The sequence below is a fragment of the Loxodonta africana genome, chromosome 13 (assembly GCF_030014295.1).
Source record: "Loxodonta africana isolate mLoxAfr1 chromosome 13, mLoxAfr1.hap2, whole genome shotgun sequence".
Lineage (NCBI taxonomy): Eukaryota > Metazoa > Chordata > Mammalia > Proboscidea > Elephantidae > Loxodonta > Loxodonta africana.
In genome coordinates, this window is record NC_087354.1 from 38,065,508 (window position 1) to 38,209,686 (window position 144,179).

Genomic DNA, 144,179 nt, shown 5'->3' on the forward strand with positions numbered 1-144,179 from the left:
TAAGCACTCAGCTGCTAACTGAAAGGTGAGCAGCCCCAAACTCTGGGAAAGGAGAAAAGACCTGGCGATCTGATCCTAGGAAGTTCTACTTTGTCAGATAGGGTCGTTAATACTCAGAATCAACTGAAAGGCACACAAACATTCTAGGTGTAGGTCCCTACGTATGCAGTGACTCGCCCAAAGTAGCCGGTGGTTAGACAAACGACGCTCCTGCCTTGGGTCTTTTCCTTCCTGGGAATCCGGCTTCGGAGTCGCTCGCACCAAACGTAAAGCCTGGGGGCGGAGCCAGGGTGGCGAGGCGGGGCCAAGGCTGGGAAAGGTGGAGCTTGGGGCAGATGAGGCGGGGCTGGGGCAGCGCTGGGCGGGGCGTGGGCGGGACTATGAACGATGGGGCGGGGCCAGAGAGAATAAGCCGGGGCCGGTTGGGGCCGGGCCGGGCGGAGGGAGCCGGCGCGCGCGTCGGCAGCCCGCCCAAAGCCGCGGGGCTGAAGTGGCTGCCGCGGGGCTGGGGCGCTACCCCGGCGCGCGCTAAGGCGCGGAGCCTCCCGGCCGCGGCGTCCTCGCTCCCTCTGCTTCGACGCCCAGCCCCGGCCCCACCTCCCAGGAGCCCGCGTTCCCCAGGCGGCGGTCGTGAGGCGCCTGCAGGTTCGGGGCGATGGCGGCGCGGGGGTCGCCCGGCGACTTGCTGCCGGCGCCCAGGCCCGCGGTCCTCGGACCCGGGCTCCGCCCGCTGCGCCTGCTCCTGCTTTTTCTGCTGGTCGCAGGGCGCTGGGGTCCGGCCGGCGCGGGGGACGGCGCGCAGGGAGGTGAGCCCGGGCCGCGGGAGAGGCGGGTCCGGGCGCTCGCCTGCTGGTCGGTCGCCCGGGAGCGGCGCGGGAGCGGCGGGCACCCCGACCTGGTTGGGGAGGGCGGTTGGCGTGTTTCCCTGGAGACTGAAGTGCCGTGAAAAGTGCGCTTTGCCTGTTGTTTCATGACCGGCATCACTGGAGACAGCTGGGGGACTTACGATGGACTTCCCGTACAACTTTTTCAATGAAAAATGCCCTTTTGTGGTAGCAGTCGGGCTTCTGCTTTGTTACTTTATTCACAGGGAAGTATGGGTTTTTTTGGGGGGGGCTTTTAATACTAGGGGTTGCGACTTGATCACCACTACCCCGTCCCCCCCCCCGCAGCCCTCTCTCCAGCATTTGAAAATCTTTCCTTTTGCTCCCCAAAATGAAATGTGTCTGCTGTAGAATACTAGGCAGCATACTTTCTGGCTGCTGGATTAATCTTTGCGTCCTAAATTCATTAGCTGCTTAGAGAGCTTTGAGAGCTAATGTAGTTTGTTCTGCTGAGTCTTGGACTTGCTTGCTGCCTCTTATCCCTTCTTTCCCCACAATTACTCTCATTTGTAATGGAAATGTCTACCTTCTGCCTGTTCCACCATTGCACTTCGGAAACACATAATTCGTAGTCTAGATTTCACAGGTTTTCGGATGAAGAGGAATTTTGCCCCAGAATGGAATACGCCTAAAGCCTTACCCATATTTGATTTAGATGATAAAGATGAGAGTTTGAACTTGGAGTTGATTTAAGACTTTGGGGTGATGTGACAGGGTGAATGTGTTTTACATTTGGCCAGAACATGAAGTGTGGAATGTTACGGATTGAATTGTGTCCCCCCAAAATGTTTTGTAACTCTTAATCTCTGCCTGTGGTTATAATGACATTTCTGAATGGGTTGTGTTTATTATGTTAATGAGGCAGAATTAGGTTATGTCAATGAGGATTACCAAAAACCCAAGCCATTGCGGTGGGGTGGATATTGACTCATAGCAACCCTATAGGACAGAATAGAACTGCCCCATGGGTTTCTAAGGAGTGGCTGGTGGATTCGAACTACCAGCCTTTTGGTTAGCAGCCGAACTCTCAACCATTGTGCTCCAGTGAGAGCTCCAATGAGGAGTAGGTTATTGTCTTGGTCATCTAGTGCTGCTATAACAGAAATATTACAAGTGGGTGGCTTTAACAAAGAGAAGTTCATTTTCTCACAGTAAAGTAGGCTAAAAGTCCAAATTCAGGGTGTCAGCACCAGGGGAAGTCTCTCTGTTGGCCTTCTCATCAGTCTTACCCTGGACTAGGAGTTTCTCGGTGCAGGGACCCTGGGTCCAAAGGACACACTCTGCTCCCAGCACTGCCTTCTTGGTGGTATGAGGTCTCCCCGTCTCTCTGCTTGCTTCTTTCTTTTATATCTCAAGAGATTGCCTCAAGGCACAATCCAGTCTTGTAGGTAGAGTCCTGGCTCACTAACACAACTGCAGCCCATCCTCCCATATTAACATCATAGAGGCAGGATTTATAGCATATAGGAAAATCACACAATACTGGGAATTGATATATACATTTTTTGGGGGGGACATAATCTCTGACAGTTATGTTTATTATGTTAACGAGGCAGGATGTTGATGGGTCAGTTACTGCATATTCCCATTTATTCTCCCCCTAATGAGTCAGCCTGCTCCCTCCTTCCAGTCTCTCCTTTCATGACCATTTTGCCAGTTTCTAACCCCCTCTACCCTTCCTTCTCCCCCCCAGACAGGAGATGCCAACATAGTCTGAAGTATCCACATGGTGCAAGTAGCTCACTCCTCATCAGCATCTCTCTCCAACCCATTGTCCAGTCCAGTCCATGTCTGACGAGTTGGCTTTGGGAATGGTTCCTGTCCTGGGCCAACAGAAGGTTTGCGGACCATGACCGCCAGGGTTCTTCTAGTCTCAGTCAGACCATTAAGTCTGGTCTTTTTATGAGAATTTGGGGTCTACATCTCACTGTTCTCCTGCTCCCTCAGGAGTTCTCTGTTGTGCTCCCTGTCAGGGCAGTCATGAGTTGTGGCCGGGCACCGTCCAGTTCTTCTGGTCTCAGGATGATGTAAGTCTCTAGTTCATGTCGCCCTTTCTGTCTCTTGGGCTCATAATTACCTTGTGACCTTGGTGTTCTTTATTCTCCTTTGATCCAGGTGGGTTGAGACTCATTGATGCATCTTAGATGGCTGCTTGCTAGCGTTTAAGACCCCAGACACCACACTTCAAAGTGGAATGCAGAATGTTTTCTTAATAGATTTTATTTTGCCAATTGACTTAGATGTCTAGGGAGTAATAACTTTGAAGACTAGAGCTATTTGTGGCAAGAGGAGATTTTAACCTAAGTGTATTGCTTAATGTAGACTGAAGAGAAATATGTAATGTAGAGGGTGATTCAAACAAAGGAAAAGCTCTGTGCAGAGGCAGTCAGAGTTTAACAGAAAGGATTGCAGTTTGAGAGCCAGACAAACCAGGGTTCAAATTACGGCTCTGATTTATCCTGGCTTGGACAGGCTTCTGCTGGTTTCCTTTTTTGAAAAATGGGGTGAGCACTGCATACTTCTCAGTGTTTTTCAGGATTAAGTATATGTAAAATGCCAGGCACAGGGCCAGATACTCTAGAAAATGGTAGTCCTCCCCGCTTTTGGTGAAACTGGAATCTTTTGAATGCAGATCTTTAAATGTTTTCATGTAAAACATTGTAGCCAATCATTAAGTGGTGTATAGGAGCCGTCTGCTCATGCCTAGTGTTCCCTGTTAAAAACACTGAGTTGACTGCTTCCTCCTTTTGCCCCCCGCTCCACTTAAAAAAAAATTTTTTTTTTCCACTTAGTGAATAAACCTGAAAAACCCGTTGCAGTCCAGTCAATTCCGACTCATAGCCACCCTATAGGACAGAGTAGAACTGCCCCATAGAGTTTCCAGGGAGCGCCTGGTGGATTCAAACTGCTGACCTTTTGGTTAGCAGCTGCAGCTCTTAACCACTATGCCGTCAGAGTTTCCTACTTAGTGAATACTTCTCTTTTAATAATCGTTTTGTATTTCCCTGTTTGTATTTCCGAGACCTGACTTATTGTAGGAGCTGAGTAAATGTGGAACAAATGAATGGAATGGTAGTATCTCTCTGGATATTATTTCTCTCATCCATAAGCTGAGGTATCATTAAAGGCTCCCCTTTCCAGCTCTAAAATTCTAAAATTCTCTGTGCTTTTAGTAAGTGATCATCTTGAAGAACAAAGTGATAGTGAGTGGATGATGGAATTGCACACTTGCTCCTAATTGTTGATATGCTACTGTGCATCAATGCCTTTCAGTGTTGGGTGGCTGAAAGAGTACTCTGTGGGAGGCAGGAGACCTTCAGCCAACTTGCTGTTTCCTCTGGCAGGTTTCTTGACCTTGCTGATCCTTTATTTCTTTCTCTTTAAAATGAGAGGGTGTCTGTTAGCCCAAAACTAAAACCATTCCCGAAGCCAACTCTTCAGACAAAGATTAGACTGGATTATAAGTCATAAAATGGTACTGGTGAGGAGTGTGCTTCTAGCTCAAGTAGACAGGTGAGACTGAGTGGGCAGCTGCTGTCCGGAGGTGAAGTGAGAGGGAAGAGGGGGACAGGAGCTGGTTGAATGGACATAGGTGGAGAGGAGGAGGAGTGTGTTGTCACATTATGGGGAGAGCAACTAGGGTCACATAACAATGCGTGTATAAAATGAGAGGGTGGTAGTCAATGTTTTTTAGGTTCTTTCAGCTGTAATCTTATATTGGCATTTATTGTTTTCATACTCATCCTAAATTCTTAATAACTCTTCCTTATGGTTTTCTGTGAGCCAATCCCCAGGAAAAGAGAATGTCTGGTCAGCCAGTAGTCATACCTCTTTGGCTAAGGGGAGGTCATGAAGCTGTGAAAGGTGGCTCGGGAGGCAGTTTTGTCTGTATCAAGGTATAGAAAATTAACCAGTACATTAAGATAATACAGACCTTTTTAATTGTGACCTAATTGTGATTTGGAATAGTGATTTATGGAAATAAGGTAGCCATTAGTTATATTTCTTAACAGTGTGACATTGAAATGGTTGAAATGTTATGTTTTTAGTATGTGTAGTGGCTGAGTTCTGTTTCATTCAAAGGAAAATAAAATAATTATTTCATGGAAAATGAGAGCTATGAAAGTTTTCTTTCTTCTCCCATTTAGTCATTTCATTAGCATTTTCAGAAGTTAACACAAGTACATACATAGTGGTTGTCATCTCTATTTTTTTTTTTTTTGTACTTTAGATGAAGAGTTACAAAGGAAGTTAGTTTCTCATTAAACAATTAATACAGATACTGTTTTGTGACATTGTTTGCCAGCCCCATGAAGTGTCAACACTCTCCACCTCTCAACCTTGGGTTCCCTGTTACCAGCTTTCCTGTCCTGTCCTGCCTTCTTGTCCTCACCCCTGGGCTGGTGTGTCCATTTAGCCTTGTTTTGTTTTATGAGCCTGTCTAACCTTTGGCTGAAGGGAGAACCTCAGGAGTGACTTCATTACTGAGTTAAAAGGGTGCCCAGGGGCCATACTCTCAGGGTTTCTCCAGTCCCTGTCAGATCAGTAAGTCTCTTCTTTTTTTGTGAGTTAGAATTTTGTTCTACATTTTTCTCTAGCTCTGTCCAGGGACCCTCTGTTGTGATCCCTGTCAGAACAGTCAGTGGTCTGTAGTGGTCAGTAGCTGGGCACCATCTGGTTGTGCTGGACTCATTCTGGTAGAGGCCGTGGTAGTTGTGGTCTGTTAGTCCTTTGGACTAAACTTTCCCTTGTGTCTTTGTGTCACCTCTACTTCTGTTACGATTACATCCAGAAGAGTATCTAGTGCCTCATGTCCTTAGATAAACTTTTCGCTCAATTAAATTTGAAGTTAAAATTATTTTGATTTGTTTGCAAATACTAAATATGCTTTAATAAGCTAGACTAAAAGTACCTGGAAGGTAGAGATTTATTCATCTGTGTATCTCCTGATAATGTCGCAGGTATACCTGAGTTTATGAATGCAGCCTACTAATTGAACTATGTAAAGTTTTTCAGAGTTTGTCAGAATAGGGTTTTTCTTTTTTCAAACTATAATCTACAAATTAGATCTAACAAGTAACTTTTTATAGTTAGGATATGAATTTTTAGTAATTTCAGTACATTTTTCTTCTAATAGCCTTATTCTTCTTTCCTAAGAATTGGAATTAAATTATTTCAGATGATATTTTAAGTTTAATATTAGACAGGCATATCTTGACAATGAGAGTTGTTAAATGTTGGGATAGTTTTTGAAAGAAGTTTAGAATTTGTTTCTTTAGAAATCTCCCCAGGACAGCATAGGTATAGTTTTATAATGACAACAGGATAGAAAAGATCATTTTTAATGGTCCTTTTCTGCTCAGTGACTAAAATTTACATGCTTTATTTCCATTTTGGGGATACATGATACTGTTACTCCTACTGTGCTGCCTTAAGTGACCTCATGTTCTTTTCTTCTAAAGTAGAATTATGCAGTACAGCTTTTTTTTTTTACCAGTAAAAGTAGAAGTTAAATATGAAAATTAATTCTAACAAAAAGGACAATATGAACTTTGAATATCTCTACTCCTAACTATTATTTTACAGTCAGTGGTGTGTATGGAATTGGACAGAACTGTTTTTTCTCTAGGTAAGGGCTTTTTCAACCTCTGATGACATTTCGGGCTGGGTAATTCTTTGTTGTGGGGGGCTGTGCCATACAGTTTCCAAGGAGTGCCTGGTGGATTTGAACTGCCGACTTTTTGGTTAGCAGCCGTAGCTCTTAACCACTACGCCACAAGGATTTCCAAACTTATTGACAGCAATTGCAATAATCGGCTGTGCAGCCCTACCCTTAATCAATGTGATTTTTCCATCACCATTAACTCCCTTCTTACCACTCTGTCCAACCCCTGGTAACCGCTAATAAACTTTGGTCTCTATACATTTGCCTTTTCTTGTGTTTTTATATAAATGAGGTCTTAATGATATTTGTCCTTTTGTGATTGACTTATATCACTCAGCATAACGTCTTCACACTCCATCCATATTATAGCATGTATCAAGACCTCATTTCCCCTACTGAGTAGTATTCTATTGTGTGTATGTACTACATTTTGTTTATCCATTCATCTGTTGATGGGCCTTTAGGTTGTTTCCACCTTTTGGCTGTTGTGAATAGTGCTGCAGTGAACATTGGTGTACATGTCTCTGAGTCTTTGCTTTCAAGTCTTTAGAGTATATTCCTAGGAGTGGAATTGCTGGGTCATATGATAGTTCTCTTTTTAGTTTTTTTTTTTTTAAGGAACTGCCAGACTGTTTTCCATAGCAGCTGTACTATTTTGCATTCCCACCAGCAATGAATAAGGGTTCCAATTTCCCCACATCCTCACCAACATTTGTTATTTTCTCTTTTTTTAGTCTTAGCCATCCTGGTGGGAGGGAAATGGTGTCTCATTGTGGTTTTGATTTGCATCTGTGATTGCTAATGACATTGGGCATCTTTTCATGTGCTTGGTGGCCATTTGAATATCCTCTTTGGTAAAATGTCTATTCAAGTCCTTTGTCCAATTTTATGACTGGGTTGTTTGTCTTTTTGTTGTTAAGTTGTTGAAGTTTTATGTATATTTTGGCTATTGGATTCTTCTCAGTTATATGGTGTCTGAAGATGTTCTCCTAGTCTGTAGCTTGACTTTTCACTTTTTGGTAAAGTCTTTTGAAGAACAGAAGTTTTTAATTTTTATGAGGTCTCATTCATTTTGTCTTTTGCTGTTTGTAGACCAGGGTTTCTTGAACTTCAGTGTGCACATGAATCCCCTGGGATCTTGTTAGAATGAGGATGGTGATTCAGTAGGTTGGAAGTGGGGCCTGAGATCCTGCATTTCTAACAAGCTCCCATGTGGTGTGGATGTTTCCAGTCAGAGTACCTCGCTTTGGATAGCAAGATCGTAGACAATTCCCTATCCGTATCAATCAGGTGAGCTCTCAAAGGGATGTGATGAAAGTAATTATGGACACACTGAATTTACAATGAAAAGCTCAAACAACATAAGAACAATAGAAACTGAGGAAAGAAAAGAAGCACTGTCCCACCATTCTGACAAAAGCAGCTGTCTTCACCTTTCCATATTCCCTCCCATTCCTCAGTGTTCATTTGTAATTGGACAGTTTTAAAGAGATTTTCAAGAGTCTTGTCGAGGTCATACAGGCTGTATGGAACTGAGGCAACTTCGTGTACTATTAAGCATTTTATTCCGCAGTATAGTAAATGTATTAGCTCAGACTTATTGCTAATAAATATTTATTTATATATGGTACCAAATTAAAATAGTGAGTTATGGATTTATTAATCTGATGACGTTCAAACTCTTTTTTTTTTTTGAAATGTGAAGGTTGTCTCCTCTACTTGAGAACTATTGACTGGACCTAAATTTGACACTGCCTGAAGATATTTTCTCAAACTAAGGGCAAGATGTTAAATTAGGTTCACTACACGTATCACTTGCAGAGAAACTTTATCCTATATTTCTGTTATAAAAATCAATATAAAACATAATGAAAAGCCTGGAGTAAAAAAAAAAACTTGTGCATTTCATCTGTAATACTTAAAATTGTGATAAGTAAGCATACTTTTGTCACATTGAAAATGTTGGCTATAGTACACATTTCCTCCCATGAAAATGGTTGATTACGCTCACCTCTTTATCTTGCTGTTGCTTAAAATAGCTCTTCCAGAGCTGCTGCAAAGAGGATTTTTTTAAAAAAAGGAATCCAGGTTACTTTTTGTCAACCTTAAAAAAGATGCAAGGAGACTTAGAAGGAGGAATTAACTTCTCCAGGAATGCCTTGATTATAAACGAGGGATATGTAACATATTATATATGACTGTTACAAACTTTTTAGGTGCATTATCTTATTTCATTCTTTTGGCAGCCTCTGAAGAGGAAAAGGCAAGCTATTGGCAGTAGCTTGCAAAATTTAAAATGTCAGCACCCTTGACCCAGCAGTTCCACTTCAAAGAGTCAATGCCATAGAAATACTTGCATGAGTATGGAAGAAGAGATATATAAGGATGTTCATTGTAGCATCTTTTCCATTGGAGCATTTATTAGAAATAACCAAAACTGAAGACTGTGTAAATGCTGGTCAGTGGTGAAAGCTTCAGTGAGTTATATGGCCATAATGCAGACCACTTTGCAGCCTGTGAAGAAAGTGATGGAGATGCATAGGTCTGTTGACATGATGGAAACCCTGGTGGCATAGTGGTTAAGTGCTACGGCTGTTAACCAAGAGGTCGGCAGTTCGTATCCACCAGGTGCTCCTTGGAAACTCTATGGGGCAGTTCTTCTCTGTCCTATAGGGTCACTATGAGTTGGAATTGACTCGACGGCAGTGGTAGTGGGTACTGACATGATATAGTACTGAATGAAAAACACAAGTTGCAGAACTTAAAGTGAGGAAAGCATTTGTTCTTTGTGTGTGTGTATTTAAAAATGTCTACACAGCAGACTTACTAATGGTTACCCTTGGAGGAAGGGAGATGGCGCGTGGGAGAATTCCGACTGAGAACTCCCATTCTTGATGTGCTTCTGTGATTGGATTTTGACAATGATAGTACTATGGTTTTGTAATAATGATTTTAAGAGAAGCAGAAACGAACCTGGGCCCTAGTTTCCCCTTTGCCACTTACTAGCTTCTAATGTGAGACCTGTGGTTCTTAACCGGGGGCGATTTTGCTCCTCCTTCCTGACCCTGCCCTGGGATATTTGACAATGTCTAGAGGTATTTTTGGTTGTCAAAGTGGGGGGGATTAAATAGTGAGGAGAAGCCAGGGATGCTGCTAAACATCCTACTGTGCCCAGGACTGCCCTACAACAAGGAGTTATCCAACCCAGAATTGTCTGTCAGTAGTGACAAGTTGAGAAATCCTGTGTTAGATGACAGGGCCACAGCCATGTTCACATACACAGGTTGTGCACTGAACAATATCAGGCGGTACCATTCATGTTGTATGGTGTTTTCTAACCAAACCCAGTGCCGTTGAGTTAATCCCGACTCACAGCGACCCTATAGGACAGAGTAGAACTGCCCCATGGAGTTTCCAAGGAGCGCCTGGCGGATTCGAACTGCTGACTCTTTGGTTAACAGCCGTAGCACCTAACCGCTACGCCATCAGGGTTTCCGGTGTTTTCTATAGAGCCATAAAATTTTATAATTTTAATATAATGAAAGGAAATAAATGTACACAGTTGTACCCAGGAAGGCAGACACCATGTCTTTGTTTTCTGTTATACCCCTAGCACCTGGCATGGAGGCTGGCGCAGAGTAAGCAGCCAGTCAGCACTTGCTGAATGAATGAATGAATTGGACTGGATGTCGTATGTTAGGCTCTAGTACACACAAGTTGTAGCAGATGCTAAAGACTCAAGAAGAATTTATGGAAGAAATTTAAGATTATATACTGTCTGTTAATTTACCTGTGGATTGGCAAAAGACTGCCAGTATTTGTGTTTATTCATATTTAGCTACAGAGTACCTTGGTTGACTTTTTCAAGAATCCATATTTTTGGTAAAAAAAAATCATGGTTCTTTGTGAAAAAATGCCAGTAGAGGACACTATCAAGTGTTAGCTTCCTAGAATTGGTTTTAAAAATCTTTGGTTATCCATCTTTTTGACTACATAATGTATTTCCTAGACAGCAGTGCTCACATACCAGGTAGTTTAGTGAAGAAGACTTTGAAAAAATTTGAAACTACTTTAGATACTACTTGACATAGTAAGCTAATATACATTATTTCATTTATATTTACAACAGTCTTGGCGCTAAGCAGAAGTTATCTTTTTTGTCAATGTTTTTTTAATAGAAAAAAATCAAACACACAAAAAGGATCAAGTATAATGAATCGAAACATACTTGCCATTCACTTTTTTTTTTTAATAATACTGTGTTTTCAGTGAAAGTTTACATAGCAAATTAGATTCCCATTTAACAATTTCTATACATATTGTTCAGTTACATTTTTCACAATGTGTCAGCGTTCCCATTATTTCCATTCTAGTTGTTCTGTTTCCACTAATGTAGCTTCCTGGCTTACCTTCTATTGCTATCTGCTTTTAACAGTTATGGACATTTTGCCAACAGATATTCTTATATAGTTAGAAAAATTATGGCAAATGATGGCTAACAGCCAATTAGTGGTACTAAGTATTTCAGATTAAAATTTTCAGCTTTGCAATTCTGTGTCCTGTACTCTTAACCTTACAGAAATTAAGGAGCAAGGTTACATTTCTTTGAAAGTGTATGTGATTTCACTAAAGGACCTGAATGTGAGATTTTTTTGGTAAGTCATTCTCCCCACTCCACATACATAATACTAGATTAATAATATTCACAGTTAAAATTAAATTTGCAGAACCCAAATTTAAATCTTAATAACATATTGCACAGTTGTACCTTTTTTAGGTATTTAACTTAGTTTTTCTCTTGTTAGTTGGGGAGTGCCTTTAATTACTTCAAAAGAAATGTCCCATTAATTTTTTCTCTCTCATCCTATTTTTAGTGTGCCTTATTCCTTGGTTCTCTTTGTTTTTCTGAGATAGATGATTTATGTGGCTATTACTAGGTTGATATTCTAATTATTAGTATTAGCTTTAAAGAATATAACTTGAAGAAAGCTTGTTATTGAACTGTCATTGCACTGTGTTGGGAGTGCCCAATGCTTCAAACATGGTCCTCCTTTGTATTTTTGCGGGATTCCATTGCCTAGGACAATCTGTACCAAGATGATCTTTGCTGGGCTATGGGAAAGTTTTTAGGTAGAAATCAGTAGCTATGCAGGCACTGATTGTTTTTGTTGCAGTATTTTTGTGTGTCTCTTCAGGCTTTTCAGTTACCAATAGTTTAACAATCGTTTGTGGAATAATAAGAATGACTTTGTGCTGTGTACTTTGTGTGTATGATTTCATTGAATTCTCACAATAAGCTTATAAGGTAGGTACTGTTTTATACCCATTTTACAAATGAAGAAACTGATATGCAAAGAAGTTAAGTAACTTGCCTCCAGGTCACACATTTGAAGCTGAACTGAACCCAACCTGGTTACCCTGAAGGCAGTGTGGCTCTCTTTGTTGTATTTAAATCCTGAGTTCTTAACCAATAAGTTATACCGCCTTCCTTCACATTTTAATAAGATGAAGACCAAGTCTGTAACTTCCAGAAGCTGAGTCTAGTGACTCATAATCCTTAAGACCAAATTTGTAAAGCTGTTTTAATATTTGCCTCACAACCGAATGGTAAAAACTCTAAATAGTTAAAGATAAGTGAGAATTTTCACATGGTACAGACTCATTTATTCATTAATATATCTATTCATTCAACAAACTGAGCACCTCCTTATGTGCCAGTATGTTAGGTACTAAGGACATAATGATGAATAAAACACAGTATGGGCTAACATTAGTTTACACTATAGGGGGGAAGACATGAATTAATCAAATACACCCAAGATTGTGTAAATAATTAACCAAACCTGTTGCCGTCGAGTTGATTCCAACTCATAGCAGCCCTATAGGGCAGAGTAGAACTGCCCCATAGGATTTCCAAGGAGTAGCTGGTGGATTTGAACTGTCAAACTTTTGGTTAGCAGCCAAGCTATTAACCAGTGTGCCACCAGAAAAGAAACATGGTTCTATGCAGAGGAACTTAATAGAGACTTTGGGGTCAGGGAAATTTTCCTGAGGAAGTTATACCTCAGTTAAGGTTGAAGCATGAGTGAGTAGCCAGATGGAGGGCCCCAGAGAGCATTTCCAACAGGGAAGAAGGGCACCTGCTTTGGTTGAGGGAATGGAGTGCAGTGCAATTGAGAAGCTCAACTGTCAGTGTGGCTGGAGCAGAGAGCAAAGGGGAGAGCTGTGCCAGAAGAGGCTGGAGGGGCCAGGCCATGTAGCACTTTGGTCTGAGGATCTTGGTCTATCTTATACAATGTAAAGGTATGGAAAGGTTTTAAGCAAGGGAGTATTTTTTGGTAACATGATCAGATTTGTGTTTTTAATAGATCACTTTGGTGTCTGTGCAGAGAGCCATTTAGATGGGGGCAGAGAAGAAGCATGGAGACCACTTCCAGTAGTAGACTTTTGCAGTAGTCCAGATGAGAGATGTGGATATCTCACATGAGGGTGCTGGCAGTAACAAATGGGAGTAAGAAATGGACAGATATGAGGAATATTTAAGGGGTAAAATTAATAGTTTCCTGATGGATTGAATATGGGGATGAGGAAGAAGGTGGTGTTAAAGATGACGCCTAGGTCTGTGAAACTGACATATGATGGACCACTCACTGTGACAAGGAACACTGGCAGGGGATCGTTTGGGGGAAGATCATGAATTTGATTTTGTACATGGTGAGTTTATGGTGCTTTTAAGACATCAGAGCAGAGATGGGAAATGCACATTCACATCTGAACTGGGATGAGAGGCCTGCATTGGAGATACAAATTTCACAAAAACAGTCTCTTTTTTTTCTTAACCTTATTTTAGTGGCAGTATCCTTGGAGATGGAGCCCTGGTGGCACAAAGGTTAAGTGCTTGGCTGCTAACTGAAAGGCTGGTAATTCCAGTCGACCAGTGGCTCCACAGGAGAAAGACCTGGGAATCTGTTCCCATAAAGATTAGAACCTAGGAAACCCTATGGAGCAGTTCTGCCCTGTCCTATGGGGCTACTATGAGTCGGACTCAACTTGAGGGTATACAACAATAACCCTTGGAGATGCCCTTTTGGGATTTTGTGTTATAATAGATAGCTATAGTAGAATTTCTTGGCTCTCTATCGCCAGGTGCAGTTTTATAAGCCTCCTGTAAAATTTCTAAAAATAATTGTTGGGTACTATCTTAGTTATCTAGTGCTGCTGTGATAGAAGTACCACAAGTGGATGGCTTTAACAAAGAGAAATTTATTCTCTCACAGTTTAGGAGGCTAGAAGTCTGATTTCAGGGCACCAGCCCCAGGGGAATGCTTTTTCTTTCTTTCACCTCTGGGGAAAGGTGCTTGTCATAATCTTTCCCTGGTCTAGGAGCTTCTCAGTACAGGGACCCCATGTCCAAAGGATGTACTTTGTTCCTGGCTCTTCTTGCTTGGTGGTAATGAGGCCCCTCTCCTCTGTGCTCACTTCTTTCTTTTATAACTCAAAAGAGGTTGACTCAAGATACAACCTAATCCTGTAGATTGCATCCTGCCTCATTAACATAACTGCCTCTAATCCAGCCTCATTAATATCACAGAGGATTTACAACACATAGGATAAATGTATCAGCTCACAAAATGGAGGACAACCACTCAATACTGGAAATGGGAATCATGGCCTAGTCAAGTTGAAACACATTCTGGGGGAATATAATTCAATCCATGACAGATTGTTACGGTGTTGAGTTTAGCTAGGCTTCACATAATTCGAGGGTTATAGTTGACATTAGCTAACTGTACTCTTTTGTTGTTACTGTTGTGTTGCATTATATCCCATTTTATAAAAATGGAAATGGATCAGTGGCTTGAAAATAGTGATAATAAATTAAAAAAAAAAATAGCAATGTGCAATTCAGAATCTTGCCATAATTGCAGTCTGTATGCAGAGCATAAATCTGTATGTGCTGAGACAAATGGATATCCAAGTAAGACTATTTCCCATATCCTGCCAAAAAAGGAAAGCTGAAAATCAGATTTCACCTATCCGTAACCCATTCCCCAATACCCAGGGATTATTTTATTGTGAAACTTTGTCAAATAATGGTAGCCCCCAAAGCATGTGTATCATTTTCAAACAAGGTATGGTGGCTTTTTTTGTCAACCAATTCTTTTGTAGAATAAATATAAAATTCATAAGGTTTTCACTGGCTAATGCTTTTCAGAAGTAGACTGCCGGGTCCTTCATCCTAGTCTGTCTCAGTCTGGAAGCTCAGCTGAAACCTGTTCTCCATGGGTGACCCTGCTGGTATCTGAATACCGGTGGCATAGCTTCCAGCATCACAGCAACACGCAAGCCCCCACAGTACGACAAACTGACATACACATGGGGGAAGATGGAAGGAATACACAGAGTCATTATACCAAAAAGAATTAGTCGGTGTTCAACCATTTCAGGAGGTCGCATATGATCAGGAACTGATGGTACTGAAGAAAGAAGTCCAAGATGCTCTGAAGGCATTGGTAAAAAACAAGGCTCCAGGAATTGATGGAATATCAATTGAGATATTTCAACAAACAGATGCAACACTGGAGGTGCTCACTCGTCTATGCCGAGAAATATGGAAGACAGCTTCCTAGCCAACTGACTGAAAGAGATCCATATCTATGCCTATTCCCAAGAAAGGTGATCCAACCGAATGTGGAAATTATAGAACAATATCATTAATATCACACATAAGCAAAATTTTGCTGAAGATCATTCAAAAACAGCTGCAGCAGTATATCCACAGGGAACTGCCAAAAATTCAGGCTGGTTTCAGAAGAGGACATGGAACTAGGGATATCATTGCTGATGTCAGATGGATCCTGGCTGAAAGCAGAGAATACCAGAAGGATGTTTACCTGTGTTTTATTGACTATGCAAAGGCATTCGACTGTGTGGATCATAACAAACTATGGATAACATTGCGAAGAATGGGAATTCCAGAACACTTAATTGTGCTCATGAGGAACCTGTACATAGATCAAGAGGCAGTTGTTCGGACAGGACAAGGGGATACTGATTGGTTTAAAGTCAGGAAAGGTGTGTGTCACGGTTGTATTCTTTCACCATACCTATTCAATCTCTGTGTTGAGCAAATAACCCTAGAAGCTGGACTATACGAAGAAGAACGGGGCATCAGGATTGGAGGAAGGTTCATTAACAACCTGCATTATGCAGATGAGACAACCTTGCTTTCTGAAGGCAAAGAGGACTTGAAGCACTTGCTAATGAAGATCAAAGACCACAGCCTTGAGTATGGATTGCACCTCAACATAAAGAAAACAAAAATCTTCACAAATGGACCAATGAGCAATATGATAAACGGAGAAAAGATTGAAGTTGTCAAGGATTTCATTTGACCTGGATCCACAATCAACAGCCATGGAAGCAACAGTCAAGAAATCAAAAGACGCATTGCATTGGGTAAATCTGCAGCACAGGACCTCTTCAAAGTGTTGAAGAACAAAGATGTCACCCTGAAGACTAAGGTGCGCCTCACCCCAAGCCATGGTATTTTCAGTCACATCATATGCATGTGAAAGCTGGACAATGAACAAGGAAGACCAAAGAAGAATTGACGCCTTTGAATTGTGGTGTTGGCGAAGAATATTGAATATACCATGGACTGCCAAAAGAATGAACAAATCTGTCTTAGAAGAAGTACAGCTAGAATGCTCCTTAGAGGCAAGGATGGCGAGACTGTGTCTTACATACTTTGGACATGTTGTCAGGAGGGATGAGTCCCTGGAGAAGGACATCATGCTTGGCAGTGTACAGGGTCAGCAGAGAAGAGGAAGACCCTCAACGAGGTGGGTTGACACAGTGGCTGCAACAATGAGCTCAAGCATAACAGTGATTATAAGGATGGCTCAGGACCGGGCAGTGTTTCATTCTGTTGTGCATAGGGTCACTATGAGTCGGAACCGACTCGACAGCAGCTAACAACAAGAACAACAAATATAAAAAAATAATTTACAGAATTGATGAATTTTATTGCTAAAGAGAAAGGAGACCAAGATCACAGTGACATCATTCAGAGTAGAATGTACTCTATGAGGCAAAAATGGGTTTAAGGCACGCTTTATTTTTTTTGATAAGAAGCTTGTAAATCCGGGCACAAACTATTCTGCTTGAAGAGAAAGCAGAAGAAGCTATTGACAAAATCTGTTGATACATGTGGACAAGCCATTACTGTCCCCTGTATACTTTGGCATTCGGCTTTACACTCAGACAGAGCCACAAATGCAGAGCGTGAATCACCTTTTGGTTTGTACACAATACATAGGAGCAGATGTGCCTAACATTTTATCTTTATCACTGAAAATGCATGTTACAGGAGGAGAGATTTTAATTTTAGCTAGGATGATTTTGTGATCTCTGATGGATACTAAGAAAAGTGCCTTGAGAACAATGCTGTTAGACTACCAACTCTGGGCGGGAGTGTCGCTATGCGAGTGAATGTCGGTGCACTGAATGGCAGCCCGCACACTTTCCTTCACAGAGAACAGTTGTGGGGAACAGCACGCTTCCGGATCAGGCTTCAGCAGCGTTGGAGACGGTAAGAAATGGCAGATGCAACGAAATCACAGGCACCAAGTGTGTTGTTCAGCTTGTTGTGTGAAGAAATGGGCACTGTGTGTAAGACTCTGCTTTTCCACTGTGAAATAGTCTGGCTCTTGAGGGGAATAGCGTACGCCTGAGTTCTTAAACTTGTGGGATTTGAGAGAAACGTTTTTTCACGGCACTCATAATGCCACTAAACCTGGTTTTTCTGATTTCAGATATCCGAGAGTAGCATAGCTCATTGATACAGTCAGATCTTAAATATACAGAGCCGATCGTTCAAGGGACAAAATGTGATTTTTAGTTTTGAGAATAAGATACCAGTGTGATACAATAATATTTTGAAATATTTGTTGTTGTTGTGTGCCATCGAGTCAATTTTGACTCATAGTGACCCCATGTGACAGAGTACAACTGCCCATATGGTTTTCTAAGCTGTAATCTTAATGGAGGAGCCCCGGTGGTGTGGTGGTTAAAGTACTCAGCTGCTAACTGAAAGGTCGAATCCACCAGCTGCTCCCTGATAGAAATACGTGGCAGTATGCTTCTGTAAAGATTTACAGCCTTGGAAACCCTGTGGGGCAGTTCTACAGTCCTCTGTCTTATAGGGTTGCTATGAGTTGGAATAGACTTCATAGCGGTTGGTTTGGTTTCTTTAGTTTGGTATCTTAATGGAAACAGATTGCCAGGTCTTTTCTCCTGCAGACCTGCTAAATGGGTTTAAACTGCCAACCTTTGAGTTAGCAGCCGAGTGCTTAACTGTTGTGCCACCAGAGTTCCTTCTGAAATATTAATGTCACTGGTATTTCATTTTACCCTTTGGCTCTTCTCTGTTTCTGTTCAGGCTCCGTAGTTTTGTGTTCATACTTAAGGGAAGAAATGCAGCAGCAGAAAGGAGTTCATTTTTGTCTTCTGAGTTTCAAAAACCTTGACCTTGTGGGGAACAGAAGGGACTTGGTATAGACTACATAATGGCAGAGCTTCTCCTTGATAGGAGAAAATAATTCCCTGAGGTGAGGGGAAAAGGAAAAGACGGGGAAGATGGGTCAGAGAAAGGGGCCACCAGGACTCTGTAGGAAGGGACTGGACTTGAAGGGACCACTTAGATAAATAAAAGCCGAGCTACAGTCTGATGTGAGACTAAAAGTGTTCGTTAGTGAAAAATCTTCTCAAACATGTCTAGGTCTATTTGGGTTGACTATTCAGACCTGCTGACACTTGCTGCCATTCCTGATACTCTGTGAGAGGGTTTTCTCAGTAGAAATGAAAAGTAAGAAAAGAAATTAAGCAAGTGGTTTGACCCTTGGCTAAAGCTCCTAACATAAAGCTGGATGGTGAAAGATGATAATATCACCCAGTTTGCTAGGGCCCAGTTTCTGTGTAAAATGTTTTATTTTAATAATCAAGCAATTTGAAAAGTTTACCTAAAATCAGTGGTGTGCCTGTGTGCTGAATGTGCATGAAGATGTGAGAAAGTTTAAGAAACTTGTAGCTTATTTGACGAGTTTAGCTACTTGGAGAATATTTTTTTTTGTTTAGTGAAGTATTTCCCCCTTTTCTTTTTTGTACCCTTGCCCTTCTGATCTCTTTGGTCCCCTTCTTCCCCAAAATCACATCAGTACCTTCCCAGCCAACCCTTGTTAATAACCTAGTATATGTAAACTTCCATAATTTTCTATATAATCATATAGATAGATGGATATATTTTAATCATTGATTTTTTTTTTAAATAGGGTTATATTATACACCCTTCTCTGCGCTTTTTTCACTCCAACAGTACCTCATGAAAATCTAAGTCAGTTGACATATCTCTTACGCAGTCTTTTAATGACCACATAATATTTCATGTAACGGATGTGCTATACTTGATTCGGTTGTGTCGTTTCTAGATTTTTGCCACAATTTTACAGTGGGAAGTTACAGTAAACATTCTTGTGCATATGTCCTTATTTACTGGTGTTTTTCTTGCTATGGGGTTCAGGTGTGGGGTTGCTGGATCAAGGGGCTGCAATTAAAGACAGGCAATCTTTAATTGTAAAATTAAAATGTTGCAAGATTATTTTCAAAAAGGCAGTAACACTTTGCATTTCTACCACCAACATATGAGAACAACCTCATACATTTCCCACATCAGAGAGACAGCATAACCTAGTGGTTGAGACCTTGGATCGTGCAGTTAGACTGCCTGCGTTCTAATCCCGTTTGGGAGCTGTGTTTCCAGTGAGCTACTTAATCACTCTGTGCCTTGGTTTCTCCATACCTGTTACTTAAATTTTTATTTTTTTTTATTACACACACATTTTTAATTGGTTGGAAGAGTGCCTGGCTGTAGTAAATGCCATGTGTTTGTTAAAATAGATAAAAAATACTTGCCAGAAATAGATGTTTTTATTCTATTATCAATTCAAGCAATAAACAGAAAAGGAAATGAAAACAATTTTATGCACGAAAGTGATACTAACCTATAAAATACTAAGGAATAAATTTAACTAAGGACTTCTACATTGAAATCTACAAAACACTGATGAGAGACATTAAAGATCTACTCAACATGGATAGGTATTGGAAGATTTGGTACTGTCAAGGTATCAGTTCCACCCCAGTTCATCTACAGATTCAACACAATTCCAATCATAATTCCAGCAGCCTTTTTTGTAAAAATAGACAAACTGATTCTAAATGTATATAAAAATGCAGGGACGTAGAATATCCAAAGCAATCTTGACAAAGAAGAATAAAGTTGGAGAACTTACACTATCTAACTTCAAGACTCCTTACACTATCTAACTTCAAGACTTCCTATAATAGTTGCAATAATCAAGATGGTATGGTAATGGCATAAGGATTGACAAATAGCTCAGTCAAACAGAATAGTCTTTCAGTTCATGAAATGGGGTGTGTGTATGTATTTGTGACATATATCACTATGACCTTCTAGATCATCAGTATGATCTTCTAGACCTTCATGTAAATGGGATCATATTTTGTAGACTTGTGTGTCTTTATTTTTTTCACTCAGCATAATGCCTCTGACGTGCTGTTGTGTGTATCAGTGATTTTTTATTGCTGACTAGTATTCCACAGATAAGTGTACCACACCGTTTATTTATTTTCCCGTGGATGGACCTTTGGGGTTTCTTCTGTTGGTGCTATTATGAATGAAGCTGCTACGAGTATTTTTATGTACAAGTCTTTTGATGGACACATGCTTTCATTTCTTTTGGGTAAATAATCTAGTAGTGTAATTGCTGTCTTATACAATAAGTGTAAGTTTAACTTTAAAAGAAACTGCTGAGCTGTTTCATAGAAATGCAATGCTTTGTTTTGTGGCTAGGCAAATAGCTTCCACATTATGGTTACTTTTGCCCTTGTTTAATAGTAAATGGAATAATGTATTAATACTTATTTTAGACTTTGTAAGAAGTACAATTGATTCTGATAATTATGTTTTGTAAAGTTGGTGTGAACACTGAGTTAGCAAATACTAAGCCATTGCTCCTTGGGGAAATACAGAGTTAGGTCCCTGCAAGCCTCTCACTGCATTTTCATCAACTGATCAATATATAACCTTGTTTTATGTATGTTTCTGCTTAAAGACGCTTTATTTAATATATATTGTTGATTCATTAACATTGAACTTGTGGCTAACAGCTCTATAACTTACTCATGCCTGAATGAAGCTTCCCTAATACACTTATTTTCTCTGTAAGGAACCTCACAACCTTCTTGTACTTAGGGACACTAGATGGCGCTATGCTTGGAGGCCATTTTAGACAGCGAAATCTCCAACAAAAATGTGAAAAACATGGTAAAAAATAAATAAATAAATAGACCCTAAAAAGGACATTTGTTTACAGTATGAGAATGGAAACAAGAAGGCAGAGTGTCATCCGGTTTGACCCCGGTAGGGATGTGTGTGTCAAGTGATTTGAATTTTTTGCCACTCTGCAGGTCTGCAAATGACCTCAAATGATCATTAATGTTGACTTTGGGGTCACAAGCAAATTTTAGGAAGCAGGCGAATTAACAAATGTGGAATCTGTGAATAATGAGGATCGACCATATAAATCCCGACTTTGATGCATTTTTCAAATCCTGCGTAATATATATTTTTTCTTTTCATTAATTTACAATTGAGATTTGGTTCATCAAATGATTTCGTCAGTTGTTAGAGTTTTATTACTATGTAATAACTTTTGATTAGCAAAATTCATTGGTAGGTTTAAAGGTTTTTTGAGGTAAAAAAGCAACTACTTTACTCTTAGAAACATTTTCTAATTCCCATTTGCTGTTAACATTTTAAAGATGTGCATTTGACATTTTTAGTAATCTAATGTCATATTCTATGCATTAAAACAGTTATGAAAAATAGACAGTTATTGGGAAATGTATAATACATTAAAGAGAAAGGAGGAAAATAAACGCAGTGGCATTGCACGTTAGGTTTTCTTCATTATCGTCTGCAGAGGAAAACTTACGAGAACTGTGTTTAAATAAAGTTCTTCTAAAGGTTATGTCTATACTCTTTCTTAGGTTTTCTGGATTCTTAATTATTGCTATATGGTACATCTATTTCTTAATCATAACGAGGCTCCCTCTTTTTAAAAATAACAGCTTTACTGAGATACAGTTTACATATGTTGTTGTGTGCTGTCGAGTAGATTTCTACTCACAGTGACCCTATATGACAGAGTAGAACTGACCATAGGGTTTCCTAGGCTGTAATCTTTATGGGAGCAGTTTGCCAGGCCTTTTCTCCCATGGAGTAGCTGGTGGGTTTGGTTCAAACTGTCAACTTTTTGGTTAGCAGGTTAGCACTTAAACCACTGTCCCACCAGGGCTCCTTCATTCTCTCCTACTGGACTATAAACATGGATGCCTTTGGTTTTATTTACTAGTGTGTTGTTGGCACCTTGTGCAGGGCCTGATAGAAGGTGGAATCAATCAGCTAGAGCTGTCTGGGGTGTGGCAATAGTTAGGCTCCTCTTCTGGAAAGATGTCACGAGGTAGAAGATGTTAGGTGGAAAGAGCAGGAGGCCGAGGGGTGCCCCGGGTGCCCTCCAGAGAGCCCTGCCATTAATGAGCTCTGCAGCAGTGTCCTTTCTGGTCACATACCCACATTTGTAAAATAAGGGTAATGGTCTGGATTATCTCCCTTTTGACAGTCTGAGGTTTATGAGCACCATAAACTTGAAACATTTAGAGCCAGTGAAAAAGGATGACCTCTAAGTAGAATTTGAGTACATCATTACGTTTGTGTTCTAAAATACCACTGATATTTGCACCTGTCATTTCTGAAAACTTGTGCTAAGAAAATGGCATTTCTAGTACTGGTGATATTTAGAAGATATTCATAAAGTGATATCTTAAAGGTTATCATTAGGTAGAATGCTGGGATTCATTTATTATTTTTATCTTTATAAAATATCTACTTCTTTCAAAAGTCTTTTTACAAAGACATTTAAAAAATGCCTTTTGTCTTTTTAAAGATGAAAGCATCTAAGGTCCTTAAATGCTATTGAAAGACATTTTGTCATTTTCGCGTTTTAAAATACTTTAAATTGTTGGTATTTCAGAGATAATAAACTCTTTAACATAGGATTCAAAGAGGAGACATGGCTCAACGATGTTATTAACTTGAAGCTCTGAAGTCAAGGGCTTCTAAACATTAAGAACAGTGACTTTCCAGTGTACAGTATTCTAATTGATTTGAAATATCATCAGTCCTGTGTATTTCAGCATACAGAGACTTTTATGGGAGGCAAGACACAAACTTTGTGTTATTTATAGATTAAATCAAGTGTCTTAAATTGCTCAGAGAGGCAGGACATAAATTCTTGAGGAGTAGCTGTTCTATTAATGAAGGAATAGGGAATGAAAGAGGCTGAGAATGGGTTGCCTCTTGCTGGAATAACCAGGAAGTCTGTAATTGCTCCACAAAGAAAAATTGCCTGTTGTAAAAGAAAGAGAAGATTTTGTGAAAGCGGTAATTTTCTGCCAAATCACTTCTTTTAGGCTGGAGAAGGATCCTTATGAGCTACTTTAATTCCTGTGTGGGTACTTTGTGGTCAATAAGCCAGTGACATTTTTGTTTCAAGCAAATGTTTTTTCTTCATAAAATCATTAGAGTCTTGAGTAAATGTCATGCTTGAATTTCACACATTTCACATTTTCTTAACAGGGACTCTGGTCCAGATAACATCGAAAACTCCAATTTCTTCAGAGAGGTTTATTTAAGCTCAGTAGAAATATAAACGTAACTGTGATCCATAAATCTAACCAGTCTTTGACCTTGGCAAATTTTGTCTTTTTTAAAAAAAGATTTGACCCTAATTAGTTTTATACGAATATGTAACAAAGGTATGACAAATTTGAATAATTCATTCAATATTTATATACTATTTATATATTAAAATTAAGAGAAAGTATGTTTATTTTATATTACAGTTGATAAATAAAATTTGCTTCAGTATATCTGTTTTCTAGGTTCAGAATTTTATAACAATCACCTTAGCCCTTGCAAATTAAAAGCTTTTGTTACTTAGATTTTAAATTATCTATATTAAGTATTTAGTTCTTTTGAAGAAACTCAGCATATTTCCCTAATGGGTAATCTGATTTAACTAATAAATATATTTGAACAAGAGTGTCCCTTACTTGATAACAGATATTTGCATTATTTTGTTTAATAATAGTCTAAATGTAGTTTGGTTAGTTAATAATGCTTTTTTTTTTTAATGTAGGTAAAAAAAAAAATTTATTTTTTATTTTTTTTATTTGGTGGAGAGGAGGCAATATACTAACTTCAAAAAATTTGTTTTACAGGATTATCAGAACCATCCTTTATTGCAAAACAGGAAGATAGTTTGTTTAAGGATTTATTTGAAGACTATGAAAGATGGGTTCGTCCTGTGGAACACCTAAATGACAAAATAAAAATAAAGTTTGGCCTTGCCATCTCTCAGCTAGTGGATGTGGTAGGTGTGCATATCGTTACGTGTTCAGTTTCACACAAGGTTTATTGAGGGCCTGTTTTATGCCCAGACACGGGGCTAGGCAGTGAGGATTACAGAGGGGAAAGAGACACAGTCCTTTCCCTCAAGGAACTCAGCAGGGAAAAATAGTTATTTTGCTACAGACATAGTAGTTCCCCAGGTTTATATAATACTGTGTGTTTTGTTTTATCTCATTTGATGATTATAATAGGTCTATTGTTAACAAATTTAAAGATATTAAAACAAATATTTTATATTGAAGTTTCTCCTTAATAGTTAAGTCAGAACATTTAATAGAAAAAGTCCAAGAATAGAGTCTTAGGACTAAAAAGTATCACAATAGATGATACCTTGGTATCACACTTAAAACATGTCAGAGATTTTTCCAGATGACATTCACCAAGGAGAATATGTTCCCTTAATAACTCCTATTGTCAGGAGATTCTATTTAATCTAAGAAGTTCACACTAATTTTGAAACTAGTTTCTTCTTGTTCTGATCATATCAATCAATAATTATTTCCCTGCTGTGGTCCCAAAATACCCAACAAGAATTTACATATATTTAAAAAAAGTAATATTTATAGGTGTGCCTTTATTTTCTGATTAGAGAAGCAGTGCATGATATTTGTAAAGAATTTGGAAAATGCAGAAAAATACAAGTAAGAAAATAAGAATTGACTGTAATTCTACCACCCTGAGGTATCTAATATTAACATTTTATTTCTTGCCAGTTTTTTTTTTGTGTGTGTGTGTGTATGTTACAAAATTGGAATAGTATTTTAATATAATTTTGATTACTGCTTTTTTCCCCTACTGTTACATGATGGGAAACCCTGGTAGCTTACTGGTTAAGAGTTTGGCTGCTAACCAAAAGGTCAGCAGTTCAAATCCACCAGGCGCTCCTTGGAAGCCTTGTAGGGTAGTTCTACTCTGTCCTATAGGGTCGCTATGAGTCGGAATTGACTCAAGGGCAATGGGTTTTTTTTTTTTTTTGGTTACATGATGAACATTTTCCTATGTCATTATATAATCTTCAGATATAATTTTTAATGGCTACATGATATTCCATTTATAGTTTATTTAAATATTCTGTTATTGGCAAAAGCTTGTCCCCAGGTTTTCCTATTATACATGATAATGGTGAATATGTACACAAATGTCTGAGTTTTTCCTTTCCTTAAGAAAGGCAGTTAGAAAATCAAAGGGTATTCATTTTTATGTGTAAAGTTATTTATATATGTTGATATATATCATCTAATTGCTTCTAGGAAGGTCAATAACTATATGTACTGTATTAACTGTGTGCATATCCCTTTGCTGGGCAATATGGAGAGATTTTAAATATACATAAAAAAAGGAAAGTAGGAAGGAAGTAAAGTGGGGCTTGCCCTCAAAGACCCCTCTTTCTCTAGCTGGGGCTATTAAACAGTTGCTGCGGAACACCATACTAAATTGTGAGGATAAAGATCGGGGAACTCAGATCTTGATTAAGATCACCAACCAAGGCAGGATAGAGGAGATGACACTTGAGCTTGTTTTGACTTAGCAGAAAGGAAGAATACTTGATCAGAAGGAATAGTGTAATCACAGGTATATAAGTGATACTGAACCTTTTTGTTGACCTGTTTAGATCAAAAGATGAATGTTTTGGAAGCCCACCTAGATAGGAATGGCCTGACTGGATGGTGGCGAAGAGTGATTCCAGCATGCTTCTGTGCCTTGGCTCCTGTCATTTCTTCTGCTTGGACAGCTTTCCTTCTCGGCCCAAGCCATTTATTCTTCAAGGCCAAATTCATTTGTTAGACTCACTCTGAAATCTTTCCAGGCTTCCTACGACCGTCTGTCCCCTGTTCAAACAGCACTTTAAACCAGCACTCTTTTTTTTACTCATACGCTCTGGGTCTCTATGAGTCGGAATCGACTCGACGGCAACAGGTTTGGTTTTTGGTTTTTGGCTCTGGTATTGCAGCCTCAAAATAGAGTTATGCCTGAGCCAGAGCCTAGCCAGTGTCTGACACATAGAAAATGCTGAATGAACGAGAGATCTGTTAGGCAACCAAAACAAACCAAACCAAACCCACTGCTGTCGAGTCAATTAGGACTCATAGTGACCCTATAGAACAGAGTAGAACTGCCCCATAGGGTTTCCTAGCCTGTAACCTTTTACAGAAGCAGGCTGCCATATCTTTCTCCCATGAAGTGGCTGGTGGGTTTGAACTGCTGATGTTTTGGTTAGCAGCCGAGCTCTTTAACCACTATGCTACAAGTATGCTACAAATGTATTCAACCAAGGTGGAGCGTTGACATGTCGTGGGGTTGTTAACCAATGTCATAAAACAATATGTGTACTAACTGTTTAATGTGAAGCTAGTTTGTTCTCTAAACCTTCATTTACAGTACAATGAAAAAAAGGTCTTTAAATCAGGGCAACATTTGCCCAAAAATAAAGCTGAGAAGGCAGAAAGGGTTAGGAAAATCAGACAAAAGGAAACGGGAGGAAAAAAAATGTGTTTGAACCTCCCACCTTTCAGTTAGCAGCCAAGTGCTTAACCACTGTGCCACCAGATAGTATATTGATAAGCAACAGACATGGTAAAAGCAGTACTTCAGGAAGATCAATGAGGTGGTAATATCCATGATAATTTTGAGGCGTGAACGAGAGATTAGAAGTTTGGGAGGCAAATTAGTATATGAGGTAGAAGAACGAATAGGACTTCACCATTGAATATAGAGGGAGGTATCAAAGACGATGCCAAATTTTGAAGCCTAAGTGATTAGAAGGCAAGATCAACCAAAGTTTGAAAGGTGTAAATAGTTGTCATGGAGGGGAAGAAGAAAATGATGAGTTCGATTGTGATTTGAGGTCACTGTGGTCCATTCAAAAGAAAATACTCAATAGGCTCTTAGAAAGTCGAAACTGGCTGTGAGATGAGAGACGAAACTAAGGATGTCAATTTAGAATCCTGGCCAGAGGGCAATTGTTAAAAACTTTGGATTGATGCTTTTATTTTATTTTTTAAATATTGTGTTTTAGGTGAAAAGTTACAGAGCAAAGTAGTTTCTCATTCAATAAGTTGTACCAAAGTGTTCCATGACATTGGTTGCCATCCTCACACCATGTCAGCACTCTCCCCATTTCCGCCCTGGGTTTCGGTTTCCCATTTTCTTTCGTCTGATTTTCCTACCCTTTCCTGCCTTCTCATCTTTACTTTTGGACAGATGTTCCTCTTTAGGTTTTATATAATTGTTCTATGGAGCGTGTTCTTTTTGGGTGTTATTGTTTATTTTGTAGGCCTGTCTGTTGCTTGGCTGTAAAGTGGTTTCCAGGAATGGCCGCAGTTCCACGTCAGAGGTGTGTCTTAGGGCCATAATCTTGGAGGTTCCTAGTCTCTGTCAGGGCATTAAGTCTGGTCTTTTTTGATAAATATGATTTTTTCTTCTACATTTTTCTCCCACTCTGTCCAGGACCCTCTATTGTGATCCCAGTCAGAGCGGTTAGTAGTGATAGCCTGGCACCATTTAGTTCTTCTGATCTTGGGTTGTGTAGGCTGTGATGCATGTGGTCTGTTAGACCTTTGGACTAATTGCTCCCTTGAGACTTTGGTTTTTTCCACTTTCCTTTACTCTGAACGGGAAGAGATCAATAAGTATACCTTAGATGGCCACCCTCAAGCTTTTAAGACCCCAGATGCAACTCACTGAAGTAGGATCTAGACCATTGTTTTTATGCACTATTTTATGTCAGTTAACATAGACGTTGCCCAAGTCCTTAGCATTCGAGCCTGTTATCTTCGTCCCAGGCAGTGTTTGGTTGTGCATAGGAAGTTTCTGTAACGGTGCCCCTTGCGTGTTCTGTTGTTTAAATTAGTATACATGCAACATTTAGAAATATGTATGTAGAGATGTCCACAGCCTAATCTGTATCTGTAGGTGGGTGCACTGCCTTACACTCTCTCATGCCTCTTTAGCACACCTGTCTCCCTATGTATTCCTTCGTAGATTGTTAATACTGTTGTTGCTGGATTGCCTATGTTGTAGTAATTGCCATAGTTGTAGTTTGTTCTTGTGTTCCTTTCAGCGTCTTCCTTTGCCTTTGTTATGTTGTGCTGATTTCCACCAATAGTGTATTGCCTCTCCTTCACCAGTATTACCATGTGTCTTCTAACTTTTAGTAATTTACCTTCCCTCCCCTTCCCTTCCCTGGTAACCATCAAAGAAAGTTTGGTTTGTTTTTTCTGTGTATAAACTTTTTCTTGCTTTTCTATAATAATGGCTTCATGCAATATTTGTCCTTTGTGATTGACTTATTTCACTCAGCGTAATGTCCTCCTGGTGCCTCCATGTTGTGAGATGTTTTGTGAATTCGTGATTATTCTTTATTGTTGCATAATGTTCCACTGTGTGTATGTACCACCTATTGGTGGGCACTCAGGTTGTTTCCATCTTTTTGCTATTGTGAATAACGGTGCAGTGAACATAGGTATGCATATGCCTATTCGTGTTACAGCTCTTATTTCTCTGGGATATATACCTAGGAGTGGGGTTGCTGGATCATATGGTATTTCTAGTTCTAGCTTTTTAAGGTAGCACCATATCGTTTTCCATAATGGTTGTACCATTCTGCATTCCCCCAGCAGTGTATAAGAGTTCCAGTCTGCCCACAACCTTGCCAGCATTTGTTGTTTTCTGTTTTCTTGGTTAGTGCCATTGATATCGAGGTGAGATGGTATCTCTATAGTTTTAATTTGCATCTCTTTAATGGCTAATGATTGTGAGCATTTCTTCATGTGTTTTTTAGCTACATGAATGTCTTCTTTAGAGAAGCATTTGCTCATGTCCTTTGCCCATTTTTCAGTTGGATTGTTTGTCTTTTTGTTGTTACGGTGCTGAAATTTTCTATAGGTTTTAGAGATTAACCCTTTGTTGGATATGTTGAAGCCAAAAAATTTTCCCCAGCCTGTAGTTCTCTTTTCACTCTTTCGAAGAAGTCTTTTGATGAGCATAAGTGTTTAATTTTTAGGAGGTGCCATTCGTCTAGTTTATCTTCTGCTGTTTGTGCGTTTTTAGTTATGGTTGGTATACTCTTTATGCCGTGTATTGGGGCCCCTAGGGTTATCCATATTTTTTCTTCTGTGATCTTTATAGTTGTAGGTTTTATATTTAGGTCATAGATCTATTTTGAGTTAGTTTTTGTGTATGGTGTAAGGTACTGTTTCATTTTTCAACAGATAGATATTCAGTTTTGCCAAGGCCTTTTATTAAAGAGGCTGCCTTTTCCCCATTTAATGGACTTCGGCACTTTGTCAAAGATCGGGTGTCGATAGGTGAATGGATTTACCTCTGGGTTTTCAATTCTGTTCATTAGGCTATGTGTCTATTGTACCAGTGTCAGCCTGTTTTTACTACTGTGGCTGTGTAGTAGATTCTGAAATCAGGATGTGCGAGGCCTCCTACTTTGTTCTTCTTCAAAAATGCTTCACTTATCTGTGGCCTCTTTCCTTTCCATGTAAAGTTCGTGATTAGTTTTTCCATTTCGTTACGGAATGCCATTGGAATTTGGATCGAGATTGCATTATATCTGTAGATCGCTTTGGGTAGTATTGACATCTTCACTATGTTACGTCTTCCTATCCCTGAGAATGGTATGTTTTTCCATTTATATAGATCTTTTTTGGTTTCTTGCAGTAGTGTTTTGTAGTTTTCTTTGTATAATCCTTGTATGTGCCTGGTTATGCCTAAGTATTTTGTTTTGGGGGGGCTATTGTAAATGATTTCCTTTTTGAAGTTCTCTTTGTTGGTGTAGAGGAAACCAACTGGTTTTTGTATGTTGATCTTGTATCCTGCTAGTCTACTAAATCTTTCTGTTAGTTCCAGTAGCTTTCTTATGGAGTCTTTGGGATTTTCTGTATACAGGATCATATCACCCATGAATAGGGATAGTTTTACTTTTCTTGAAATTGGAATGCCCTTTATTTCCTTTTCTTCCCTAATTGCTTTAGCTAGGACTTCAAGTACAATGTTGATTAGGAGTGGTGATAAAGGGCATTCTTGTCTATTTCCCATTTTCAAGGGAAACATTTTCAGTCACTTTTCATTGAGAATAATGTTGGTTGTTGATTTTGTGTAAATGCCCTTTATTATAATGAGTAGTTTCCCTTCTATTCCTATTTTGTTGAGAGTGTTTATCAGGAATGGATGTTGGAGTTTATCAAATGCCTTTTCTGCATTGATTGAGATGATCGTGTGGTTCTTTATGGGGTGGATTACACTGATTGATTTTCTAATGTTGAATCATGCTTATATAGCTGGTATGAATCTCACTTGGTCATGATGTATTTTGTTGACAATTTTTACGTCTGTATTCATGAGGGATATTGGTTTGTAATTTTCTTTTTTGGTGGGGTCTTTGCCTGACTTTGGTATCAGAGTTATGCTGGATTCATAGAATGAGTTTGGGAGAATTCCTTCCTTTTCTATGCTCTGAAATAGTTTGAGTAGTAGTAGTAGTGTGAGCTCTTCTCTGAATGTTTGGTAGAACTCTCCAGTGAACTCATTCAGGCCAAGGCTTTTTTTTAGTCAGGAGTTTTTTTTTTATTACCTCATCAATTTCTTCTTTTGTTATGGGTCTGTTCAGACTTGCTACTTAAGTTTGTGTTAGTTTAGGTAGGTAGTGTGTTTCTAGAAATTTGTCCATTTCCTCTAGGTTTTCGAATTTGTTGTAGTATAATTTTTCGTAGTATTCTGTTATGATCCCTCTTATTTCAGTTGGTTCTCTTGAAATGTTACCCATCTCATTTCTTATTTGAGTAATTTGCTCCTTCTTTTGTCAGGGTGGCTAGTGGTTTGTCAGTTTTATTGATTGTTTCAAAGAACTAGCTTCTAGTCTTATTGATTCTTTCTATTGTTTTTCTGTTCTCTGTTTCATTTATTTCTGCTCTAATCTTTGTTATTTCCTTTCTTCTGGTGATTGCGGGCTTCTTTTGCTGCTCTCTTTCTATTCGTTTGAGTTTAGGGTTAATGCTTTGATTTTTGCCCTTTGTTCTTTTTTGATGTTTGTTTATAGCTATAAGTTGCCCTCTGACTGCTGCTTTTGCTGTGTCCCAAAGGTTTTGGTATGTTGTGTTTTCATTCTCATTTGATTCTAGGAATTTTTAATTTCATCTTTGATTTCTTCAATTACCTCGGGGTTTTTTTTTTTTTTTTTAACAGTTTCTATGTATTTGAGAATTGATGAGGTTTTAAAGCAAGTGCGGAGTTGAGAGGCTGATCCTTGAGGAACATTTATATAAAATGGTAGAAGAAAGGGTAGCCAACCAGAGAAGTCTGGGAAGTGTTGTTTCTTGAGAGAAGAGCCCCGAAAATGTAATGCCTATGAGTATGAGAGGGGAAGAGGACTGGTGTCAAGGAAGATGATGGCCGAGGAGACAGAGAATAGGAGATTCACTGAGTTTCTAAGCTGTTTTATGTTCCCTTAGCTCTAAATTTCCCCTCAACCCCGTAGTCATATTTGGTGGCTGTTCCTTCACCTTTCTTCAGATTTCTACTTTGTTTTCTATGTGTTCTCTCTCTGTCTTCTTAAAACCCCACTGTTAGCTTGTTTTGTTGTTAGCATTTTTTATTGATAAATAATTCACTAACAAAATTCATCATTTTGAAGTGTACTTGTCAGTGGTTTTTGGTATCTCCACTATGTTGTGCAACCATCAGCACTATCTAATTTCAGAACATTTTCATCACACTAACAAGAAACCCTCTACCTGTCAGCAGTTAGTCTCCATTCCCTGCTTCCCCCATCCCCTAGCAATCACTACTCTTCTTTCTATCTCTATGGATTTGCCTATTTTGGACATTTCATATAAATGGAATCATACAGTATATGCCCTTTTGTGTCTGGCTTTTCACTTAGCATAATGTTTTCAAGTTTCATCCACATTGTAGCATATATCAGAGCTTCATTCTTTTTTATGGCTGAGTAATATTACATTTTATGTATATTGTATGAATCAGAATCAACTCCATGCCATTGCGTTTGGTTTTGGTTTTTGTATCTGTATACCACAATTTGTTTATCCATTCATGGACATTTGGGTTGTTTCTACCTTTTGGCTATTGTGAATAATGCTGCTATGAACATGGTTCTACAAGTATTTGTTTGAGTACCTGTTTTCAATTCTTTTGGTATACCTAGGAGTGGGATTACTGGGTCACAGTGTAATTCTGTGTTTAACTCTTTGAGGACCCACCAAACTGTTTTCCATAGCAACTGCATCATTTTACATTCCCATCAGCAATGTATGAAGGTTGCAGTTTCTCCACGTCCTCACCAATACTAGTTATTATTCATTGTTTTGACCATAGCTATCCTAGAGGGAGTGAAGTGGTATCTCGTTGTCATTTCTGTATGTATTTCCCTCATGACTAATGATGTTGAGCATCTTTTCATTGGCTTATTGGCTATTTATATATCTCCTTTGGAAAAATGTGTATTTAAATCCTTTGCCCATTTTTTAACTGTGTTATTTGTCTTTTTATTGTTGGGTTGTAGGAGTTCTTTATATATTATGGATACTTTATCTTCATCAGATACATGATTTGCAGATACTTTCTCCCATTCTGCGGATTTTCTTTTCACTTTCTGGGTAATGTCCTTTGACACACAATACTTTTTAATTTTGATGAAGTCTCATTTATCTGTTTTATGTTACTTGTGCTTTTGGTCGCATATCTGAGAAACTGTCACCTATCTAAGGTCATGCAGATTTTCACCTGTGTTTCCTTTTAAGAGTTTTATAATTTTAGCTCTTATATTTAAGTCTTTGATCTAGCTTGTTTGTTTTGATTTTATTTTCATGGCCAGATTAAAAGTCTATTACTCCTAAAGCCTTTCTGCTATACTTATGGGTAGTTAACCTTTCTCCATTTATTTGTGGTTTGTTTTTCTCCTGGTGTCATCCTACATTTGTCCTTATTCAGTTTAATTTTGTTGCATCCTCCTTTGTGCTGAGCACATTAGGGATGCTCAGGAAATGCTCGAGGTCACCTTAAATTAGGCTGTATCCCCTCAGGTAATGGCCAATTCCCACATCTTTGGGACCAGTTGAGAATTTATGGATTATTCTTTTATCTGTGTCACTGTTGAAAATATTAAGCATTGGTTGGGTCCTAACCCAGCGAGTAAAATTTTATGGGTTCCCATTTTTCCTTGAAAAAGGTCGGTAACTTTCATCAGATTCTTAAAAATGACTTACTGCCCTAGAACATCATAACTCATTGCTCTTGATTCCTCCTCATAACAACCCTATAGGACGAAGTAGAACTGCCCCATAGGGTTTCCAAGGAGTAGATGGTAGATTCAACCTGCCAACTTTTTGGTTTCCAGCCAAACGCTTAACCACTGCACCACCAGGGCCCCATAGAACATCATAAGTGATATGTTTACCAGAACTTTTCTAGCTGTTAATGCCTCTGTTCAGAATTTTTGCCAAATGGGCATATTCTGATATAAGAATCAGCAGTTATTTTGAATGGCGTTGGATGTTGGGGTGGATGGTAGACCCAGTAGGGTGGGGTCTGGATTTAGGAGATTTAAATCCTAGCATCAGTTCTACCACTAACTGGTGATATGATTTTAGGCAAGTTGCTTCACTGGGCTGGAGTGTCTATATCTGCAGAATGAAGAGATTACAGTAGCTAAATCTCTTAAATCCTTTCCAGCTCTAAGGTTTTAATCAAGGAAAGTTGCTCTTTGGAACTGCAGTGTTAGAGGGATGGCTGTGGGCTTCTCTCACAGCTTGTGGCAGTGCCGTATCTCTCAGTACTCATTCTTCTCATGTGGGGACCTCACAGAGCTACCTTTGTCCCTAGGGATGTGCTCCCTTCTCATCCCCCCTTTCTTCTGGGTCATCTGCCTGTTGGTGTGGATGGGGTAGGGAATGGGTAAAATCCAGTCATGTAAGCTATTTATGGAAACCCTGGCGGCATAGTAGTTAAGTTCTACGGCTGGTAACCAAGAGGTCAGCAGTTCGAATCCACCAGGCGCTCCTTGGAAAATCAATGGGGCAGTTCTACTCTGTCCTATACGGTCGCTGTGAGTTGGAATTGACTCAGTGGCAGTGGGTTTGGTTTTTGGTTTGGTAAGCTATTTATGTCCCTGTCCCCTCTCCCCGGCAGTAGGATTGCCTCATACTTCTGTGGATCTCTGTGCTTAGCACTGAATCCTCCATATAGTATTTGTGGTTGGAGATTATGATGACCTTTTACTGGCATACTATTTCAGTAAAATTTAATGGAAGAGATGTCATTTTAATTAGACATTGAAAAATTGGTGAAGGACTGTCATAAGCAAAGATATGACAGCAGACGGGTATATGTGGCAAGTACCGAGGACCCCTGGCTCCCCAGAAAAATAGTTTCTGAGAACTTTATGAAATTGACATTCAAGGTTATGACTGCACTATTTTTTTCTATATTGCAGCCCCACAGAAAGACTGAAATTCATGCCTCAGCAGAGGTAAATGACGGCAAGTTATAGTCCCTCAGGAAAGCATGAAATACTGTATCTCACTGATTCTCAGATGCACACTTTCCCACATGTCAGCACGTCTGAAATCAAGATGTGTCTTTTGATCAATGCCAGCTTACGATTCGTTGGCAGCCTGTTTTCTTTCTTAGTGCTCAGTACATAAAATAGTGCTGTGCTTCTGTCTTAGATTTGATGAAATATAGTAGTTGAAACCATGAATGTTAGATCTAAAAATGCTCATGTGTACTTTAGAGCACCTTATCTAGAACCCTGAGTGTGCCAAAAGGAACAATATGAAATTAAAAAAAAAAAAAAATTAGGCTGGCACAAATACCCAACTTTTCTACAGAACCAGATTGATGAATAGAAAGAATATAGATACTACATTTTGGAAAGGAATGTTTGTATAAAAATGTAAAAATTCTTATTAAAAGAAGTATTGTTTCTGTAATTGAAATAACCAGGCTTATTAAAATTTTTTATTTTATAGGATGAGAAAAATCAGTTAATGACAACAAATGTCTGGTTGAAACAGGTATGTGGAAAATTAAAAGCGGCCTGGTACCACTGTTTTTATTACAGACCTCGTAGCACTAAGGCATTGGTAGGATGCAGAAAGATGGGGGTAAATAAGAGTTTTTGAATTCATTCAGTTAATATTTTTGGGTGTCTACTATGTGCCAGCACTGTTGTGGACATTGGAGAAGCAATGAACAAAACTGACAAAAATCCCTGCCCTCAAGGCACTTCATTCTAGTGGGGGGGAAATAAATAAGTTACACAGCACCTTAGAAGCTGAGAAGCTTAAAGGAAAATACACTGGGAAAGGGGATAGCGGGTTGGGAGTGTTCTGTCTGTTGAGTGGATTCTGACTCATAGCGACCCTATAGGACAGAGTAGAACTGTCCCATAGAGTTTCCAAGGTTATAATCTTTTACAAGCCATGTGGCTATCTGGAGGAAGAGTGCTCCAGGAAGAGGGACAAGCAAGGGCAAAGGCCCTGAGGCTGGAGTGTGCCTAGTGTGTTTAAGGAACAGCAAGGAGGCCAGTGTGACTACAGGTGGACGAGCCATGGGGAGAGGAGTTGAAGCGGTCCGAAAAGCAACAAGAGGCCAATGGAGTAGCGCCTCATAGGCCACAGCAAGGATTTTCCTTCTTATTCTGCGTCAGGTGGAAACACACAAGTGATGAATTATTTTATGTAGATAGCCCCTTATTGTATAGAGGACTTTTTTTTCCTTAGCCACCTCAGCCTTTTCTGCTCAACACTTTTGAGTGGTTCACTTTGTTTTTCTTATCTTTAATGTTTATATCTACCAGTTCCTTAACCCCAAACTCCTGAAATGCATGTATGCTTTTCTTGGGGTGCAACCCCAACTTGATATGATTACAGAATTGTGACTGAGTGGAGGTTGGACAAGGTGTTTAAATATGTGGAATGTGTAATAAATCCAACTCTTTGCATTAACCTGCCTGGCAAAATCAGGTGACAATACAGCTAGAAAAGACAATGTTTCTCTTCTACCTGGAACTTAGATGCACATGTCTGCAACTTCCATGCATGGTCCATTAGTGGTAGAAAAGGTGCTGAGCAGAGCTATTGAATGCATAGAGATTTGGCACTGTGATCACTAAACCTTTCACTTCGCTTGTGTCTCACGGGACCCATGGCTAGGACCATTCACAAGGGGACAGGGTTACCATTGCACGAGGGGATGGGGTCACCATTGCACGAGGGGATGGGGCCACCATTGCACAAGGGGGCGAGGTCACTGTTGCATGAGAGGACAGGGTCATTGCATGAGGGGACAGGGTTACCATTGTACAAGGGGGCGTGGTTACCATTGCATAAGGGGACAATGTTACGATCTAGTGATCATAAGAAAGACATGGAGGTGAGTTTTCTCTATTGGGGGTCGAGTCATGTCTAAAATTTCTGTTTTCACTATTTTGGACAAATTTATTGAATTGAGGCAGATTTCTTTGTTTTAAAGGAATGGATAGATGTAAAATTAAGATGGAACCCTGTTGACTATGGTGGAATAAAAATTATACGTGTCCCTTCAGAGTCTCTCTGGACCCCAGACATCGTTTTGTTTGATAAGTAAGTTATATTATGAATATAGTTTTGCGCTTTCAAAAGAAAGACTTGCACTAATATTAGTCACCAGTTTTCTTTCCCTTTTGAAAACTGTCTAGCTGTAAAATCAGTTGACTTGATCGTATGTTCTTTTGTTTCATAAACCTGCAAATAGGCTCTGTGGATCCTCCCCCTTTTTTGGTGTATTGTTTTCTGATCAGAAAAGTGTTCTTTGAGTTACAGAATTTATCATTTGAGAAGTACAGAAAGGTATGAGGAAGTAGGGGGAAAGTCATCTATAATCAACCCCACTATCCCATTACTTAGAGGCTACCACTATTATTAGCTTACATGTATAGTGAACTTACTGTGTGCTTGGCAATGTGCTGAGTGCCTCATGTTCTTTATTTCATTCAGTTCTCACAATAACCTCATGAGTTATATGCCTGTACTGTTATTACATCTATTTTACAGATGAGGAAACAGAGACCTAGGGCAGTTATATGTCGTCCAAGACCACACAGCTAGCATGTGATAGAGTTGGGGTTCAAACGAAGTCATCTTCATTTACTCTCTTACTTACTAGACTATGTATTTGGCAGATTTCCATCCAGGTTTGTTTTTTGTTTGGTGCATTTCTTACATAGTTGAGACCATACTTCATGTCCAAATGTGCACCCTTCAAATTTTGCTTAAATACCATATATATGTGTGTGTGTGTGTCTTTTAAATGTGTTTTTATGAACATGCTGTTTCATACTGTAACTATTTTACTGTTTTTTTCTGTAATTTTTATTGAAATTTATACATTAGAGTTCCATCCATGTTAGTGCACGTAAACCAACCAAACCCATCGCTGTTGAGTAGATTATGATTCCTAGCGGCCCTGTAGGACAGAGTAGAACTGCCCCCCTAGGTTGATTTTGAGGACGATATTTTTACTTAGGGAGAGGATAATTCTGGGTACCAGTTTTATTTTTTCTAGGGCTACTCCAGGGCAAATCTGGGAACTTGTGCTTATCTTAAAGCAGTTTGCCTTATTTGCAAGAAGGCATTTAGCATGAGGACAAAGCAAACGCTATCCAAAAATACCTTTAATCGTTTTAAACCTTCTTACCACCTCGCTTCTTGATTTGTAAGGGGTGAACAAAGTTATAAGGTAACGTGATGCCACTCTCTGGAGCATGATTTTACTCTAAGTAATTGAAAACACGTTTATATTAGCATGGATATATTACAGAGTAGTGTGCAAAAGCCATGTGAATTTTGAGATAAAGAATGATACATTAAAGAAATCTTATGTTTGGAGTGGAGTTTCTTGTTAGAGTCCTCCAACAGATGAATTCACTTGCTGGAAGAGTTTGAGAGGCACTGCCATTTTTCATGCCCAGCTTGGTGCTAATGGTTTTTTCCTGTCAAAGTAGAAAGCATCCAGTGTTTGTGATGAAGGCGAAGAACACTGTGCCGGGTGTCAAAGAATGTGCATGTCTGTTGCATAATAGCTCAGTTATATTTCGTGTGTAAAACAAGTTCTTTTCAACCACCTTTTTCCAGGATTTTTAGTCCTGGAGTAGATGTGGAAGAAGAGGTTCAGTTCACGGGAGAGTGAGATATTTAAGGAAGATGTCCCTAAAGCAGGTGTCCCCTACGTGTAGCAAGTGTACAACTTAAGTGTAATAGTTCAAAAATTATTTCATACTATTAATTATAGGCTTTCTTTTATATTATGCTTGTAAAATGCATGCTAGGTTTGTTTAATTTCTGCATTGTTATTGTGTATATGTATGTGTGTATTTCAGCGCAGATGGACGTTTTGAAGGAGCCAGTACAAAAACGGTTGTCAGGTATGATGGCACTGTTACCTGGACTCCGCCAGCAAACTACAAAAGTTCCTGTACCATAGATGTCACATTTTTTCCATTTGATCTCCAAAACTGTTCCATGAAATTTGGCTCCTGGACTTACGATGGATCACAGGTTGATTTAATTTTAGAGGACCAAGATGTAGACAAGAGAGATTTTTTTGATAATGGAGAATGGGAAATTTTGAGTGCAACAGGAAGCAAAGGAAACAGAACCGATAGCTGTTGCTGGTATCCATATATCACTTACTCATTTGTAATTAAGCGTCTGCCTCTCTTTTATACCTTGTTCCTTATCATACCCTGTATCGGGCTCTCATTTTTAACTGTACTTGTCTTCTATCTTCCTTCAAATGAAGGTGAAAAGATTTGTCTCTGCACTTCGGTACTTGTCTCTTTGACCGTCTTCCTTCTGGTTATTGAAGAGATAATACCCTCCTCTTCAAAAGTAATACCTCTGATAGGAGAGTATCTGGTGTTTACCATGATTTTTGTGACACTATCAATTATGGTAACAGTCTTCGCTATCAACATTCATCATCGTTCTTCCTCAACACATAATGCCATGGCACCTTGGGTCCGCAAGATATTTCTTCACAAGCTTCCAAAACTGCTTTGCATGAGAAGTCATGTAGATAGGTATTTCACTCAGAAAGAAGAAACTGAGAGCGTTCATGGGTCACAACCTTCTAGAAACACACTGGAAGCTGCACTTGATTCTATCCGCTATATTACCAGACACGTCATGAAGGAGAATGATGTCCGCGAGGTCAGTGGCAAGTTGTTTGCACAAATGCAGATGTGGTATTTCTCTGCTTAGGTTTCAGGTTCAGAGGTGACCGGAATCACTTTTGGCAGAGTAAACCACGTGACCCTTAAGTCTAAGGAGACTGAGGGCCAGACATGTTGACACACCGCTCTGTAAAAGATCTTTACTAATTTTACAAAACACCTGCAAAATGAGGCATGTATACAAATGGAACTTCTAAGTTTTCCCCATCAGCATCTTGGATACTTTTAAAGAAAGTTTAAGTTGCTCTGACTATTCTTTTATCCTGAGGAATAGTTATCTTGAGATACGCTTTTCTGACTTTGACATGATAAATTCTTTTAATTAACCTTCAGTAACTTTGTTTCTCAATTCTGTTTTATAATTTATCAAAAGTTACTTTATTTTTGTAGAATGAGCCTAATTTAGGCTTTATAAATAGTCAGGATATTTTTCTAGAATAAATCATTTTGTGAATCATTTACTAGTGGAATTAAAATGAGTAAGATGTTTTTATATGTTTGTTATAGATCAAAGTATTCTTATAAAGCTTAGTAATAATGCTATGACTTAACTATTACAAAAAGATAAATTTCATTGGCTCCTAATTTAAGGTTTATGTATATGTAAAGTGCAAGAATTGAATATTAATAAATCTTATTAATGTGTTCATATTTGACGGTTTTTATTTCAAAACTTGTAAAATTTCAATCTTGTCACTATTTTTTTAATATCTATTGTGTAATATTTTTAAAGCTATAACAATAGAAATGTTTTCATAATTGAATTTACTTTGAATTGGCCCCATTAAGATTATGTGAATTTTAATTTCTAAACCTTTTTTAAAGGGAAAATTTCTAGCAGGTTTGGGAAACAGACTGAACAAATCTAATAATACCTCTTCTAAAAGGAATATTTGATATCTATTTTTAATAAGCTTTTCATGCTTGCAGGTTTGAAAAAATTTTATTTGGTGGTAGTATAATTAAATAAATTAGTTTACAAGGTCTGAGGCTATCAATGGAGCCTTTAAAAATACAAATATTAGTTAGATAATGACTTAGATTGAGATGGAATTTAATAAATGTCTTCAAAGTATTGTGCAGAAGGTTCAGGGCTCATACTCCTAGGGCATGGTGCAGATATAAAATGTTCCCCCACCCCAGGGGAAACTTAGAAGCAGAATAGTAGTAGAAGTTTACAATCCCCTAAATTCTCATTATCCCACAACTTGGGGCACAATTCCAGTAGAGGACCCACATACTTCATTAAGGGTCAGGGAACTAAGGAAGCCCTTGGTCAAGGAAATGGCCTTGTAGAAAGGGAAGCCTCTGGCACTCAGTGGCTAGTCTCAGCAGCCCTCCTTTGAGGTAACTCTGACCTGCTGAGCCAACTCCCTGCTAAAGCTGTGAACCCAAAAACCCCTTGCTCTTGAGTCAATTCCAACTCATAGTGACCCTATAAGACAGAGTACAATTGCCCCATAGGGTTTCCAAGGAGCAGCTGGTAGATAAGGAACTGCCGACCTTTTGGCTCGCAGCCGAGCTCTTAACCACTGTACCACCAGGTCTCTAAATCTGTGAAAGGGGGAGGAAACAAGCTTCAGGGCCATGAGATCTGCCCTCCACAAGTGTAGATGAAAGTGGTCGCTAGGAAACCTGAAGCTAAATAAAACAGGTGAAGGAGGAGGATTAGTGGCATTCTAACATGTGCTATCCTGAGCCAGCTTTTCAGTTGTCATGAAACTAACCTCAGGGTGGATTTTCTTTAAAAAAGGTAAAACAGGTAAACACTACTGGGCAAGAACAGCTGAGAGAAATAACTGTATATAGTAAGAATAAAAAAAAATTTTTTTTTAGTTTATTGTAAAATATCCAAGTAGTATAAATATTTTAGTTTTTATGAAGAATTTGTAAAAATAAGCCACTTGTAATTACTGTTGCCGTCGAGTCAATTCCAACTCACAGGGACCCTAAAAGATAGAGTAGAACTTCCCCATAGGGTTTCCAAGGAGCACCTGATGGATTCGAACTGCCAACCTTTTGGTTTGCAGCTGTAGGTCTTAACCACTATGCCATCAGGGTTTCCAGTGGATGTATAGGTTAACAAATTTTATAGTGGATGTATAGGTTAACAAATCAGTTAGTGTCTTTTTAAGTTTGAGGAGGCTGTATTTGTTAAAGACCAACAGGGTAGTCTCTGTCCCTGAACTCTGAGTATAGGGGCACTTACTCTTTGCAGTTAGCCTCTAACTCATTGTGTCATATCTTAAAATATGTATGCAATTTTTAATTATGTGTTTAATGTGTTTTTATTTTTATTCTTTCAAAACAGGTTGTGGAAGATTGGAAATTCATAGCCCAGGTTCTTGATCGGATGTTTTTGTGGACTTTCCTACTGGTGTCAATTGTTGGATCTCTTGGACTTTTTGTTCCTGTCATTTATAAATGGGCAAATATAATAGTACCAGTTCATATTGGAAATGCAAATAAGTGATCCCTCCCAAGGGGTTATAGTCTGAGTTTAGTTACCCGAAGGCACGTATGTCTTATGGCACCTTGTATAAAATTGAGAATGTAATGTTTAAAATTTGATGTAGGCTTTAACAGATTAACAGTCGCTAAAATGAGTTTATCTGAATACAGTGTCCAAGAGTACATCTACCTGCATGACTGAAGTAATAGGTGACCAAATAACATTTAATCTTCTGAAAATAACACCAAAATATTATCTGAACTGTACTAGTGAATATTCAATGTTTGTATCTTGGCAAATCTAATTTGTAAAAACCAGTGAAGTTCATCTTTTGGTTAGGCTGGAAAATTCCAGATGTATTTGAAGACTGATTTTGAAACCTGTATTTTGTCAAGATAGACATTTTTAAGTTCTTTCTGTCCCGTATTCTCTGGGTGACAGCTAATCTTTGGCAGAATCTTACACTGTTATATTAAGTAAGCTGACTACTTAGTATGGTAACAATTTTAATGTGATGCTGCTTTCTATAACCAACATTTAAAAAAAATGGGAATTGAGAACTCCTTTATCACTTTATTTAGCTGCTTAAACTGGACAACTATTGTATTAGCTATTTTTATAGCTCCCCTTCCTTGTAAAAGCTTACAATAGACAGCTCCTGTGGACATGCAGTAGCGTATCCTGAACATTAATTTAAATGCCCTTGTCCATATTTTCCACACTTAATAGAACTATGTTCTGTATAAACTGTGGTAGCATTTCTTTATCCTTGATCTTAGAATAGTCCATTTCAGTGACACGAGTCCCATTTTTAAAACATGTCTGTAGGTACTCTGAAATCATTCTATGAAAACCTTTTCTGATTAAAGATGGTATTCTAATCTTGTATAAGCACCTCGTTACATACTTGTATCGATATACTTCTTTCATTCTAACAATGACAATAATAGAATTTCAGAATTGCAGTCTATTAGCACTTATTTAGTATAGTATATTGTATCCCAGATAAACATGTTAAATTCCGTCCAAATGTCCCTGATTCAGCTGTGACTGGGAAGAAAAAACTGATGGAAATCTTGCATTCGGTTTAGCGCTCTTAGCTCTTGAGAGAACAAATGCCTTATGTATGTATAGTAAGTAACCCATCTCAGTTCAAGTCAGCACTCTTCAGAAGGCAGAGAGGGCCCTGTCTAATTTGCATTTTATTGTAGGCAGGTGTTCAATGCCATTTAATATGTGTAAGTCTGGTTTGATGAATTTGAATTGCTTGTTAGCTATCTTAGCATGTATACATCCCTGATCACTCTTCTATCTCATTTACTGTTACTTAAAATTTTTATTTATAATTAAATTTTATAAAAATCTTCCTTTTGACTTATTGAACAAGGAGTCACAGTTAGCTGCGATTCTATAAGTTTTATTTTTGCAAAGGAAAAACATCAGTGACTAGTGACAAAACTATAGCGGTGTCTGTGGACCATCTTTGTCAGTGGTTAGTCAGATTCAGAAGCCTAGTGTCTTAGTCACCTAGTGCTGCTGTAACAGAAATACCACAAGTGGGTGGTTGTAACAAAGAGAAATGTATTCTCTCACAGTTTAGGAGGCTAGAAGTCCGAATTCAGGGTGCCAGCTCCAGGGGGAGGCTTTCTGTCTCTGTCAGCTCTGGGAGAAGGTCCTTGTCATCAATTTTCCCCTGGTTTAGGAGCTTCTCAGCGCAGGGACGTGGGTCCAAAGGACGTGCCCCCCTTCTGGATCTTCATTCTTGGTGGTAGGAGGTCCCTCTGTTCTCTGCTTGATTCTCTCTTTTATATCTCAAAAGAGATTGACTCAACACACGACCTAATCCTGTAGACTGTCTTGCCTTGTTAACATAACTGCCTCTAATCCTACCTCATTAACATCATAGGGGTAGGAATTACAACACATAGGAAAATCACATCAGATCACAAAATGGTGGACAGCCATACAATACTGAGAATCATGGCCTAGCCAAGTTGACACACAATTTGGGGGGATACAATTCAATCTATAACATGTAGTATGGGATACTATCTTAATAATTTGTCTAAAGGAGTGGTTCTCAACCAGGAACAATTTTGCCCAAGGGGACGTCTGACAATTCAGAAGACATTTTTGGTTGACGCACTGGGGGTGGAGGTTGTTGTTCTAGCATCTAGTGAGTACAGGGCAGGGTGCTGCTAAAGGTCCTATAATGCACAGAACAGCCCCCTCCCCCGCGACAAAGAATTACGCGGCCCAAAATGCCAATACTATTGCAGGTTAGAAACCCTGCTGTAAAAGCTCATTAACATGAATATATGATTAGCTGTAATTTCTCATGGTATTAAATTTAGAATTATGCAAGGTAAACAGTTGAGCTCTCTGACTCAGCCCTTAGAGTTTAAAACCAGTAAAGAACAAGAAATTCACGGTAAGAACATGTATTAGCGGGGGAACTTCTAGGAGTATGGACTACTTTAGGAAAAAAAAAAACCACACCCATTGCCGTCAAGTCGATTCTGACTCAGTGACCCTAGAGGACAGAGTAAAACTGCCCCATAGAGTTTCCGAGGAGCACCGGGTGTATTCGAACTGCCGACCATTTGGTTAGCAGCCATAGCTCTTAACCACTACACCACCAGGGTTTCATCCATTGGGAAATCTCTGTGATACTGAATCAAATGGGTTTTCATATTTCTGAACAAGTTTTTCTATTCAGTTATGTCTCAACCACTAAAAAGGAGGGGAGCAGTTTTCATATTGAGCCCATTTTTATATGTCCCATAGCACACTACTTATCCCTACAGAAGAATTATATTTTGACATTCTTATTCTTTACCTTATCAAAAAAATTGTTTAAATACTCATTTATCCATAATAAATACCAACACTTAAGTGATTCTTTTTTGACAGAAATCAGGGCAATTGGATAACAAGTAAACCTTGATGTGCTAGAAACAAAGTCTGATGACAGAAAGTATGTTACTGTTAAGAAACAGCTCCCCTGCCCCCCCCCACAGTGGTTTAGTGCTTATACGTCATCCCTGGACATCAAGGGTTGCAGAAACAATCCTGCTGTCCCTAAAATGCACACCAGGATGAAGACCCACAGAAAAATACGATCAATCACCATGGCAACGTACTTCCAATCATCTTGAATCTGAAAAACAACATGAGAGAAAAAAAGAATGAAGGGAAAAGCAAAGGGAACACATTTTCAGTATCAAATATTCAGTGTGTTTCAATAATAGAAGCCATTTTGTCTCCAATATGCGAGAAACCTTTTTTCTCTGATTGATGTAGTCCAAGGAACTCTACCAGCCTCAAGTCTCTCTTGATGTAGAGGAAACAGGTATAAAATATTTATCATGTTAACTCTGTTCCAAATCAGAAATGCCTTCATGTATACATAATCTGTTTTTTCTAAACTGAATTCAATTTAGGAAGTTAGTAAAACTTGACTTATGTCTTTATGGAAGGGTTCTGAGCCTGTCAGAATGGCTAATACAACCCAGCATCATTTTACTCTTGTTTAAAAGTGCTTATTCCTATCCAGTTGTAGATGTTCATTTTCTTTGAACATCTGTCACCTTATTCCAAAAATGTAATGAACACTTCAGGGCAAGGCCATCCTCCCCTTTCCTCTCCCACCACCTGCTCTGCAGTGCCCCGCTGACCAAACGTCATCTTCCATGATTAAGGCCAAAGTATCATGGAGTACTGAGCAGTTGTAGAACAGGTTGAAAATCATAAAAAAATTGCCAACAGTAAAGTAAAAGATGGAAGAAACAGCTTGGCTAATTGCTTCTAATACAGCTTAATATAGGCTTGACATAGGAAGGAGAATTGTATGTTAATTATGCTCCTAGACAATTCAGAAAGCAAGGAAACCATAATTGAATTGAGAAAGAGAACTCATGAATCAACTGATGCTGAAGAAATAATCACATAATGAAGAGGCAGCCTGTGATTTAGTAACTGAATTAAGTGCACTGAAATTGCTGCTGGGAGACAAGGATTTTATTTCACTGTTATGAGCTTGAGTAGCTGTGTCCTTTTGGTGACACTGAGAAGTCATAGGTAAAATTAGAATTTTAATGCCACATTTGCCACGAGGTACTTTAACTTGAATTCCTAAGACTTCGGTTAGTAAGTGCTTCAAATAAACAAAAGACCCTATGATTCTTACCCACCCACTACCTGTTAAATCTAAAGCCTTAGGAGGCAGTGGGTGAAAAATTGGAGACTTGGAGACAGATTTTTATTGTAATCTCAGCTCTGCTCCTTTCCAGTTGTGAGAATCTGGGTAAACTGTGTGACCTCTCAAAGCCTCAAATTTCCTCATCTGTAAAATGGGGATAAGAACAGTACATACCTCATAGGGCCATTGTGAGGATTAAATGAAATAATGTGCCTGGCACAGAGTCCTTAACAAATAGTAACTATAATATTAATGCCGATTTAAAAAAATAACCCTCATCCAAGCATAAGGCTCCCTCTGACAGAAGTTCACATGGTTTAGCCTAGTGAAGAAAGATGGGACTGGGTCTACCAGAGGAATACGAATACTGCTGCAAAAAAGCTAGGTGAAAGTGAATTTTTTCTCTCTTAAAGCCTTTTTAAAGCACAGCGAAATTGGCCGTTCTTTGGAAACTTGGGAACTAACGATACATGGCTCAGTGTGGGGCCTGGGCTTTTGGCCCCTCACCTGAACATAACTCAGCAAGGATGGCAGACACACCCAGGAAAAAGTGAGTTTGTTGTCAGTTGCTATCGAGTTGATTCCGACTCACGGAGACCCCATGTGTGCAGAGTAGAACTGCCCCACAGGGTTTTCAAGGCTGTGCCCTTTCGGAAGCAGATCACGAGACATGACTTCCGAGGCACCTCTGAGTGACCTTTGGGTTAGCAGTCCAACGATTTACCGTTTGCACCCCCCAGGGAACCATTAAAGTGAGTTTACTGGCCCCAAATATACAAACAGGGCCACATGAAAGAGAATTCATGGAACACATAGGTCAAGGATTTAAAATAAACATCCTCTGAGATAAAATATTAGAAACATGAAGCAGTTTTACAGAAGAACCCAGTAGAAAAATGGGTGTGAAAAATAAAAAAAGCTACAATAAAGGATTCCATAGGCAGGATAACTGGCAGGGCAGATACAGCCAAGAAAGAACAATGAGGTGGGAGACGAGATTGGGGGGCTCTCCCAGGGGCAGCAGAGAGAAAGGTGGGCCAGACGCTGTAACACAGTTCTGCCCCTTTGGGACTCTGTGTATCCAGGGACAGTCATTCACAGGCTCTCAGAACCCTCAGGAGATGGCTTCAGTCTAGGCTCCTAGGAGACAAGGACAGTTAAAACCAGCCACATTCTAGAGCCAGAGATTTAGGAAGTTAAAATATCTCTGGAAAATTGTGGGAACAACAGAGTGCCAGTCACAGAGTAAGAGGGACGGAAGAAATTCTTCAGACAGCTCAACTCTCCCCGCAGAGCGATAAGTAGACACCTGTATTCTAACTCTTGCCATCCTTTTATATACAGGTTGCAATCCAATGGCCTGCAGACCATATGTCTGCTTTCTCTGGAAAAACTGCTGGATCTAGCGATAACGGGCTCACGTTCCCATGTGATATCAAATGGACAAAGGTGAGCAGTGGCTTCCCTTGAGATGAACCAAGTGCCACTAGTTTGCCACAGACCCCACTACTCCCTATTGTGACATTCAGGCTATTTCATTAATTTACCTGTCTGCTCTCTCTCTCTTTTTGCTAAATTTTATCTGTTTTGTTGAAAATATACACAGCAGAACACAGACCAGTTCAACAGTTTCTATATGTACAATTTAGTGACATTGATTACATTCTTTGAATTGTGCAACCATTCTCACCCTCCTTTTCTGAGTTGTTCCTCCCTCATTAATATAAACTCATAGTTCCCTAAGGTTCCTATCTAATCTTTTGAGTTGCTGTTGTCAATTTGATCCCATATAGTTTTTAAAAGAGTATAATACTCAAGGCAGAGCTTTTTTACTAGTTAAGCTAAACTATTATTTGGTTTTCTGATGACTTCAGGGGATTTTTTTAGTTGAAGGCTTAAATATTATCTCAGGGCAATAGTTTCAGGGGTTCATCCACCCTTCATGGCTCCAGAAAATCTAGAGTTTATGAGAATTTGAAATTCTGTTCTGCATTTTTTTCCCCCTTTGGATCAGGATTTGTCTATTGAATCTTTGATCAAAATGTTCAGTAATGGTAGCCGGGCACCATCAAGTTCTTCTGTTCTCATGGCAACGGAGGCAGTTGTACATGGAGGCAATTAGCCACACATTCCATTTCCTCCTCTTATTCCTGCCACTCCTTCCTCTGTTGCTCCAGGCGAACAGAGATCAATTGTTGTGCCTTGGAAGTCCACTTGCATGATTTTAGGACCCCAGGCACTACACAATGAACTAGAAGGTAGAACAGAAGCACTAAGCACATTATTAGGCCAGTTAACAGGGATGTCCCATGAAACCATGACCCTAAACCTCCAAACCAAGGAACCAAATTCCCTGAGGTGTTTGGTTGTATCTAAGCAGCCTTAGCAGCTACTTTTTGTTGTTGTTGTAAATTTATCACACAACTTTAGTCAATTCAACTTTTTATAGGTACAACTTTTGACAGCAGTTGCAATAATCGGCTGTGCAGCCCTACCCTTAATACGATTATTCCGTCACTATTAACTCCCCTTTTCTCCCTCCCTTCTGCCTCTGGTACCCTCTAGTAAACTTTGGTCTCTATACATTTGCCTTTTCTTGTCTTTTTATGTAAGTGAGGTCTTACAGTATTTGTCCTTTCGTGATTGGTTTATTTTGCTCAACAGAATGTCTTCAAGCCCATCCATACTGTAGCATGTATCAAGAGTTCATTTCTCCTACTGGCTAAGTAGTATTCCATTGTAGGTATGTGCCACATTTTGTTTATCCATTCATCTGTCGATGGGCATTTAGGTCATTTCCACCTTTTGGCTCTTGTGAATAGTGCTGCAATGAACAATGGTGTACAAGTCTCTTTTTGAGTTTCTGCTTTCAGGTCTTTTGGATATATACCTAGGAGTGGGACTGCTATGTCATGTGATAGTTCTATGAGTTGGAATTGACTCAGCAGCAACAGGTTTGGTTTTAGTTTTTATAATAGTTCTATTTTTAGTTTTTTGAAGAACTGCCACACTGTTTTCCACAATAGCTGTACCATTTTACATTCTCACCAGCAATGGATAAGGGTTCCAATCTTCCCACAGGTTTTTTTTTTTTTTTTTAATTTTAGCCATCCCATTGTTGTTATGTGCCATAGAGTCGGTTCCAACTCATAGTGACCCTATAGGACAGGGTACAACTGGGTTTCTAAGGAGTGGCTGGTAGATTCGAACTGCTGACCTTTTGGTTAGCAGCTGAGCTCTTACCCATCATGCCACCAGAGCTCCTTAGGTGTCCTAGTGGGAGTGAAATGGTATCTCATTGTAGTTTTGATTTACATCTCTCTCATGGCTAATGATGCTGAGTATCTTTTCATGTGTTTGGTGGCCATTTGAATGTCCTCCTTGGTGCAATGTCTATTCAAGTCCTTTGCCCATTTTATGACTGGACTATTTGCCTTTTGTTTAAGTTGCTGAAGTTTTATATATATTTTGGTTATTAGATTCTTGTCAGATGTATGTTTTCTGAAGATATTCTTCCAGTCAATAACTTGTCTTTTCATTTTTTTTTTTAGTAAAGTTTTTTGAAGAACAAAAGTTTTTAATTTTTATGAGGTCCCATTTAATTTTTTCGTCTTTACTATTTGTGCCTTTGTCATTATATTAGATAATCCATTGTTGAAAGCTAGGTCTGACAGCATTGTCCTTGCTTGTTCTTCTAAGAATTTAATGGTTTTAGTTTACACACTTAGGTCCTTAACCCATTTTGAATTTGGTTTTGTGTATGGTGTGAGGCATGGATCCTGTTTCATTTTTCTGTATGTGGAAATCCAATTTTCTCAGCACCATTTGTTGAAGAGACTCTTCTTTCCCCATTGAATGAACTTGGCCCCTTTGTCAAAAATCAGCTGACCATAGATGTGCTGGCTGATTTCTGGATGTCTAGCTCTCTTTTAGTAATAACTTTTTAATGCCTCTGTCCACAACATGTCTGAGACCCTCCTAAAACTTCTATTGTGCCTGATAAACAGTTTTTTGAATAAAAGGAATCTGTAATAGCCTGGCAAAGGCTGGAGTATGGGCATTTAGATCTTTATCTTTACTAAAATTATTGCTAGTTCAAAAGACATCGTTATTTTAAAAGTGGGTAAAGAAAGTTAGAGAATGTCTGCAAAAATTCCATATTATACAAATGAACGATATTTCCACTATTCATTTACTTAATGTCCAACAATCGCTTCAACCGAATTTAAAGGAGTGCCAGATTTTTTTTTTTTTTGCAAAATTATTGGGATTAGCTGGAGGTTTTTCATTGTTTGGGTCACAAGACATAGTTGCTCATATGGATGGCGGTGGGGAGATGACGGCTGTTGTTGAGACCTCCTCTATTTCCCTATGCCACTCACAGCTGCATGAAAGAAGCTCGAGATATTTGCTACCAACATTAATTACCTACAGTGCATCAGGAGCTGAAATGATCTCATAATTAGCTCTTTGCCAATAAGCAACTTAAGGCAGAGCCAATTAATTTTAGAGCAGAATGTCTTATAAAATTACCAGATGTGATTCTGGTAACCTTGAGGATAAAAAGAGGGTCATGTAGCAGCCAGACACATAACATTAGTGTAAATCTTTCCTATTCCTAGTACTTGCCATTAGTCCTACCATAAAATTTTTGGAGAAAATAGGAATACATTTACCCCATTAAAAAAGTAGGCAAAAGAATTTGAATTCACAAAAGACTGAATGTGGCTTATGAAAAAAAGCTCAACATCATTACTCAACCCAAACCCGACTCATAGCGATTCCGACTCATAGTGACCCTATAGGACAGAGTAGAACTGCCCCTTAGGGTTTCCAAGGAGTGGCCGGTGGATTGGAACTGCTGACTTTTTGGGTAGCAGACAAGCTCTGAACCACTGTGCCGCCAGGGAAATGCAAATTCAAACAGGGAAATAGAAATTCAAACAGCAGTGAGGTATACTACACAAATGATGTCAAGAATCTGGAGCAACTGGAACTCCCAAACACTGTTGATGGGAGTGTCAGTTGGTTGTAGCACTTCAGAAAACTTGCAGTATCTACTAAAGTTAAAAGTACATCTATCCAATGATCCAGCAATTCCGCTCCTAGGTATATAGCCAAGAGAGATGAGTGCATATGTTCAAGTGTATTGCTGAAAATATGATACATATACAATATGTATGTTTATAACAACCTATTTATAATAGCCCCAAACTGGAAATAACTAAATGTCCAAGAACTATAGAATAAATAAAGATGGTGGGATAGTCATGCTGTGAAATACTATGCTCCAATAAAAAAGAAACAACAAGGATAAACCTCAAAAACATGTTAAATGAAAGACATTAGACATGAAAGAATTTATACTATGAGATTCCACTTACATGAAACTCAAGAACAGACAAAGCTGATCAATGTGAAAGAATACAGGATTGTAGTTATCAAGGATGGAGGGAGACACTGACTAGGAAGGGACATGAGGGAACTTTCTGGAGCCCTGAAATTGTTCCATGTCTTTATGTGGATGTTGGTTATATGGGTGTACACATAATGCAGACATTCATTGACATATATGATTAACTCTGTAAATTATAGCTCAATAGAAAAAAATAAAAACAAGAAAGTAGAAATAAAAATGTAAGTTGGTTAAAAATGTAAGCTGAGCTGATCAATACTCACTGGAGATAATCTGGCCTTATGCCTTTTTCCAGCCCATCTCCTAATCCACTCTTCTTCACATTAGTTGTCCTAGAGGCCCAGACTGCTATCAGCCCAGTGGCTAACTTCAGGGCACAACAGACTCATGAGCTTTATCGTCCCACTTTACAGATGAGAAAACAGGCTCAGAGAGGGGAGATAACATATCCAAGGACATACAGCTGGTAAATGGAGGAGCTGGTCTGAACACAGGCTGCTGATGTCAGAGCTTAATTCTCTAACCCGCACCCTATGCCTTGCCCCACAAGGAACCAATAGATATTTATTTAATAAATGAATGACAGATGTCATAATAAATGTGTCCTTACCTCTTTGGCTTCATTTTGTGCCTTCATATTTTCAGCAATATACTTGACACTCTCGATAGCTTCTTTGATTTCTGGAGACAAAGCAGAGAGGGAGAGCACAGCATCAACAGACTCAGAACTGGAGCTTCTGGTGAGGTTGGCACTGAAATTTGAGATTTTTATCCTGCGGTGGTGGCAGAAACCACACATCCCATCCTGGCAGGGATAGCCTTCCTTGCAGCCTTTGGACTCTGCATGGCTGAAGCAGTTCATATTTGAGAGCTCAGCATTGTAGAAGGGTCTTGGTTTCTGAGTGTTGCCCTCATTGCCTGCCGGCCTGGTCATGAACATTATCCTAGGAAGCAAGTTGAGGAATATGGTCTTGACCCACGTGGGCATTGTGTGCGTGGTTGGGGTTCTGTAGTGCACGTTGAGTACAAAGACGGTGATGACAATGGAGAGGGTTACAAAAATCATGGTGAACAGAAGGTACTCGCCAATCAGGGGAATGACCAAAGAGGTAGATGGGATTGTCTCAGTGATCACCAGGAGAAACACGGTCAAGGAGAGGAGGACTGAGATGCAGAGCGTCACCTTCTCGCCGCAGTCGGAGGGCAGGTAGAAGACGAGCACAGTCAGGAAGGAGATGAGCAGGCAGGGGATGATGAGGTTGATGGTGTAGAACAGGGGCAGGCGCCGAATGTACAGCGAGTACGTGATATCTGGGTAGATCTCCTCGCAGCAGTTGTACTTGATGTAGTGTTTGTAGCCTGGGGCACTGATGATGGCCCACTCGCCACTCTCCCAGTAGTCCTTGAGGTTCATGGAGGAGCTGATCTGGACCAGGTCGATTTTTGCTTTGTCGTGGGACCAGGAACCAAACTTCATGGTGCAGTTTTGGTAATCAAATGGAAAGTAGGTCACGTCAATTTTGCATGAGCTCTTAAAGATGGCGGGAGGTATCCAAGTCACTTCCCCGGTGTACTTGAGTAAGGCTTTGGTCTTGTCGTCCACCTGGAAATCCCCAACAGCACTGCAAAGACAAAGAAGAGGCACAGCAACACATCGTCATTCAGTCCAGCTTCACACACTGCTATCACCATTGGGTAGATGCCAAATAACTATTAGCAAAAGTACAGAATATGAGACCTAAAAGTGTTGCAAAAGGCCATCTAGTTGATCACCTCATTTTACCAATGGGGATACTGAGGCCCGGAGAGGGGAGTGGGCTGATGAGTTGGTAGAGTTGAAACAGACTCACCCAACCCCAACAATCTGACATATTCCTCACGCTTTGGAGCACGTCACTGGTTTATTCCTCAACAGTACAACTCCCAACTTCATATTTATTGAGACACTCCCAAAGACTAGAAAGGGATCCCTCCCTTAATTAAGGAAATGGCCAGTCAGTTTTGTTTCTATGGGATAAAAGTCACCATCCTGGAGCCAGATGTTTAGGCAGCTTTGGGAGAGGTTTGCTTCCTGTTGTCCCGGTGGTTTGGACCTTGTTAATGTCTCCTCATTCAGTCTCCACTGGGCGCTCGATGCGTGTGCGCATCATGTGTAAAATCCAACTGTGAGAGGGAAGGGACTGCAGAGACCACCTGTGGGAGCCCATGCCCATTAAATTGAACCTTGTTAAATGAGATTATTATCAAACCCCATCCTTGGATCCTGATTATTCTTCACTCTCCCCATTCTTCCCTGCACTGTCTTAGAATGAATTACCATGTTTTCTGATTCTGTCTTTCAAATTCAGCATGATAGGCTCCTTCACCTTCTGCTTCCCTAACCTTTCTTCCCATGATTCTTCTCCCTGTTCTCATCTGTTGATGGACATTTAGGCTATTTCCACCTTTTGTGAAAAGTGCTGCAGTGAATACTGGTGTACCTATTGGGTTTCTTAGAGTTCTGCATTTCAGGGCATTCATGTTCTTCAAAAGAGAACAACCACCATAGCTCTTTCCCATGTATTTGAAGAGATGGAAAAAAAAAAAAAAAAAAAAACCTCAATATTTGGTGATATCCTTGTGTTGACATTGTTACTGAATAAGAACATGTGAAAACAGAAGGGGAACCTTCCAGTGCACATGTCCCCTCCTTGCTAGTTCCTGCACTCCACCACCCACCCTCATTTGGTTCTCTGGAGCAGGACAGTCATTACATGTACAGACTTGCTGCCAAAGCTGCTACCCTGCTTTACCTGGTTTGCCCAAGAGCATCTTGCTGGGTTTGTAACATTCTTAGCACCCACTTCACTCCAATTGTGCCCTCAATTCCCCACAAGATTATTCCCAGCTCCTGGCTTGGGAGAAGGGAGAGGTATGAGGAGGGAGGGGGTGGAGTGGGGCTATACACAGTCCCAAGTGGATTCGACCCATGCTCAGCACCTGAAGAGCACCTGTAGGGCTGGGCTAAGCAGAAGGTTGAAAAGACCCTTGGGAAGACAGGGGCCTCCTGAACTTTCCTTATGGCATCCTGGATCAACAAAATGTTAGAGCAGGAAGGGACCTTTAGAACACAGGGGTTGGCAAACTATGGCCCATGGGCTGGCTGCCTATGTTTCTTTATAGAAAGTTTTGTTAGAACACGGTTTACATATTGTCTATGGTTGCTTTTGCATAACAATGGCAGAGTTGGGTAGTTGCCACAGAGACCCACATAGCCCACAAATCCTAAAAGGCTTACTATCTGGCCCTTTATAGAAAAAGTTTGCTGACCCCTGCTCTTGTCCAATCACCTCACTTTACTGAGGAAGAAACTGAGGGTCAGAGTACGGGAATGCCGTGCTCAAGGTCCCACAGAGAGTTTGTATGCTAAGGCCAAATAATGGCGGTAAGCTTACCTTGGTATGATGGGTAATTTTATGTGTCACTTTGGCTAGGTTATGGTTCCCAGCTGTTTGACCAAACACTAGTCTAGTTACTGTTATGATTGATTCCTATGGCCATATGCTAGCTACATCCAGTTATAATTTAATCATGTGATTAAATCAGTTGGCCTTGGGTAGAGCAGGTTACCTTCCATAATGTAATCTAACGTAGTGAATGTGATTACCCTACATGTAATGTAATGAGCTTCGATAATGCGATCTAAGGTAGTGTTATTCATCAGTTAGTTGAGGTCATACCAGTTAGGGTGGATCCTAAACCTAATCAGTTCAGAGTTCTAAAAAGAACAGAATAGTTTAAAAAAAAAAAGAGAGAGAAAGAGCAGAACAGACATAGACACACGCGTGGGGAAGACAGATGTCATGTGAGGATTGTCTACAAGCCAAGAAGAGCCAAGGAACCAAGAAGCGCCTGGGGCTACAGACAAGGAAGGGATAGACATGGCTGAGAACTTGACTGCAAGGTAGCCAAGGGAAGAGAAAGAGGAGTTCTATGTCCTAACAGACCCAGACTTGGTATCAAAAGAAATACCCCTCAAAAAAGAGGACCCCATTCTACATGGAACCCTCAGCAAGTGAATCTGAAAGTAGCTAGTGAACAGAGAGGCTCCACAGATTCCAATTTGTCGAGAAAGCCTTGAGAACTGGGAGAAGACAGATTTGTTCTTTAAAGCTACCTGCTTGTGGTATTTCTGTTATGGCAGCACTAGGGAACTAAGACGCTTGGTTGCTGGTGCTCATTTCTGCTCATCTGTGGGGACTCCAGTCACTGTGAATGCTGCCCACAGACTGTGTTTGCCCAGACCATGTTTGCCACGTGAGGCAGTGCCAACAGCCATACCTCCACCAGGAGAGAGAACATGAAGACCCGGCTAGGGACTGGGGTCTGGCATAGCACCAGCCATATAGCAGGCACTCAGTAAATATTTGTTGGCTGAATGAATAACCAAGAGATAAATGAAGATCTCACCCCCATAGGGAGGCCAAGAGATGGCTGGTAGCAAGGGACAGCAGAGGTGGGAGGGGTCTGAGCCAACATGCTGCCGAACCATGTGAGAAGATTTAAGAAAAAAGGAAGGCAATGATTAGCCGAGGTATCACTTTAATACAGGTGAAGATCAAGAGTTTCAGTGGGGTGGGGGTGGTAAGTGATAGGGGAAAGATCATGATGGCATTAGTTTTTTTTTTTTAATTTCTCCCAATTCCCTCACAAAAATAGGGCAGCTAGGACAGCAAAAGAAAAAAGCCTGTCGACAACATTGTCAGCAAACTTAGGTTACAAGGTATCCTGTGAAACTCAACATAAGTGTCAGGTCAAACCACCAGCATCAGCAGGCCTGTGTGGGATCTGCATGGGACCTTTGTGGGGTTAGCTGCTGGATAGCTCAGGGGAGAGAAAGGGGAGTTCTGACGTCCCAAGAGCCCCTGACATGCAATCACCAAGAAATATCCACACCTCAAAAAAGAGGACCCCACCCACTCTGTATGGAACGCTTACCAATTGGATCTGAAAGTGACCAGTGCAGCAGAAAGGCCCCGGATTCTGATTTGTGGGCAAGAATAGACTGTGGGAATCCACTGAGGCTCTGCAGAGAAGTCACTCAATGTTGCGCTAGGCTCTCAAGGACCTTAGAAATACTACCAAAAACTCCCAGAAGGACAGAGACCTACCTAGAGAAAATGCTGCTTGGGGTGGAATCCAAATTGAACAGGGCAGGAAACTGAGGGGTGAGAAGAGAAAGAAGGTGCAGAAACTTGAGAAGTAGGTGTCCGGAAGCAGTAGCTCTCAGACTGTGGCCACACAGGCCAGGCTTTTTGATGCCTCAGGGTAACAATTTAAGGAGGGAAATCTCAAGCAGGTGAAACAAGGAGAACTACCCTTACTCACTCCCATCCCCTATAGGAGTTTGCTCCTGAGCTACAGAAAAGGCCATCTAGTTAAACAAGAGTGACAGAAAAAAATTGGACTGACTCTCATACAAGCAAGCATATCGTAAGAAATGTATATAAATGAATAACTGCATAACACATCAGCAGATAAAGGCACATCAGGAAAAAAATCGAGCCACAAAGCAGACAAAAGCTATAATCTGATATTACAAAGTAAGCTATAAAAACTGTAGAAACTATGAACAAGTAGCATAAATCAGAAATAGAAGAGTTACATAGTTTGGCCAAACAACAGGAGAATATGTAAAGGGTATGGATAGAGCTTAGGGAAGAATTAGGAAAAAGGAAAAATCGTTTTAGAAATAAAGACTAAATGAGAAGAAGCATAAGAACGAGTAGACCCTATGGAAAATGGTCATAGCCATAGAAGACAGAAAGGAGAAAAAAAATTAAAAATCACGCAGAAACAAAAAGAATCAGAGAAAATGATATATAAGGAACATACACAAAGAAGTTCTTATATATGTAAAACTGCGTTCCTGCAAAGAAAAAAATCAAATATTAAAAACTTTAATTAAAAAAAAAAAAGCTTTCCTGGAATAAAAGAAGGCTTATTACATATAGGATATGTAGTAGAACAACTAGACTTTAAAGACAAGAAAAAATCCTCCGGGTATCCAAGCAAAACCATCCACTGTTACAAATTGAATTGTGTCCCTCAAAATTATGTGTGCCAACTTGGCTAGGCCATGATTCCCAGTATTGTGTTACTGTCTACCGTTTTGTCACCTGATGTGATTTTCCTCTGTATTGTATATCCTACCTCTATAATGTTAATGAGGTGTGATTATTGGCAGTTATGTTAATGAGGCAGGACTCAATCTACAAGATTAGGTTGTGTCTTAAATAGATCTCTTTTGATACATAAAAGACAGCTGGGAGCAGAGACATGGGGACCTCATACCACCAAGAAATAAGAGCCGGGAGAACAGTGTGTCCTTTGGATCCAGGGTCCCTACACTAAGAAGCTCTTAGACGGGGCAAGATTGATAACAAGGACCCTCCCCCAGAGATGACAGAGAGAGAAAGCCTTCCCCTTGAGCTGGCACCCTGAATGTGGACTTCCAGCCTCCTAGGCTGTGAAAGAATAAATTTATCTTTGTTAAAGCCATCTGCTTGTGGTATTGCTGTTATCGAAGCACTAGATAACTGAACCAAAAAAACCAAACCCACTGCTGTCAAGTCGGTTCCAACTCATAGCGACCCTATAGGACAATAGAACTGCACCATAGAGTTTCCAAGGAGCGCCTGGCGGATTCGAACTGCCGACCTCTTCGTTAGCAGCTGTAGCACTTAACCACTACGCCACCAGGGTTTACCTAGGTAACTGAGACAGTGACTAAACATGCCGGTTTGCCCAGGACAGTTCTAAGTTTACACCTGTGGTCCTGGGATGCTTACTAACAGTGTCCCCTTTCACTCTCAAAAGTCACCTGACTTACAGGACAAAAAATTCAGATTGGCATCAAATTTTGACAGCAACACTGTACTTCACACCAGAAGACAAGGAGAAAGTGTTTTTAAGATTTTCTTGGCAGGAGAATATGAACCATAGATTTATTTTATGTCCAGCCAAAAAAAAAAGTGACCTAAAAATATTAGCTATAAAGGCTACAGTTATGACCTTGAACTAACTTAGGATATAGTGTGTCTGTGAGCACTTTCTGAGGATTCTACTGGAAAATGAACTTCAGAAAACAAAACATCATAGGAGAAACTGGCTTGAGAAGGGAAAAGCTGTTTCTAGTGTTCTAGTGTTTCAGAATGAAGAGGAACCCTCTGCAGACGGCCAATCCTGAGAAACTGAAGTTCTGCCTCACGGAGAGGAGAGGAGTGGGGTGATTTTCTTGCAATGTTATTTTCAGCTTCAGATTCCAAGGAAATTCCTTATGGTATCTGCTCCTCTCCACATCCAATCTGAAGCATTTCATTACGGCTCTCATTATTGTTAAAATCCTACATCCCAAAGTACTCCAGCTGTTCCCCAAGATTGCCAGAGAGAAAACAGCTATAAAATTCAAAACATAAGATGACAATTTCTGCCCATTTTCTTAATTCTAGCATAGCAAAAATTCTCTACACTGTGTCCAGCTCCCTAAAAGACTTTGGACCGTGAGATTTCTATGACAGCTCACAGTGAAAGAAAGATGCTGCAAACTAGTTGGGTTTATCTTATGCCCCACTTCTTTATGAACCAGTCTATAAACACAAGTTGAATGGAGGAAACTTAATTTATAAATGCTGTGTTTCCTTGGGAAAAGAGTAATACAGACTGTCTTTCAAGCGAGTGGTTAAAGACCCTCTTTCGTTTTTGCCAGTCACCAGTGGAATTCAGCAAAAATACAGAGCTTCTCCAGTGCTAATACTAATGCTAATAGTAAAATGTATTAATTTCTACTAATACTGGCATTAAAAAAACTAAACACAGAATGCTTTTATTCATTAAAATCAGATTAGATTAATTCTATAGGAAGTGTTCTGCTGAAAGATGTTTCATAATCAAAATATTATAACTCTAGAGGTGGTGCAAATGGTTAACACGCTTAGCTGCTAACTGAAAGGTTGGAAGTTCAAGTCTACCCAGAGGTGCCTCGGAAGAAAGGGCTGGCAATATACTTCTGAAAAATCAGCCACTGACAATCCTATGGAGCACAGTTCCACAGGAAATCCTCTGACTCAACAGTAACTGGTTCTGGTTTAGAGATAAAACAAAGATGTAAAATGATACTCCTCAATTCCTAGAGAATAAAACAGTACATAGTGCAAAATATCAATTAAAGTTTATGTTTATGTAATAAAAGAGCTCAAATGTCGAAAGTGTCAGCTTTGTGCCGGCTTAGGAAAGAGGGACAGGTCTTGGAGGTGCCATAGTGAGCAACATCAGACTGTCGAAGGAAGAATCTACGGGAGACAAAGAGTAAGGAGAGGCTTCCTGAAGCTGGTGGGCCTGGAGGAGACACCCTAAGTGGCCCTTGGGGAGGGACTGGCCTGTGAGCAGCTCTCCTGGAATAGAGGAACCACGTACTTCCCTCTAGATTCACTCTTCACAAATACAACTTGGATACACTCTCCAGACTGGTTGGGATTCCAGGGTCCAGAGAACTCACCCCTGGGAATCCTGTTTGACCTACTGGTGGGGCCACTGGTCCTGTCCCCAAGGCTCCAAGCCTTTCCTTCATCTGGAAGACACTGGTGATGAGCTACATCAGTGACTCCCAAAGCAGGCTGGCCCCAGTCCCCAGGACAGCTTTGTGAAACACAAATTCCTGGGCCCCCTCATACCACTAACTTAGTGTTTCTGTGGGGCAGGACCTGGAACAGGTACAGGGATTTCTGAATTACATGGCTATTAAGATTAGAAAACAGAGGAAGGAACAAACAAGAAAAGTTTTAAAATGCAGGCACTCGTATTTTTAAAAAGCTCCTTGGTAACTGTGTTGGTCACCTAGGCTGGGAACTTTGGGATCACATGACCTCAGGCTAGGCTAGCTCTGACCTTCTCCAACACTTACTCTATTCTCCCATTGATACCCATCCCTGTCTGTCATTGCAGAGTTGCAATGAAAGCTGCATTCAAGGCCACCCCACTCCCCCAGCATCTCAGGCTACTCCCCCAGTCCAGCCAGTGAGGTCACTTAGGCTGCCCATAACATACTCTCCTGCTTCCCCAGACCCTCCACCGGGCATCTCCTTCCTCTGTCCCAGATCCTACACTACCTTCAAGACCCAGTTCAAATGCATTCCCACCCTGAAGCTTTCCTCGATGGTCCTCTTCCATCCACATAGGGCCCTCTTTGAGGCCACTCAGCACACTGCTGCTCTCTGTGACTTGCTCGTCCTTGGGCTTGCTGGTCCTTGAGAATATAACCAAACCCTTTCCCTCACCCCCTCCTAGCCATGTGCAGAGTCAGCAGAGGGCAAGGGCAGATTTATCCAATGAGTAAAAGAATGAAGGCTTCCCGTGCTCCTAACCTCCCGGGGTCTGGCTGTGACCTGTCTTGGTGACAGATCCCTCCCCCCCCACCATAGTATTTCCCTTCTGTGCCCTTCCTCTAGTTTGTAATGGCATGTTTGGATATTATAATTCATGCCTACCTTCCCTGCCAGGTGATAAACTCCTGGAGGCAGGGAAGGTATCTGTCTTGCTCACCACTCTCTAGATGCTCAATAAACACGTGGCAGAATAAACAAATCAATCAAGGCCTCTTGAAAGGGCCTGAGGAAACCGGGCTGTAAGCCGCAGTGGAGCGAGGACACAGAGCCCAGCTGACGGCCCTGAGAGGGCAGGGCCACCCTGGCACCTTACTTTTTATACAGCACGATGTCAGGCTTCCAGGACCCAGAGCCCAGCTGACGGCCCTGAGAGGGCAGGGCCACCCCAGCACCTTACTTTTTATACAGCATGATGTCAGGCTTCCAGGACCCAGAGCCCAGCTGACGGCCCTGAGAGGGCAGGGCCACCCCGGCACCTTACTTGTTATACAGCACAATGTCTGGCTTCCAGGACCCAGAGCCCAGCTGATGGCCCTGAGAGGGCAGGGCCACCCTGGCACCTTACTTGTTATACAGCACAATGTCTGGCTTCCAGATCTTCTCTGCGGGGACGCGCATGAACTCTACCCCGTTGTAGTCAGAGGGGTTCCACTTCAGCTTGTAGTCATTCCAGATCTGGGAGGAGGAGGCAGGTGGGGGAAGGACAAGCGTGGCTTTACATCCCTTGACCCATCTTGGTGAGTCCCCACCCCTGCTGTGTGTCACTAATCTAGAGACCACACCGGCCCAAGTTCTCATGTAGGTGCAGTACCAGAGAGAGCACTGGGTTAGGAGCCTGCAGGTCATCTCCTGGCTCTAGGGGAGCCATTGCTTCCGTGACCGTGGGCAAATCCAGCCCCTTTCTGTGTCCTCATCAGTCAAGTAAAGACTGTGAGTGCTTTTCCAGGCCACTTCTAGAACCAGGGTCCAGCCTCCATGCTTTAGCTCCTATTTCCACCCCATGACACAGGCTTTTTCAGACAAGTACCCCACCAAGCCCTAAAGAGAGGTGCTATTCAATCACAGAACCATCTTCCTCCTCCAGGTTAAGTGGGGTTGGCCTCAGCAGAGTTCTGGGGACAGAGCCATGATCCCCCAGGGCCCAGGAGTGTTTGAGAGCAGAGGCTGGGAGGTCTGAGTCATGGGCCCCTGAGGAGGGAGAAGTGAGGCTGCTGCCACAGCAGACCCTGGGTGGGCACAATGCCCACCTGCTTTCCAGCTTCCTGGGGAAGAAGGCTGCATGAACCAAGCACTCAGCTGGCAGGGCTACTGGAAGGTCATCCTTGGGCCAATGGGCCATTATCTCAGCATGTCTGGACAAAGACTCTCTGGGAGGGCACATTGAAGCTGAATTCTTCAGCCTCAATCTGACCAGGAAGAACCAGCACCCACATCCCACCCCACCACACTGACAACAAACACCCAATATTATCTTAAGGACAGGAAGTAGGTGGTCTCAGACACTGCCCTAGAATCGGGCCAGGGTTTAGTCTCGCATCTGTCCCCACCCCTGCAGTGTGACAAGGGAGAAGGTTTCTCCCTCCAGGCTGCAGTTTGTCCATCTGTGACTTGAGGAGTCAGGCCCTGCAGTCCTTCCAGGGGAACCGAAGCCTCCAAGCCTCAGAAGAGATAGACTGGCCCAGTCAGTGGCCCCTGCTCTGTGTTTGCAGGAGTAGAGCTGGGTCTTTGCGCCCTTACTAGTTCACAGGCAGCAAATAAAGTGGATACCACCAGGGGGCAGCAGTGCTCAGCGCCTAGTCACTTACTTGCTTCAGCCACAGGTTGGTCTCCATGATCTGGTTTACTTCATCCTAGAAAGAGAGATTAAAGCAGGCAGACAGTGAAATCACAAAAACAAGGCTGGCTCCAGGAAAGGTTCCTCCAGAAGCCCCGTACCCCACAGCCATGGCTCATGGCTCTGGCACTCACCACCTTCACTAGCTGAGACATGGACACCTCAAACTGGATGATGACTGGGTGGGACACATTGGCCACGGGTCGGGTGATCTCATTGTAATCTTCAAACAGACGTTCAAACAGTCGGTGCTCAGCCTCGGAGGCACCAGCCACTGAGAGAAATAGCCTTGTCAGATCCTGGGGAAATCATCCACCTACAGCCTCCCCTCTACCAGCTAGGGGTACTCTATGGAATCCCAAACTTTCAGGGAAGTCCTGCCGTCTCAAATCACAGGTGAGGAAGCTGAGTTCAGGTCACACAGTAAGAAGCAGAGTGGTTAGAAGCCTGGGCTCTGAAGTTGGAAAGATCTGGTTCAAACCACTTATGAGCTCTGTGAGGTTAGGCAAGTGGCTTAACCTCTCTGAACCTCAGTATCTTTATCTGTAAAAATAAAGATTATAAATGTACCCACCTCGTAGGGTTGTTATGAGGATTAAATGAAATACTGCAAGTGATGTGCTTAGCTCAGTGCCTGGCACAGGTGGGCACCCAAGAACAATCAGCTATCCTTCCCTCAATTACTGCAGGAGAGGGGTGTGGCACCAAGGTGCTTAGCCTGTGTCCAGCCACTCACTGCTTCCATGGTAGGCAGACGACTAGTGGCACTGGTCATCCAGGCCCAGGTGTTCTACCTTCCAGCCTGTGGGAGATTGCAGCCCAGGTCTGAGGGACCCCTTCATCCCAGCCAGGGCCCTATAGGGGTTTGGCCACCAGTCCTTTTAGAAGCCATGGCGCCCACATGGCTCCCATGATTTCAGAGCGTGACCCACGGTTCCTGCTGATGCCTTTTTCACATCCTGATCAGACCCTTACCTCTCTGGAAGCCCTTAGGGACTTTCTTTGTCCAAAAACCACACCCAGCACAGAGGAGGTCTTGGATCAGCTGCCTGCTGTTCCCATTTACAGACCTGGAGACAACCGGAGGAGTGGAATCCTTGGGGAAGTCCGACCGAACTTGTCCTTGCCTTGAAATGGGATCTTGCCTGACCCCCTTCTCCCCAGTACTAACAGAGGGGCCGCAGCTCCGTGGGGCGTGCAAGGCGCTCTGAAGGGAGGGCCTCAGCAAGCAGGGGCAGAATCAGCTGCGTACACAGCCACAAAGCGTTCACCCAATAGACAATTTGGCTCTGCACCCGCAGAGAACCCCTGGCGGCCCTGCCAGGTCCCCCGCCCCTTTCTATCTACCAACACAGCCACAGCAGGGCGGCATTTCCCTCCGTTACCACCTTGAGAACCTTCTGGCGGAGACTCAGGGCGTGGCTCTCCCTCCGAGGACCTCAAGGGTTCCCCTCTAGAGACCAAAGCGGGAGGTAGGGAGACGCGCTTCGCTCCGCGTTAAGGGTCTCAACGTAACGCTGCCAGGTGCGCCGATAGTGCGAGATAGGTAGGAGAGGCCGACGCGCAGGCTCTGGCCCCAGTCCCCAAACGAACCTACCCCCCTACAAACACACAAACGCGCGCGCGCGCGCGCATACACACACAGTGACCCTGGGCAAGTCTTTAGTCCTCTCTGGCCTCAGTTTCTCCATTTACATGTAACACAAGGAGGTGTGTGGGATGCACAGAATGGAACTAGAGGCCTTGGTGAGCCGGGCCCACAAGCAGTGCTCCAAGGAGGGCCGGGACTCGAACCCTCACACCTGAGCCTTCGCCACGCTTCCCAGGAAGGCGCCCAAATGACTCTCAGGGAAGGGGTGAGCCGTAAGGGAAAAGACATCCCCCAGATAACTCGCCGACGGGTCGAACCGAGTCCACCTGGGGTCCAAGTCCGCGGGAACGGCGCCCCCGGTCCTGCCCTCGCCAACGCCCCTTCTCTCAGCTTCCCCACGCTGAGCTTCCGGCGCCAACCTCTTCGGAATCTACGTCCCCCACTCCGGGCGCCCGTCCCTCCGGCGACCCTGCGCCCATACCTGGCAGCAGCAGCAGCAGCAGCAGCAGCAGCAGTGGCGGCGGCGGCGCCCGGAGCGGGGAGAGCCCCTGGACACCGGCTCCGCGCGGGCGAGCGCCCATGGCTTGTCGGCCTGGCGGGCCGCAGGCTCTGCGCGGCTGGGCAGGCGGTGTGGGGTGCTCCGCGGGCTGGAGCTCCTGGCGTGTGCGGGCCGAGCTGGCCCGAAAGGTGCGGCGTGGGCGCAGCCGTCGGGGAGGCACTATCTCCCCACCTGGCTACCAGCGCAGACCGCGGACACCTAGCGGTGCGAGTGGCGGGGACGCGCGGGGCTCGGTGCACGCTGGGTCGCTGCTCCTCCCGGCCAATCCCGGGGCGCCAAGCCCTCACGTCCACCGCCGAGGGGCCCCGCCCACCGTAAGGGGGTCCCGGAGCGCTCTGCTGCTGGACCCGCAGAACCGTAGTGGAGCTTCCGGAGTCTCAAGGGTAAGGCGGAGCCGACGAGGGAGGTGCACTGACGCCAAAGGGAAGGGGCCGGGGGTCCCTAGCAACCTCTGCGAAGTGTTCTCATCCTTCCCTCTCTGGCCTTGTAGCCCCAAGGACAGCTCCGCCCCGGACTAGATCTGAGCAGGTAATGGGAGCCAAGAGGAAGAATAGGGTCCGAATCTCTGTCCTTGGCTCCTGGGCGGGGTGCCAGGAGTTTGGGGACCCCTAGGCTGGACGGCCGCTGTAGGAGCCAGCAGGTCTGCATGAGGTTCTAACACGCTCTCAACAGGAGTCCGCCAGTATTTGATGCTATTAAGTAATTGTTTAAAAAAAAAATTAGGTGTTACGGTATGTGGCTGGCTTTCAGAGACTCCTCATAGTTTAGGTTGGTGAATTGGAGTCATTTGAATCAACGTTGGTCATAACTGATCATTGTTGAGGGTGAGTGATGGATACCTGGAGGTTCCTTATAGTATTCTCTTTACTTAGTGTATGTTTGACATTTTCTTTAATAAAAAGTAAAACAAAAAAAATGAGGCTTCTAGATGGAGCCACCAGAGGATGCCCTGCTTCCCCACCCCTGACTTTCTGCACCTTCCTGCAGAACCTCGTGTTCCCCATCTGTAACCTTGGGCCGCCCCAAGGACATGCTGCCCTTGGCCTCTCTGGCCATCCACCGGGATCACGGTAGGGGAATCCTCCCACCCCCCCAGGCTTAATTGTGGATCCTTTTTTTATCACCGGAGGAAGGAGTTTTGCTGTAAACCCTCCTCTTGGCATTCCAGCAAATGGCGAGTCCTTTACTATTTCCAGAAAAGGCCACCTGGCCCAAAACGAGACATTTTGCGGGACCCAGAAAATGTTTGCAAGGATTGGGGCCCACCACTCAGGCCCCCATTTAAAGCATTTTATTCTCCTGACAAAAATTCCTCCATTCAGAAAATATTTGCAAATGACACATCCAACAAAGGACTTGTATCCAGACTACATAAAGAACTCAAATTCAATGGTAAGCATGAACAGATACGAGGGATCTTACTGGGGCGATGAAAACATTGTGAAATTGGATTATGGTGACAAACTTACTAAAACTCATTGAATTGTACACTTAAAATGAATGAATATCACAGAATGTAAATTATGCCTCAAAAATTGTTTAAAAAGCTAAAACACACATACACATAAAAGAAAAATCCCTCAACAATAAGAAAATTAATTTAATTTTAAAATGAGCAGAAGAGTTAAGCAGAGACTTGGCCAAAGAGGATATATAGAAAGCAAATAAGCATCACTAGCCATTAGGAAAATGCAAACTAAACCCGCAATGATATACCATCCGCTAAGATGCCTAAGGGAGCCCTGGTGGCACAGTGGTTAAGAGCTACAGCTTGTAACCAAAAGGTCGGCAGTTCCAATCCACTAACTGCTCCTTGGAAACTCTATGCGGCAATTTCTTCTTTGTCCTATAGGGTCGCTAGGAGTCAGAATCGACTTGATGGCAACAGGTTTGGTTTTTTTTTTTTTTTTTTGGTAAGATGGTTAAAATTAAAAAAGTGCTGAGAATACCAAGTGCAGGCAAGGGTGTAGGACAACTGGATCTTTCATACATTGTTGGTGGGAATGAAAAATAGTACAACCACTCTAGAAAATAATTTTGTGGTTTCTTACAAAATTAAACACGCACTTACAATAAATCAAAAACCCATTGCCATCAAGTCAATTCCAACTCTTTGTGACCCGATGGGACAGAGTAGAACTGCCCCCAAGGATTTCCAAGGAACGGCTGGTAGATTTGAACTGCCAACCTTCTGGGTAACAGCCAAGCTCTTAACCACTGCACCGCCAACACTCCTGTACTTACGATAAGACGCAGCAATCATACTCATGGGTATCTGGAGAAATGAAAATTTCTGTCCACACAAAAGCCTACACGTGAATGTTTATAGGAGCCCTATTTATACTCTCCAACAACTGGAAACAATCCAAATGTTCTTTGACATCCATACAGTGGAATATGCTGCTCAGCAATACAAAGGTGCGAACTACTGATACTTGCAACAACTTGCTGAATGAAGGAAGCTAGTCCTCAAAGGCTACATACTTTATGATTCCATTTATATGGCATCTTGAAAAGACAAAAAGATCATTGACTGTCAGGAGCTAGGGGTAGGGGGAGGTGTGACTAGAATGGAAGAGCAAGAGGGAGTTTTTTGGTGATGAGTCTTGTCTTAGTTACCTACTGCTGCTGTAACAGAAACACCACAAGTGGGTGGCTTTAACAAACAAATTTATTTTCTCAAGTTCGAATATAGGGCATCAGATCTAAGGGAAGCCATTCTCTATCGGCTCTGGGGGAAGGTCCTTGTCCCCTGGTTCCTTGGTGATGTTCATGTGGTGTGGCATCTTCCCTCATCTCTCTTGCTTCTCTGTACCTAATCTTTCAGTTTATATCAGAAGAGATTGATTTAAGACACACCCTACGCTAATACTGCCTCATTAACATAACAAAGAAAACCCATTCCCAAATGGGATTATAATCACAGGTATAGGGGTTAAGATTTACAACACATATTTTGGGGAAAACAATTCTATCTGTAACAGATCTCTCCAGTATCCTGATTGGTAAATTGGTAAAATTGGAAAAAAAGAGTTTTTTTAACAATGTTTTGAGGCATAATTTACATGGTGGTTGTTAAAGGAATCTATGCATGTATTAACATTCACAGTACTGTACATCCAAAAAATGTCGTTTATTGGATGATGTCTTAATTACCTAGTGCTGCCGTAAGAGAAATACCACAAGTGGATGGCTTCAACAAAGAGAAATTTATTCTCTCACAGTCTAGTAGGTTACAAGTCCAAATCCGGGGTGTCGGCTCCAGGGGACGGCTTTCTCTCCCTGTCAGCTCTGGGGGAAGATTCCTTGTCATCAGTCCTCCCCTGGTCAAGGAGCTTCTCAGGCACAGGGACCCCAGGTCCAAAGGACGCGCTCTGCTCCTGGTGCTGCTTTCTTGGTGGTATGCGGTCCCCAACTCTCTGCTTGTTTCCTTTTCCTTTTATCTCTTTAGAGATAAAAGGTGGTGCAGGCCACACCCCAGGGAAACTCCCTTTACATTGGATCAGGGATGTGACCTGGTAAGGGTGTTACAATCCCACCCTAATCCTTTTAATATAATATTACAATCACAAAATGGAGGACAACCACACAATACTGGGAATCATGGCCTAACCAAGTTAATACACATATTTTTGGGGGGACGTAATTCGGTCCATGACAGATAATAGTTTTTTTTTTTTTAATTAACTTTTATTGAGCTTCAAGTGAACGTTTACAAATCAAGTCAAACTGTCACATATAAGTTTATATACACCTTACTCCATACTCCCACTTGCTCTCCCTCTAATGAGTCAGTCCTTCCAGTCTCTCCTTTCGTGACAATTTTAATAGTTTTCAAAATAGAATTTTTTAAAAGTCTTCCATTCCATAAATATTTTGAGTGCCTACTATGTGCCAGGCACTGTGCAAAAGATAGTCTATGGGAAGGAACAGTGGGGTTATAAAATCAGAGCATCTGTGAGAGAGACAGACCTGAACCCAGCCAAAATACAAGAGCAGGAAGTGGCTGAGTTGTGGGATCACAGAGGAAGGGCCATTCCTTTTACGGAGAGTGTATTAGTTCCCTAGGGCTGCCATAACGTAGTACCACAAACTGGGTGTTTTAAAACAACAGAAATTTATTCTCTGGAGGCTTGAAGTTCAAATTCAGGGTGTTGGCAGGGCCATGCTTTTTCTGAAGGCTCTAGGGAAGAATCCTTCCTTGTCACTTCCAGCTTCTGGTAGTCCCAGGCATTCCTTGGCTTGTGGCAGCATCACGGCAATCTCCGTCTTCACATGGCCTTCTTCCCTCCGCATCTGTCTCTGCGTCTCTTCTCACAAGGACACCGGTCATATTGGATCCGAACCCACCCCACTCCAGTATGACCTCATGTTAATGAATTACATCTGCAAAGACCCTATTTCCCAGTAAGGTCACATTCACAGGTACCACGGGTTAGGACTTGAACATATCTTTTTTGGAGGACACAATCCAACCCATAACATAGGGAGCCAGGGACAGCTGCTCAGAGAAGGAGGTGTGTGAGCTGGAAGGATAAGCAGGAGTCATCATTCATTCAGTCAACAAACATTTATTGAGCACCTACTGTATGCCAAGCTCTGTCCTCGGCTGTGGGGGTCCCAGAGTGAACACAAGGGACCAGGCTGCTGCTCTCATGGAGCTCACACTCTAGTGGCTGAGAGGCGATCAACATGCCACCAAGTAAGAGCTTCAGGTGCTGAGGAGTGTGTGAGGAAGGTGGTGGGCAGGGCAGTCGTGGGGGAGGCTGCTTCACACTGGGTGATTAGGGAAGGCCTCTGGAGGAGGTGACATTGGAGCAGAGCCCTGGATGGTGGAGCTGGAGGAATAGCTTTCCGAGTAGAAGGCTCTGAGCTGGGAGGGGTCTGGAGTGTTTGACTGAAAGAAGGCCAGCCTGGCTGAAGCCTGGTGGACAGGAAGTGGGGAGGGAGGTGTGGGTGGAGAGGTCATCCAGGGTACGGGCAAGATGTCAGCACATAGTAGGTGCTGCTCTTATGCTCATCTCTATCCCAAGAGCCTAGAGCAGGGAAGGAAAACAGGCTTGGATTAAACTGTCCAAAGCCCACTCCCTCTGCCAGAGTTTCCCGGGGTTCCTCCAAGGCCTTCGGGGAGGACAGTCCAGGTCCCCCTTCCTTGCCCCTCCCACAGTCGTAGCCAGTTTGATGAGGTCAGTGCCTAATGGTCACATGATTTATTTAGACCCTCATCAGCAGTGACTCAGAAAGCAGCCAGCTGCCTACCCACTCACTTACTTCACCTCACCCTGTACCCCTGTGGGCCTGTGGACATGCGGAGCAGCCTAGGACCCCTCGGTGGGCAGGTGGGTCTGGAAGAAGGGAGGCAGGAAGAGCCCCACTGTGCCCAGCACACACACAAACACGAACACCCACAGGAACAGCCGGTCAACCACCATGGCCACAAACTTCCAGTCCTCAATGACCTGTGGGCAGACAGAGGGCTTGTTATAGGTGCCAAGCACTGGGTCTTCCCTGCTTTCCCTCCCTTACCCCAACTCAGGCCCTCACCATCAGGCCAGTGACCCCAGAGGCCACAGGCTTGGAACCACATGGTGGAGGAGCAAGTCTGAGTCTGAAGCTGGTCTCTTAGCTGGGGAACTCTGTGCCTTTCAGTGTCCTCAGACTTAATGAAACAAATCACCCCTACCTGCCGCCCCCGCACACGGCACTGCAGAGCCACTGGGAACTAGGGCCGTACTGAAGAGTTAGGAACGTAAGGGGTTATTAATACAATGTATTGTGATTTGAAAACCCAGTCTGATTTAAAAGGGGGATGATGCCTGAGGATCACAAGGCCCTTTCCTCTTCTTTTCCTCCCAGACCCTCTAACTGAGCTGGTTCTGCCCAAAGGAAGGTTTGGGGCCCACCTAGCTCAGTGGGCAGGGCAACAAGAGCCTGCCCAGAACACCTGGAAATTAGGCTGCTTAATTTGCTCAATTCATTAACAGTAACCAGTTGCCCTCGTGTCAGTCCCAGCTCATGGCAACCCCGTTTGTACCAGAGTAGAGCTGTGCTCCAGAGGGTTTTCTTTCAATGGCCTTTCTTCTGAGGCACCTCTCAGTGGACTCGAATCTCCAACCTTTCAGTTAGCAACTGAGGGTATTAACCGTTTGCACCACCCAGGGACTCCTCATTGACGGTAGCTTCTGCTTTTTCCTATAAAGAAGACGCAGCCATCTCCTTTTCCATCATCTGGGCATCCCTCTCACTCCTGAGTCTCCTCCATGGTGGATTAACCAGTAAACAAGGTATGCATGTGCTACCTTGTGCCGATTTACTAATCTTCAGTGCACAACTTCACGTGGGTTTCGCCACATCGTTGATGTTGGAAAACAGATGAAATTGCACAGGACAGATTAGTAAGTAAGCACAAGTAAGCTGATGCATGCGTTGCTTATTGGGTAATCTGTCCCTGGTCTTCTCAGACACTGCTGTGGGGTGTGAGGCTGGCAGAAACCTGGCTGGCCTCCAGAAGTGCCATCACAGATGTGCCCAGCACCCTTTGTGTTGGGGGAGATGCTGAGAGACCTGTGGCCCAATGCCCTGGCCTCCCTGATGCCTGCTTTCATGCCCTCACCCGTCTGGATCATGCTGCATACTTCCCTGGTAAGCATGGCAGGACCAGAAGCATTCAGCAGAGGCTCAGAAGTCAGAAACATGGGTGGCAATGGCAAGCTGACGTCAGTGACCCAATTCATCAGGGCCAGTCAGTGCTATGTGTCTACGCTCCAGGATAATCCAGTTGTGAGCCGGCACCTCCACCCCAACCCAGCATGCCTGATTCCTGTCCCTAAGGCGCAGCAGGCTCCCACAGGGAGCTCTCCCCAACTTCCTTGAATTTCTTTTTGACAGCCCTAATTTCAAAGGCCTTTTGGAAACTCTGCTGGCACAGTGGTTTAGTGCTATAGCTGCTAATCAAGAGGTTGGCAGTTCGAATCCACCAGGTGCTCCTTGGAAGCCCTATGGGGCAGTTCTACTCTGTCCTATAGGGTCGCTGTGAGTCGGAATCGACTCGATGGCAGTGAGTTTGGTTTTGAGGGGGTGACTTTTCCCCCCTTTTATATTTTTGGGCTATTTATAGTGACCAGCTAATCACCAGGGAGAGTGAAAGTGCTGAAGATGAGAAACACAGCATGGCTGGCTGAGGGGCGGGCCTGATCTGGAAAGGAAGGAAGCCTCTCTCTCCAACTAGACATGAGAAAGTAACTCATACAGTAAGTCCTCCATGTGTTCAGCATAGAGCAAGGCACTGGGAAGGGAGGACAAGAGCTTAAGAACGGCAGAAAGATCTCGGTGTGGAGCTTGGCTCTGCCCTGTGCCAGCTTTGTGACCCTGGGCAAGTCAGCGAGCCTCTCTGAACCTCGCTTCCCCCATTGTAAAACAGGGATCTAAGTAAAAGTCACCGCACAGGTGTTAATGGATTGAATTGTGTCCCCCAAATATGTTGAAATCCTCAACCCTGTACTGGTGAATGTGACCCTGTCTGGAAATAGGCTTTTCTTTTGTCTTGTTAATGAGGCCATACCAGAGTAGGGTGGGTCCTAAACCTAATCCCTTCTGCATAAACCAAAACCAAACCAAACCAGTTGTCATGGTGTTGATTCCAACTCATAGCAACCCTACAGGACAGGGTAGAACTGCCCAGTAGTGGTTCCAAGGAGCGCCTGATTGGATTGGAACTGCCAACCTTTTGGTTAGCAGCCATACCTCTTAACCACTACTCCACCAGGGTTTCCCCCCTCTAAGTAGTGTCTTATAAAAAGGGAAAACAAATACACGCAGGGGAAGACAGACACCATGTGAACATAGGTCTACAAGCAGCCAAGGAATGCAAAGACACGTTCAGGCTACCGAAGCAAAAGGAGACAAGGATCTTTCCTGAGAGCCCACAGACAGAGAGAGAGAGAGTGCCTGGCCCTGCTAATACCCTGATTTCTGACTCCTAGCCTCCAAAATGGAGCCCTGGTGGCACAGTGGTTAAGAGCTCGGCTGCTTACCAAAAGGCTGACAGTTTGAATACGCCAGCCGCTACCTGGAAAACCTATGAGGCCGTTCTACTCTGTCCTATAGGGTCACTGTGAGTTGGAATAGACTCCATGGCAATGCGTACGGTATGGGTGGCCTCCAAAACCGTGAGACAATAAATTTCTGTTCCTTAAAGCCACCTACTTCTGGTATTTTTTCTTACAGCAGCCCTCGGTAACTGAGACAAGAGGGTTCCTGGCAGAGTTATCAGTGATGTATGTCTGGTCCTGGCAGAGCGCCTGATGTGTGGTCAGGGCTCAGTGAATGCTGGCGATTATAACAACAGTGGGTCCTGCCTGCCCCCTCCCTGCCTGAAACAGCAGGAGGCCTGTGGAGTGCCAAGCGGGTGGTAAGGCCTTTAGAAGAGAGAGCTCAGAGTGGGTGCTGGCTCAACCAGGGGTGCAGGAGACCAGCACTTCTCAAAGTGCAACGTGCACACCAACACCGACCTCCAGAGCCAGTTGCCATTGACCCACTTCCGACTCGTGGTGACCCCATGTGTGTCAGAATAGAACTGTGCTCCATAGGGTTTTTAATGGCTGATTTATCAGAAGTAGGTAGCCAGGCCTTTCTTCTGAGGCTTCTCTGGGTAGACTCAAACCTCCAACCTTTTAGTTAGCAGCTGAGTGTGTGAACTGTTGCACCACCCATCGACTCCACGGACCACTGGAGAGCTGGCTCAAAATGCAGGCTTCTCAATGACTCCCCCTGAGATCCTAGCTCCCCTGTGTTTTGAAAAGTTCCCTGGGGGGTTCTCATTTCAACACTTTGACATTTGGGAGCCAATGAATTAGGTCATAGTGAGCTACTGAATGGTTTTAAACTAGAGAATAACATGATCAAATTAGTTTTTTAGAAAGTGCAATCTGGTAGTAATACAGAGCTATGCTTCTCAAATGATAACGTGCCTATGAATCTCCTAGGGATCTGGTTAAAATGCAGATTCTGACTCTGCAGGTCTGGGGTATGGCCTGAGGTTTCTAACAAGCTCCCGTGGAGTCCTAGTCGCACAAACAGTTAAGGGCTCAGCTGCTAACTAAAAGGTCTGCGAGAAAAAGCAGCTCTCTGGTGATTTGCTCCCATAAAGATTACAGCTGAGAAAACCCGATGGGGCAGTTCTACTGTCACGTGAGGCTGCTATGAGTTGAAATCAACTCGACGGCACCAAACAGCAAGCTCCCAGGTAATGCTGGTGCTGCTGGTCTGAGGACCACATTGAGTAGCAAGGGTGGAGAAGAGTATCTCATGTCCTATAGTCCGTGTGTTGGCCATTCTCTTCTTTCCTTTTTCTGTGTAATTTTGGAGCTTTCCCAGCGACTCTTTCCTCTCAGTGCTAAGTGGAATCTCAGTGCTTTCCCTCGAAAATGTGCCAAGTGAAAAGGCATCTCAGAAAGAGATGTTCCCATGCAGCTGCAGAGGGGGAGACACCATGTTGTGTCATAAAAACCTGCTCAAAGAATCTGATCTGATAAGGTGTTGAAATGAGAACATCCACAGGAGTATGACGCTTCTTCCCCTGCCTAGGGTGGAAACGTGTGTGGAAATTTCCATTACTGTCGTGTCCTGTGTTCAGTTATTATAAAATTGTCCTTAGAAGTGTTATTTGTTCAAAGGAGTCATTTGAGATGCCAAACTTTAGCGCTCGTTCCTTTGCCCTGCAAAAGTCTGTAATTCTAGCCACCCTACTTGATAGTTTATTTCCCTGGGAGCAATGATATTTTAATTGATGTTTCTGTACTCCTCACAGCTATAAACCCTTGTATGGCTTCTGGCCCTGGCTGCCCAGCCCACCTGTGTTCCCTAGAGGTAGAGTATCAGTCTCCAGCCCCTGGCAGTCTCCCACAAGAGCCTGCACCTCCCTGCTTCTCTGCAACAGGGATTTCTCCAGCACAAGGAGGCTTGGCAAGCTGGCACCACCCAGAAGTGCAAGAAGTTAATGTCCCCGGGGCTGCCCTCAGCCTATGGTGGATGGGAGCTGGTGCGTAAATACTCCAGCCTCCCTCTAGCGGGTGACTCTGCAGCTTGTTCCACATGGTTCCTCAGAAGGTCCCCAATGGGACTGAGCAGTAGCCCACAGCAGTAACCTGCTCACTGACAGCTGGTACTGGCTTTCCTCCTGTCCCCATCTTGTGTTCCCTACTACCTCACTGTGCTCCTTGGGATCACCTCCCAAATAAAATACCTGCATCTCAGGGTCTGCTTTTGGGGCAACTCAAAACAAACAAACAAAAAAAGATCACTGGCAGTGCTTTCTTCATCCGCCCCCCTCCCATGGATGAAGCTGTAATAAAACTTGTGACAGTTTTGGATTCCTTATTCAAAGAATTTGAGAGTGCTCAGAGTCCCTGGATGGTATAAATGGTTAACACCTTTGGCTGCTAACAGAAAATTTGAAGGTTCGAGTCTACCCAGAGGTGCCTCGGAAGAAAGGCTTGGTGTTATACTTGCAAAAATTCAGCCACTGAAAACCCTACGGAGCACAGTTCTACTGGGACACACATGGGGGCACCACGAGTCAGGGGTGACCCTAAAGCAATGGCAACTGGTGCGTGTGTGTCTTATTAATTAACTGTGGGTGATGGGAGACGTGCCACTATCTGGGCTCCTTCCACCAGACACGTGGACGGGGCTGGGCTAATGACTTACACTCTGGTCTTGATCGTCACTCTTCATGTGCTGTGCAATGAAGCTGACACCCTCCAAGGCCTCCTGAACATCCTGCTGGAACCTCCCAGAGGCCCTCAGCCGGAGATCCCTGGGGATTCCTGCCGAGTCAGCACCAGCTGGAGACTTGGGAGCTGCAGAGGCAGGATTCACAAAATACATGGAATTCTCGTAGAAGTTGGAGGGGATGGCAGGGCCCACGGTGGAGGAGGTGGCCTCGGTCTTGGTCAGGTGCGACTGACTGGGCTGGGGGGCCCTGGTGGGGCTGCTGTTGGGGCGCTTCATGAAGAGGAAGGTGGGCAGCTTGTGTAGGAAGCAGCGCTTGACCCAGGGTGCCATGACGTGAGTGCTGGGCGAGCGGTGGTGCACGTTGAGCACACAGACGCTGGTGACAATGGAGAAGGTGACCAGCACCATGGTGAACATGAGGTATTTGCCAATGAGTGGCACGTCCAGGGAGGTGGGTGGCACAATCTTGGAAATGAGCAGCAGGAAGACGGTGAGAGCCAGCAGCACGGAGATGCACAGCGTCATCTTCTCACCGCAGTTGGAGGGCAGGTAGAAGACAAGGATGGCCAATGAGGTGATGAGCACACAAGGGATGATGAGGTTGATGGTATAGAAGAGTGGCTTGCGTTTGATGATGAAGTCGTAAGTCACATCCACGTAGCTGGGGTCCTGCGGGTTCACTGTCCTTCGCCCCGGGAGGGCCACGATGTCCCACTCACCACTGGGAGTAAAGTCATCCATGTCGGCTGTAGGTGTCTTGAGTACCATGTCGATCTCTGTGTAGTCGTAGGTCCAGGAGCGGAATTTGAGGGTGCAGTTTTGCTGGTCGAAGGGGAAGTGCTTCACCTCAATCTTGCAAGCGCTCTTATAGATGGCAGGGGGCAACCACTGGATGCTGCCATTGGAGCGGACCACCACATTGGTGTAGACTGATACCTCGTAGGTCCCATCAGCGCTGGGGGCAGGGGGCAGGGCATGGAGGAGAAAAAACATGATGAAACTCATGAACAAGGCCTGGCGTGTTCTCAGAACTCCACAAAGAGCACTTCTGGAATATTTTCCACTAATCACGCTTCCAATTCCCCATGCCCTCACTTTCTGATAGGAGCCTGTTTTTCTTGGCAGCTGCATGGTGGAGAGAGCCCCACTACCATGAGGCAGTCTGAAGGCTTCACATGGAATAGCTCATTTAAGCCTCACAATAGTCCAAAGAAGTAGGTTTTATTATGATTCCCATTTTGCAGATGGAAAAACCAAGACTCAGAGAAGCTAAGTTACTTCTACAAGGTTAGAAAACTAGTAAGTGGTACAGCTGGGATTTGAACTCAGGTTTGTCTGTGTCTGGACCACATACTTGTAATCATCTCACAGCACGGCAACCCAAGAAGAATCTCTTTAGCTTCATCTGCCTACTTAAGAGATTTATACATAGTAAGCCAGTGCTGCCAACACTGACAAAGCAACTTGGGTTCAAAGACATGGTCTGGAGGACAGAAAGGGCACCGGACTGGGGGTCGGGAGGCTGATCCTAGTCCCAGATGAGCCTGAGTGAGTCAAACAATGCCCTCCCCCTCTGAGCCTCTGCCTCTAACTGAGGGCATTGGCTCTGCTCATCTTAATACTTCCAGCCTAATGGCCTGAGCCTGGTGAAGCACAGATGGGGCCCAGGGCTGGACTCAAGACTGAAGGACCCCTAGAGGCTGGGCCTGCTGCTCACATGGGGTTACCATGAGGCCTAGCCCTTGTCAGGCTTTGACCCACCCCACCACTCACTTGTTATACAGCACAATGTCAGGCAGCCAGACGCGCTTTGCAGGGATCCTCAGGATGTTGACGCCCTCGTAGCGGGAGCTGTTCCAGGCCAGGCGGTAATCTGTCCATTCCTGAGCAGACAGGCAAGGCCCCATCACTTGTAGATCAGCCACTACCAAGGGGCAGCCCTGAAGGAAACATCTTCTGGGCTGGACACCCTGCAGGACACTTACCTGTTTCAGCCAGATGTTGGTGGTCATGATCTGTTCTCGCTCATTCTGGGGAGGGAAACGGGGCTATCAGTTCACTAGGAAGGAGGAGCTCTCACACATGGACCTCACTTTACCACACAAAAGGCTCTGAGCTCTATGCTCAGGTGATCCACTGTCAACCCAACATCTCTTGAATGGCTCCGAAGTATTTCACATCCAACGCATCCGAGCCAAAGACCATAATCTTCTCCCAAGCCTGGTCCTGTTCAGCATTCCTATCTCAGTGAATGGCACTCCCACCCACCCAGTTCTACAAGGCAGAAACCTGGGAGTTATCGCTGACACCTTTTTCTCTGATCCATCAATTAGTTCTGCAGATTGTATCTCCTACATGCATCTCAAATTTGTCTGCTTCTCTCCATCTCCACTGCCACCATCATCTGTCGCCTGAACTACCGCAGTAGCCTCCTAGCTGGTCTCCCTGCTTTGCCCTGGCCTGCCTTTAGTGTATTCTCTATAGAACATCCAGGGTGATCTTGTTAAAACCTCACCCCCTCAACCTATGTCACTTTACTCAAACCCTCCAGTTCCTCCCCATCTCACCCCAAGTAAAAGTCAAAACCCTGTCTACGGCCTGCAGGGCCCTACATGATCTGAGGATCATTGCTCTATAACCTTATGTCTCATCACTCTGTCGTTTGCTCACTCCACTTCAGCTAGGCTTGTCTCTTTGCTATTTTCAAACACACTCTTGCCTTTGCACACTATTCCCTCTTTCTGGAAATTCTATAAGGGAGTTAGATTTTTATTCTGTATGTGAGGGAAGCCACAAAAGTGACCCAAGCAGGGACGAGATTGAGGGGAAAAGTGGCAGGAACTTTGGAAAATTCATTCTAGCTGTATACGGGGAATAAATGTAGGGAGGAGGCAGTGCAGAATGGACATAGAAAGACCAGTTAGGGAAGTCTTGCAGTGGTCCTGGTGAGGGATGGATGGTGGTGGATTGGACTATTGTGGTAGGATTCATGTATTCATTCAGAAAATATTTACCAAGTACCTAACATGTCTCAGATACTCTTCTAGGTACCCTCTTCCCTCAAGGAAATTACATCCTAGTGGGAGGAGGCAGGCAATACACAAACAAGTAGATGGTATCAGGTGGTGATAACTTCTATGAAGAAAAATAAACAGAGGGAGACAGGGGTACTATTTTATGTGGGAAGGTCAGGGAAGACTGCCCAGATAAGATGACATTTCTTTTGGTTTGTTTATTTGTTTTTGAGGAGGGAGGGTTATGGACGCCACCAGTTTATGAAAACATTTATTTCAGTTTCATTTTTGAAGGAAATTTTTCCTGGTTGTAGAATGCTAGGTTTTCAGCTTTTTCTTGTAGCACTTTTAAAATATCATTTCATTTTCTGGCTTCCATTTTTCAACTGTCAGTCTTATTGTTGCTCCTTTGAAGATAATCTTTTTTTTTCCTGCCTTCTTTTAAGATTTCTGCTTTGTCTTAGGTTTAAGAGTTTGCGTATGGTGGATCTGGGTGTGTAGTTTTCTTTGTATATATCCCTAATGGGCACAGAGCTTCTTGAATCTGTAGCGTAATGTCTTTGGTCCCTTTCAGAAAATTCTCAGCCAAGTATCACTTCAAATATTGCTTTGGCTTATTCTTTATGTCTTCTTTTTTGGGTACTCCAGTTACACAAGTTAGATCTTTTTATCATGCCCCATATTATCATCTTTTCTATATTTTCTACCCTTTTTTTCTCATTGGTTTGTCTAGATATTTTCTACTGACCTCTCTTCCAGTTCACTAATCCTCTCTTCTGCCGTGACCAATCTGCTATTAAACCCATCCAATGAGTTTTTAATTAATGTTTCTGTTTGGTTTTAGTGATTATATTTACCTTTGGATCTTTTTTATAGTTACTAGCTCTCTGGAGAAATTCTACATCATAATAATTTTCTTGAACATATCAATATTTAAAAAATATTACTTTAAAGTTCATGTATTATAACTTCAATATCTGGGTCATCTGTGGATCTGTTTCTATTATTTGCTTTTTACTTTTGGTCTTTTCTCATTTTGTCTTATAACATGCTTAGTGAATTTTTATTTGATTTTAACCATAATCAGAGAGTCTTTAATTTGGCTTTATGGCGGAAGAGTTAGAGTACGGACAGATCACGTTAATCTAGTCAGAGATTTAGCTGGTTCAAAGTAGATTTCAGTTTTTGTGAGAGCGGGTCTATTTTTTATTCATTTTTACCTCTAGAGTGGCCCTTCCAAGGTCCCCACCAAAGCTTCATCAGCTTGCGGGGGCCCAAACTCCAATATTTGTTATCTCTGCTCTGGGTGCGTGCCAAAAGTTCAGCTAGGCTTCCTCACCTATTATCCACCTTTTGTGCTCAGCTTCCTATTCTCTTTGCCCTACGTTAGATGCCACCAAGTCAGCTCGAGCTCACAGCAACCCTATGTATAACAGAACAAAACGTTGCCCCGTCCTACGCCATCCTCACAATAGTAGGTATGTTTGAGCCCATTGTTGTAGCCACTGTGTCAATTCATCTCATTGAGGGTCTTCTTCTTTTTTGCTGACCCTCCATTTTACCAAGCATGATGTCCTTCCCCAGGGATTTGTCCCTCCTGATAACATGTCCAAAGTAAGCAAGACCTGTCTGCCAGTTTGTCATGCTGTGGTGTCTTGTGTGTTGCTATGATGCTGGAAGCTATGCCACCAGTATTTCAAATACAAACAGGGTCACCCGTGGTGGACAGATTTCAGTAGAGCTAAAAGACTAGGAAAAAGAACCTGGTGATCTACTTTCAAAAAAATTAGCCAATGAAAACTTTACAGATAGCAACAGAACATTATCTGATACACTGCTTGGCTCTATACTGTTTATTGATCATCACGTGAGGAGACAAGGAACGCACACTGTCAAGGTCACCTCATTATGTGTCCTTGCCCTCCTGGATTCTGGTCCTTCAAGTCTTGGGAGCTCTCTAATACCTTCGAACAGAATTTTTTTTTTTTTACATATTTGTCCAGCTTTTTAAAATTGTTCTTGTGAAAAGGTTAATCTGCAACAAGTTACTTTGCCATTGCTGAAAGTTAAAAACCCTCAGTGGTGTTCAAAAGAAAATGTTTTTGTTAACTGAGGTATAATTTACATAATACAGTGAAATGTATGGATCTCGAGTATACAGTTTGATTAGTTTAAACAAATGGAACACACCTCTGTTTCAACATGTAGAGCATTTCCATCACCTAGAAAATTCCCTTGTGCCTCAGTCCTACCCCTCACTCTCTTTCACTCCCCCAGCAGCTGTTGAGTTGTCTGAGGATATCTGTCCAGGGCCCCGGGCCCTCCAAAGAGCTGCTTCTAAAGGTCTGCTTGTCTTACCCAGCATAAAAATCTTTGCTGGCTCCCCAGAAACTTCCATCTTTAAACTGGTTGTGCCCATAACCCTCCTTCCTCAAAACAAACAAACAATCTCCAAAAACAGAAGGAAAAGAAACCACCTAAAATCTAATATGGCCCTACTGAGTGGTACAGTGGTTAAGCATCTGGCTGCTAACAAAAAGGGCAGCAGTTCGAGACACTTCACTAAAGAAGACATTGAGGTAGCTAACAGATACATGAGGAAATGCTCACGATCATTAGCCATCAGAGAAATGCAAATCAAAACTAAAATGAGATTCCATCTCACTCCAACAAGCCTGCCATTAATCCAAAAAACACAAAAGAATAAATGTTGGAGAGGCTGTGGAGAGACTGGAACACTTATACACTGCTGGTAGGAAAGTAAAACAGTACAATCACTTTAGAAATCGATTTGGTGCTTCCTTAAAAAACTAGAAATAGAATTACCATACGATCCAGCAATCCCACTCCTTGGAATATATCCTAGAGAATTAATAGCCTTTACACGAACAAATATATGCACACCCATGTTCATTTCAGCACTGTTTACAATAGCAAAAAGACGGAAGCAACCAAGGTGTCCATCAATGGATGAATGGATAAATAAATTATGGTATATTCACACAATGGAATATTATGCATCGATAAAGAACAATGATGAATACGTGAAACGTTTCATAACATGGAGGAATCTGGAAGGTATTATGCTGAGTGAAATTAGTTGCAAAAGGACAAATATTGTATAAGACCACTCTTATAATAACTGGAGAAATAGTACAAACAGAGAAAAAAATATTCTTTGATAGTTATGAGAGGGGGAAGGGAGGGAGAGGGAGGGAAGAAGGGAGGGACGAAGGAAGGGAGGGAGAAGGGTTTTCACTAATTAGATAGTAGATAAGAATTATTTTGGGTGAAGAGAGAGACAACACACAATACAGGCAAGGTCAGCACAACTGGACTAAACTAAAAGCAGTTTCCTAAATAAACTGAATGCTTCAAAGGCCAGTGTAGCAGGGGCGGGTGTTTGGAGACCATGGTTTCAGGGGACATCTAATTGGCATAATAAAATCTATTAAGAAAACATTCTGCATTCCACTTTGGAGAGTGGCTTCTGAAGTCTTAATCGCTAGCAAGCGGCCATCTAAGATGCGTCAATGGGTCTCAACCCACCTGGACCAAAGGAGAATGAAGAACACCAAAAACACAAGGTAATTATGAGCCCAAGAGATAGAAAGGACCACATAAACTAGAGACTACCTCAGCCTGAGACGAGAAGAACTAGATGGTGCCCAGCTACACCCCGATGACTGCCCTGACAAGGAACACAACAGAGAACCCCTGAGGGAGCAGGAGAGCAGTGGGATGCAGACCCCAAATTCTCATTAAAAAAAACAGATTTAATGGTTTGACTGAGACTAGAAGGACCCCGGAGGTCATGGTCCCCAGACCTTCTGTCAGCCCCATGACAGGAATCATTTCCAAAGCCAACTCTTCAGACAGGGATTGGACTGGACTATGGGATAAAAAATGATACTGGTAAAGAATGAGCTTCTTGGGTCAAGTAGACACATGAGACTATATTGGCATCTCCTGTTTGGAGGTGAGATGAGAGAGCAGAGGGGGTCAGAAGCTGGACCAAAAGGACATGAAAATACAGAGTCTAGGGAAGGAGTGTGCTGTCTCATTAGAGGGAGAGCGATTAGGAGTAAACAGCAAGGTGTATATCAGTTTTGTATGAGACTGACTTGATTTGTAAACTTTCTCTTAAAGCACAATTAAAATTAAAGGAAAAAAAAGGGCAGCATTTTGAATCCACCAGCAGTTCCTCAAAATAAGAAAACAAAAATCCTCACAACTGGACCCATAAGCAACATCATGATAAACGGAGAAAAGATTGAAGTTGTCAAGGATTTCGTTTTACTTGGATCCACAATCAACACCCATGGAAGCAGCAGTGAAGAAATCAAATGACATATTGCATTGGGCAAATATGCTGCCAAAGATCTCTTTAAAGTGTTAAAAAGCAAAGATGTCACCTTGAAGACTAAGGTGCCTCTGACCCAAGCCATGGTGTTTTCAGTCACCTCATATGAATGCGAAAGCTGGGCGATGAATAAGGAAGACCTAAGAAGAATCAATGCATTTGAATTATGGTGTTGGTGAAGAATATTGAATATACCATGGACTGGCAAAAGAACAAACAAATCTGTCTTGGAAGAAGTATAGCCAGAATGTTCCTTAGAAGCGAGGATGGCAAGACTTCATCTCACATACTCTGGACATGTTATCAGGAGGGATCAGTCCCTGGAGAAGGACATCATGCTTGGTAAAGTGGAGGGTCAGTGAAAAAAGGGAATACCGTTGATGAGATGGATTGATACTGTGGCTGCAACAATGGGCTCAAGAATAACGATTGTGAGGATGGCCACAGGACGGGGCAGTGCTTTGTTCTGTTGCACACTGGGTCACTATAAGTCAGAACTGACTTAACAGTACCTAACAACAACAACAAAACCTAATATTTGCTCTATACACAAACTTTCAGGAACACATCAGCTCACAGTGGTACTCACAGGGGTGGGGGCTAGAAGCTGTGTCCCCTCCTGCTTCACTAGCCCCTGTGGCCCCACAGGCCCACAGAGCAGATCCGGCAAGGGTAGCCTGAGCCTAGAAGTGTGGCCAGAGCTGCTCGCCCATCCACCCTCATCAGGGTGGCAGCTGCAAGACGGCAGCTAGGCTCAGCTACATTAAGCAAGCTTCTCTTGGCTGTACACACAACACTCAGACACCAGCCTGGGTGAGGCCTGGCTGGAAGCCCTTACTCCTTCCACTCTGGCTGTGATGCAGAGAAGGCTAGAGAGCACAGAGCTCTTTGCCTTGCCCCCACTTTTCTGCTGTGTTTCCTGGGAACCCCAGGGGAGGGAACCAACCATTAATTTGGCCAAAGCCTTCTTGAGGGCCATAGGTTTGAGGGGCTGGGTTTGTGGGGGCCAATTGTGCTATAGGGAGAGGCTGGGAGTTAAGAAGGTAGAGGCTTGACTGGGAGGAAGAATTTCATCCCCCTTGGTTATTTCCTTCCTCACAGCTGGACACAGCACCCTGCCTTCTCTTCAAGCGACTGCTCCTCAGAGCTGCTTTCAGGGCCAGGGTTCTAACCCTGTGGGAGAGGGTGTGAGAAGAGCCACATCAGGTAAGGTTAACAACGGGCCATTTTTCTCTAGAATACCCCCAACTCAGAGACAGCAGAGGGAAGAAGGGAAACTCACTAGCATCTCAGCCTTCTTCCCTATTCCACGCCCCACCACACATTCATACATCAAGACCTGACAATCCTGCCTGTGGACTCTGCAATCCATCCCTCCCTTCCAAGACCCCTAGAGACTGCCCTCCTTTGTCCACACCCTCACTCACCCTGGCTAGACCAGTGCTTCAGCTGCCTCTGGACTTGTCCCTGCACCTGGGCCTCTGCACTCATCTCTTCCCCCAAACTGGTTCCTATTTCTCCCAACAAGTATGGGACAAGTGAGGTCATCTGCTGAGCAAGCTGGAGAAGGTAATGGGATGAGGCTGGGAGGATGAGGAGGAGAAGCTATGGCTATGAGGGAGGCCCAGGTGAGGTGGAGTCTATGGCAGGACCATTGGATCCCTACCAATGGTCACCCCCTCTTCTTCTTTGTTAACAAAGCCCCAACTTAATTAGATATTGGATATTCATGTGCCCCTCTCCAGCCCCCTTGCCATGCACTGATAAGTCTAATCCAACTGTGGTAATTCCATTTCTCTGACCAATGATTGGCTACGGCTCAGGCATGAGCTGCAACCCAGGCCAGTGAGATGCAAGGGGTTGTCTAGAAGGTAGTTATCTGGGAAAGTCTTCCTCATGTTCAGAAACGGACCCAAGAAGGGAATTTGCTATTTCTTGCCACAGACATTGTCATGTGAGAACTTTATGCTTGCAGTTGAGGCTGTGGTCTTATGATGTAAGGTAAAAGCAAAAGAATCACAGAGTACTGACATCATGGGGTTATTCAGCTAACCAGCCCTGGAACTATCCACCTGCTATATTGTTATGTGATGTAATAAATCACCTTATTGCTTTAGCCACTCTTAGTTGGGTGTTCTATTACTTGCAGCCAAAGCATTTTAATCAATCCTGAGATGGATTTGTAGGTGGCTCCAGACTGTAGAGCTCAAGTGGACAAAATAGGAGGCAGATCCCAGGCAGAGAGAAAAGCACATGTAGAGTCACAGATGGCATTTTTGGAATGAAAAAATCTTAACTTAGAGGCAGGGTCAAGGCCCTCAAAGTGCAGGCAAACTCCTTAGTTTTTAGATATGGAAAAAAGATGAAAGGAACAATCCAGGACCTGCCCAGGAATCTGGGGCAATGCTAAAACTAAAGCCTAAGTTACTCAACTCCCAGCCCTGACCACTGTATGGCCACTCCCTTCCCGAGAGCTGGCTGGGGCACTGAAAACCCACTGTGCCTCTCCTCCTGAGCCTCAAGCCCAGGCTGCCCCTGCACCTACCACACTGATAAGCTGGGCCAGGATAAGTTGGAGCTGGATGGAGATGAGCTCGGAGGAGCTGGCGGCTGGACGGATCAGGTTGTTGTAACGGGTTTTGTTCAGAAGATCTTCTATGAGCTTCTCCTCGGCATTGGCCACACGGCAGTTCCCTGGGAAAATGCATAGTCAGACCTGCTGCGTCCTCGTAGACCTGTCCCTCACTGCGGCTGATGGCAGCGAAGGGGAAAGCTGAGAGGGTCCAGGCTAGGACCACAGGTGCCCTCAGGGCTGGCTGAAGCAGTTATGGTGTTGGCAAGCCTGCCTCTCTTCCGGGATCTCAAAGTAAATAGGTCCAAATCAGAGCTCAGCTCTCCCCACCCATCCTATACCTCATCCTCCTCCTGCCTCCTCTAGCAGTGACTGCATCTGAAGCTCCAGACATCTGGTCCCAAAACTGGCTCTTTATCCTGATCCCGTCTTGGCTCATGCAAGTGGTCACCCAGTCTTGTCTGTTCTAGTTTCCGAGTCTCTCAGTCTGCTCTCCCATCTCTACCCCTCCGGCCATGGCCCTAGTGCACCATCCAGGCCCTGGGCTGTTCTGATAGCCTCCTCACTGATCTCCCTACCTCCCCTCTGCCCCTCTCATGCACATAACATATCGTGCCACAGTGGTCTTCTTTCAACACAAACTGGGCCAGGGCCCTTCCCTACCCACAACCTCTCAGAGCTGTGGGCAGAGTTAAAGTCAAATGTTTTGGGTTGGCATTCAAGTCCCTTTGCCCCTGGCACTGGCTTATCTTCTCCCACCTCTCCACATTCACCCCTAGACACTCTAGGCTCTGGCCACACCCACTGCTTGCCTTTCCCCCAAGTGGCCTGCCTTTCCCTTCTGTGTCTCATTTCTTGGTCTTGGAGCAGACATTTTCTCCTGCCAGGACTGCCCCAGCCAGCCAGCCATCAAATAGCTGAGTGTTTATCTAGTGCCAAGAACTGTGTTCTGTGCAGGAGATAGTGGCAAGAAAAAGGCAGAAACAGTTCCTGCCCTCAGAGGGCTTGCAGTATCATGTAGAAGAGAGATTAATCAAACATGGGTTTTGTCTGCAGAGTTGGATGGACAGTGATGCCTTCCTTCACTAAAAAGAGTACAGGGTGGGGAGGCAAGGGGAGGAATGTCTGGGGTTCAGACCTGGACCTGTAGAGCATAAGGTGCCCTGTTGTTGTTGTTAGCTGCCATCAAGTTGACCGCATGCACAATGGAATGAAATGCTGCCCAGTCATGTGCCATCCCCATGATTGGCTGTGGTTTGGACAATGTTCCATTGTGATCTATAGGGTTTTTATTGGCTGATTTTTGGAAGTAGAATGCCGGGTCTTTCTTCCTAGTCCTTCTTAGTCTGGAAGCTCTGCTGAAACCTGTTGTTCAGCATTATAGCAACATGCAAGCCTCTACTGACAGATGGGTGGTGGCTGTGTATGAGGTGTGTTGGCTGGGAATTGAACCTGGGTCTCGCACGTGGAATGCAAGAATTCTACCACTGAAACATCAATGCCTCATAAGGTGCCTTAGGGACACCAGATGGAGGGGTCCTGCTAGCATTTGGCTTCCACTCTGGAGTTTAAAGGAGATGTCTCAGCTCAGAGCAATATTCCAGGCCCAGCTCAAATGCAGCCTCCTTCACTTAGCCTTTGGCCCCGCCAGGCTCCCACAGCCCCATATCTGCCCCTCTCCACACTGCCAGTCCCTTGCCAAGTAGTATGTGGGTCTTTGTCTCATTTCCCTTACATGTCTGGGAGTGAAGGTGAGGCTCAGAGACTTGATCTTGCTTATTCTGATATCTTTAAGGAGAATATGTCAGGTTTGAGCAGGGGCCCATCTTGGAAAGAGGAAGACCTAGAGGAGGGTCCAAGGCACCTGAGCAGGGAATCAGGAGCAGGAAAAGAGATGGGAGTGGGCAAGAAGGCAGGCAGGAAAAGGATAAAGAATTAAGATGAGCGTGGAGGATGCTGGAGAGGGGCTGCCTGGCTCACGGGGCCCAGGACTCTGATTTCATCCTCCCCTGAAGGGCCAGTTCCATGCATCTTACTGAACCACACCCTCTTTGGGTGGGGCCAGGGGGCCCAGGGCACGGGGCAGCCTGATCGAGCAGGACCACGGTGGACTCTTGGGTAGGTGCTGGGCTGGACACGTGGCCAGGGAGCAGCTGCTACCCTGCCTGCTGTGTGCACTTTCCAACTCGCTGCCTATCTGGAGCAGATGCAATATTTAGTGCCTTGTGAAAGATGCTCCCAGCGTACCTGCTGCCTGCCGTCTCCCCCACCCAGGCTGCCCCAGGCTATCAGAGGGGGTCCTGTGGTTGCTTGGCCTAGATTCTGAGCCTTGCCTCTCATACCCTGGACCTACGGTCCACTGAGAGTTAAGAGCTCCCTACCCCCTGCCAGAGGCCAGCTGCTTGAATATCCTGGAAGCCAGTTGGTAGCCTGAGGCTGCAGCTGGGTCCCTCCCACAGCCCTTCCTTAGTGTATATATTTCACAGAGAGAGATGTGGCTTGCCCAAGCCCACCTGGCATGTCTGAGGCCACTCTGGGGTCAGAACCTGCAGGTCCTGGCCCCAGCCCTGCAGTGCTGAGGGAGGCTGGATTCCATACCTCTGCAGCCCAGGAGGCTGGCCCAGCTGGGTTCCTGGGAAGCCAGGGCAGCTCTGCAGGCTGTGGGGGCTCAGATTCTTTCTCTGAGTCCACATGGGATGCCCAGGTGCTCACCTTTGGCCCTGCCTTGCCTCTTTGGCATTCAGCTGGCTCTGAGGGGCCCTCTCCCACCCTGAAGACCAGCTATATAGGCTACAGAGTTAGAGGATCCCGGAACTTTAAACCATTTAGCCCAGTTCTCTATTTCTTAGCTGAGAAATGTGAGACCGAAGAGGGGAAGAAACTTATTCAAGGACCCCCAGCAAGTCAGTGGCAGAGCCAAGTTTAGGAGGCACTGCCTCTTTCAGACAGAGGCCTGCTGCAGATCAGTCATGCCTTCCTTAACTTCCCGTGTGGAGACTGCCTCTCCAAAGGCCATAATTGGTATTGGCTAGAGAGCCAGGTGTGTGTTCATTCCTGCGCCTGTGTTTGTACATGTGTGTGCTGAGCGGTGGTAGGGGGGTGTTATGGATTGAATTGTGTCGCCCCAAAAATGTGTGTCAACTTGGCTAGGCCATGATTCCCAGTATTGTGTGATTGTCCACCATTTTGTCATGTGGTGTGATTTTCCTATGTGTTATAAATCCTACCTCTGTGGTGTTAATGAGTCAGAATTAGAGGCAGTTATGTTAATGAGGCAGGGTTCAATCTACAAGGTTAGATTGTATCTTGAGTCAATCTCTTTTGAAATATAAAAGACAGAAGCAAGCAGAGTCCAGGGGACCTCATACCACCAAGAAAGTAGTGACAGGAGCAGAGCATGTCCTTTGGACCTGGGTCCCTGCGCTGAGAAGCTCCGAGACCAAGGAAAGATTGATGACAAGGACCTTCCTCCAGAGCTGACAGAGACAGAAAGCCTTCCCCTGGAGCTGGCATCCTGAATTTGAACTGTTAGCCTCCTAGACTGCGAGAGAATAGCTTCTCTTTGTTAAAGCTATCCAGTTGTGATATTTCTGTTATAGCAGCTCTAGATGACTAAGACGGGGTCACCCAGGCTGGTGTGGGCTGGAACACACTCTCAAGGGGGGAAAATCTCAGAATAACACATCATGTTTAGGCTTTCCAGCCTGGTGCTTTATGCCTGTGAGGCCTGCTGGGTTCAAGGAACAAGGGACAGGCCTTTTACCCCCAGCTGACAGGGGTGGCCGAGAATGGGTGGAAGCTTCTGGGGTATAGCTGGGGGTCACATCCCAGCCCAAGAGTTGACTCAGTTAAACCAACAGGCCACCACTAGGGGTCAGTCATGATCCAAAGGTCCTGATGAGGAGTGGGCCTGACCTGCCTCTGGCCAGGGCCTCACTTTCCCTGGAACCAGGCCTTCTCAGGAAACCTGCTCCCCAGTGGAGAGGAGTTACAATCCAAGAAGAAGACATAGCTGAAACGCTAAACTATGTGAGTGTGTGCACAGTTTGAAAAAGCATATCCGATCTTAAAATCTATATTGAAAAAGTGATAAGATATACCGATTGTTTTAGGCCATGTGCTACAGAAAAGAAAGATCAACACAGCCTTCTTGGCAAGTGGACATCTGAAAGGCAGAGTGATTTTTAGTTGGGGGTGTGTGTTCTTAACTGAGGAAGGGAATACAAGATTCGTGTTTACTAAAAGGCAGCCGTGGATTAAAAAAAAAAACAGCTTTTAGTGCTTCTCCAATCGTGTGTAAGAATCACCTGGATGCTTGTATAAATGCAGATTCCCAGGCCCACTTCCTGAGATTCTAACCCAGTGGGCCTGGGATGGGGCCCAGGAATCAGTACTGGGTGATTCTGGTGTAGGTTGCTCCAAGACCACACATAATAAACACTGCAACTGGCTCACACAACATCTGCATTCCCAAGTATATAGGCAGAGCATACCATCCCCATGGAACAGATGGGGAAACTGAGACCCAGATAAGGGAAAGGAATGAGGGAGACAGGGTCATTCAGCATATGGTGGCAGAGGCAGGACACAAACTTGTGTGCAGACACCATCTTAGGTGAGATCTCCACATCCCTGTAGGAGTCTTGTAAGTCTCCTCCATCTCTTCTTCAACAACCTCTGTAGGAGGTCTCTGTCCAGGGAAGAGAGAGCCCCGGTTCTCCAGGCCGACCAGTGTGCTCAGAGGATAAGCTTGGGCCACAGAATAGGAGCTACAAGGCTCCTCAGAGCTCAGGGGCCCAGAGAGGTCAATCTTCACCACACCTGGACTCTGACTGGAGAAGGCCCGAGTGGACCTCCCTCCCAAGTATCAGAGACCTAAGGTTCATGAGTGACAGGCCCTACTCACCAGCCCAACCCTCAGCCAAGCTGGTGGTCCAGGACGGCCACCCCCCAGGGTAAGCAGAAGCAGTGGAGCCAGAAAGCGTGTTTCCTGGAAGATCTGCCCCCCAAACTGCAACACATTCCAGGGCTGGCGATTTGGGCAATCCCATTTCCCTCTGGCCTGTTTCTCCGCCTCTGCAATAACGGTGTTGGAGGAGACCTCTCGCTAAGGCTGAGGAGAGGGGTTGCTCTCTGGTGTCTACACCGGCTGCGCTGCGCTCACTCTTCAAGTAAAGTGGCCTCGCAGGCGAGGAAGCCGCCTCAGCCTTGTGGGAATGAGGCTGTGAGCCTTTGAGCCTCGCCCTTCGCGCTGGAGGTGAGTGGAGCTGCCTGCAAAGCCGGGGCCATCTAGCCCCGCTGCCCAGGCCAAAGGAGGTGGCCCCGGCCGCGCAGGAGCGCAGAGAGGAAAGGCGGCCCCCACCGCGAACCTCGCAGACCCACCCAGCGTGGCCCGTCCCCACTGCCTCGGTGAGGGGGTTCGGCTCCACCCCCGCGTCCACCCGGCCGGGACAACCTCGGGCCACTCCTCCGCGCAGGGAGCCCTCCCTTCCACCTGTGGCCAGTCCGGCCCCGCGCAGTCCGGCCCCGCGCAGCCCAGCCCAGGCGCCCCTCCATCCTTCTCGGAAAAGAACTCACCGCGCCCGTAAAGGACAACCAGGGAGAACAGAACCAGGCTGTGCGCGCTCCTCATATCGAGCGGGAGCCGTGGAGGCAGCCTCGGCGAGCTCAGCTGTCGGACCACCAGGCACCCGCGAGCCGCGCGCTGGCGAGTGAGCGCCCGTCCGGGGCTCGCAGTCTGATCGCGGGGCGCGCCGGGCACTAGGACCTCGCAGAGAGCGCAGCCTAGCCCCGCGCCGGCTCCAGCTGTGGGCCCCGCCCACCCGGGGGTGGGGGGCTGCGGGGCGGGGGGCGGGGCCGGCCCTCCCCCTGCGGACCCTCAGCTTTTTCTCTGGGTGTCGCCTGTGGCGAGCCTTGGTACTTCCTCACTGTCAAGGGCCTCCCAACAGTCCTGGAAGGCAGGCCGCAGGACAGCGCCTCAGCTGGGGAAACTGAGGCCTCGAGGGATGCAGACCATGGCACAGGTCCCTCTACTGTTCCGGGAAGTATTGTATCCAGCCGGGAAGTCCCGAGACCTTGCCTACTGACACTTAGAACTCGAAACTCGAGAGGTCTTTTGGAAAATAAGTAATAATCTCGAGTTCACACCCATAGGGTTTGCTGAAAGAAAGGGGCCCTTTGAGGAGGAAGCCTGCGTGAGGGCGCCGCTGTCTGCAGACACCGAGGGAGGGCGCTCAGGAAGAGCCTGTGGAATCTGGGAGGATAGAATAGCTCGGGTGTCTCTCCAGGAATCGGAGAGAGGGAGCAGAACTAAAGGGAGGGCGTGGGGCCAAAGTGAACTGATTCTGTCTGTCCTCACCGTGAGCCCTACGACCTTGGCGACTCAACGGCACAAGCACTCCCCCCATCCAGCTGGTGGTCCTCGCTAAGTTTTGGAATCAGCCTCCTCTCCTTGGGGGATAGTGGACCTCACAGGACAGGCGTTGGCACCAGGGCAGCCCCACCTCAGACGTGATCCGAACTCCTTCCTCAGTCCAGGATCCAAAAGGGCCTCTGGTGGAATTCCTGTGACCTCATGGGACCCACTTTCCCTCTCTTTGCAACCCCCCCGCCACCCCTGTCAGGGCAGGAAGGCAAATGTAGCCACTTGCAGAACAAGGTGGAAAAGGGTGGAATCTGGAGAAGTGATCTCCTAAAAAAAGGCAGCTTTGCCACCTTCTCTCTAGGGCCCTCAATCTTGTTTTCATATTACATTTTCCAGTGTCTTTTTGGTATAACCTGACATATTGACATATTACCTATAAAAAAGACGTTGAAATGGAGCTGACTTCCATTTGGGATGGTTTGGAGAATTTTAGTTTGAGTATATCCTCTCTGCCCCAAACCGCAGTAATAATAGGTGAAATATATAAAGTGAGTAAAAAAGACATAGCTAGCATACTATGACATGGATGAACCTTGTTAAATAAGGTCAGACACAAAAGAACAAGTATTTTATGATCCCACTTATATGAAGTATCTAGACTAGGCAAGTGTATAGAGACCAAAGTTTATTAGTGGTTACCAGGAGCAGAAGGAGAAGAAAGGGGAAGGTATTGCTTAAGGGGTACTGAGTTTCCAGTAAGGGTGTTGGTTGCACATCATACCAAAAAAAAAAAACAAACCCGGTGCCGTCGAGTCAATTCTGACTCATAACGACCCTATATGACAGAGTAGAACTGCCCCATAGAGTTTCCAAGGAGCACCTGGCGGATTTGAACTGCCAACCCTTTGGTTAGCAGCCGTAGCACTTAACCACTATGCCACATAGTGAACCTAATTAATGCCCCTGAATTGTACATGTAAAAAAATGTTGAAATGGCAAATGTTTTGTTATACATGTTTTTACCACAAAAAGTATATAAATAAAAGCCAAAATGTAACAACAACAATAACAAAAAAGACATTGCCAGGCTGAAAAATAAGGTAATAATCTCCATAAACCAAAAACAAAAGAAGTGCAGGGTGGTCAGGGGGCTGCAGCCTGGGGTCTGATGGACTCTGAAGGCAGTGGCAGGTACTTGGGATAAAGGGGGACTAGAAGACTCTCTCAAGGAGGCCCAGTGGCACAGTAGTTAAGAGCTCTGCAGCTAACCAAAAGGTTAGCAGTTCAAACCTACCCAGCGGCTCCTCGGGAGAAAGACCTGGCCATCTGCTCTCATGAAGATTACAGCCTGGAAAACCCCATGGGGCAGTTCTGCCTGGAAAACCCTATGGGGCAGTTCTGCTCTGTCACATGGGGCTGCGATGAGTTGAAAATGGACTCATTGGCACATAGCAACAGCAAAAGACTCTCAGCTAGAAGCTGGGGGCTTGTGTGTACCCCAATTCTTGAAAGGATGCTTGGGGGAGGGGAAGCCTACTGCTGGTCTGCTGTGGCCTTAGCCTTACAGGGTGTGTATTATCCCCAGTATACACAGGATAGGAACTTGAAAATGTCATAAAGCCTAGAGGCAAACCCATAGGACCAGTAAGATGAGCAAAGTTGAGAAGGTAGGAAAAGAGAGAGAGGGAGAGAGAGAGAACATAATTTCCACCCAAAATAACCTACTTTTGTCAGAAAGTAAAGGAAGTGCTCAGAGAATAATGGAGACATGTTGAAGGGACACAAAAGCCTCCTTGAAGGGGCTCCACTGACGAAATTTGGGACAATTTGAGTATTAAATAACTAATGATTGTTGTTGTTAGGTGCCATTGAGTTGATCCCGATTCATAGTGACCCTGCGTACAACGGAATGGAACGCTGCCCAGTCCCGCACCATCCTCACAATCGTTGCTGTGTTTGAGCTTCTTGTTGCAGCCACTGTATCAATCCGTCTCGTTGAGGGGCTTCCTCTTTTTCACTGACCTTCCACTTTACCAAGCTTGATGTCCTTTTCTAGGGACTGATCCCTCCTGATAAAATGTCCAAAGTTTGTGACACAAAGTCTTGCCATCCCTGCTTCTAAGGAGAATTCTGGCTGTACTTCTTCCAAGACAGATTTTTTGGACTATAATTTTTTTTTCTATTGGCAGTCTGGTATATTCAATATTCTTCGCCAACACCATAATTCAAAGGCATCGATTCTTCTTTGGTCTTATTCATTGTCCAGCTTTTGCATGCATATGAGGCGATTGAAAATACTATGGTTTGGGTTCTCAAAGTGACATCTTTGCTTTCAAACACTTTGAAGAGGTCTTTGCCACAGATTTGCCCAATGCAATATGGTGTTTGATTTCTTGACTGCTGCTCCCATGGGTGTTGATTATGGATCCAAGTAAAATGAAATCCTTGACAAGATCAATATTTAATCTGTTTCGCATGATGTTGCATATTGGTCCAGTTGTGAGGATTTTGTTTTCTTTAGGTTGAGGTGTAATCCATACTGAAGACTGTAGTCTTTGATCTTCATCAGTAACAACTCATTGAATAAAATAAGAAACTATGAGCCCATACTGAATTAAATAAATAATTTAATTTAAGCATCTAAAGAAAATGCTTGCACCGAAACTCTTGTCTCAGGCTCTGCTTCTAGGGAAACTCAAATGAATACGTATTTAAAAAATAAGAATGAGATAGGAGGTGGTAGGTAATGGAACTTAACAAGATTTCTAGACATAACGCCATAGAAAGACAGTGAAGTGTTGTCATGGAGATAGACAAATAGACCAATGGAAGAGAGTGGAAAACCATTCAGAGACCCATACACAACGTAAAAATGAGACGAGACAGAGGTTGCCTTGTAGATAAGTGGGGCAGGGATGGAATACTCTATAAATGGTGTTGGGACAATTGATTATCCATTTGGAAAATAAGTACAATTAGATTCCAGCTTCACATTATACCAAAAATAAATTCCAAGTCGGTTAAAGATCTAGTTGTAAAAAAGCAACACTTTAAAATTTTTTAGGAGGAAATATAGGGGAATACCATTATACTTGAGGTAGAAAGCAATTTTTGTTTTAAACAAAAATTACTTTTTATTGACCAGATTGTTTCTCAAAGCATTTACTTTGCATACATTCTTTTTTTTTTTTTTTTAGTGTAGACAAATATATTTGTTGTGAGTAGATACGATTCGAATCAGACAGCCTCAGACCAAAAGTCTTGGGAAGGTACTCCGAAGACGGCATTATGAAAGCAGGTTATGTAGGTAGCAGATATGCATTGGGCAACCTGTGGATATAGCTTACAGCATTTCTTCGTCAAGAAGCAAGCGCGAAGATCCTCAAGGTGGTTAGTTCTTTTGTCTTTTTTGTGTGTGTGTGCTTTAGGTGAATGTTTACAGCTCAAGTTAGTTTCTTATACAAAAATTTATACACATATTGTTATGTGACCCTAGTTGCTATCCCCATAAACTGACAGCACTCTCTTCCTCTCCACCTCAGATTTCCCCTGTCCATTCAACCAGTTCCTATCCTTTTTTGCCTTCTCATCTCACCTCTGGACAGGACCTGCCCATTTAGTCCCGTGAATCTGCTTGAACTAAGAAGCACACTCTTCACAAGTATCATCTTATGTCTTATAGTCCAGTCTAACGTTTGTCAGAAGGGTTGACTTCGGGAATGGTTTTAGTCCTGGGTTAACAGAGCGTCTGGGGGCTGTGTCTTCTGGGGTTCCTCCAGTCTCAGTCAGACCAGTAAGTCTGGTCTTTTTACTAGAATTTGAGTTCTGCACCCTACTTTTCTCCTGCTCCATCAAGGACTTTCTGTTGTGTTCCCTGTCAGGGCGGTCATTGGTGATAACCCGGCACCATCTAGTTCTTCCAATCTCAGGCCGATCGAGTCTCTGGTTTATATGGCCCTTTTTGTCTCTTGGGCTAATCTTTTCCTTGTGTCTTTGGTGTTCTTCATTCTTTTTGCTCCAGGTGGGTTGGCACCAATTGATACATCTTAGATGGCTGCTTGCCAGCTTTTGAGACCCTAGACGCTACTCTCCAAAGAAAAAGCAATTTCTTAAACAACATACTAAAAACATATGCCAAAAAGAAAAGCATTGATTTCACTAAACCTATTTAAACTTCTATCCAACCAAACATACTACAAACTAAATGTATTAGGTCCCTAGGGCTGCCATAACAAATTACCACAAATCAAGTGGCTTATAAAAACAGAAATACGTTATCTTACTGTTCTGGAGGCTAGCAGCCCCAATTCAGGGTATCGGCATGGTGGTGTTCTCTCCAAAGGCTCTGAGGGAAGACCCTTTCTTGTCTCTCTCCTTTCTGGTAGCCCAGATGTTCCTTGACTTGCAGTGGTAGCATGACTCCATCATCACATGGTCACTTTCCCTGTCCGTCTCTGTGTTTCTTATCTCTTATGGGTCACCACTCAGAGGGAATTAGGACCCACCCTACTGCAGTATGACCTCATGTTAACCGATAACATCTCCAAAGACCCTATTTCCAAACAGGTCATAATCAGAGGTACCAGGGATTAGAACTTCCACATATCTTTTTAGGGGATACCGTTCAACCCATAACACTACGTATAAAGAGACTTAAATACAGACTGGGAGAAGATAACTGCAGTTCGCATAATCAATAAAGGCTATGTATTCATAATATGTAAGAAATTCCTAAACATTAATCATAAAAAATTCAATCAATCAAAAAGAAAAGTGTGCAAAGGGTGTACACAGGTAATTCGTAGAAGAGAATACTTGACTCACCAACAAGCGTAGGAAAGGATGTTTTGTCCCAGTAAGGATGAGGGGAATTCAGATAGAACAATGAGAAACTATTTCACAAGATTTATAAAGCACTGTCATAGTAAGCGCTGGCGAAGGTGTAAAGGGCTCTGGTGGTGCACTGGTTTAGTGCTCGGCTGCTAACTCAAAAGTCAGTGGTTTGAACCCACCAGCCATTCTGCAGGAGAAAGATGTGGCAGTCTGCTTCTATAAAGATGACAGCCTTGGCAACCCCCTATGGTGCAGTTCTGCTCTGTCCTATAGGGTCACAATGAGTAGGAATTGACTCCTTGACAACAGGTGAAGGTAAAGGTGAGGATATGGAACAACAGGAACGCTCATAAACAACTGCTGGGGATATAAATGGGGACCACTAGTTTGGAGAGGAATCTGGTGCTGACTCGTGACCTACAAGAGGCTTGGGTCCAACGACCAGTCCTCTACTTCAACGTACGTACCCTAGAGAGACTCAAAAACATTTACACGAGGATATTCATAGTCTTAACTGTGTGTAATAGTGAAAAACTGGAAACAACTTAAATGCCCATCAACAGGAACATGGAGGAATAAACTATGGGTTATTCATACAATAGAATATGATCTAAAGCTGAGCTTGGTAACTACCATCCATGAGCCAAATCTGGCCCAAGGCCTATTATCGCACAGCCTGGAAGCTAAGAAGAATGGTTTTTCCATTATTTAAGGGTTATAAACAACAACAACAAGACTAATGTGTAACAGATCATACTGGCCTGCAAAGGCTTTAAAATATTTACTCTCTGTCTTGATACAGAAAAACTTTGGCTGACCCCTGACCTAAAACCATGTGTAGTAACATGAATAAATCTTAAAATAAAAATAATGTTAAGAAAAAAGTAAGTTTTGAATAAATCAAACCCGTCACTATGCAGTCGATTCCGACTCATAGCAACCCGATAAGACAGAGTAGAACTGTTCCATATGGTTTCCGAGGGGTGCCAGGTAGTTTTAAACGGCCAACCTTTTGGTTAGCAGCCGAGCTCTTAACCACTACGCCACCAGGGTTTCCAAGTTTTGAATAATACGTACAAATTACATGTAATGTATTACATACATGGGCATACCTATATTAGATAACATTTAAAAATATGCTTTAAGGTACCCACAGAAGTATCAGAACTGTGAAAACTACACAGGAGTGAAAAACTCTAAATTCAGAGTAGTGGTTACTTCTGGGGATGAGAAGGGGAGGAGCAATGAGCTTGGGAAGGGGCTCTGGGGGCTTTACTTGTATCTAAAATGTTATTTCTCTAAAAAAGAAGAGAAGATCTGAAGCAAATATGACTGAGAGTTAATAAGTTCTGATAAAGCTGGATAGTGGTACCCAGGTGTTCATTATGTGATTTCCTACAGATTTATGTATTTGCAATATTTCATAATTAAAAAAATTTTTTTTTTTTTTTTAAAAGAGTGCCTTCGGGTAAGTGTGCCCAGGAGGATGATGAGCGTAGAGAACGGCAGCCCCTCCCTGTGTTCCTATAAGAACTTCTGATTCAGTAGAGCTAATAAAGATACTCCGAGACGACTAAAGGGCCCGGCTAAAACCAAATGTCTGTGGAACGAGGCCTGATGTGAGGAGTTACCGCTCAGCTACTGTGGTTGGAATGGAACTAGGTTCTGAAACCACAACAGAACTATTGCGCGTCTGACATTTTCACTGAGACGTGAACACTGGATTGGCAGCACACAAGAACTTTTGAGTTCAGTCCACGAAGAACCTTCACTTGGTTGCCAACATCTTACCAGTAATTCAACATAGAAAAGTACAATTTTTGACCTTGAACCATCTTGCAATTGGACACAGCCATGTCTGCGGGCCAGCAGATGTCTGAGGGCCAGAGAGACAGGCTTACTGACGTCCTGGCCCGGGGGCTCTGCCCATGATAGCTGAGTGCTCTTTTTGCAGCTGCCTTGGCAGTGGGTGAGGCCAGCTGGCTCACAGCTGGGGCCCAGGCTGTGGCAGTGCTGGCCTGGGACCTGCCACAAATCTTCAGCAGGCCCTCAGGACCCTGCGTCTCCATTGCTAGAGTGAGATGGTGCATTTTGTGGTCCCCTGGCATCTCCTTTCACCCAGCTTTTTTGCCTGGGCCCAGGTTGTTCCTAAGGCCTGTGGCTGCTGCCCTGGGCACCAACCTCTCTGATTAAGGAAGGTCAAGGTAATAGGGGCTAAGCAGGGGTGGTCTCCAAAATCCTGGCTGTTAGCCCACATCCTGGACTGCCTTTTCCTGGCTTCCCTGTCAGTGCTGGTCCCCTTCAAGGAGGAGCCTCACAGAACAAGAGGCTGCACTGTCTTCCTTCTTAAGGAGCAAACGCTGGACACACACCATCTTCCACATCATCCAGCCACAAGACCTCCAGCTCTCCCCTGATTGCTACCAAGGAGCCCAGAACTCTGATTGTGGAACTGCAGGCCAGCATTACTCCTGAGGCCTTTGGGCTGGGTTTGAACACAGCCGCTATGAGCAGAAACGTATTGAAGTCTGTAACTTACTTTGAAATGCACAAAAAATAAGGTAAAGGGTGGGTGGATTGGTATGTGATAAAGCTAAGTATACCGCCAGGTGCTGCTGAGTCAGTGCCGACTCATGGTGACCCCATGTGTGTCAGAGAACTGCGCTCCACAGGGTTTTCAATGACTAGTTTGTTTTTTTGTTTGTTTGTTTTGTTTTTCAGAAGTCGATCACTAGGCCCTTTCTACCATGTGCCTCTGGGTAGACTCAAACCTCCAAACTTTTGGTTAGCAACCAAGCAGGTTAACTGTTTACACCACCCAGGAACTCCAAAAGCAAGTATACCTGTTGGCGTCAAGTCGATACCAACTCATAGTGACCCTAAAGGACAGAGTAGAACTGCCCTATAGGGCTTCCAAGGAGCACCTGGTGGATTCAAACTGCTGACCTTTTGGTTAGCAGCCACAGCTCTTAACCACTATGCTACCAGGGTTTCCAAAGCAAGTTCCGTAAAATGCTAATTGTAGAATCTAGGTGGTGGGTATTTTGGCATTCACTGTAAAATTCCTTCAACTTTTCTTTTTTTCCTTTGTTTCAAGTATGTTTGTAATTGCTTATTGAAGTATTTTTATGATGGCTGCTTTAAAATCCTTGTGGTATAATCCCAACATCTGTATCATCTTGGTATCTTTTCTCATTCAAGACTTTTGACTGTCTTTTCTCATTCAAGTTGTAGTTTTCCTGGTTCTGGATATGGCAGTGATATAATCGAACACTTGCATTGATCACATCCTAGACATTTTGAGTATTGTCAGGTTCTGGATCTTATTCAAATCTGTGTTTTAGAAGGCTTCTTCTGATGTTGTGCCCCAGTGTGAGGAGAAAGGGTACTACCCCATCATTGTCAGGTGAAGGTAGAAGTCTAGGTTTTCCTCTTGGCTGATACCACCTAGCCAGAGGTGGAGGGATGCCCTGTTACTACTCCTCATGTGGCCTCCACTGACACTGTGCAGCGGGGAGGTATGGGTAAACAGGCAGTGGGTTGGGGGTCTCATTACAGCTGGGCAAGGATGGAAATCTAGGCTCCCCACTTAGCCTTTGCTGGTGAGTTGAGGGTGGGGAGGGCCTGCAGTTTTTTCCGTAGAGTTTAGCTGGAGTAGAACAGTTATTATCTAAACATTTTATGTCCTGCTGGACTGTGTCCTTTCCTAGTCCTTTGGCTCGAGAGAGCAGGCTTGTGTTGGGGCTATTTGGTCTGTGTCCATTGGTGTTTCTGGGATGTAGGCTTCTCCAGCTCCAACTCTGGCACATATTGGGCAAAAAGGAAACCCAGGGAACTCATTGCCCTGTCGTTCCTCAAGTCCTGAAGTTCCTAGCTGGCCTGACTTTTTCTGTCCACTTTCCAGAGTCTTCTTATGTTTGTTTTTACATATCACGTCCAGAGATTTTTAGCTCTACTTAGTTAAAAAAAAAAAAAAAGTGTATTTATTCCATCTTATTCCAAAACCAGAAGTTGTTTCAGCTCTTCTTTATTTTTGAGGTTCTTTATAATAAAATGTTGGAGAAGGTAGTTTATAAGCACCCAGGACAAATAAAAGAAAGGAAAGCAAACAAACAAATAAAACCACCCCCAAAGCCAAACCATATCAACCAGAGAAGAACAGGCACTGCTGGAAATGTGTAAAAGGAAGAAGGCAAAAGCTATGAAAGCGCTGATCAAACTCAATACACTTTGGGGAAGACCAAGTAGAACGTAAAAGTCTTCTCAGGCCTTTCTTCCTAGTTCGTCTTAGTCTGGAAGTCCACTGAAACCTGTCTACCATGCTGGAACCTGCTGGTATTTGGAACACTGGTGGCATTTCCAGTGTCACAGTGACATGCAAGCTACCACAGTACAACAAACTGACAGATGGTGGTGGAGCTGTATTTTACCTCTACTTAAAAATGTTTTATTATTTTTCAAAAAATGTGGTTTCTAATCCTGGAAGACGTGGCCCCCGGACTCTCCGTTAGCCCAGAACTAAAACCATTCCCAAAGCTAACTCTTCAGACAAAGATTAGACTAGACTATAAGTCACAAAATGATACTCGTGAAGTGTGCTCCTTCGTTCAAGTAGATACATGAGATTAAATGGGCAGCTCCTGTCCGGAGGCAAGATGAGAAGGCAGAGAGGGACAGGAGCTGGTTGAATGGACATGGGAAATCTGGGGTGGAAAGGAGGAGTGCGCTGTCACATTCTAGAGAAATCGACTAGGGTCACGTAACAATGTGTGTATAAATTTTTGTATGAGAAACTTGAGCTGTTAACTTTCATTTAAAGCACAATAAAAAAAATTTTTTTTAAAAAACTGGTTCCTGAGTCTAAGAACCTTGCTATCTGGGAGAGGTAATCCAGTGAAATAAGTGCTGCAACCGATGAAAGCACAGAGGATCTGGGAGCACAGAAGAGAAAGACCAACTCTGCAGGAGGAGTCAAGGAAGACTTCCAGGAGGAGGTGACCTTTGAGCTAAGTTTTGAAAGAAAAGGCTGCAGCTGTCAAGCTTGGGAAGGTATGGGCAGGTAGAGTGCTCCAGGAAGCAAAGTAAAGTGGACAAGGAAGGTGTTTTAGTTATCCGGTGCCGCTGTAACAGAAATACCATAAGTGGGTGGCTTTAACAAACAAATTTATTTTCTCACAGTTTAGGAGGCTAGCAGTCTGAATTCAGGGCGCCAGCTCTAGGGGAAGGTTTTCTTTCTCTGTTGACTCCTTGTTCCTTGGTTCCTTGGTGATCTTCATGTCGCGTGGAATCTGTCTTCCCCCATCTCTGCGCCTAACCTGCTCTTTTATATATCTCAAAGGCAGTGGGTTTAAAACACACCCTACGCTGATATAGCATCTTAACATAACAAAGAAACCCATTCCTAAATGGAATTGTAACCACAGATGTAGGGATTAGGATTTACAACACATATTTTGGGGGGATATGCTTCGATCCATAACAGGAGGGGATTTGTTTGGAGAAAGCTACTTTGTGAAGGGAGCAGTGGCTGTGATCCAGAGAAGTGAGGAGAGGCCTGAGCATGGAAGGGCTCTGGGGATGAGAAGACCTCTTCTCCACGGCGCTCCCCCCAGTTCCCCATTTCTCAGAAAAGCCTCCGTGAGCTTCTGTATCCAGGCTAATCACTCCTAAACACTCCAGGAGTTGGGTCTGAGTAAAGAGCTTTTTTTTCATGTGTTTGAAAAGTTTACCCTGTTGCTTTGGCACGGAGCCAGGTCTGAGCTCCTGCAGCAGCAGCTTCTGCCTCCTGCGGTCTGAGCTTTGGCAGGTCATAGGCCTAACGGGGCAGGTTCTGGCTCTTGGGAAGATCTCGATCTTCAGGCTCTAGACCACGGCAAGGTGGTTCTAGCTTCCCTGGCTACAGTGCTGACTGCCCCAGAGGTCTGAGGTCAGCCTTCCTCAGCAGCCTTAACCCTTTCACCACTCCTCACTCAAACACTTCCCGGATATGCCACGACTGTTTTCTCCCTTCTTTCGATCACACAACAAATAGTTATTGAGCATTATAGCAGTTCAGCTTCCGTTTAACTATAAATAACAAAAACCCAAAACAATAGTGATTTAGACGAGATAAAAGTCTGCATCACTCTCAGGTAGAAGTTCAGACATTGCCAAGACAGGTCTGATATGGCTACTGTGTTTTATGGACTCCCGGGGAATACATGCTCCTTTCAGCTTTCTGCTCCCTCATCTTTAGGCTACGGTCCGTGTCTGTATGTTTCAACACGGCTGCTGGAGTTCAAGCCATTGTGCCCACATTCCAAGCAGCCAGAAGAAGTAAAGAGTCACGAAGAAAGAGCTAAGGGCACAGTCCAGATGTCTTTTAAGGAGGTTTCTTGAGAACTGCCACACAATACTTTTGCTTATGCCCCATTGAGCAGATCTTAGTCATACCTAGCTGCAAGGGAACCTGAGAAATGTAGTCTTTGTTCTGGTGGCCATGGTCCAGCAGATAATCAGGGCTTCTACTACAACGGAAGTAGGAGAGAATGGATATTGGGTGACAATAACAGACTATGCCTCACCATCTACTTTGTGCCAATCGCTATTCTTGGTGCTGAGAATAAAGTGGTGGCCAAGCAGAGTCCCTACTCACATAGAGTTAGCAGTCTAGTGGAAGAGACACACATTGAACAAATAAACACAAGAAAAAAAAAAAAAAGATTGACAAATTAAGATGAGGAAAACTAGAAGACACTGTGAAAGGGAATAATAGGGTACGTGCATGGATGTGGAAGAATCTAAGGTGGGAACAGCTTCGAGTAATCATGCCTCTGAGCCTTTGCAAGTGCCGTTCCTCTGCTTGGATGCCTTTCCTTGTCTTTGCTTCCCACTCATCTTTGTGTCAACTTGGTTAAGCTGTAACTACGTTTCCCAGAATCCCCTTCTCTCTTTGGGTTAACCCATTGCCATTGAGTCAATTCTGACTTATAGTGACCCTATAGGACAAAGTTAAACTGCCCCATAGGGTTTCCAAGGAGTACCTGGTGGATTTGAACTGCTGACTTTTTGGTTAGCAGCCATAGCTCTTAACCACCAAACCACCAGAGTTTCCCTCTTTGGGTTAGAATTGGCTAAAAGAGGAATTTGTGATAGATTCGGAAGGCAGAAGTGAAGAGCAGCCATCACTATCTGAAGGTGCCACGGTTGTATGCAGTGACAGACATAGCTGTGCTGCAGATTCCTGTTTGTCCTCCTCACTCTCCTCTGCTGTGTCGAGCTCTTCTTCCTGACTGCTGACCCCACTGACCAGCACTGGCCCCAGGCCCACCACCATTTAGTGACTGACCCACAGATGTGGTGTTGTGGTAGCTTCAGCGAGGCACAGCTTCCATAGACCTCTCCAGGAACTTCCCCTTCCCAGGCCTACTTGGGTGGGTGGACATGTTTGGCTTCTCAGGTGGAGCAGTTAGTGACCCTTCTCTGAGCTCCTCCTGAAACTCTACTTCCCCAGCCCAGCCCACAATTGTGTAAAGTCTAATTCTTGGAATAAATCCTTTAGCCCATAGCTCATGGTGGTTCTGCTTCCCTCATTGAGCCTCAATGCTTCCTTCAAAAAAAAAACCACCATGAGCTATGGGCTAAAGGATTTATTCCAAGAATTAGACTTTACACAATTGTCAAGGTTCGCTTAAATGGCAAGTGCTCTGCCGGTGGTGGGAACAAGGAAAATGAAGATGACCCCTCTCTGGGAAGCCTTCCCCTCTTCCTCAGCCATTCCAGGGTGAGACTTGCTTCATTCTGCCTCTTAGCAGAATTATTTGTTAAATGGGTAAAGCCCGCCACACACTAGCCTGAAAATGTTCCAGGGGCAAGATGGGGTCTTTGATCCTCACTTCTGAGGGCAGGTGGGGAGGAAGCTAAAATGTACTGAACCCTCCTAGGTGCTAACTACTTCATAATTAATTATCTCATTTTGTCCTCACAACCATGTATCGCCCCTATTTCACAGTGGAAGAAACTGAAGGGAAGGAAAGTCGGGAAGCTAGAGTTTGAACCCAGGACTACCAGGTTCCAAAGCCCGGGGGGCTTTCATTTGCCCACAGCTGGGGCAGAAGGTGGAGTAGTGATGTCCATCCATATCTGGCCTCTGCTGACTCTCCTGGCACTTGCTTCCTGACCCTCCAGGTCTCTGTTCCCCGCTTCTCCTCTGCCTGCTCCCTCTCTCCTGTGGGCACAGCTGAACAGATTAGCTTACCAGGATGCTCATCAGCTCTTGGTGAGGCCGCAGAGCCAGGGGCATTGGTGGCTCTGTCAGTGGGGCCTGGAGAAGGCTGTGCAGCTGGGGCCTGGGGACGCTAGTCAGGGCCGCCTCATGCCCAAGACCTTGGGGAGTACAGCCACCTGGCCTGATGGACTTGAGACAAGGATAGCTGGTCCTCTCTCCTCTGGCTGGTCTCACCCCAGGCACAACTGAGGCTCACCACCTGGGCTGGGCAGATATCTCAGTGCCTGGTGCTAGCCTAACACCTCACTTAGTGTTAAAAAATTCTCCTCTGTCACTTAGCAAGCTTTCTCCATGATCCCTCCAACCCCAAGACTCCATGTGTCTTAGTTATCTAGTGTTGCTATAACAGAAATACCACAAGTGGGTGGCTTTAACAAACAGAAATTTATTTTCTCCCGATTTAGGAGCCTAGAAGTCCAAATTCAGGGTGCCGGCTCTAGGGGAAGGCTTTCTCACTCCATCAGCTCAGGGGGAAGGTCAACTTCTGTTCCTTGGTTCCTTGGCAATCTTCATGTGGCATGGCATCTATCTTCCCCCATCTCTGCTTGCTTCTCTGTGCCTCATCTGGCCATTTTACATCTCAAAGGTGATTGGCTTAAGACACACTTGTCATGGATTGAATTGTGCCCCCCAAAAAATGTGTGTATCAACTTGGTTGATGCTTGCCAGTATCGAGTGGTTGTCCTCCATTTTGTGATTGTAATTTTATGTTAAAAGGATTAGGGTGGGATTGTAACACCACCCTCACTCAGGTCACCTCCCTGATTCGAGGCAAATGGAGTTTCTCTGGGGTGTGGCCTGCACCACCTTTTATCTCTCAAGAGTTAAAAGGAAAGAGAAGCAAGCAGAGAGCTGGGGACCTCGCACCACCAAGAAAGCACCACCAGGAGCAGAGTGCGTCCTTTGGACACAGGGTCCCTGCACCAAAGAAGCTCCTCAACCAGAGGAAGATTGAGGACAAGGACCTTCCTCCAGAGCTGACAGAGAAAGCCTTCTCTTGGAGCTGACACCCTGAATTTGGACTTGTAACCTCCTAGGCTGTGAGCAAATAAATTTCTCTTTGTTAAACCCATCCACATGGTAATTCTGTTATGGCAGCACTAGATGACTAAGGCAACACCTCACAATGATATGTCCTCATTAACATAACAAGGAAAACCATATTCCCAAATAAGATTACATTTACAAGTATAGGGGTTAGGATTTACAACGTATATTTTGGGGGGACACAATTCAATCATAACACCATGGCTCTAAATTGTAGGTGGTAGTTAAGGCTTTGAGGTAGGCAAGTGAGGGTTCCCATCCTGGTTGCCATTTTGAAGCTATATTTGGACCAGTTACTTCGTACTTTTTCTCATCTATTGGGCTGTCCTGATGGTTAAATGAGGTAGTGTTGGTAAAGCATATAGCACAGCAATTAGCATTTAGTATGAGATCAGAATGCTAAGTACTAGGGCTAGTTGTTGTGGTGTGGGGAAAAGGGGCATGAATTTTGGGTCTGATCAGCCTGGGTTCAAATCCAGGCTTGACTGCTTAGTAGCTATGATGGGCAAATTACCTCATTTTTCTTTCTTTCTTTTCTTTTTATTGTGCATTAACCCAAACCCAATTAGGTGAAAGTTTATAGTGCAAATTAGATTCCCTTTCAATAATTTGTACATAAAGTGTTTCATGGCTTTGGTTTCATTCTCCACAACGTGTCAGCATTTTCCCCATTTCCATCCTGGATTCATTCCCCATTTCCTTTCATCCTGATTTTCTACCACTTCCTGCTTTCTTATCTTTGCTTTTGGGAAAATTTTGCGCTTTTCATCTCATATAATTGATTTTTCTAAGGAGCACATTCCTCTCAGGTGTTATTGTTTATCTTACAGGTTTGACCGTTATTTGGCTGGAAGGTGATCTCTGGGAATAGCTTCAGTTCCAGGTCAGAAGGGTGTTTTAGGGGCATAGTCTTGGGAGTTCCTTCAGTCTCTGTCAGACCGGGAACTCTGGTCCTTTTTTTGTGAATTTGATTTTTTATTCTACGTTTTCCTCCCACCTGGGACCCTCTGTTGTGATACCAGTCAGAGCAGTTAGTAGTGGTAGCTGGACAATATCTGGTTATTCTGGTCTCAGAGTCAGTTAGGCTGTGGTCCATTAGTCCTTGGGATTAATAGCTGTCTTGAGCCTTTGGTTTTCTTCACTCTCCTTTGTTCCGGATGGAAAGAAACCAATAATAATACCTTAGATGGTCAGCTGCAAGTTTTTAAGACCTGAAACACCACTTACAAAGTAGGATGCAGAACATAGTCTTTGTGAAGTATGTTGTGCCAATTGACACAGATGTCCCCTGAGTCTATGGTCTTTTGCCTTGGAGCCTAGGAACTTCATCCCATGAGATGTTTGGTTACGTCTAAGCGGTTTCCCTTACTGTGCCCCTGGTATGCTCTATTGTCTATATTAATATATGAGGATCACTTACAGTTACGTAGAAATATCCATCACCAAACCTATATCTGCCAGTGATTATGCTCCATTACACCTTCCCATACCTCTTGGCATATCTATCTTACCTGTGTATTCATTCATAGATTATTGTTTGTTAATACTATCTTTGTGGGATTGTCTATGCTATGGTAGTTACTGTAGTTGCCCTTTATTCTTGCATTCCTCTCAGTGTCCTCTCCTGCCTTGGTCATGTTGTTCTGGCTTCTCCCATATTGTGTATTGCCTTCCCCTTCACCAATATTAGCACATATCTTCTATCTCTTTGTTAATTTCCATCCCTCCCCTGGTAACTTCAAAAAAGACAATTATAGACCAATATCCTTCATGAATATAGACACAAAAATTCTCAACAAACTTTTAGCCAATAGAATTCAACAATATAGCAAAAAAAAAAAAAAATCATGACCAAGTGGGATTCATACCAGGTATGCATCGATGGTTCAACCTTAGAAAACCAATCAACATAATCCACTGCATAAAGAAAACAAAAGAATAACAGAATCATCTCAGTTGATGCAGAAAAGACATTTGATAAAGTTCAACACCCGCTTCTGCTAGAAACTGTCAGCAAAATAGGAATAGAGGGGAAATTCTTCAACATTACAAAGGACATTTATACAAAACCAACAGCCAAAATTATTCTCAACAGAGAGAGACTGAAAGCATTTCCCTCGAGAGTGGGAACCAGACAAAGATGCCCTTTATCACCACTCTTATTCAACATTGTACTGGAAGCCCTAGCTAGAGCAATAGGGAAGAAAAGGAAAAAAAGGGCATACCAATTGCTAAGGAAGAAGTAAAACTATCCCTATTTGCTGGTGAAATAATCCTATACATAAAAAGTCCCAAAAATTCTACAGGAAAGCTGCTGGAACTAATAGAAGGAGTCAGCAAAGTAGCAGGATACAAGATCCACATACAACAATCAGTTGGAATCCTCTACACCAACCAAGGGAACTTCGAAAAGGAAATTAGCCAAACAACACCGTTTACAATAGCCCCCCCACAAAAAATAAAATACTTAGGAATAAATCTAATGAGGGACGTAAAACACCCATACAAGAAAAACTACAAAACACTATTTCAAGAAACAAAAAGAGACCTACATAAATGGAAAAAATATACCATGCTCATGAATAGGAAGACACAACATTGTGAAAATGTCAACATTACCCAAAGCAATCTGCAGATATAACGCAATCCCAATCCAAATTTCAACAGTGTTCTTTAACAAGATGGAAAAACTAATCACCAACTTTATATGGAAAGAAAAGAGGCCCCGAATAAGTAAAGCATTATTGAAGAAGAAGAATAAAGTGAGAGGCTTCACACTACCTGACCTCAGAACCTACTATACAGCCATGGTAATCAAAATAGCCTAGTACTGATACAACAACAGACATATAGACCAATGGAATAGAATCGAGAACCTAGACGTAAATCCACTTACCCATGGACAGCTGATCTTTGACAAAAGGCTAAAGTCTGTGAAATAGGGAAGAGACAGTGTCTTCAACAAATTGTGCTGACAAAACTGGATATCTATCTGTAGAAAAATGAAACAGGACCCATACCTCCCACCATACACAAAAACTAACTCAAAATGGATAAAAGACCTAAATATAAAACCTAAAACTATAAAGATATGGAGGAAAAAGTAGGGACAGCGCTAGGGGCCCTAATACATGGCATAAATAGAATACCAAACATAACTAAAAATGTCCACACCATAGATGAACTAGATAAATGCACACCTTCTAAAAATTAGACACTTATGCTCAACAAAAGGCTTGTCCAAAAGAGTGAAAAGAGAACCTACAGATTTGGGGAAAAAAAATTGGCCATGACATATCCGACAAGGGTCTAATCTCTAAAATTTATAGGAAACTTCAACACCTCAACAATAAAAAGACAAACAATCCAATTAGAAAATGGGCAAAGGATATGAACAGACACTTCACCAAAGAAGACATTCAGGCAGCTAAACATATGAAGAAATATTCATGATCATTAGCAATTCCAAAAAATCCATTGCCCTCGAGTCGATTCTGACTCACAGCAACACTATAGGACAGAGTAGAATTGCCCCATAGGGTTTCCAAGGAGCGGCTGGTGAATTCGAACTCTTGACCTTTTGGTTAGCAGCCGAAAACTTAACCACTGTGCCACCAGGGCTCCAAATTAGAGAGATGCAAATCAAAACTACAGTGAGATACCATCTCACCCCGACATTACCGGCACTAATTTAAGAAAACCCAAAAAATAACAAATGTTAGTAAGGTTACTTCACTTTTTTGAGCCTTAGTTTTTTCATCTGTAAAAAGAGGGGATGATAGTACCCCCGCCATAGTGTCAACCTGAGTATTAAATGGGATAATGAATGTGAAAAGTTCGACAGATAGTTTCTTCCCTCCCCAATCCAACTCCTGTATAGCAGCTGGGCATTCAGTAAGTGCTTAATAGTTGAAAAATCCTTCTATAATTTGTTCCTGACTTTTGCTTCTTCACATGGTCGTCTTCCCTCTGTGTCTCTTCTCTTGTTACAAGGTTATCAGTCATATTGGATTAAGAGCACATCCTATTCTAGTATGATCTCATCTTAACTAATTACATCTTATTTTCAAATAAGAACACATTCTGAGGCTCTGGGAAGGACATGAATTTGGGGGAAAACTATCTGTCTTAGTCATCTAGTGCTGCTATAACAGAAATACCACCAGTGGATGGCTTTAACAGAGAGAAATTTATTTCTTTACAGTAAAATAGGCTAAAAGTCCAAATTCAGGGTCTCAGCTCCGAGGGAAGGCTTTCTCTTTTGGCCTTCTCATCAATCTTCGCTTAGACTAGGAGCTTCCTTGTGCAGGGATCCCAGGTCCAAAGGATGTGCTCTGCTCCCGGAGCTGCTTTCTTGGTGGTATGACATCCCCCTGTCTCTCTGCTCACTTCTTTCTTTTGTATCTCAAGAGATTGCCTCAAGACACAATCTGATCTTGTAGATTGAATCCTGCCTCCCTGACACAGTTGCCTCCCATCCTCCCTCATTAACGTCACAGAGGCAGCATTTACAATGTGTAGGAAAATCCCGCAATACCAGGAATCAGAGCCCAGCCAAACTGATACACACATTCTTGGGAAGACATAATTCAGTCCATGACACTAACAGTATAATCACCCTCTGGCCCCCAAAAATCAGGGCCATAAGCTAATGATGTGGAGTTGAGTCAGAGCTCAGAGGGAGGCAGGCCAATAAGTTTTAACCCCTGGCTTTAAATTGTCAACCCTACTTTGTCTTCATTGACCTCTTTTGTCCTTACTCCTTATCAGAGGCATCTGGGCATTCAGGGCTCTCCTCCTGTGTCCACTCCAGGAAGCCTGCCCTGATTCCTCCCAGTCCTTATAGTCTGAACTCTGAACCAGCAAAGTAGTTGTTATTGAGTCAGTTTCGACTCCTGGAGAATCCATGTGTACTCCATAGTGTTTTCAATGGCTGATTTTTTTGGAAGCGTATCGACAGGCCTCTGGGTATACTCAAAGTACCAATCTTTTAGTTAGCAGCCAAGCTTGTTAACCGTGTGAACCACCAGGGGTTCAGCTCTGAAGAATCGCCTTACTCAATATTTGATTCTGCATAAATTGCCCCATCTGGTTCCTCAGGTGTCCCTTGGTGCCCAGGCAAATGCAGGTAGCTTCTAGTAGAGAGGCTGTTTTGAGTGTACCGGGGGCCTCTGTAGTCCCTGCTGATGCTGAGACTCTAGCCAGACCCTGTGTCTCCAGCAGTGCTGTGAGCAGGACAGCCGGGCAGGCCAGGTGCTGCGTGTTTTTCTTCCCTTGTATGACAGCTATGGAGGATCCCTCAGCTGTCAGGAGTACAGGTAGCTGCCTGCCCCCAGCAGCCAGCATCTTCAGGTTCTGCCTCAGCTTTTGAGTAGAGGTCATGCTCTTCCTGGGCAGCCTCAGCCAACAACTGAGCACAGCCAGAGCACAAGGGCCTGACCATTTTTGCCCAACATGGAACTCCAGAGCCTCCTGTTGGGTTGGCTGAAACATTGTCAGATCTGCATCGAAGTCTGAAGGCTTCCCCTGCTCAGTTCTGCCTCCTCCCTTTATCTTTCATACTTACTACCCCCTTCCCCCAAACCCTCTTCCAATATTAATCACACATCTGCATCTGCTTCCCAGAGGATCCAACCCATGCCCCTGGTATATCTAGCACAGCACAGCGTGGTGTATGGAGTCCCCGGGTGGTGCAAATGGTTAACATGCTTGGTGGCAAACCAAAAAGTTGACAGTTCAAGTCCACCCAGAGACACCTCAGAAGAAAGGCCTGGTGATCTACTTCTGAAAAATCGGCCATTGAAAAAGGAGCACATTTCTAGTCTGACACACATGGGGTCGTCACGAGTCAGAATCGACTTGGCAGCTACTGGTTGGTTACGGCATGCTGTAATGAGTGGGCTGAAAGAGCTCCTGGGTGGGATGCTGAGTCGAGGAAGCTTGGGGCTTCAAGGACTGTAGACCCTCGTGGGCTAAAAAGGGACCAAGGACCTGTCTATTCCAATTTCCTCTTTCACTCATTCATTTAACAGGTAGAACCAACTTCGTGCCAGGCCCCTGGCTTCAGACATGGATGAAGATAGGGTCCCTGCACTGGATGAACTTGTGGGGGAGAGAGATAAGCAGACTAACACTTGGCCAGGGTTTTGGCACGTTATTGAGAAAGATTCAAAGGGAATTGGGGTACTGTTGCTGGGTGCTCAGCTTAAGGGGCTAATGATTTCAAAACCCACCATGCCAGGGCCTGGTTTCCTTTGTTCCTTTTGCCAGGAGCCTTTATAATGGCAAGCACCTTAACTAATAACAATGATGACAACAACAAACACTTATTCAGTGCTTTCCACATGCTGGGCATTATGTTAAGTACATCATGTAAAGCCTAGATTAGGAGGCACTGTGTAGGTTGGTGATAAATGCATAGGCATAGGGTCAGGCTCACTAGGTATGTGACCTTGGACGAGCTACTTCACCTTTCTCTCTGGGCCTTATGTTTTTTGTCTCTTAAATAGAGAAATCAAAAGTATCTTCCTGCACAAACACCAAAGAGAAACTAGGTAACTGGGAGCTCTTAAAAATCAAACACTTATGCTCATCAAAAGACTTCTCCAAAAGAGTAAAAAGACAGCTTACAGACTGGGAAAAAATTTTTGGCTATGACAAATCTGATCAGCATCTAATCTCTAAAATCTACAAGATACTGCAAAATCTCAATAACAAAAAGACAAATACCCAATTAAAAAATGGGCAAAGGATATGAGCAGGCACTTCACTAAAGAAGACATTCAGGTGGCTAACAAATACATGAGGAAATGCTCAAGATCGTTAGCCATTAGAGAAATACAAATCAAAACTACAATGAGATACCATCTTACCCCAACGAGGCTAGCATTAATCCAAAAAATACAAAATAATAAATGTTGGAGAGGTTGTGGAGAGGATGGAACACTTATCCACTGCTGGTGGGAATGTCAAATGATACAACTTTGGAAATCGATTTGGCGCTTCCTTAAAAAGCTAGAAATAGAATTACCATACGATCCAGCAATCCCACTCCTTGGAATATATCCTAGAGAAATAAGAGCCATCACACAAATAGATATATGCACACCCACGTTTATTGCAGCACTGTTCACAACAGCAAAAAGACGGAAACTACCTAGGTGATCATCAACAGACAAATGCATGAACAAATGGTGGTCCCAAAACAGAATACTACACAACGATAAAGAACAACGATGAATCCATAAAACATCTCATAACTTGGATGAATCTGGAAGGCATTATGCTGAGTGAAATTAGTCAGTTGCAAAAGGACAAATATTGTATGAGACCACTATTATAAGAATTCAAGAGAAGGTTTAAACACAGGAGAAAACATTCTCTGATGGCTATGAGGGTGGAGAGGGAGGGAAAGGGGTAGTCGCTAACTAGGTAGTAGACAAGAATTACCTTAGGTGAAGGAAAGGTCAACACACAATACAGGGGAAGCCAGCACAACTGAAGTAACCCAAAAGCTAAGAAGTTTCCTGAATACAACCAAACACTTTGAGGGACAGAGTATCAGGGTCAGGGGTCTGAGGACCATGGTTTCAGGGGACATCTACGTCAATTGTCATAACAAAGTTTATTAAGAAAATATTCTGCATCCCACTTTGGTGAGTGGCGCCTGGGGCCTTAAAAGCTAGCAAGCTGCCATCCAGGATGATCAACTGGTCCCATCCCACCTGAAGCAAAGGAAAATGAACACTAAAGACACATGGAAATTATGAGCCCAAGAGACAGAAAGGGCCACATAAACCACAGACTCCATCAGCCTGAGACCAGAAGAACCGGATGGTGCCCAGCTACCACCAATGACCGCCCTGACAGGGAATACAACAGAGGGTCCCTGATGGAGCAGGAGAATAGTAGGGTGCAGAACTCAAATTCTAGTAAAAAGACCAGACTTAACTGTCTGACTGAGACTGGAGGGACCCCAGAAGACACGGCCCCCAGACTCTCTGTTAGCCCAAAACTAAAACAATTTCCGAAACCAACTCTTCAGAAGAAGATTAGACTGGACCATAAGACATTAAATGACAGTTGTGAAGAGAATGCTTCTTAGCTCAAGTAGATAAATGAGACTAAATGGGCAGCTCCTGTCCAGAGGGGAGATGAGAAGGCAGAAAGGGACAGGAGCTGATTGAATGGACATGGGAAATATAGGGTAGAAAGGAGGAGTGTGCTGTTACATTATAGGAAGAGCAACCAGGGCCACATAACGATGTGTATATAAATTTTTATATGAGGAACTAATGTGCAATGTAAATTTTCACTTGAGACACATTTATATATTAAAATAAATACCTGCTGAGATTTTTATTGGGATTGTGTTGAATCTATAGTTCAATTGGAGGAGAATTGCCGTATTATCAGTATTATATCTCACAATCCAAAACACATCTTACCATTTATTTAGGTCTTTAGTTTCGGCAATGTTTTATAGTTTTCGGTTAGAGATTTTAGGCATCTTTTGATTGATTTGTTCCTAGGTATTTTATAATTTTAGGTGCTACTTTTACTTTAAATGGAATTTTAAAATTCTCACTTTCGAATTATTTGCTCCTAAAAACTTTTACGGTGAACTTTCTCCTTTCTTTCACCATGGAGATACTGGGAACACCCAGGCAATTTTGCACTACACATTGGCAAGTACTTTAGACTGTAAGTGGCCAAAAGGCTGAAAGAAGAGCAGAATGACTGATGGGACTCCAAAAAAGAGTATTAAAAGCTCTCTCCTTCTGTCTTCCCTTGATTATGCCCATAACGTTTTATTACGGGTGTAGGCTGTTATGGTGATAGGGGCTGGGAGAATCCTGCAATGGGAGGAAATTGGAGGTCCTGGGCCCTCTTCTTATTCTACACTTTCTCCCTACTGTCACTTGCATCTGTGGCTTCAAATATCTTCTGTACATTGGAGATGAGACATCTCCTCTAAGCTCCCGACATGTAATGCCTCTCACAGATCCCTTAAACCCAGCATCTGCAGAACCGAACTCAAAAACCTGTTTCTTATCCAAGGTTTCCTTTTGCTGCAAATGGCAATCTCCCACCACCAGTTTCACAAGCATACTATTGGTATATTATTGGTATAATTGGGTGGTAAAACCAAACCAAACTCATTGCTGTTGAGTTGATTTCAACTCATAGCAATCCTATAGGACACAGTAGAATTGCCCCATAGGATTTCCAGGGAGTGGCTGGTGTATTTGAACTGCCAACCTTTTGGTTAGCAGTCATAGCTCTTAACCACTGTGCCACTAGGGCTCCTGTTGGGTAGTAAATAACCAATAAATACTTGTTGAATAAATGAGTGTAAAAACATTTAAAGTGTGGAAAGTGGACTTACCCAATGTAAGCTTTGAGGAAAGTTAACTCCTTTGACCTGGGATGTCCCATGCCTATTTCCATAATGGAAACCCTGGTAGTGTAGTGGTTAAGCGCTACGGCTGCTAACCAACAGGTCGGCAGTTCAAATCTGCCAGGTGCTCCTTGGAAACTCTATGGGGCAGTTCTACCCTGTCCTATAAGGTCGCTATGAGTTGGAATCGACTCGACGGCAGTGGGTTTTTTGGGGTGTTTGGTATTTCCATAATGCTGGAGGCATCAAGATTTAAATAAAATTCCATAAGACTCTGTGTCCCAGAGCAGGTTCTTTCTCCTTGTGTTAATTTGGGACCTCACTGAGACTGCAGCTACAGCAGGAAGGAGGTGAGGCATTTTTGGTCCTGGGGACACATTAGTCCTCATAATGACTATATCACTTATTCATTTCTATATCACCTGTGCCCTGGCTCAGTCGTGGAATGCAGGAGATGCTGAATGTTTGAATGAGTGAATGAATGACTAAATCAACTCTATGATCTAAGTACTCTTATAGACAGTGAAACTGGGGATCAAAGACTGCCCAACTAGGAAGCAGCAAAGCTGGGATGCAAACCCTCTCATCCTGGTTCCCAGACCAGTGATCCCTCCACTGCATCAAGCAAGTTGTGACAACCACGTACAGATTTCAATTACTTTCCCTTCCAACTAATAGTTCTTCAGTGCCTCCTGCATGCCAGGCTTGATGACTGGATGAATCAAGATTGAATGAAGCTATTATTGCCCTCTTGAGAACACATATTTGGAGAAAAAAAAAAAATGTGCTTCTCCTGGGATCCCGACTTGAACCAACTCTTGGTCATCTAGAGCAGTGGTCCCCAAATAAAGATTCTCAGACCCCTCCCGTGGAATTTCTAATTCATCCTTCTGGAGGTGATACCTGGGAATCTATATTTTTATCCCTGCTTTGGGTTGTCTTGGTGCACAGCCAGACTTGGGAACCACTGAAAACAGTCCAACAGGAAGGCTCTAGACAGAGACCTCATGCACAAACTCCTTTTTGCACAAACATTTACTGAGCACTCCCTATGTGCCAATCACTGTTGTGAGTCCTAGGGCTACAGCAGTGAACAAAATAAAGTCCTTATTCTCATTCATTCTACGGGGTATGTGTGAGGGGTACAGACAATGAATAAGTAAAAAAATAAATGTACAAGGTAACTTCAGATTGCAGTTGTATATTAGTCTCCTAGGACTAATGTAGCAAAGTACCACGAACTGGGTGACTTATAAAAACAGAAATTTATCGTCTCATAGTTCTGGTGTCTGGAAGTCCAAAATCAGGGTGTCAGCCATGTTGATTCCTTCTGAGGACTCTGAGGGAGAATCTGTTCCATGCCTCTCTCCTAGCTTCTGGTGGCTCCCAGCAATCCTTGGTGTTCCTTGGCATGCAGATCACTCTAGTCTCTGCCTCCATCTTCACATGACTGTCTTCTCTTTGTGTCTCTACTCTTTTATAAGGACACTACTCACATTGGATTAGGACTCACCCTATTACCGTATGACCTCATGTTAACTCATAACATCTTCTAAGACCCTATTTCCAAACAAGGTCACATTTATAGGTATGGAGAAGGGGGATTAGGACTTCACTGTATCTTTTGAGGGGGCGCAATTCAATCCATAACAGCTGATGAGGCTCTGAAGAAAATGGAACAGAGTGATGTGATACAGAGGGCCAGGGGATGGGGCTCCTCTAGCTCCCTGAGGACATGGCATTTGAGCTGAGACCAAATGACCAGAAGACGCCAACTATATACACATGTGGGAGAAGAGTGTTCCAAGCAGAGGGAATAGCAGATGACAGAGTCTTTTCAGAAGAATAGGCTTGGCCTGTGTGGCTGGAACAGAGTGAGAAAGGGGGAGGATAGTTGAAACTGCTACACAGAGAGAGAAAGCAGGAACCATGTTAAGGCCTTAGAATTAGGCAAAAAAAAAAAAAAAAAAAGGGTTAGATATTCTTTCAGAGGTGACATGATGTGATTATTTTCATCAGCTCACCCTGTCTACTAGGTGAAGACAAAAGTATAGGGGTCCAGAGTGGAAGCTGGGGGGACCAGTTAGGAAACTCATAGGAGTCCAAGCTAGAGATGATGTTGGCTTGGGCATAGGTGGTAAAGGCAGAGATAGAAATGGACGGATTGAACTACAGCTTGCTGGAGGGTGGAATGTGTTTGTGTGGGGGGCGGAGGGGATGAGGAAAGGGAAGAATCAAGGAGGGCTCCTAGATTTGGGCTTGAATAACTGGGCGATGATGGGCCACTTCCCAAAATAGGAAAACTAGGGGAGGAACAGGTTTTCATTGCCACCATACCCATAGCGCCTAGCTTAGTGTAGGTGCTCAATTAACACTCTTTGATGAATTAATTAGTGACCTTTTTATCCTGGACTCAAACACATATAATATCCTCCTGGCTCGGAAAGACGCTTGTTGGCAGTACTGTAGTAATTACTGTCATCCCTTTTAATGAACACCTACTGTGGGTGCAGCACTGTCCCACGCATTTGACGAACATCTATGAGTATATGAGGTAGGCATGTTGTTGTTAGCTGCTGTCAAATAAGCTCCTGGCTCATGGGGACCCCATACACAATGGGATCAGTCCATTATGATCCATAGGGTTTTCACTGGCTGATTTTCAGAAGTGGATCTCCTACCATCATTTCACAGGTGAGTCAACTGAGGCTCAAAGAAGGACCCCACATCACAGCCTGCAATGGGAACCCCCGTGTGTGTCACACTGACCTCCTGCTTGCCCCTCACTCCACACAGCTGTCAATGCAGAAAATAGACTTGTTCCTGATGAAACTGGTGTCTGGTGAAAGCTTTGGGTCTTTTGTGTCTTACCTTTGGACTGACCTGGGCCAGTGCTCAGCTTCTGATGTCCTAGCCCCGCCCTGGTGTCAGGTCATCTCAGGAGACAGGGTGCCAGAGTGGGTCCTTTCCTCAGCTATTACTGTGATTTCCACCACAGGAGCTCAAGTGAGTGGAGATCCCTGACACACTATCCCCCCCACCTCTGCTCCTTTAGAGTGTGTCACAAACTTCAATGAGCCCTTAAATCAACTGGAGATTTTGTTAAAATGCATATTCTGACTCAGCAAGATCTGGGCAGGATCTGAGTTTCTAATTCCTGACAAGTTTGCAGGTGATGTTGATGCTGCTAGGACACCAGTCACCCTTTATATAGAGCTGTAGAGGCGGGAGTGGGGTCGGGGAGACAGAGGAGGAAAATGGACGGGGTTGAGGTCTGGGTAGCTGTGGTGTGGAGTCTTTTGAAGAAAGAGGCTCATCCTCACTTTATTCATTTCTTTCAGGCTCTCCTTGTCTTTCTCTTTCTCTGAAAACTGTCATTAGTTACCTCTTTCTCCCCCAACAATAGTGGAAAGAGAGTTAACCCCAGGCCCTAGGGTGCTGGCAGGCAAGCTCCCTCCTTCTCCCTGCAGTCCCAGTGACTGGAGCTCCAGGTTGCATGATGGAGTGTGTGCCAGGCATGGTCAGTCTGCAGCTGCTCCCCAGCACACCCATCCCTGCCTAGGGAGATGGCATGTAGGGGAGAGGTGAGGAGAACCCTTCCAACTTTCTGGAACTCCTGGTCTGCCCACAGGGCACAGGAGTTAATTGGGGGCAGGGGGAGATAGCTTCTTCCTGGAGCTCTAGTACCATAGTGGTTAAGTGTTCAGCTGCTAACCAAAAGGTCAGCAGTTCGAATCCACGAGCCACTCCTTGGAAATGCTATGGGGCGGTTCTACTCTGTCTTATAGGGTTGCTGTGAGTCAGAACCGACTACACAGAAATGGTTTTGTTTTGTTTTTTTTGCATCTTCCTAATGGGCCTTTCATGATCTTTGGGCATCCACCAGGGCAGGCAGGGGAGAGCCAGGGCTCTGGCTTCCCAGCAGGGCCAGGAACCAGTTGGCCACACCCCCCTTTCACCTTGGCTTATTGTAAACGTGCTCTAATGTGGAGCATCAAAGTCGAGGGAAACAATGTCCCTGGATAAGAAGTGAGAGAGGGAGCCATATCCCTGGATGGGAAGTTATCTCTAAGTTAATTTCTAAATTCCAATCAAAATCCTAAAGGAATTGTTTGGGGGAAGAGAGTGGTGGTGAACTTGATACATTCATTCTAAACCTCACTGGTAAATGGGACAGAATAGTCCAGAAAATTCTGCAAGAATGAAGAAAAGAATAATGTAGGGGACTACAATACTTAGGTACATCAGTAACATAACAACAACAAAAAAAAAAACAGGAAGCCTGAAAGTCTCAAGTATCTTTTAAATATTCAGAATATTACAAATGTCACATTTCATACGGTTAGGAAATGAATAAATGTGGCTGAAAAAAAACTGATTAAGGATTTGATCTTATCCAAACCACATACTTAAATAAATTCCAAGGGGAATAAAGAGTTAAATGTGAAAAACGATACCAAAAAGATACTAGAATAAGGTTAAGAAAAATATTTCTATAATGTTAATGTGGTGGAGGCCGTTCTAAGGATAACAACAAACGCAGAAACTGTAAAGCAAAGATCGAAAAATGTGACTGCGGAAAGATTTTGTCCATCAAAAGATACGATAAACAAAATTAATAAGCAAACAATACATCTGGAGAACTCAACATGCATTTGTTAAACAGGTTAATATTATTACGAATCAATAGGAAAAAGACATCATCCCAGTAGAAATAGGCAAAGGGCATGAACAGACATGAATTGTACAAATAAACAATAAATATATAAAACAATTTGTAGCCATAATAGTAATGAAAGAAACAGAACTAAAATTATGAGATACTTTTTTTTTTTTTACAGAGATCAGAAAGATGTAAAAGAATGACGGCCAGACTAGGGGGAGTGTGAGTATACAGGCTCTCACATAACGCTGGGGCTGTAAATTGGTACAACTATTCTGTAGGGCAAGAGCCCTAAAAAATTTCCACCTGTCTACCCCAGAAATTCCATTTCTAGAAATTTATCGTAAAGAAATAATCAGACATGTGCAAAGATGAATGTATTAATATGCACGCATTGCAGTGGCACTCATACATGGAAAATGGAAACTACCTATATATGCATCATGACTGCAAACGCCTGTCCTCCAGTTCACCCCATCAGTCACCAAAGTCCTCCCCCTAAGATCTGAACAGGAATATCTGTGATTGGCGGTTTATGGAGATGTCCCCAGCCTTTCTCTTGTTTGATTCTCACAGCGCCCCCTTGTGGTAAGCAGAGAGGGCTGGATGTCCTACCAAGGATCAATATCAGGAGGTAGCCGCTGAGGACTTAACTTGTTCTTCGTTTCTTGCTTTTGGTGTCCAGGAGGAATGGAAAGCATTTTTTGACCCCATCTGGGAACTGCTTTTGTTTCTAAGACTTGATTTCTTAACAACTCTTGGCCTCTCAAGGCCCGTTCTTAACAATAGTCACAAAGGCCTTGTTTCAACTCCTCCAGCTCATCGTGCCCCCTCTGGCCACAGCGTCTTTGCAGATGCTGTTCCCTTTGCTCAGAACGCCCTTCCTCCCGCCCCGGCCTGATTATTCCTGAGCTCAGATGTCCCTGTCTCAGGTAGCCCTTCCCTAGCCTGAGTTTCCATAGCCTCCTTTGTAATGTGTATTCTATTTGCAATTACATATTCATTTATGCAACTATTTGGCTTTGCCTCTCTCTCCCAAGACTCTCAACACCACAGCATAGCAGGGCCACGCAGTGTATGACACATAGTAGGGCCTCAACATGGCCAACCCATGGCTCTGGGAAGTACTCTTGTGTTATTTCTTTGATAACCCCTCCTTCGTTGGTTTTTTCTGTCCTCTTTCCAGGATTCCAATTGGTTGCGTGCTGGACCTCTTGAGTCAGTCCTTTAGGTTTGTGTTTGTTTTTGACATTTTGTTCTACATTCTGGAGATCTTGCCAACTTTATTTTCCAACCCATCTATTAAAAGTTTTATTTTGGCAATCGTATTTTTAGTTTTCTAAAGTTATTTCTTTTCCTGTAATAGTTCCTTTTTTTGTAACATCCTGTTTGCTTTTTTTTTTTTTTAAGATGCAGTGTTTTCTTGAAATTTCCTGAGGTTACACATATACAAATTCTCATATTCTCTCTCTTCCTTCCTTCTTCCTCCCTCCCTCCTTCCCTTCTTCCTTCCTTCTTAAGTTTTTTCTGATTCTCTAAATTTTCTCTGAGGGCGTTTTTACTCTTTTTCTTTCATGTTGGAAGGTTTTCTCAAATATCTGGGTGCTACCTGGCATCCTTTTGTATCTAAACAGGCTGACCCAGTGTTGTACATGTGGACAGGGGTTAGTGAGCAGCTGAGCAGGTGGGGGACAGAGAGTTACACCGAGCCAAACCCATTGCCATTGAGTCAATTCCAACTCATAGCGACCCTATAGGACAGAGTAGAACTGCCCCATAGGGTTTCCAAGGCTGTAAGCTTTACGGAGGCAGAGTGCCACATTTTTCTTCCGTGGAGCAGCTGATGGGTTTGAACTGCCAACCAACCTTTTGGTTAGTGGCTGAGTGCTTAACCACTGTGTCACCAAGTTTCCTTGGTTTTTACACCAGGGGACCCTAAATGCTAGAATAAGGAGGACTTACTCAAGAATACTAACAACCACTCTTTTTTTTTTTTAATTTTTATTAAGAACATTTACCATTCCAATCAGTCTGTCACATGTAGGTTTACATACATCTTACTCCCTTCTCCCACTTGCTCTCCCCCTATTGAGTCAGCCCTTACAGTCTCTCGTTTTGTGCCAATTTTGCCATCTTCCCTCTCTCTCTATCTTCCCATCCCCCCTCCAGTGAAGAGTTGCCAACACATTCTCCCGTGTCCACCTGATTTAATTAGCTCACTCTTCATCAGCATCTCTCTCCCCTCCACTGACCAGTCCCTTTCATGCCTGATGATTTGTATTCGGGGATAGTTCCTGTCCTGTGCCATCAGAAGTTCCGGGGAGCATTGTCTCTGGGATTCCTCTAGTCGCAATCATACCATTAGGTGTGGTCTTTTAATGAGAATTTGGGGTCTGTATCCCATTGGTCTCCCGCTCCCTCAGGACAGACATCGATTGTGGCCGGGCAGCAACTAGTTCTTCTGGTCTCAGGATAATGTAGGTCTCTGGTTCATGTGGCCCTTTCTGTCTCTTGGGTTCTTAGTTGTCGTGTGACCTTGGTGTTCTTCCTTTGCCTTTGCTCCAGGTGGGTTGAGACCAATTAATGCATTTTAGATGGCCGCTTGTTGGCATTTAGGACCCCAGGCGCCACAATTCAAAGTGGGATGCAGAGTGTTTTCACAATAGAATTGTTTTGCCCATTGACTTAGAAGTCCCCTCAAACCAAGTTCCCCAGACCCCAGCCCCTGCTTCGCTGACCTTGGAAGCTTTCATCCTACCCCGGAAACCTCTTTACTTTTAATCCAGTCCAATTAGGCTGACCTTGCTTGTATTGAGTGTTGTCTTTCCCTTCACCCAAAGCAGTTCTTATCTACAGATTGATCAATAAAAAGCCCTCTCCCTCCCTCCCTTCCTCCCCCCTTTGTAACCACATAAGTCTGTGTTCTTCTCCGTTTTTTCTATTTCTCAAGATCTTATAATAGTGGTCTTATACAATATTTGTCCTTTTGCAACTGACTCATTTCGCTCAACATAATGCCTTCCAGATTCCTCCATGTTATGAAATGTTTCAGAGATTCGTCACTGTTCTTTATCGATGCGTAGTATTCCATTGTGTGAATATACCACAATTTATTTACCCATTCATCCGTTGATGGACATCTTGGTTGCTTCCAGCTTTTTGCTATTGTAAACAGAGCTGCAATAAACATGGGTGTGCATATATCTGTTTGTGTGAAGGCTCTTGTATCTTTAGGGTATATTCTGAGGAGTGGGATTTCTGGGTTGTATGGTAGTTCTATTTCTAACTGTTTAAGATAACGCCAGATGGATTTCCAAAGTGGTTGTACCATTTTACAATCCCACCAGCAGTGTATGAGAGTTCCAATCTCTCCGCAGCCTCTCCAACATTTATTATTTTGTGTTTTTTGAATTAATGCCAGTCTAGTTGGTGTGAGATGGAATCTCATCGTAGTTTTAATTTGCATTTCTCTAATGGCTAATGATCGAGAGCATTTTCTCATGTATCTGTTGGCTGCCTGAATATCTTCCTTAGTGAAATGTGTGTTCATATCCTTTGCCCACTTCTTGATTGGGTTGTTTGTCTTTTTGTGGTTGAGTTTTGACAGAATCATGTAGATTTTAGAGATCAGGCGCTGGTCTGAGATGTCATAGCTGAATATTCTTTCCCAGTCTGTAGGTGGTCTTTTACTCTTTTGGTGAAGTCTTTAGGTGAGCATAGGTGTTTGATTTTTAGGAGCTCCCAGTTATCTGGTTTCTCTTCTTCATTTTTGGTAATGTTTTGTATTCTGTTTATGCCCTGTATTAGGGCTCCTAGGGTAGATCCTATTTTTTCTTCCATGATTTTTATCGTTTTAGTCTTTATGTTTAGGTCTTGATCCACTTGGAGTTAGTTTTTGTGCATGGTGTGAGGTATGGGTCCTGTTTCATTCTTTTGCAAATGGATATCCAGTTATGCCAGCACCATTTGCTAAAAAGACTATTATTTCCCCAATTGACTGACACTGTTCCTTTGTCAAATATCAGCTGCTCATACGTGGATGGATTTATATCTGGATTCTCAATTCTGTTCCATTGGTCTATGTTCCTGTTGTTGTACCAGTACCAGGCTGTTTTGACTACAGTAGCTATATAATAGGTTCTGAAATCAGGTAGGATGAGGCCTCCCACTTTCTTCTTCTTTTTCAGTATTGTTTTGCTTATCCAGGGGTTCTTTCCTTTCCATATGAAATTAGTGATTTGTTTCTCTATCCCCTTAAAGTATGACATTGGTATTTGGATTGGAAGTGCGTTATATGTATAAATGGCTTTTGGTAGACTAGACATTTTTACTATGTTAAGTCTTCCTATCCATGAGCAGGGTATGTTTTTCCACTTAAGTATGTCCTTTTGAATTTCTTGTAGCAGAGTTTTATAGTTCTCTTTGTATAGGTCTTTTACATCCTTGGTAAGATTTATTCCTAAGTATTTTAACTTCTTGGGGGCTACTGTGAATGGTATTGATTTGGTTATTTCCTCTTCGGTGTTCTTTTTGTTGAAACTCTTCTATTAGTTTCAGTAGTTTTCTGGAGGATTCCTTAGGGTTTTCCATGTATACGATCATGTCATCTGCAAATAGTGATAGCTTTACTTCCTCCTTACCAATCTGGATACCCTTTATTTCTTTGTCGAGCCTAATTGCCCTGGCTAGGACTTCAAGTACGATGTTGAATAAGAGCGGTGATAAAGGGCATTCTTGTCTGGTTCCCATTCTCAAGGGAAATGCTTTCAGGTTCTCTCCATTTAGAGTGATATTGGCCGTTGGCTTTGCATATATGCCCTTTATTATGTTGAGGAATTTTCCTTCAATTCCTATTTTGGTTAGAGTTTTTATCATAAATGGGTGTTGAACTTTGTCAAATGCCTTTTCTGCATCTATTGATAAGATCATGTGGTTTTTATCTTTTGTTTTATTTATGTGATGGATTACATTAATGGTTTTTCTGATATTAAACCAGCCTTGCATACCTGGTATAAATCCCACTTGATCAGGGTGTATTATTTTTTTGATGTGTTGTTGGATTCTATTGGCTAGAATTTTGTTGAGGATTTTTGCATCTATGTTCATGAGGGATATAGGTCTAAAATTTTCTGTTTTTGTAATGTCTTTGCCTGGTTTTGGTATCAGGGAGATGGTAGCTTCATAGAATGAGTTGGGTAGTATTCTGTCTTTTTCTGTACTTTGAAATACCTTCAATAGTAATGGTGTTAAGTCTTCTCTGAAGGTTTGGTAGAACTCTGCAGTGAAGCCATCTGGGCCAGGACTTTTTTTTGTTGGAAGTTTTTTGATTACCGTTTCAATCTCTTTTTTTGTTATGGGTCTATTTAGTTGTTCTACTTCTGAAGGTGTTAGTTTAGGTAGGTAGTATTGTTCCAAGAATTTATCCATTTCTTCTAGGTTTTCAAATTTGTTAGAGTACAATTTTATGTAGTAATCTGATATGATTCTTTTGATTTCATTTGGTTCTGTTGTGATGTGGTCCTTCTCGTTTCTTATTCGGGTTATTTGTTTCCTTTCCTGTTTTTCTTTAGTCAGTCTAGCCAATGGTTTATCAATTTTGTTAATTTTTTCAAAGAACCAGCTTTTGGCTTTGTTAATTTTTTCAGTTGTTTTTCTGTTCTCTAATTCATTTAGTTCAGCTCTAATTTTTATTATTTGTTTTCTTCTGGTGGCTGATGGGTTCTTTTGTTGCTCACTTTCTATTTGTTCAAGTTGTCGGGACAGTTCTCTGATTTTGGCTCTTTCTTCTTTTTGTATGTGTGCATTTATCGATATAAATTGGCCTCTGAGCACTGCTTTTGCTGTGTCCCAGAGGTTTTGATAGGAAGTATTTTCATTCTCGTTGCTTTCTAAGAATTTCCTTATTCCCTCCTTGATGTCTTCTATAACCCAGTCTTTTTTCAGGAGGGTATTGTTCATTTTCCAAGTATTTGATTTCTTTTCCCTAGTTTTTCTGTTATTGATTTCTAGTTTCATTGCCTTGTGGTCTGAGAAGATGCTTTGTAATATTTCGATGTTTTGGATTCTGGAAAGATTTGTTTTATGACCTAATATGTGGTCTATTCTAGAGAATGTTCCATGTGCACTAGAAAAAAAAGTATATTTTGCAGCAGTTGGGTGGAGAGTTCTGTATAAGTCAATGAGGTCAAGTTGGTTGATTGTTGTAATTAGGTCTTCCGTGTCTCTATTGAGCTTCTTACTGGATGTCCTGTCCTTCTCCGAAAGTGGTGTGTTGAAGTCTCCTACTATATATGTGGAGGTGTCTATCTCACTTTTCAATTCTGTTAAAATTTGATTTATGTATCTTGCAGCCCTGTCATTAGGTGCGTAAATATTTAATATGGTTATGTCTTCCTGATCAATTGTCACTTTTATCATTATATAGTGTCCTTCTTTATCCTTTGTGGCGGATTTAAGTCTAAAGTCTATTTTGTCAGAAATTAATATTGCTACTCCTCTTCTTTTTTGCTTATTGTTTGCTTGATATATTTTTTTCCATCCTTTGAGTTTTAGTTTGTTTGTGTCTCTAAGTCTAAGGTGTGTCTCTTGTAGGCAGCATATAGATGGATCGTGTTTTTTTATCCAGTCCGTGACTCTCTGTCTCTTTATTGGTGCATTTAGTCCATTTACATTCAGCGTAATTATAGATAAGTAAGTTTTTAGTGCTGTCATTTTGATGCCTTTTCATGTGTGTTGTTGGCCATTTTATTTTTCCACATGCTTTTTTGTGCTGAGACGTTTTTCTTAGTAGCTTGTGAGATCCTCATTTTCATAATGTTTAACTTTGTGTTTATTGAGTCGTTACGTTTTTGTTAGCTTTTTTCTTGAGTTATGGAATTGATATTCCTTTTTGTGGTTACCTTTTTATTTACCCCTATTTTTCTAAGTAAAAACCTAACTTGTATCCTTCTATATCGCCTTGTATCACTCTCCATCTGGCAGTTCAATGCCTCCTATATTTAGTCCCTCTTTTTGATTATTGTGATCATTTATCTATTGATTTCCATGATTTCCTGTTGTGTGTATTATTTTGTTTATTTATTTATTTTTTAGAATTAGTCTTAATTTGTTTGTTTTTGTGCTTTCCCTATTTGAGTTGCGTTGATATCAGGACGTTCTGTTTTGTGACCTTGTATTGTGCTGGTACCTGATATTATTGGTCATCCGGCCAAACAATCTCCTTTAGCATTTCTTGCAGTCTTGGTTTAGTTTTTGCAAATTCTCTAAACTTGTGTTTATCTGTAAATATCTTAATTTCTCCTTCATATTTCAGAGAGAGTTTTGCTGGATATATGATCCTTGGCTGGCAGTTTTTCTCGTTCAGTGCTCTGTATACGTCGTCCCATTCCCTTCTTGCCTGCATGGTTTCTGCTGAGTAGTCTGAACTTATTCTTATTGATTCTCCCTTGAAGGAAACCTTTCTTTTCTCCCTGGCTGCTTTTAAAATTTTCTGTTTGTCTTTGGTTTTGGCAAGTTTGATGATAATATGTCTTGGTGTTTTTCTTTTTGGATCAATCTTAAATGGGGTTCGATGAGCATCTTGGATAGATATCCTTTCGTCTTTCATGATGTCAGGGAAGTTTTGTGTCAGGATTTCTTCAACTATTTTCTCTGTGTTTTCTGTCCCCCCTCCCTGTTCTGGGACTCCAATCACTCGCAAGTTATCCTTCTTGATAGAGTCCCACATGATTCTTAGGGTTTCTTCATTTTTTTTAATTCTTTTATCTGATTTTTTTTCAGCTATGTTGGTGTTGTTTCCCTGGTCCTCCAGAAGTCCCAGTCTACATTCTAATTGCTCGAGTCTGCTCCTCTGACTTTCTATTGCGTTGTCAAATTCTGTAATTTTATTGTTAATCTTTTGGATTTCTACATGCTGTCTCTCTATGGATTCTTGCAACTTGTTAATTTTTCCACTATGTTCTTGAATAATCTTTTTGAGTTCTTCAACAGTTTTATCAGTGTGTTCCTTGGCTTTTTCTGCATTTATCCTAATTTCCTTTGTGATATCTTTAAGCATTCTGTAAATTAGTTTTTTATATTCTGTATCTGATAATTCCAGGATTGTATCTTCATTTGGGAAAGATTTTGATTCTTTTGTTTGGGAGGTTGGAGAAGCTGTCATGGTCTGTTTCTTTATGTGGTTTGATATGGACTGCTGTCTCCGAGCCATCACTGGGAAACTAGATTTTCCAGGTAGTCGGCTAAAAGAAAATGCAGTCAGATCCCTATCTGAATTCTCCCTCTGGCTCCGGGTATTCGGATGTTAATGGGGCCGCCCGGTACACTGGCTCCTGGTTCTGAAAACGGTCGCTGTCTGCCCGTATTTGTTCGTTTTCCGTCTCTAAGTCTGTGCTTGTTGTTCAGAGTTCGTAGATTGTTATGTATGTGATCGATTCCCTTGTTTTTCTGAGTCTTTGTTGCAAGAGGGATCCGCGGTAGCGTCCACCTAGTCCGCCATCTTGGCCCCGCCTCTCTCTAGATAGATCAACAACCACTCTTAAAGAGTCCAGACTTACTGGACCAGTTGAGACTGGAGGACTCCCTGAGATCAACGCCCTGAAAAACTCTTTAAACCTTGAATCAAAACTATTCTATGAGGTCATCTTTTAGCTAAATAACAGATTGGCTCATAAAATAAACAATATCACCCATGAGTACTGCGTTCCTTTAAAAAAAACCATCTATTTGAGATCAAAAGTTCAACACTTACTGTAAAGCAAAGACTATAAGGCAAGGGGGCAGGGAAACTACTGAAAACAGAACAACTAGAATGGAAATAATGAGAAAGTTGACACATTGTAAAATGTAACCAGTGTCACTGAATAAATTGTGTGGTGAGACTGTGTAGAAATTGTTAAATGAGAACCCAATTTGCTGTGTAAACTTTAACTGAAAACACAATTAAAAAATATATATATTTTTAAATACTAATAACCACACTGGCTGTACCCACTCTCACCAAGAGTTTATTCCATTTGCTTTAGAGAAGAAGGCCCTCTGATTTTTTCCTTGGGTTAAGTGCTGGCAGCGTTCATGACTTGGTGGGGGTGGGGGTGGGGGCATTAACTGTTCCACTCTTGGATCTTCAGTTGTTATAACCCCGCTTCTCACTATGTTCTCTGTGATACTTGCCTTCAAGACCAGAGGGTCTCTGACGTTCTCCTGGCAGATGACTCTAGTTCCTCTGCATATTTTCTAGGCTTCTGCTGCCTCTAATCTGTCCCAGAATTCTCCACCTACTTTTTATCTTCCAGAAACATGTTGAAATCTCTTGTCTGCTAATGTGCCCTCTGTCCTCTTGGTTACTGTAGGGTTATGCTGATCCATCTCTTGAACTGACAAAGAGGGTATAAACATGCCTTCTCAGTCCGCTGGAACTAGACCCTACTTGTCTTAAGACCTTGTCCATCACTCATCCAGTTGTCACAGGGGTGAGAGCGACTCCAGTCTCAGTTTTGAGCCCTTGAGTACCTAATCACTGGGTGACTCCTCAAGGGTACTCTCTGCAGATCCTGGCTACACACACACACACACACACACACACGCAAGCCCGCACGCCACAGCTATCTGGTTGGCAGCTTCTCCAGGGTCCTTTACACCTGGATGAGTCCCCTCCCTGCTCCTCACCTGGGACTCCACTTGTGGACATTTTCTATCTCCACCTCCACTCCATTCCCAGAGCCACTGCCCTAACTCAGCCTTACTTCCCTGCCCAGGATCATCATGGCTCTACTGCCTCCAGTCCCCCCTCCGCTAGTGCACACTGCCACAGAGTGACCTTCCAAAAGCACAGGCCTGACCAAGGCACTTTCCTGCTTGAATTCTTCAGTTGGCCTTTAGAGCCAGCAGGATGAAGTTCACCATCCTTAGCCTGACATTCAAGACCCTTTGTGAGCTGACTCTGCTGTGTCTCCAGCCTCATCTCTCGGCAGTTTCTCAGTGAGCTACTCAGCCTTTGCTCATGCTGGCCCCTCTGCCTGGAATACCTTTTTAACTCTTCTAAGCCTAGATCCGTTCAAATTCATCTGTTGAAGTAGGAACACTTAATGCCTCTTCTTGGTGTTTCCATCCATATGGAGGGACATCCATTAGAGCAACACTCCTGGACTCCCTATCTCACTATAGTCAGGCATCACTTAATATTCACAATACTTTCCGTGAAACAGGACAGTATGTAATTTGGATGTTGTGTGAACACCATATTATGGATGAAGGTCCTTTCAGGCTTTCACTTCAGAATATGGAGGTTTCATCCATATGAAAAATTTGCTGGGGAAAATAACCTCCTTCCTCTTTTTTCTACAATTAGTTTATCTAAGGTTTCAACAAATTCTCCTGCTGCCTTCTCATCAGTACTCAGAGACTCACCACTTACTTTTACACCACGTAGTGAAAAACATTTGAACTACTCAGAGCTAGCACCAAGCTCAATGTTATGGCCCTGTCTTTTCTTTAAGTACCTCAAATAAGCTTTGTGCCTTAGCAGTGATCATCAGAGGACTGAGAGGGATTTGCTTTTATGTTTGGTCCTCAGTCCACGTCATTAGCAATTTCTCCATATCTGATATAGGTCCCTTTCGCGTTTTCTTTAGCCTTGTAGTTTTCAGAGAAGCTGATCCTTTAACGGCTTGAAGAATTTTTTGTTTTTGAAGATCGTTGTGATTGTCAAGTGTGACATGCCTAAATCCACTAGTCTTGTTCTCCCATCGGGATTTCTGAACTCTATTATAACCTTATGGGATCACAGACATATATGCAGTTGGGCGTTGCCCAAATGGACGTTACATGGCGCACGACTATATTCACCTCCTCTGGAGGCACTCCACTTTGCCTCTTCCAGAAAGCCTTTTGTGACTCCTCAGGCTGGATTAGGTCCCTAATTGTCCTCCACAATTTCCTGTACAGTTATCACATTGTTCAGAGTTGTTTTTTAAAAGACTACATGAATACCTCTCCAAGAGAGTTCCCTGGCTGAAATTCAGGAAGTTCCCTAGATTCTGACCTAGAATATTTCTGGATGGTTGCAAACTTTTCTGTTATGCCTCAGTTTCCCCACTCTAATAATGGACACGGTATGAAGAGAGACAGATCAGAACAAGCTCAGGCTGTGTGGGCTCCTTTCAGGAGAGCCTATAGCCACACTCTCAGGGCAGGCCAGGAATCTGAGCTCCCTTCCCAGCTAAGCTGTTCACTCCATGCTGTTCTCCATGCAGGCAGCAGTGCTAGTTACCAGCCAGGCAACAAATCCTACTACCTCTTGGATTTCTCTCTTCCTCCCCAACCAGTTCTGGCCCAAGAAAGGCTGATTAGCAGGGTTTCTTCATGCCAGCCTCCCCACCTCAGACTGTGTCCATTGGGGCCAACCTGCAGTCTGTCTTTTCCTTGTGGGAGGGACAGGTAGATCTGGGATCTCTCAGAGGTGAGATCAGCTGCAGATGGGAGAGGATGCCCCAGCCAGGCCCGCCTGCTGCTGAGAATCTGAGGCTCCCCAGGCTGTTATCGAGGCCATGGCCAGCCATAGAGAAGCTGGGGGCCTGGGCCAGCTCTGACAGGTTCAAATACAGGGCGAGTTTCATTAGGTTCCTTCAGCCGCTAGCCAGTGCTCACAGTGAGAAGAAAGCAGGCAATGTCTATGGAAAAAGTGTTGGCTGTCTCCATCTCCTGCTCAGGGGTCATTTTCAAGTCACTACCTCCTTTCCCAGGCCCAGACCAGATCCTGACAGAGACCCCTCTTCCCTCAGGCTGGCTCACTATGTCACTGAAATTGTCCCTAGCCCCAGGATGCAGGGCCCGGGACAATTATCCTATGCATTCCCAGGGTAGTTCTGTGGGGCTGGAAGAGGGAACAGGGAGCTCTGAGAACCTCTTGGCAGGTTTCAGGTCCTGCAAATGGTGTGGTGCCCAGAAAGACCCTGATGGCTCTGGGACTTGGGCCCTGGTGCTACAGCCCTGAGAAGACCTCCGTCTCTGGTCCCTGCACTAGGTGTTTCTTGGGGTCAAGCAGCCCTTTCTGAAGTTTCTCTCTAACTCCTGAGTCAGGCTCCTGGTGTTTGCTACTGTGCTAAGAGGGTGGGCTGCCCTGGCAGATTGTGAGCACCTGTCAGGTGGTGTGGATGTAGAGGGTCCACAACTGCTCTTGGGGATCCCTTTCAGCTCACTGGTTCATGAGCCCAGCCAAGACCCCAAGATATGTGGACTCAGTCTGACACAGAGCTTGCCCCCCTGTGGGAGGCTTCTGGGAGATTGGTGAGTAAGCATGCTCAGTGGTGGGGAAACCACCCAGGAATTTCTACTCCCCCGGCCAAATAGAGAAGGCCCCAGGTTGGAGAACAGACACCTGGACTGAGAGTAGTAAGACTGGAATCCTACTCCAGTTTTGCAGTGACTTGCTGTGTGACCTTGAATTCGTTGCCTCCTGTCTCTGAGCCTTAATGTTGGGCTTGATCATCCCTAAGGACTGATAGCTCTCTCAGTCTGTCCTGTTTGGACAGAGTGCACAATTCCTGGCCTCGAAGTCTTAGTTATCTAGTGTTGCCATAACAGAAATACCACAAGCGGGTGACTTGAAAGAACAGAAATTAATTTTCTCACAGTTCAGGAGGCTGAAAGCCTGAATTTAGGACCACAGTTATAAAGCTCTTTCTCTGTTGCTCTGGGGGTAGATCCTTGTCTCTTTCAGCCTCTGAAGCCCTAGATTTCCTCAATTCCTTGTTGATCTTCATGTGGCATCTATCTCTCCCTTCCCCCCGTTTGTGCTGGCTTCTGTGTCTAATCTGCTGTTTTTATAACTCAGAGGGGATTAGGTTTAGGACATACTGTACACCGATATGGCCTCATTAACATAACAAAGAAAACCCTATTTCCAAATGGGATTCCACAGGTATAGGAGTTAGGATTCTAGCTCATATTTGGAGAGACACAATTCAATCCATAACAGCATCTGTAGGTCTGGGAAAGGTATGCTTCCTCCTACTAAGTTAGTTCCTATCCCAGGAGACTGCAGCTGTCAGGGCCGCCATCTTGGCAAACTCCCAGGAGGAAAGGGTTGGGAAGAAGAGGAGTGATTCTTATGAGAGTCATAAAACCTTATTAGAGCCCTGTCTTTGGTTCCACTGAAGCAGCCAGGAGCCAGTGTGTGGGAGATCCGGGTCCCTAGTGGCCTGGGCATTGATGGCACCTCTGAGCTTGCTTCTCTGGACTCCGTAAAACAGGACTCAATGCTGATGATCTACAGGGGAGGGGCACACAGCATGTTCTCTGAACAAAGTCAGGAGATAAATACAAGGTGTCTGGAGCATGCCCAATGCTCCAAATACTTAGTGCTTATCAGGGTCTGACACAAGAGGCACTTAGCAAGGGGTGTGTGCTGTTCCAGGGAGAGAATGAGGGTAATTGAAATTAACATGGCTCCTGCTGTTTTTTCCTCCTTCTCCTAATCACCGGGAAATCTGCTGCTAGCTGAGCAGGAGGGCCTGAGGGCCAATGCCTCCGGGAGTCCAGGACTCAATTAAGCTGCGGCAAATTGGATTTCTGGCCGTGAGGCCACGGGCGTGGGGCTGGCATTGAGGCATGAGCTGCCAGGCAGTATTAGGCTGAGGGCTAGCCAGATGGGCCCAGCGGCTAATTCAATCTGGCTTCTCAGAAACAAGCCTTGGAAGGCTGTAGCTGTGGGCCTGGAGATGAGTGAGTCAGGCTGGGAGGGCAGGGACCTGTGTGCAGCAGGGCACGTGGGGCTGAGCCCTCCCTGTGGCCCACCAGGGCGTCCTGTGTCTGGCACCCAGCCTCTCTCAGGCCCTGAAAGCCAGCAATGATCAGCGAGTTTGTGCCAGGGAAAAAGTCCAAGTTGGGCTGCAGGGTCCAGGGCTCTGGTCCCCACACGGCTATCAGCTTGCACTAGGAGTGGGTTTGGGTCTTTCTCTTTCTCCCCCTCCTTTCTCTCTGTGTCTCTCTCTAGCACTGATATTCTCATGTCTGTGGCTATCACGGGCTATGAGAAAAAGCACAAGGAGTCAAGAGCACAGAAATTTAGAATGGGAGAAAGAAAGAGAGATGGACAAATTGACAGAAAGAGAGAAAGATAATAACAGAAATAGATACAATGAGATAGAGACAGAGAGAATCAGAGAGAAATACAGATAGAGAATGAGGCAGAGGGACAGAGAGAAACATTTAGATAGAGTACAAGACAGAGAAAAGAGATAAAGACCGGTTTAGAGAGGAAAGACAGACAGCCAAAATTTCACTACAGAATTGTGTCTGCCCAAAATGAGTATTCTATGGCGTAGAGGGAACAGGGAAAGATGGGGAAAATAAGGAGGCAGACAGAGAAACTCTCTCTCTCTTTCTTTCTCACTCTCACACACGTGCGCGAGCGCACGCACACACACACACGAAAAACAAGGAGGAAAATAGAGAAAGCGCCTACAAGCGGTAGCTACATAGAGATAGAAGGAGTCAGGCAAACAACCAGCCAGGCACTCACTCAGAAGGGCAGAGGCAGGCCAGAGAGACCAGCGGAGGGCTGGAGTAGGTAGAGAGGACTCCCTGGAGGAGGTGAGATTTGGGACTGGAAGGCTGGGTGGAATTCAGTCACAACTGGAGAAAGAAAAGGTCACTTATGTTCTTGAGGGGACAGCTTCAGAAAAGGCCCTGTGGCAGGATACTGCATATACTTTTATTTTTGTCAGAATTTTATTATCTATCAGTGACTAGTTCCTAAAGCTGCTTTAAAAAAAAAAAAGTTATTTCTTTTACACTAGTCATAGCCACTGATTGCAAAAAGAAAAATTAGAAGATAAAGATAAGGAAAAAAAAAAAAAGGCACCAAGAGTTAATTAACCATTGTATTAGTATTTTGATGCATAACTTTTCAGACTTTCAATACAAATCATTATAGGTGGAAAAAGGAGCCCTGGTGCCAGTGTTTAAGTACTTGACTGGTAACCGTAAGGTCAGTGGTTCAAACCCACAGCAGAAAGATGTGGCAGTCTGCTTCCATAAAGATTGCTGTTGTTGTCAGGCTTTGTTAGGTGCCAGCAACTCACAGTCACCCTATGTACAACAGAACAAAACACTGCACAGATTTGCACCATCCTCACAATTGTTGCTATGTTTCAGCCGCTTGTCAATCCATCTTATTGAGTGTATTCCTCTTTTATACCCACCCTTTGCTTTACCAAGAATGATGTTCTTCTCCAGGGACTGGTTCCTCCTGATAACATGTCCAAAGTATGTGAGACAAAGTCTCACCATCCTTCCTTTCTAAGGAGCATTCTGGCTGTACTTCTTCCAAGACAGATTTGTTCGTTCTTCTGACAGCCCAAGGTATATTCAATATTCTTCACCAACACCATAATTCAAAGACATCAACTCTTCTTCAGTCTTCCTTATTCATTGTCTAGCTTTCACATGCGTATGATGCGATTGAATATACCATGGCTTGGGTCAGGCGCACCTTAGTCCTCAAGGTGACGTCTTTGCTCTTCAACACTTTAAAAAGGTCCTTTGCAGCAGATTTACCCAATGCAGTGTGTCTTTTGATTTCTTGACTGCTGCTTCCATGGCTGTTGATTGTGGATCCAAGTAAAATGAAATCCTTGACAACTTCAGTCTTTTCTCCATTTATCATGATGTTGCTCATTGGCCCAGTTGTGAGGATTTTTGTTTTCTTTGTGTTGAGGTGCAATCCATACTGAAGGCTGTGGTCTTTGATCTTCGTTAGTAAGTCCTTCAAGTCCTCTTCACTTTCAGCAAGCAAGGTTGTCTCATCTGCATAACGTAGGTTGTTAATGAATCTTCCTCCAATCCTGATGCCCCGTTCTTCTTCATATAGTCCAGCTTCTCCTATTATTTGCTCAGCATACCGATTGAATAGGTATGGTGAAAGAATACAACCTTGATGCATACCCTTCCTGACTTTAAACCAATCAGTATTCCCTTGTTCTGTCCAGACAACTGCCTCTTGATCTATGTAAAGGTTCCTCATGAGCACAATTAAGTGTTCTGGAATTCCCATTCTTCGCAGTGTTATCCATAATTTGTTATGATCCACACCGTTGAATACCTTTGCATAGTCAACAAAACACAGGTAAACATCCTTCTGGTATTCTCTGCTTTCAGCCAGGATCCATCTGACATCAGCAATGATATCCCTGGTTCCACGTCCTCTTCTGAAACCGGCCTGAATTTTTGGCAGTTCCCTGTAGATACACTGCTGCAGCCGTTTTCGAATGATCCTCAGCAAAATTTTGCTTGCGTGTGATATTAATGATATTGTTCTATAATTTCCACATTTGGTTGGATCACCTTTCTTGGGAATAGGCAAAAATATGGATCTCTTCCAGTCAGTTGGCCAGGAAGCTGTCTTCCATATTTCTTGGCATAGATGAGCGAGTACCTCTAGCACTGCATCTGTTTGTTGAAACATCTCAATTGATATTCCATCAATTCTGGAGCCTTGTTTTTCACCAATGCCTTCAGAGCAGCTTGGACTTCTTCCTTCACTACCATAGGTTCCTGATCATATGCCATCTCTTGAAACGGTTGAACATCAACCAGTTCTTTTTGGTACAATGACTGTGTATTCCTTCCATCTTCTTTTGATGCTTTCTGTGTCAGTCAACATTTTCCCCATAGAATTCTTCACTATTGCAACTCGAGGTTTGAACTTTTTCTTCAGTTCTTTTGGCTTGAGAAACGCCGAGCGTATTCTTCCCTTTTAGTTTTCCATCTCCAGCTCTTTGCACATGTCATTATAATACTTTACTTTGTCTTCTCGAGCCACCCTTTGAAATCGTCTGTTCAGTTCTTTTACTTCATCAATTCTTCCTTTTGCTTTAGCTGCTCGACGTTCGAGAGCAAGTTTCAGAGTCTCCTCTGACATCCACCTTGGTCTTTTCTTTCTTTCCTGTCTTTTCAATGACCTCTTGGTCCTTCATGGATGATGTCCTTGATGTCATTCCATACCTCATCTGGTCTTTGGTCATTAGCGTTCAATGCGTCAAATCTATTCTTCAGATGGTCTCTAAATTCAGATAGGATATACTCAAGGTCATATTTTGGCTCTCGTGGACTTGGTCTGATTTTCTTCAGTTTCAGCTTGAACTGGCTTATGAGGAATTGATGGTCTGTTCCACAGTCGGCCCCGGCCTTGTTCTGACTGATGATATTGAGCTTTTCCACCATCTCTTTCCACAGATGTAGTCAATTTGATTTCTGTGTGTTCCATCTAGCAAGGTCCACGTATATAGTCGCTGTTTATGTTGGTGGAAGAAGGTATTTGCAATGAAGAAGCCATTGGTCTTGCAAAATTCTATCATTCGATCTCTGGCATTGTTTCTATCACCAAGACCATATTTTCCAAGTACTGATCCTTCTTCTTTGTTTCCAGTTTTCACATTCCAATCGCCAGTAACTGTCAATGCATCTTGATTGCATGTTTGATCCATTTCAGACTGCAGCAGCTGATAAAAATTCTTCTATTTCTTTATCTTTGGCCCTAGTGATTGGTGCGTAAATTTGAATAATAGTCGTATTGACTGGTCTTCCTTGTAGGCATATGTATATTATCCTATCACTAACAGCGTTGTACTTCAGGGTAGATCTTGAAACGTTCTTTTTGACAATGAATGCAACACCATTCTTCTTCAAGTTATCATTCCCAGCATAGTAGACTATATGATTGTCCAGTTCAAAAAGGCCAATACCAGTCCATTTCAGCTCACTAATGCCTAGGATATTGATGTTTTTGCGTTCCATTTCATTTTTGGTGATTTCCAATTCTCCTAGATTCATACTTCGTACATTCCAGGTTCCAATTATTAATTGACATTTGCAGCTGTTTCTTCTTATTTTGAGTTGTGCCACATCAGCAAATGAAGGTCCTGAAAGCTTTACTCCACCCACATCATCAAGGTCTACTCTACTTTGAGGAGGCAGCTCTTCTCCAGTCATCTTTTGAGTGCCTTCCAACCTGGGGGGCTCATCTTCCAGCACCATATCAGACAATGTTCCACTGCTATTCATAAGGTTTTCACTGGGTAATGCTTTTCAGAAGTAGACTGCCAGGTCCTTCTTCCTAGTCTGTCTTAGTCTGGAAGCTCAGCTGAAACCTGTCCTCCATGGGTGACCCTTCTAGTATCTGAATACCGGTGGCACAGCTTCCTGTATCACAGCAACACGCAAGCCCCCACAGTACGACAAACTGACAGACACGTGGGGGAGGTTTCTCATTAACACAATTAAGTGTTCTAGAATTTCCATTCTTTGAAATGTTATCCGTAATTTGTTATGATCCACACAGTTGAATGCCTTTGCATAGTCAATAAAACACAAGTAAACATCTTTCTGGTGTTCTCATTCAGCCAAGATCCATCTGACATCAGCAATAGTATCTCTCATTCCATGTCCTCTTTTGAATCTGGCTTGAACTCCTGACAGTTCCCTGTCAATGTAGTGCTGCAACCATTTTTGAATGATCTTCAGCAAAATTTTACTTGGTGTGATATTAATGATATTGTTCAACAATTTCCACATTCTATTGGCTTACCTTTCTTTGGAATGGGCACAAATATGGATCTCTTCCAGTCGGCTGGCCAGGTAGCTCTCTTCCAAATACCTTGGCATATACGAGTGAGTGCCTCCAGCATTGCATCTGTTTGTTGAAACATCTCAGTTGGTATTCCGTTAATTCCTGCAGCCTTGTTTTTCACCAGTGCCTTCAGTGCAGACTTCTTCCTTCAGTACCATCAGTTATTGATCATATGCTACCTCCTGAAATGGTTGAATGTCGACCAATTCATTTTGGTACGGTGACTCCGTATTCCTTCCATCTTATTTTGATGCTTCCTGCACCGTTCAATTTTTTGGCCATAAAATTCTTCAATATTGCAGCTCGAGGCTTTAATTTTTGCTTCAGTTCTCTTGCTTGAGAAATGCTGAGCTTGTTCTTCCCCTTTTGTTTTCTAACTCCAGGTCTTTGATATTTCACTATAATACTTTGTCTTCTTGAGCTACCCTTTGAAATTTTCTGTTCAGCTCTTTTACTTCATCATTTCTTCCATTTGCTTTAGCCTCTCAACATTCAAGAGCAAGGTTCAGAGTTTCTTTTGACATGTAAGTTGGTCTTTTCTTTCTTTCCTGTCTCATTAATGGCCTTTTGTTTTCTTCATATATGATGTCCTTGATGTCATACCACAACTCATCCGGTTTTTGGGCATTAGTGTTCAGTATGTCAAATCTGTTCTTGAGATTGTCTCTAAATTCCAGTGGGATGTACTCGAAGTCATACTTTGGCTCTTATGGACTTGTTTTAAATTTCTTCAGCTTTGACTTGAACTTGTATATGAGCAATAGATTTTCTGCTCCACAGTCAGCCCCTGATCTTGTTCTGACTGATGGTACTGAGCTTCTCCATTGTCTCTTTCCACAGATGTAGTCAACTTGATTTTTGTGTATTCCATTCGGAGAGGTCCACATGTATAGACACCATTTATGTTGTTGAAAAAAGGTATTTCCAATGAATAAATCATTCGTCTTGCAAAATTCTATCATTCAATCTCCAGCATCATTTCTATCACCAAGGCCATATTTCTCAAATACTGTTCTTTCTTCTTAGTTTCTTTCACATTTCAATTACCAGTAATCATCAATGCATCTTGATTGCATGTTTGATCAATTTCAGACTACAGAAGTTGTAAAAATCTTCAATATCTTCATCTTTGCCATTAGTAGTTGGTGCATAAACTTGAATAATAGCTGTATTAACTGGTCTTCCTTATAGACATATGGATATTATCCTATTGCTGACAGCATTGTACTTCAGGATAGATCTTGAAATTTTTTTTTTTTTTATAATGAATGTGATGCCATCCCTCTTCAATTTGTCATTCTTGGCATAGTAGACCATATGATTGTCAAATTGAAAATGGCCAATACCAGTCCATTTCAGTTCACTAATGCTGAGGATATTGATCTTTATGTATTTCATTTCATTTTTGATGATTTCCGGTTTTCCTACATTATACTTCATACATTCCACATTCTGATTATTAATGGATGTTTGCAGCTGTTTCTTCTCATTTTGATTCCTGCCACATCATCAAGTGAAGGTCCAGAAAGCTTGACTCTATCCATATCATTAAGATGGACTATACTTTGGGGAGGCAGCTCTTCCCCAGTTGTGTTTTGAGTGCCTTCCAACCTAAGGGCCTCATCTTCTGGCATTATACCAGACAACGTTCCACTGCTATTCATAAGTTTTTTTCACTGGCCAGTTTTTCTTAGAATTAGATTACCAGGTCCTTCCTCCTAGCCTGTCTTAGTCTGGAAGCTCTGCTGAAACCTGCCCACCATGAGTGACCCTACCAGTATTTGAAATACTGGTGGCATAGCTTCCAGCATCACAGCAACACACAAGCTACCACAGTACCACAAAGATTATAGCCTTGGAAACCCTATGGGGCAGTTCTACTTTGTCCTGTGGGGTCATGATGAGTCAAAATTGACTAGACAGCAACAGGTTTTGGGGGTATCAATGACTGGCAACACCCAGAACAATTTTTTTTTTTTTTTTACCTGAGCAATTTTTAAGAGCATTAAGAAAAATCAATAGTTCCTCACCTGGGCTTAAAAACTCAGTTCCCAATGGTCAGAGAAGACCCCGTGTTTCCTCAGTCTTAGAAAAGAGGGAACAGTGGGCTTTTCTCCCTGCTTGTTCTCATTGCTTTCTCCAATTCAGGGCATGGGATTCCTTTTCACCTTGCTGCTCCTGGGTGGAGTGGCTCCAGCAGCCTGAGCCCAGCTCTTCAGTCAGCCTCAGCCACACACTCTCCCCAGTCCTGACACAGTTCCCCGTGTCCACCCCTTTCTGGAATCATACCACCACCCAGTCATCAGAGCTGTGATGAACAGAGTCCTGCGAGGTGTGCGAGGCAAGGGCTGGTTCGGCCCTTCCTTCCAGAGGTCACACAATGAGAGTCTCTGTGTCCAGTCCCAAGTTTTGATACCCAAAACTTGCCATCTGTGATCCCTTGAGGCCTTCTCTCCCTGAGGCTAGACCCAGAGCCCTTTAGAGACTGAGCTCTTACCAGGAATCTCTGGCAGGCTGTCCATGCACCAAACCCCACTGCCACTGAAAGACCACTTTCAGTTCTTTCACCCCACCCTGGACTGCTGCCCCAGGTGTCCCTCACATGCACGCAGTCAGGTCAGTCTCTGGGTGGCAGAGGTTCAGAGAGAGTTTCAGGGCCTTGGCTTCCCTGCTGGACACATGAACCGGGGGAAGGTCAGAATTTTTTCTTTTATAATTTATTTTATTTTGTTGTTGAGAATACACACAGCAAAACATACACTAATTCAACAGTTTCAAATGTACAATTCAGTGATATTGGCTGAATTCTTCCAGTTGTGCAACCATTCTCACCCTCCTTTTCCAAGTTGTTCCTCCTCCGTTAGCATAAACTCACTGGCCCTTAAGGTTCCTATCTAATCTTTTGAGTTGCTGTTTGTTGTCAGTTTGATTCCATATAGATAGATCTTAAAAGAGCGCAATGCTCGAGGCAGGCTTGAGCAGCAGTTCTTGACTCTTGAGATCACTTGGGGAGCTTTAAAACCCATTCATGCCCAGAGACTCTGCTGTAGTTGGCCTTGGGTATGGCCTGGACATAGGGATTTTTAAAAGCTCACAGGGAATCCTAATGTGCATCGGGGAAGAGAATCAATGTCTCCAGCCACAGCTGCCTGAGCCGGGAAGAGTTTGCCCCACACCTCACCTGGCAGAGGCTCAGAGATGACCAGGTCCCCGCCTGGGGTAACAGGGCTGCAAGGGGCAGAGCAGAACCCCCAGGTCTCCTCCATTACCCACCTCGGCTCCTCACCCTCTCCATCCCAGAGGCAACTACTCTGTCTCTTACCTTCCTCTATATCCGCTCTGGCCTCAGGAAGGCCTGGGGTTGAGCGCTGTATGAACCTGTTACCAATGACTTCATCCTCTGTGACCCTCAGTCTCCTCATCTGTAATTTGGAGATAATTGTGCCTACTGCAAAGGGTTGGGGTGACAAATAAATGTGTTAACCTATGTCAACCACTTACCATGGTGTTTGGCATTTAATAAGCCCTCACAAAGGCTACCTATTAGTATTACTGTTGTTGTTATTATCATTACTAAAAATAAGTAACTAAAATGTAATGTGTTTCACCAGCCTGTTACAAACAGAGTACAAACAGGATCACACTGGTGGTTCCGTCCCCTGCTCATTTCTGGAAGGCCCAGGTGGTGGCTCACAGGTACTAGTGCCCTTTCCCACAGGGCATCCTCTGGGCAGCACAGCTGGCCAGCGGAGGCCTTCCTTCACAGGTGGTGTCTGGAGCTCCAAATGAGTCCATTGCTAGAGGGACCGAAAAGCAGGGCTGCTATGTTGCAAGTTAATATGAGTCAGCGAAGCAGCTTACAGCCCTCCAGCGTCCTCAGGACTCAGCCATGAGGGAGATAAGTGTGGTTGCAGAGCGTGGGCTTTGATGTAACCCACTCCCCACCTGGGGATGAGGAAGGCTCTCAACAGGTGAAACTTCTTGTCTGTCCTAGGAGGTTCCTCACTCTCTCACACACAGGGGACCTGCTTCATCAGTTTCCCAGACCCACCAGGAGATGTCTGAATCCCAGCCTGAGCCCAACCCAGGACCCCTCCCCACCACAGTGAGTGGGATCTGCTTGGCAGTTTTCAGATGGTGGGACAACCCAATGACAACCACAGAGTTAAGTGGTGATGGCTAAAGAATCCCTCGACCAGGATAGATGACATAGGGAAGTGGAAGGGCAGCGGCTCAGGATTGACCCTGAACTGATGTTTTGAGGGGCCTCATGCCAAAGGCCTGCAGGGGCCAGGCACTGAAGAAGTGCCCACTTCACTGTGGACAATTTGGGCAAGTTCCTTCTCTTCTGTGGGCCTCAGAAACCCCACACCACCCTCCTTGTACTTGGCATCGTGTGTGTCTCTGAGTCTCAGGGAGAAAATACCCCTATGTGGTCAATTCCTCTGAGGCCAGGCCTTGGCAAAGCCAGCAGAGCAGCCTCTAGGGTGAAGTGGATGCTCAGCTTCCCTCTCCCTGCCCTGCCGAGACCCAGACCTCCAGAGCTAATGGCTACTGCATTTGGAAGGATAAACCCTCTCACCCAGTGTCCTCCTTTCCCTAAATGGAGATTGAGAAGGAGCTTTAATGGAGCCCTCCTGAGGGGAAATTTCAAAGCCACCCAGTAGTCAGCTAAGAGAGCAGCCATTAGGAAGCTGGTGTTATGGGCCCCTTTCTGATTTCTGGTGGGGTGAAGGAGGTCCATTGAGGACTTTATGTCCAGGGGTTTTGGATGGTGACCAGCTGCAGAATGGCGACACCAGCAGGGCCAGCTGAGAGGAGTGGAGGGTCAGTCTCTGAGGGGCTACTCAGCAGCGGTGTCCCTAACCCTCCTTATTTTCACTGTTACTGTGTGGTGTGGGGGGAGTGGCCACTTGAGTTATACCAAGGACGACTTTGTGAACAGGAATACTCAGATGAAAGGAAAGCAGAGTTCACTAGCCCAGTGGCCTCGTTGTCCAGATGAGGAAACTGAAGCTCAGAGAGGTGAGGGACTAGATCAAGGTTATACCGTGATCAGTAGCTAAGCCAAGACCAGATGTCCAGGCTTCCAGATGTCCACACTTGGGATAGCCTACACTTGGGATAAGGCTGTGCCTTAAATGGGTGGGGTTGGGGTGGGGGTGGAGGAGATTCATCCAACAGTCCGTGGCTGATAGCCCCTATATGGGCTATACCTTGTGAGGAAGTTGAGAAACGTTAGACCTGGTGCCACCCTTGAGAGTTCTGTGCAAGAGGGGAAAAGACAATACGAGAGGGTGCTGGCAGGGGTACAGAGTCCAGACTCTTAGAGGAGGCAGAGGAGGTGGGGGGAGAGGAGGTGGGGGGAGAGGAGGGTGGGTGCTGAGCAGGGTCAGGGACAGTTTGTGGAGAGGCTGTG

The 144,179-nt window shown here is 43.4% G+C and overlaps 3 protein-coding genes across 3 annotated transcripts; 1 reads left to right on the forward strand and 2 right to left on the reverse strand.

Moving 5' to 3' along the window:
• The first annotated feature begins 723 nt into the window (after positions 1-723).
• On the forward strand, positions 724-43,196 carry CHRNA5 (cholinergic receptor nicotinic alpha 5 subunit). Its single transcript, XM_023552959.2, has 6 exons — positions 724-806; positions 23,974-24,125; positions 35,158-35,202; positions 36,662-36,771; positions 38,547-39,378; positions 41,713-43,196. Exons 3-6 carry the CDS (start codon positions 35,176-35,178, stop codon positions 41,872-41,874), a joined length of 1,131 nt encoding a protein of 376 aa, XP_023408727.1. The 5' UTR covers positions 724-806; positions 23,974-24,125; positions 35,158-35,175; the 3' UTR covers positions 41,875-43,196.
• A 1,458-nt stretch (positions 43,197-44,654) lies between these two features.
• On the reverse strand, positions 44,655-64,898 carry CHRNA3 (cholinergic receptor nicotinic alpha 3 subunit). The gene is made up of 6 exons (XM_010593889.3): positions 64,799-64,898; positions 62,861-63,000; positions 62,698-62,742; positions 61,458-61,567; positions 52,081-53,092; positions 44,655-45,013 (listed from the first exon to the last, which is right to left on the reverse strand). Exons 1-6 carry the CDS (start codon positions 64,896-64,898, stop codon positions 44,885-44,887), a joined length of 1,536 nt encoding a protein of 511 aa, XP_010592191.2. The 3' UTR covers positions 44,655-44,884.
• Positions 64,899-69,670: 4,772 nt separating this feature from the next.
• Positions 69,671-91,191, reverse strand: CHRNB4 (cholinergic receptor nicotinic beta 4 subunit). The gene is made up of 6 exons (XM_003413741.4): positions 91,137-91,191; positions 85,533-85,681; positions 77,596-77,640; positions 77,384-77,493; positions 75,584-76,565; positions 69,671-70,335 (listed from the first exon to the last, which is right to left on the reverse strand). The coding sequence occupies exons 1-6, from the start codon at positions 91,189-91,191 to the stop codon at positions 70,195-70,197; spliced, it is 1,482 nt and encodes a 493-aa protein (XP_003413789.1). The 3' UTR covers positions 69,671-70,194.
• Between the last annotated feature and the right edge of the window lie 52,988 nt (positions 91,192-144,179).

Coding starts and splice junctions, on each gene's coding strand:
- CHRNA5 (XM_023552959.2), top strand. CDS start 35,176: ATGACAACAAATGTCTGGTTGAAACAG. Junction 35,203..36,661: donor CAAATGTCTGGTTGAAACAG/GTATGTGGAAAA, acceptor TTTGTTTTAAAG/GAATGGATAGATGTAAAATT. Junction 39,379..41,712: donor AGGAGAATGATGTCCGCGAG/GTCAGTGGCAAG, acceptor CTTTCAAAACAG/GTTGTGGAAGATTGGAAATT.
- CHRNB4 (XM_003413741.4), bottom strand. CDS start 91,191: ATGAGGAGCGCGCACAGCCTGGTTCTGTTCTCCCTGGTTGTCCTTTAC. Junction 76,566..77,383: donor GACATTGTGCTGTATAACAA/GTGAGTGGTGGG, acceptor CCCTGCCCCCAG/CGCTGATGGGACCTACGAGG. Junction 70,336..75,583: donor GTGACGATCAAGACCAGAGT/GTAAGTCATTAG, acceptor GTCTGCCCACAG/GTCATTGAGGACTGGAAGTT.
- CHRNA3 (XM_010593889.3), bottom strand. CDS start 64,898: ATGGGCGCTCGCCCGCGCGGAGCCGGTGTCCAGGGGCTCTCCCCGCTC. Junction 62,743..62,860: donor TGTCTCAGCTAGTGAAGGTG/GTGAGTGCCAGA, acceptor CTCTCTTTCTAG/GATGAAGTAAACCAGATCAT. Junction 45,014..52,080: donor CACAAAATGAAGCCAAAGAG/GTAAGGACACAT, acceptor GTTGTTTTTCAG/ATTCAAGATGATTGGAAGTA.